We start from the raw sequence: 144,117 nt of genomic DNA, 5'->3' as shown, positions 1-144,117 counted from the left end.
TTGAAACGTTTTTTTAAAAAGTGCTTCCCTAGTCCGACTGTAGCATGAACATGATTAAGACGAGTCCGTGTTTAGGAATTATATGACGACTATTTCCAAAGAATATGAAATACATTTTTGTCAGAGTGGGTGTGTCGCCATAAAAATTGACAACATTGACAATAAAACTTATATTTTTAACCAATCAGTAAAAACACCAAATATATTTATTTGTGTTTGAGGAGAAATTCAACATATAGTCCATTTTAGTTATGACAATTGCTATATTTACACTCAATTTGCGATAGTAATATATTTATCCTTTTTTTTTTTAAATCGTCTGGATTTTTTATCTGAAGGTAATCATTTTAATCATTTTCATTATACAAAGGTATATACAAGTAACTCATTTAATGTAAAATACATTCATTTAAATAAAATTAGAAATAAGAATATACTAAATGAGTGATAATGAGACAACTCCCCTCCATGTCACATTGTGTAAAAAGTAAACTATTATGTCATTTGTGGCTATTATGTCTATTGAGAAAGGAAATGGTGAATATATCAAAGCGACAACCACCCGACCATAGAGCAAACAACAGCCGAAGGCAACCAATGGGTCTTCAATGTAGCGAGAATTCCCGCACCCGTAGGTGTCCTTCAGCTGGCCCCTAAAATATGCATAATAGTACAGTGATAATGGACGTCATCATACTAAACTCCGAATTATACACAAGAAACTAAAATTTAAAATCATACAACACCAACAAATGCTTTTAGTATATGTCTATTTGTTTCGTTCCCATATCGTTGTCATTATAATTGAATTTAATGCGACTATCATACACGTCAGATATCTGCATAAAGCTAGGAAAATGACAGTTGTTATCCATTCGTTCGTTTGCATGTGTAAAAGTTTTAATATTTGTCGTTTGCTTCCCTTTCGAATTTTCCTTGGAGTTTGGTATTTGTTTTTGTAGATAAAAGTACGGCCTTTGTCAACATGGAGATTTAACAACAAGCTATGACGGGACCGGAAATGACTGGAGTAAAACCCTTACAAAGGTGGGGCGTCAGTCTGATTGTGTGGAATGTATCAAATACGAAGCCACATCAGGTCAGAATGGAGACTTTACCTCCGATGTCTCTTGTATAAAGGAAATTATGCTTGTATACGTTTGGAACAACTCTATAAAAAACCACGAAAAGCCAGAAATAATTACTAGTAGTTAAAAACAAGAACTATCTTTAAAAAAAGATATCCGACGTATTTAAATTTGATTATATGTTTAAAACTATCATTTCGATAACCTTCAGAAGCACAATGACTTAACAATGCAGGACATCTTTAAGGTTTATGTACCCTTCTGTAGCCATTTTTGTACGAACTTTTCAAGCTTCAATTATATCAAAACTACAGATATAATTAATGATAGAGACAGACCATTTTGTACATATTCCAAGGGGAAACTTGATGCAAAGCATTGTTGTTTACTGTTCCATTGCATTTAACAGAAAAAGAGGATTTTGTGGCAAATAAATCAAGATTTTTATAGAAAATCGACAGCCTTTATCATTGTACTTTCATATTTGGCAATTTGATGACTGATAGATATAGGATTATTGCATGCAGTGCTAGCATTGATTTCCTTGAAACAAGTTTATAAATGTAGTTATTGGTTAAGACAAGTATACATATGGTTAAAATCAAGTACACCTTTTAGGGTGCGCTCGACTTTAGTGACTCAGCACGAGGTGTTTTGGAACTTACAGGTTATTTAGAACTTTTTGTAAAAAATAAACACTAGCACATCATAGAAAATTAAGTGAGTAATTTATGTTTCAAATTTTGTAACAAAAATCTCTCTATTAAAGGCTGTGGATTTTCTATAAAAATCTTGATTTATTTGCCACAAAGTCCTCTTTTTCTATCAAATGCAATGAAACAGTAAAAAATAATGCTTTGCATCAAGTTTCCCCTTGGAATATGTACTACATGGCCTATCTCTATTATTCATTATATCTTTAGTTTTGATAGAATTGAGGTTTGAAAAATTCGTACAAAAATGGCTACATAAGGGTTCATAAACCCTAGTAAAATCTCCATCTGAATGTAATTATAACTACAAGAAATTATTAACTAAGTCTAGTTATATCACAGGAATCGGAATATTTGTCAAACATTCCAGTGCAAATAACAAGAAACAAACATACATTTACTACTGTTTACATTAAACTTAATTCATGGTTAAAAAAGCTAGAAACTATCGGTAGCACTATAAGTAGTATCTTTCTGTTTACATTCACCAAAACCCCGCCGAAATCTCACATGCGTAGGTGCGTTCTAAAAGTCATGTACGTTCGTACAGCAAAGTTTACATTAAAAATTATATGATTGTCCCGAATAAACAGCTGTCATGGATGCAAAGAGCTATTGGAGAAACAGTTATTTTAATAAAAATATAAATCTTTGTAAGATCTAATTCAAATATTTATAGTTTTTTTCACTTGCTTTCCATCACGATATAATTTTCGAGACGTTTTTGCAAATACAACCAAATCACCCACCATGACAGCATTTTGTCCAATCACAGAAAAGATTTTCGAGCATGCGTATTCTGTTGCCATAGTTAAGCGTCCCTAAGTTCAAAGGGCACAAACCGAAACTATACCGACTACGTCGGAAAAATGTCACGTTCCAGAGAATTAAATCAACTTAAACACATCCATCCATGGATTATGTGCTATAATGCCATCTCATATTAAAGAAAAACATAACTTGCGCAACGCTAAAATAAAAGTATTGACAGACAGTAGGATTGTTAGGGTTAAACTTTATGAAACATATGTATACATGTATACATGTACACAACGAAAGCCTGCGTCATGTCTTAATAAACTATGCATATATATCAAGCTATTACGATTAACCTACAGACATAAATAGGACCAATCCCATTCTGGCAAACTGACATTAATATATTTAGTTTAATTATAAAAGATATTTTCAAGTATTATACAAATGAACAAAAACGCTATATATATAACAAATGTTAATGTTCAATAGCAAAATGTTATCCGTTAATTTTATCTTTTAAAAATATATATTTTAACAATCAAAACAGTAGAAACTGAATGGCGGCAATTGTAGAAAACAACCAGTATGCGTTTTAAAAAAACAATGGACAAATCATAACAAAAACAACTTTGTCATAAAAAAGGGAAGACAAACCAAAAATCATGCAAGCCTTAACTTTTACATTCCATTGATTTTTTCTTAAAAACATATATTCCCCATGTCCTTTTTTTCTGTTAATGTGCACTTGTGGAACATTATATAACAACAATGTTATAAGTAAAATGTATTCATCTATCAATTTAACTTTATTATTATTTTCTAGCTTTTAAGATAATCTAAAAAAAAAGGTATTTGAAGGGTCCAGTAAAATGTGTATCATGTAGACAAACTAAAGACAAAATGTATTCAATATTACGTTATCTGGTATTAGTGATAATCAGATAGAAAATACAACATTCTTAGTGTATTGTCTATTTGTATGCAACAACGTTTGTAACGTTAACGTTCATTGGTTAAAGTCACTGTCTTACATGGCATCAATTGACAATTGATGCTATGGGACGTTGGCGCAAGCGCAGACGGCATATGACAGATTTTAAATACATGTTTTAACGTTGTTTTCTGTCAGTTTCATTAGAATGGAGATAACAATATTGTATTTTAAGCTCCGACGGCATCAATTTGGGATTTGATGGTCGCAAATACCCGTTTACTGTCTCCGCTAACGCGTCGCCAGTAAACTTAATTTGCGACCATCAAATCCCCAATTGATGCCGTCAGATCTTAAAATACAATACATTTTTTCTCCTAATTTGATGTCGTTAGAGCTATTATACAACATGAGTTAAGCTTTTGTAGTTGCATGCAATGATGTCAACAATGCACACAGACGTCAAACATATAATTAATAAGCTGTTTTAGACTCTAATGCATTATGGGTAACATTTTCAAAAGCGTACCCCAAAACGTTGTGATTGGTTTAAAATGTTCTAAACAATGGAAATCCAGCCAATGACGTAACGATTTTTTCATTTTGGGGTAAGAACGATGATATTACCCATAGTCCTTTAAATTCTGAAAAGGCGAATTATCTATATAGTTTCAATTATCCCGACAGCATCAGAGTTATTCAAAAGAGTGTACACCAGACTCGACTTTTGTCCGTAAATCAAAGACTCATCACTGCCGCCAAGTTTCAAAATATCAAATAGAGTTACCATGGTTACTGTATGGATTTGATGAACATTGATTAACCGCAGTTAGTGGGTAAAATTTCGAATGACATTACATAGATAAAACTAGATAAACATTTATAAACAAGAGGATCGAACATCATTAAGAAACATTTCTTATATATTTTCTTAAAATATAACCGAGGTTTTAAATACCTTCAATTTAAATAAATACAATTCACAAATGTGCAATAACATTTTTAACAAATTTTATATAGAAAATTCACAAATGTGCAATAACATTTTTAACAAATTATATAGAAACAATTCACAAATGTGCAATAACATTTTCACAAGTAATGTACATACAATTCACAAATGTGCAATAAAATGTTTAACAAATTATATACATAAAATTCACAAATGTGCAATAACATTTTTAATATAGAAACACTATGCGCAAACGTTTTCCTTGTGTTATATAAATTAAACAAATAATTGTATTCAATCCGTTATTAAGTTTTTAGAAAATATCCTACATTTAAGAAGCAGCTGTAAAAGACCTATTTATTATTTTGCAATGATAGTACTTTAGTGTGACAAGCTAAATGGTGTACCTATATAATAATTAATATCTATAGTTCATTTAGGTATTTTTATCTTTCATTTTAAGAATCACCTGTGCATTAGATGTCATGTTTATATTTACACAAAAGACTTAAATTTTAAAAGATTTTAGCAATATTAAAACTATTTAAATGTCAGAAAAAGTTAGCACCATAGGCAGCATTTGTATTTATAAAAGCATTCCTATAATTGTTCTCAATTTTTTTTTACCAATGTTAGATCTTTAAATTTGTTATCCTCCCCTCAGTGCGATATAAACCATCGCTTTTATCACCTCGTGACAACACCACATGCGCCGTGTCCAGCGCTGTATACCACTCGACAACGTAGGTAAAATCAAATACAGTTTGTGGTGGTAATGTAATGCTTAAAATCGTCCGTATTATTTTGGTTTGAAGTACAGTGCATTATAAGTATTTGGCAATTTAATGTAAATTTGAGATATGCATGATTTTTTTTTTTTTAATTGGTTTCGGTTTTTAACTAGCTGTCAGTAACTGCAAGTACTCTCAAATCGTATTCTCTTGTTAATTCGACCTGTTGATACTGTTTATAATGCTTTTTTGTTATTTTTGATTTATATGGATCTTGTCTGTACACCAGCTTTGATTATTTGTAATATCTTCAATTTTTCACTTATTCTTACTACATTTGTATAAACTTAATTTTTCAATATCTATTGAACTTAATTCCAGGAATGACGACCATCGTTTGGCAACTCTGTTGTATAATTACAGGTCATACAAGTATTTAAACTTTGGAATTTTGGTCCTCAATGCTCTTTAACTTCCTACTTTATTTGGCTTTTTTTTTCAAACTTTTTTTGGATTCGAGCGTCACTGATGAGTCTTTTGTAGATAAAACGCGCGTCTGGCGTATATACATAATATTTTTATTCTTTTTTTTCAAATGTTTTTGTTTTCATATTAAACCATACCCGGGGTATATGCTCATTATATGAATATATGAATTGTTTTCTTTCACGTTTTCCGCAAAATCACTATATTTCATAACTGTTTTATGATTTCACATCAAAATTGACAGACCTCCACTGCTAATTTGAAAACTATCATTAACATTAAATGAAGTTCACGATTTGTTGAACTTTATTTTACCAATAACATAAATTATCTTGCATAACATAATTTTATATAAGTATGCTAAATTATGATTGGTTGGTATTCTTGGTATTTGTTATGTATTGACTTTGGTCAGATACTGTGGATTTGCATATAAGACGATATTTGATTTCGTGTTTTTTTTAAAATATTCATATGCATAAACCTATACATAAAGTTTGTAATTCGTTGAACATTTAAATTTGTGGTTTCCTGGTACCCATGACACGACAATTTGTATACAAAGAAAAAAAAATAATCCTCAATCAGTTGGTAACTTTACATCATCAGTGTCGAGGCATTATCTTATTCATATGCTTTTATTGGTCATGGTATTTGCATTTACTTAATTAAAAAAAAAATCAATCAACTTTATCAAATTTTAGTTGAACCAAATATCTAATATAATTGGGATACTGATAGTAATCTACTTGTACCCATGTTGTTGATAGCGGATCATGAAACACAAGACGTACACAACATCATAGCTGATGATATCAAAGGTACTAGTAAAACATCTAGTGAACTAAAACACCGTCCCGTTATAGACATAACTATACAAGAATTTATTCAGTCTTTTAGAAAATAGAAGCGTATCATGTAAGCGATATATCTGAATCGCCATGAGGACATTGATGAATAACAAGAAGGTCTATTTTGTTTTCCTTAATCAATTTTATTTATTTCTATGAACATAACGTCTTTCACAAGCTATTCACAGGATAGACAACTTTTTTTTTCTAGGAGAGAACTATATATTAAAAAAGACATGAGAAAGAGGGAAAGTGAGTCAGAGTGGTGATATCAAAGTATAAAACAAACAGAACTTAAAAAGATGACAATGGGAGAGCTGACATCAAAACGCATGCAAAAATATATTGTTTTTTTAAAAATAAATAACATTTATTAAAAAAAATTGTAGTTCTTTTATCGTTTTTATTTACACTTTTTTCATGTAATTTCGGTGCAATTCCATGAACAACGAAACTTCATGTATATGGATATAAGAAAAAGTGGTATGAGAACCAATGGGAGAACTCTACATCCAAGTCACAATTTGTAAAATAAAACCATTATAGGTCAAAGTACGGTCTTGGCTCACACCAAACAGTAAGCAATAAAGGACCCATTGTATTAAAAAATAGAAAGAGAAAATAATGCGTTATGCAGCTTGAATTCACGGCAAGGCTTGGGTATGCTATTACACATTCTGTAATTATTATACAGTGACAAATAAAGGCAACAGTAGTATACCGCTGTTTAAACACGTAAATAGATACAAAATACAAAACTGGGCTTACAACCTTTAACTGAGGGAGCTGCATTAGATATAAGAGGAGAACAACGACACAACATTGAAATGTAACACACACAGAACCGGACTAAGCATTAGACAAAATCCGATGAGAATAAAACATATAACATCAAAGCCAAATCCTTGATTTTGGGATAGAAAAGTACAAAACACACGTAGACGACGATAAATGTTTAAAGTAACAAACATAGGTATATTATCCCTCTTCTTATAAAATGATGTATAAAATCAACAGTAAATATGAGTTCAACATACGTATTTTCTTACTATAACACATGTACTTTTTTCACGAGTTGGTTAACTGTTATGGCATAACCGTTTCACAACTGATATCGGATATGTTCTTTACGTCGTAACCACAATCCTCTTCCCTTTAATGAATGTGACCGACCGAAGTAAGACTATATACCAGATTTGTATCACACAAGCAACATGACGAGCGCCACATGTGGAGCAGGATCTGCTTACCTTTCCTGATCACCTGATATCACCCCTAGTTTTTGGTGGGTTCGTGTTGTTTATTCTTTAGTTTTCTATGCTGTGTCATGTGTACTATTGTTTGTCTGTTTGTCTTTTTCATTTTTAGCCATGGCGTTGTCAGTTAATTTTGATTTATGAGTTTGACTGTCCCTCTGGTATCTTTCGTTCCCCGTATTATTTGTTTTATGCGCTTATTCCATGGAATACAATTATAATTTATCTGTTTAACTGTAGGGTGTTAATTCTTTTTAATTGCTCTCACTATTGATTGATTAGTTTGTCTTTTTTTTTTTTTTTTATGACTTCTTCTTGAAATCACCTATTACCTTCCGTACTTTTATGAAACGTTTTTATTAGGGCAATGTTTTATACATTTATTTGAAACAAACAATAATGTTACAGATTATTGCATTTCTTCTCTTTCCATTTCCGAGCATTCGTGGTACGTGTACTTTTGTATTGCACAAGGTTTTGTTTTTCTTTGAATGTTATTGACGTCTTTATCAAAAATTCATTTGAAGTTTGATGGGTGCTGATATTTTTATCTGATATACATGACTTTCGTATCAATTACCACTAGCTTCGAACTAGCTTATATCAACTGTTAGTACTGTTATATTTGTACATTGTGTTTATATGTCTAAATGTTTTTGTTTTTGCTGGTGTGTCTCGATGGTTTACGCCATTTTCGTCTGTACGTTAGAGTTGGTTTTATGCAATCCTCTAGCACCGCTGTCCAACCGCGAGTACACTCAGATCTGATCATACTTTTTTTTTACACATGTCAAATACATTGTTTAAAATATCGTGACTAAGTTTTTGCTTTTTTGCATATTTTTACTTAATTGTTATAAATTTGTCATTTCGCGGCCTTGTAAAGTTTACTTTGCAGTAATCATGATAGTATAATGAATGATGTAACATCTTGTTGTTTAATAACAATTAGCATTTATATTTTCATATATATCATGCAACTTTATTACGTTTCGGATTTTACACGTCAGTAGCTTTGTAATATATTGAATGAGACATTTGAATGGTAATCAATTATCATTTGATTATCAGCATGACACTTAGAGAAGGAACAAACTGTTCCACACACATATTGATATGTTTATATATATATATATATATATATATATAGGTAATGAGATGTCTCCTACTCTCCGTGATAGGATTTTTTTTCTATTCTGATGATATTTCCTTCTGTACTGATATTCTTCTTCTGATCAATGATTACTATAATTTTTAAACAAAACATTGAATTCAAACATATCAAAGATATTTGTCTATGCGACAATTGTCTGTTAACCATTCTAACACAATCCTTTTCTTCTATAAGTTATTTCCCCCTGCTCATTTAAAAACAGAGAACTATTTAATCCCACTTACCTATAATACTTTGTCGATAAACAGCAACTGTGAAAATTAAAATGCTTTTTCGAAAAGAAAATTACATAAAAAAACATTGATTATGATGTAGAGAAGCATCACGTGACATGAATGTTTAAAATGGGTTTTTGTTTTTCTCTTTAATCTACTAGATTTACTAGTATTACATGTATTATCTCTGTTTGGATTACTAACTCAAATAACGGTATTATGAACAACTGTCATATAGGTTGGGAATTAAGCGAGCCCTAACCATTTTCTTCAGGCAATATCTGTACATGTACCAAGTCAGAAATTGCTTTGATTGATAGCGTTTGATTTTGTAAATTTGTATGGACTCTCTGTGTTAGTTATTTGTCTTGGAGTTCGATATTTAGTTCATACTTTTTGATGATAGGCGTTTACGACATTTTCCACTATCCTTCTATGCGTTTTCAAAGGACCCAAAACTGAATGTTTAAACAAGCATAAGAACAAGAGCATGAAACATGAGTTATCTTAAATTTTTTTATGCAAATTTAGAATGAAGTTGGATAAATATAGATTTCTTGTTCATCCTAAGATGCCAAACAGAGTGGGTTGGTATTGTCGTGTACACGTGTTATCACACGTTTATTTCCGTTTAATATAACTATTGTCCTACTCCTGTGGGAGATATGACGTCATTTGTCAGTTTTGGATGTAGGTCATATACTGACATTCACGCTTAAACTTAAAGACAGTTCATACACGTTAATACAAATGTATTTTAAAGTATGCATACATCATACATATATAACACTGTATATTAATTCGGAAATACATCGGAAAACACATCCTATACCTAAATATCTAAATATTCGTCAACAAAATATAATAATAACATATGAATACAGAATGGACGTACATGTAGTTAATACGTTTTCAATTTGATTTTGTATTACACTTAATCCTAAATATCAATGAAAAGTAAAAAGTCTCAAAACTACTGATCGCCGAGGACTATTCAAAACGGAAAGTTCCTAATCAAATGGCAACAGATAAAAGAGATAAAACACATGAAACGAATGTTTAACAACTGCCATTTTGCTGACTATGTACATGCATTTTCGTATGTAGAAGATGGTGTAATTAATTTGGTTTTAAAGCTAGCTAAACCTCTGACTTGTATGACAAACCTTATAGATGAAACTGGCAAAAATTGGTGTATTGCAGTAAACAATAGTGATATTCTGACAATTTTAATTAAATTTTATTAGCAGAATTCCTGAAAAAAGAAGGTGTAATATATTGTGTTAGTAATATGTAAGCACATTGGGTGAAACAATTTCATAACAGTCTCAAAGCAAAAAATTCTTTACAATGTAGAACATAGCTGCAACCACGGTATTGGTACTTTTTCATTCATTCCAAGATTTTTATTCATTCCAATTAAAGTGTAACATTTTTGGCATTCTCTTTTATATTAATTGTTTATTCATTTAAATCTGAGAATGTTCTGTCATAAATTACGGTCAGATCTATATTTATTTTAAATCAATGATGTGCACTTACAATACGTATTAACGAGTTGAGAAAAAAATGAAAATAAAACATTTTTGAATAACCAGAACTCAGTTTCAAAACAATGGCGGAATATTCAAATTCAAGTTACTCAATACATACGTAAGTATGGTTTAACTTGTAGAAACAATGCGACAACGTGACATATCTTTCTAAATTTACGTTATACACATATCCCCATTAATTCCTTACAAAAAGAGGGACGGAAGATACCAAAGGGATAGTCAAACTCATAAATCTATATAGTCGAATAGTCTAATTCGGTAGGTCACATTCATGAAAGGGAAGGGGATTGTAGTTACGACGTAAGGAACATATCCGATATCATTTGTGAAATGGTTATTCCATAACGGTCAACCAACTCGTGATGGCGTCCGTAAAATTTACGAAGGGATGATTTCAACTTCACCATTTGGAACTCTTGGTTTAATAGCTTCCTTGTAAGCAGCAACCCTCTTTCAAGAAAATCATGATAGGAAATGCAAGCACGGGAATATCGTATCAATTGGGAGATATACACCCCGTATGCAGGTGCTGCTGGAATGTTGCTACTTAGAAATGGAAAGTTCACAATTGGAAAGCCGAAATCATCTCTTTTGTCGTAAAGTTTTGTTTTCAACCGACCCGCATTGTCAATTTCTAGATGTAAGTCAAGATTTGAAGCCGACTTAACTGTATCTGTAGTATCCTTTATCTCTAGGTCGATGGGATAGATTCGTTCCACATAGTCACCAAATGTTGAATTGTTTAGTGAAAGAACATCATCTATATAGCGGAAAGTAGAGTTAAATGATATTGCTAACTTCTTATCTTTCTTCCTAAGAAGTTCCTGCATGCAGTCAGCCTCATAATAATAAAGAAACAAGTCGGCAAGTAGAGGAGCACAATTTGTTCCCATTGGAATGCCGACAGTCTGTTGAAAAACACGTCCTCCGAACGTAACAAATATGTTGTCAATCAAGAAATCAAGCATCTTGATAATATCAGTTTCAGAGAATTTTTTGTACAACCTGTCTGCCAAACCTATTTACCTATATTTTTGTAATGCACAAGGTGATGACTGTTTATGTTTTATTTACGATTAATTAATCAGAAGTTGAACCATTACATATTTACATTAATGGTTTATAATCATGATTTGCTAAATTTGTATTGGCTTTGAACTAACTGTTAGTAACTTTCATATCTGTACTTTTTGCTATTTGATGTTTTGTTAGTTTTTATTTATTTTATTAATTTAATTTAATTTTTGTTTTTTTGCATTGTATAGATCGGATTAGTTATACCCGTTTTACCTTATTTCATTGTGTATACTTAAGTTGTGCTGTTATACACATTGAAATATAATAAATAGATATAGATCTAGACAACAGCAGTATACTGGAAAGGTACCAGGCTTATCATTTGATACGTCAGACGCGCGTTTTGTCCACACAGGACTACCAAGTGGCGCCCATATAAAAAAGTTTGAAAGTCAAAACAAATAGAAAGTTTAAAACATTAGGTTATGGGATGTTGGCGCTCCAGTTAACATGTTTTATTGCGTTACATTTAGTTCATTTGGCGTCAGGAGCATGTATATTATTGTTTTTGTTACTGAATTAAAATATTTCTGTTTCGTTTATGTTTTGTACAAGTTTAACAAGGTGATGCAATTGTTTGTTTTCGTTTGAATTGATTTACATTTATCATTTTTCGGCAACCCATAGATTGCTTATGGATATGGATTTTTTTTGTTCTCATTGTTGATCGCCGTATGTGGACCTATAGAAGCTAACCTTTTGTGCCATTTGGTCTCTGCTGGAGATTTGTTTCATTGAAAAATATACCACAGCTTCTTATTTTTAGAAAACATAGCATTTAAATTCTCTAAAATGACTTTATTGGGTTACAGTTTTCACATGTAAGAATGTTTGTGATACTTTGATTCAGACACGTTTAAATGGGAAATCTATGATCATATGATTAACAACATGACACTTAGAGGAGGTACCAACTGTTGTTTGAATCTATTTTTATGTTTATAAGTTACTGTTATATATATATATATATATTACTTGTATTTTTGTCAATCTGATGAGTTAAGTCTTTTCAAACTGATCTGTATAGTTCGCTCTTATGTTGTAATGTTATAAAAATATTTATATGTCAAATCGGTGAAAGAGTTATATGATCAAAGGGGAATAACCCTAAAACTTAATTGAATTTGAAACTTCGTATATAGACAGTTTTAGCGGTGTATAATCTGACGTGCATCATGCAACAAATGTTAACCTATTTAAACTTAAAAATACACAAAACAAAAATAGATCAATCCTCAAATTTTATCAAATATAACCTGAGAGAATGGCATGAAATAAAACAACACGGGATATTATGCCTTGATAGGAAAACATGTAATGGCGCCACCTGTAATATAAATGATGAGACGACTTGTCCTGTCCATAAAGATCTAAGACACCGATAAAATATAAATTATGATATATCTCCATAATAATCATGTTACATTAAGCTGTTAAATTTGCAAAATGATTAGTGTGTCCAACGTTTGTGACAGTTCTGGTGTCAATTTATTATAGAACATCCGGGTCTTTTAAAATGCTAATATGGTAAATCAATCTCAGCACATCGCATTTTTGAAACGCGTACTAAATATTGAATATTATATTTCATAACATTGTAGTGTGAATTGAGTTATTTCTCTTGCCTTATTGACAGATTGAATAAAAGCATGGTAATATATTAGCTTGGAAATTAAATATATGAGAATATATATAATTGGTACATAGCTTTATTATGTATAACGATAGTATGTAAAGACCGCTCTCCTCTGCACGATGGCAAGTTAGCTTGTAACAATAGAAAATAACCCTTTGAATAAATCAAATGCATATTTCATTGAGAACTGTGCGCTTAAACAATAGAAACAAGTATTTGTTTTCGCGACTGTACACGCCCTTATTATTTGATCCGTATCGTTATCTAAAATTGAGAATGGAAATGGGGAATATGTCATAGAGACAACAACCCGACCATAGAGCAGACAACAACAGAAGGTTACCAACAGGCCTTCAATGTAGCGAGAAATTCCCGCACCCGGAGGTGTTCTTCAGCTTGCCCTATAACAAATACATATACTAGTTCAGTGATGATGAACGCCATACTAAACTCCAAATTATACACAAGAAAATAAGATTAAAATAATACAAGACTAACAAAGGCCAGAGGCTCCTAACTTGGTACAGGCGCAACAATGCGGCGGATTTTAACATGTTTATGAGATCTCAACTCTCCCCCTATACATCTAGCCAAGGCAGAAAAGAAAACGCATAACAATACGCACATAAAAGTTCAGTTCAAGAGAAGTCCGAGTCTGATGTAAGAAGATGTAACCAAAGAAAATAAACCAAATGACAATTATACATAAATAACACCAGACTACTAGTAGTTAACTGACATGCCAGCTCCAGACTTCAATTAAACTGATTAAAAGATTATGTCTTCATCATATGAATATCAGGCACAATCCTTCCCGCGAGGGGTTTAGTATCATACCATCATAACACATATGAGAAGAACATAACCCGTGTTCTTAACCTGTTCATAACCTGTTCTCATCCTCATTTTGTTGACGATTTGAAAAGTATAATGATGCATAAGAATATACGCATCATACATTTGATTAGATATAACATTTATTCTAACATGACGTCCCTCAAACGCTTTGAGTACACACCCGTGGTAAAATATGAATATATTGCATTGGCTGTTCCGATCGTACTCCCACGTCATATGTTTTTTTATGAATGAAGTACCCGATGTCATAGAATGGTGACATAATAATTTAAACATTCTACGGGAAAATACACGCTTCTGATACCGAAAATCATCACAACAAGGAAACGCAAACAAACGATGCTAAAATGTGTTATAAGCTAATTTTTTAATACATATAAGACATATAAGTAAATTATCATTAAAATTCATCCAAATCTTTCTACATGATCTGAATACGTTATTGTAAATATGTTGAGCATGTCATTTATTCTGTTTGTTCCGTTCCTTTACGCCAATCTAAAATTGGTTAATTGATGGGAACGGCAAATATTTGCCTCCACCTAGAGCGCTTCGATCCAAACGAATTGCCGTATTTGTCCTATTAGAATGGAAATAATTCATGGGGGCTTGAATATATCTAGATTTTACCACGGGTTGGCCCTTTATGCCGATATTTTACCCTACGCTATCGCTCAGGGTAAAATATGTGTCATAAAGGGCCAACCCGTGATAAAATCACGATATATTCAAGCCCCCATGAATTATTTCTTAATCAACTGCTACCTCATCATAAATTTTGACTGGAAAATATCAATAACTTTCATATTTACTTAAATATCATAAAATGTCACGACACAATGCGAGGGTATTGTGTTTGTAATAACAAAGTATGATAATAACATGTTATTTTTCTGAAGTAATGGAACCAACATAAAGTCACGATATTATATAATGTCGACATACAATTAGAAAAAAAACATATCGTTGTCGTCAATATAATCAAGAAAGTAGATCAATCATTTGGATTTTGATGCAATTGTCAGTGATAGTTTTTTCTAGCTATAACACCTGGTTTGATCAACCATTTTTTACATAAGAAAATGCCTCTACCAAGTTAGGGACATTACAGTTGTTATCCATTCGTTTGATGTGTTTGAGATTGGTTTTGCCATTTCATAAGGGACCATCTGATTTGAATTTTCTTCGGAGTTCCGTATTTTGGAGATTTTACTTTTTGTTACAATTGAGTATCAGGTGGTTGTGCAAATTTCTTTCATTTAAAGACATTATAAAAGTCGGAATTATATATTTTTGCTTAAAAGTTATCAAAGTTTTGTAAACAGTAAATTTTAAAAAATGACCACATTTTTGATATTCATGTCAACACCGAAGTGTTGACTACTGGGCTGGTGATACCCTCAGGCACGAAACGTCCACCAGCAGTGGCATCGACCCAGTGGTGTTAAAAGTTATCAATGGTACCAGGATTATAATTTAACAAGTGGATGTGAACTATCTATATTACACTTTGGGATAATTTCTGGCTGATTGACTCTATTCATCTATTTTTGTCATATTTATAGCTGTATCGTATCATTTTGGTGACTACTGTTCATATTATTTCTTTCTATGGTACCTATTATCTTTTTAACTTTGTGTCTTCACTTAACAATTTCCAAACACCTAATAATTTTGACAATATATACGATGGTGAATACTGCTTCAAACAATTTCAACTAGATGAAACAATTGAATACAATTAAAAACAGTAATAAAAAATCGGTAAATCTGTCAACCTAGGTCGATGTTGAAATACAAGTATCATCATTGGTACTTCATCTGATTTTCTTTTTTTTTTTGGAAATAGCATGAATTGGATCATCTGATAACATCGAAATCCAAATCTTAATTAAGATTTATAAAATCGATTCGTTATATATATTTATTTCGCAAAAACTGATGTTATTGGCTGCAAATTAAATGCTTTTCGCATAATGTGAAACATCGATCGCTAGCGGAAACCCTGATTATACGACTGTAAAGGTTTATAATTTATTTTATTTTATTTGTTTGTTGATAACTTTTAGTTTAAATACCAAGTGAACACACATTAACATTCATGTTTATTCATGCTGTAATTTAAACTCTATTTGTTGAGGAAAAATCCAAATGTTTACTATTATTTATATTACTTAGATTAGCAACAAGTGATGAAAGTGTTTTAATTATCTTTAATTGATTAACAGATAATTCAAGTAACATCAACCGAAATGAAACATACAATTATGATGATGACGCTCATCATCTTATTATAGTATATCAATATTAACCGAATGTTATACTAGATATACACGCTGAGTAGGATTTGAATGTGCTTGGTCACAAGGTTACACTCCACAAGGTAGCCATGACACTCTACTCGCACACATCATTAATACTCCCAGTCGTACAGTTCCAGTCAGTTTGCACCCACATCTTCCTGCACCTGAAGGGAATATACATCGAGACAACTGGAACGGTACAACTTTGCAGTGTAACAATAACGAGATCTGGTATCTTGCAATGAAAGTTATTTACGCAATTATAAGTATTCTTCAATATTAGAACTGGAAAATATACCATAATAGAAAATGAACGCAGACAAATCCACTATAAACAATTTTTTAGTACCATACGCGTACACGTATTCTAAAGCTTAAAAACAATAATAATCAGGACTTCAATCAACTTTGCTGAGAAGTATAAATTTAACTATTTAGACAAAAATAAGGGACGGAATTCACTAATGGGACATTCAAAGCTCATTAAGACAAACTGACAACTCCTTGACAAAGATAAAACTTGAAATTGTTCGTCTTTGACTAAAATATTATCATTGTAAGTGGAAAACATGGATATATATTGTTTACTCATTAATTAAGTGGAATTAACTACTTTTGGATTCTTATGAATTCTATATACATGTATAACGTTTGGACAAGTTTTAATTTCGGTCTATTTCTGAAATTTATTCTTACATACTTTTGATTGTTTAGCCCTGTATGCTAACATTGCCTATGTAAATTTTAAAATTGTTTGTATGCAAATTCAACGACAAATTTATGTGACGTATACACCTTTTCTGACGTCAGACACTCAAATCAATCAATGTGTTCGTAGAAAGTAGATGTTTTTTATGTTCTGTTAAATTGTTCCTTTAAAAATTGTTATACGATGATGATTGATTTACCCATATTTTGAGAATTTTATTTATTGTGTCTGTTTATTTAACGCATCTATGTAAATATAACGGAATTTGATGAGACTGTCATTAAAGTGAGAGGGTTAGCGCTACAGAACCAGATTTAATCCACCATTTTCTACATTTGAAAATGCCTGTACCAAGTCAGGAATATGACAGTTCATGTCCATTCGTTTTTGATGCGTTTCGTTATTTGATTTATGGACTTTCCGAATGGATTTTCCTTTAAGTTCAGTATTTTTGTGATTTTACTTTTTATGTTTCTTACACGGTTTTCTACGAAAGAGTGTTGCTGATTACTAGGTAACTTTATAACCATGTGTGGTTTATCATGACGTTAAAATCATTTCTTCAACGCTTTACGAACTCATTTAATACTCTGTGGTGTTACATATTTATTAATGTGTCTTTTTCATAATTCTCAATTTTTTTAATCTCCAAATGCCTAGTTGAACGAATTACATCAGGACTTCTCCATGTACCAAGACCTAATTCTGATTTTTTTTTTAAATTAAATATTCTGGTCTTTTTACCTGGAATAATTTACCAAATATAATTAAAGAAATGGATAATGTAGATACATTTAAGACCAACTGTTAAAATTATTTTCTAACTGAACAGAATAAAGATGCACACAACTTATGTATTTTTTCTTCTTCTATTGAATGCATATGCATTTATTCAATATTTATGCTGCTCTATTTAACTTCATTAAGTATTTTATTTTGTATGTATTTTGTGTTTTCGTTTTCTATTTGTATTCATAGTTTTTGAAGGCCTCATGGAATTGTAAAATGTGTTACCTCCGTTAAATAAAGAATTTTCTTATTATAACTATATCCTAAATTTTTATCCTTTGAATAGCCTTTTATTAAAACAAGACCTGAATTCGCGTGCTGAAACACTTCAAAGGAACGTTCGACGAATGCACACATCATATAAATATTACATGTATTATTCATTATTTTGTTTGAGTGGTGGCACAGGGAATAAAAAAGTTAAAATACAATATATTATCTTTTTCGTCATTTGTGTTGTGTCTGATACGTAGGTTATTCATAATGTTTTTTTTAATTACCAATACGTCGCTTGTACATATACTTTTACGTATACAAAATATATGATCATTTTATTTATTGAAAAATTTGTATGTATGATTTAACTTTATGGTCACTTTTATAAATTTTCTGTTTACAAAACTTTGAATTTTCGAAAAACTAAGGATTTTCTTACCCCAGGAGTAGATTACCTTAGCCGTATTTGGCGCAACTTTTTTTGGAATTTTGGGTCCTCAATGCTCTTCCATTTTGTATTTATTTGGCTTTTTAACTATTTTAATCTGAGCGTGACTGATGAGTCTTATGTAGACGAAACGCGCGTCTGGCGTATAAAATTATAATCCTGGTACTTTTGATAACTATTGGTACACAAATTAGGTCAACAGGTTAACAATAATACTGCATGTGTTAAAAGAGGGACGAAAGACACCAAAGGGACAGTCAAACTGTGCATATTTACTATGAAATGACAAGCATTAGATCATAAGTTTTTAACACACATTTAACATAACGTAGCATTTCCTTATTGTTATTGAAATGCCGGCATCAATTCAACAAAGACAATAGTGATGTGTTTAAAACTTTGTGTTGTTCTCATTGCGTATGTCAAAATAAGCGAAGGATGAAAAAAAAATATTTACTATACTATTTATCAAACTCACCTAAACTAAAAAATGATTTCACACGTTTTTATTATATGGCATCTTAATCATAAGTTCATATTTTATTGTCCTCTTCTGTTTTTAATTTTGATTTAATTTTACATTTAATTAACAATAAAATCAACAAGACATAAACAATCCAAGGTTGAAAAAAGATTATGCCTTTATCTTGCCTTATATTTGATTAAAGTTGAAGCATCGATAAAAACAAATTTCTTATTATGCAATGCTCGCATCATACATTACTATTTATGCAACGAATGTTTTAACTTTACTATTGTGTTACAAAAAAGAGGAACGAAAGATACCAGAGGGACAGTCCAACTCATCGGTTGCTCATTAAATTACTGCTGATGCATTGTTGGTTTTTGGAAAAACAAAAAGGGTTGTTCAACTTACTTGTGAACAACAATTTTTATTTTTTATTTGATTTCAATATTTAATGTCGAAGTTGAATCTGTCTGTCACACGTTTGCAATTAAAGCGCAATCTATGAGCATTTATGATATAACAACAACAATGTATAATTATATTTCCTTTGCTCGTGTTATAATTCTTTTAGTTTTGTCTTCCCTCAAAATTCCAAGTTCTGTTCAGACTTTTCAATTTTATATAAATAGATATAGTAACATCTGAATTATTATGGATTACCTAGAGGTTATATTTTTCTTAATTTCTACATTCATATTATCGATCTTGTTTTGTTTGTGTCTTCAAGTGGCACTATCTACAAAAATTAGTGTATCGATTTCACTAAAATCCTATAATTTATAACATAATAAAACGTGTATTCAAATTACAAAAGGTCTGAAATAAACAGATTACAAAGAATGTACCTAATGATGTTTATCAAAATTTCATGAGTATTTTGGTTTTGACGCTATAACTGCAGATATGACCTCCGAATACCACCGACAGTTATATTACCTCGTATTATCATAAATAGTTATTTGATTTTGTTTGCAACCTCGTGCAATTTAATTTTAATGGTTCTGTTTGTTTCATGTTATAGGTTGAAAAGAAGATAATTCATGCTTTTTACTTGTATAAGAATGGTTTAATTTAAGATCGAATCAGACAACGAAATGGTTCCCCTTTATTTGACTTTCAATGTTCATTTTTGTCCTTTCGATGACTGAAAACATATTATACATGCGTAATTAAGCTCTAGCCAATGAAATACATTGGAGGTCAAATGAATACGAAGTAAACGATGGTAAATTATTCTCTTGCAAGTCAATAATTCATCAGCGATATTTCTTTTCTTACTTTGACAAAATTGAACCAACTTGGTTTCTTAAAGGAAATAATATTTTATCAATTAATTTTTATTAATAATTGAACCAAACGAAATCATATACAATGTTTGTTTGTCCCCATATATCGGAGGTAATGCCCCCTTAAATGAGTAACAGGAAATATAAATATTACTAATGTATTGCGTTATTAAAAAAATACTAGGAAAACACCTGGAATTTTGTACATAAAAATAGTGTTTAAAGCTATATAAGAAAACATCAAAACATACTGATAATCACCAAACAATTTTCACTTCAACATAGGCTATTTGTTTATATGTAGACTTATACTAATTATTTCAAGTGGAAATATATTTTGAATGAATTTGAAATAATGCATTTAAAATGTATTTGTAACAATGCATCTGTAGAAGTGTTGGAACAATGCATTCGATATAAATTTGAATTAAATAATTGTCCATCCAACTACATGTAATCCTTTACATAAAAAGTAATTATTAATATGCAATTTTACATTTGAATGCTGATCTTGGATATTATGAGACAAAAATAGTTATATATATCTTGTTTTCCAGTAAAAACTCGTTATGTTTGCAAATAATACAACATGTTTCACGTCGCTTCATTACTTATTACGACCGACTTTTACAAAATTCGTTCTGGGTTTTTGTTCTTGTTAAATTTATGCCATAAACAGATACTTACTAATGAGGTGACTTTGCATTTAGGTTTTCAAATTCCTGTAATACTTTAATCGCCACTGTTTCAAGACTTGTATAAAGTAAAATCACAAAAATACTGAACTTAGAGGAAAATCAATTAGGAAAGTCCATAATCACATGGCAAAATCAAATAACAAAACGCATCAAAAACGAATGGACAAGAACTGTCATATTCCTGACTTGGTACAGGCATTTTCAAATGTAGAAAATGGTGGATTAAACCTGGTTCTATAGCACTAACCCTCTCACTTTATTAACAGTCTCATCAAATTCCGTTATATTTACATGATGCGTTAAATAAACAGTCACAATCAATAAAACAGTCAAAATATGGGTACATCAGTCATCATCGCATAACAATTTTAAAAGGGGACAATTTAACCGATCACAAAAACATCTTCTATCAGCCAACACTGAAGTTGTGAAGTCCGATCCGGCTTGGCTCAGGTGCATTTGACTTTCATTAACTGATTATGATCGCCAATGTTACCGTCGATCATTGTTGGTTATCTCCAAAATGTCCAGTATCTGAATTTATACAAAATGGCCGCCACCTTATAGCAAAGAATGCTACAAGTGGCAGTGACTGAATTTGAGTGCAAACCAATTTGTTTTTAATTCAGTCATAAGGTTTCAGTTGATCTTTATTACACGTGCTGTATTTTCACCGACTTCAATCTGCAGTTAAATGTCCCTACAAGTTTAATTTGCACACGTTTGTAAAAGGCATCAACACAGAATTATATATATCATCATGATTCATGTACAATAATGAGATGTAAAATTGATCAAAGAAAACTGTCATTTCATTCTATTTTAAGAAAGGCGGATCATTTGTGCATTGATACATGTGATAAGGTTTTAAACTCAAGACATTTTATCAATTGTACCTTGACTTTTCAACTGATACAATGGTAGATCAGGAAATGTTATCCCTTAAGTTAGTGATATACTTGCTTAATATAGGAACTATAAGTGGGCAAATATTAAGACATGATCGATGTCCATCTGTAAGCTCTGTATGTCACCTAAATTGGAGCAAGGTATGTTTTGTTAAAAAAAAGTAGTGGTATTAATTCAAGATTTGACAATATTTTTATTTTCATTATTTTAATGCTAAGCAAATTCAATGTTGGTTTGGTCCTAAATAATAGTTTGGTAACACCAGGCCACTGAAAGCTTTATCATTGTGAAGCCAAGGTGGTCGTGTGGTCTAGCGCACCGAATACAGTGCAGGCGATTTGGTGTCACGATATCTCAATAGTATGGGTTCGAATCCCGGCGAGAGAATAACAAAAATTTCCAAATCTTACACGATTGGGTTGATGTTTAGTAGAGTTGTATATACATTATATACACAGAAATGTATCATCATCATTGCTAGTGATCCGATGGATAAATCTGTTGTAGAGTTGTCACTAACTCAGACGTACTGATCGGTAACAATAACATCTCCATGCCTTATATATCATGTACTGTATTATGACGCTAGAATAAAACTGACGAGGAAAAAACACCTGGCCCCTGAAAGCTTTATTATTGTGAAGCTAAGGCGGTCGTGTGGTATAGCGCACTTGAAACAGTCCAGGCAATTTGGTGTCACGATATCTCAGTAGCATGTGTTCGAATCCCAGCAAGGTAAGAACAACGAATTTGCGAGAGCAAATTAACAGATCTACCATCGTTGCCACTGACTTATAAATACAATTATTTTCTGTGACTGTATCTTGCATTAATTTGTAGGATCCTTTACCATAGATAATTGAGCTGATCTGTTACAATAACATCTCCTTGCTGTATATATCATGTACTGTAGTACGCCGCTAGCTTAAAACTGACGAGGAAAGGTAACATACGGCCAGCGAAAGCTCTATTATTTTAGAGCCCAGGTGGTCGTGTGGTCTAGCGGGACGGCTGCATTGCAGGCGATTTGGTGTCACGATATCACAGCAGCATGGTTTGAATCACGGCGAGGGAAGAATCAAAAATTTGCGGAAGCAATTTTACAGATGTAACATTGTTGGGTTGATGTTTAGACGAGTTGTATATATATATTGTAGATCCATCGGATCTACGTGCAAACCTATTATTGCGTTGGATAAAAACCGCAATTTTTATACGTGTACAAATGTCGTTGTAGAAGGGTCTTAATACTGCACAAACAACGTTTTCCAAAAGACCAAAAAAGTGACAAAAGTATATTTTATAATCCTGGTACCTTTGATAACTATTAACAAAACGCATTTGACTAACAGGTCGAACAACTGATGTTCTTTAACCCTGCTATTGGCGATTGCCAAATAAAATTGATCACGAGATGTAACAAAATCGATCTTAATATAAATTTAATGGTAAACAGAAAACAATGAACTTGCGACCAAGATGTTATGCCACAAACACAAGGTGTCAATATTTTTTTTGTACACCAGATCTAGATTTCGACAATATATGTCTCTTCAGTGATGTTAGGGATCGAAACGGTATTTGGAAAGCCATATAATTTTTCTCAATTTAAGATTGACTGAATATTAAGAGTTCATATATATATATATATATATATAGGTAAAATAGCCATAAATTATCATTGGTCATCTTGATATATATATTGATATTTGAGAAATTCCATTGAAGATGTATATTTTATTGGAATTTACTTGTAATAGTTTGTTAAAAAGTTTTCCACATTTAGTATATACATATAATATATATCAAGAACCAATACCAATTTAGATTCTTCAATCCAGTAACTTTTTAAACTGAAAAAACATAACGGGCAATGTGGAATCTGCTGCGATAGGCAAACGTTTATGCCCAACTATCACGACAGGTATCCAGTATCTCGGTACTAACCCCGGCAGGTGGCAGAATTAGATAAAAAAAATCCTGCTAGAACATTCTTTCAAATTTATATGTTTTCAAATTCCTCATCATTGTTGGTTTCCTTATGACGTATACATCGAGGATATTCAGTAGAAAATTGTATATCTACAGATTTGTTATCCTTCTCACTGTATCAGTGATTAGTTAAGTATTTTGGAACCATATAAGTGACTTCGTTAGGTTTGTGATTTCAACTTCCAACTTTGCCTATTCAAAAACAAAGACTTGAATCTTGTTATACTATAAAAAAGTTGTTTTTTCGAAATTGAAACTGAAACGTTTTACGTTAAAAAAAAATTTTTAATTTGACCGTGGTAACAGAATATCTGAACAGATTCAACTAATTATTTGTGCACAAACGTTCGAGGTATATAAAGGTTGTTCTCAACCTCTTGCGTAATATTAATTTGCCTCGTTTAATTTTCATAAAATTTTGACAGAATGTTTACTTGCTTGCCCTTGACAAAAATATATATATTTGGACCAACCACTATATCAGAAAAAAAAAATATTGGTTATATAGCAATTTGACAAACTCTACTTTTGATTATTGAGAAGCTTAATATTTCCTTAACAATGCAACGTGATTCAAACGTTGAACTGGTTTGTATACAGCTATCCCCCAGTAGTGGTATGTACCACATTAACTGAATTAAGACACATACAGTTGAAAATGGAAATGGGGAATGTGTCAAAGATACAACAACCCGACTATAGAGCAGACAACAGCAGAAGGTCACCAACCGTTCTTTAATGCATAGAGAAATCTCTGCACCCGGAGGCGACCTTCAGCTGGCCCCTAAACAAATATATCTATATACTAGTTCAGTGATAATGAACGCCATACTAAACTCTAAACTTGTCGGTTTGTCTTGTAATTGATCAAGTTGATAATGTTAGTAAAAAAGAGTTTCAGATAAAAACAGGTATATAGATACTTAATCATTTATTTATTTTAATTCTGTTATACTGTGTAAATTATTGTAATTTTGTAAAACAATCAACTTTTTTTCATAGCCTAAGAAGATAAAGGCTAGTGTTCTTATTTGTTCATTTCAGTACAAAGATTATATCAGTTCTAAAATTCTTGCACGATTTCCTTAAATCCTAACTTAAGATTACCTTGATTCGGCTTTTGTAGCTGAAAGGGGAGTTGAATAATTACGAATAAGCAAAAACTTAACATTTTTCTTCAATTTATTTTATTTTAAAAAAAATACTTCTTAGAGTTCTTTTTTTGTTAAAGCCAGATATTTGACTGGATTAACATTTATATTTGGGTTTGACTGTCCCTCTGGTATATTTCGCCCCTCTTTTGTCATAACGTATTGATTTTGGTTGAAATAAAAATAGTCATAAATACGCAAGATTTATAACTGCATTAATCACGGTGACATGTAATACACATGCATCTCATATGTTTTATACAAATGTTAAAAGTGTCATATTATCTCACTATATTTAACACGCTGTAGGATTATTGTTAGATAATAAGGTCGACTGACCTTGTGTTATTTTTACATTTCAAGCAAAACTTTTTGTGAACCTAGATATGTGCGTCTTTCGATTTGTGTTAGTTGTTCTTTACTTGATATCTGCTTATGGACAGATTAAAAGACTTGATAGATGTACAGCAGTACAAACTGTCTCTGATGTCAATTGGAATAAGGTAGGAAACATTGCAGTGCAAAAATATTTTTTTGGTGTTAAACGTCAATTAGAATTGGGTAATATATATATAGATACATGACACAACTCCGATAATGTGTGTTACGATATTTCTCCAATCGAGATATTTAAAACGTGAGGCTTGAATAATTTAGATTTAACTATTGTGAGTAGAGATATATCGTTAAAAATAACTTTAATGGTGGAATCTGTTTCTCTGTTGATCTTTATCTTTCCCTTTAAACTACAAACATAAAAATAGCTCGAAGTATTGTTTTGAAAAAAAACCTTTTTTTGTGTGTAACACGTCGATTGGAATCAAGTAAGAAGTATTGCTCTGAAAATATATACATGTTTTGGTGTAACAAAATTGGAATAAAGTAAAGTTCGCAACAAGATTAAGTGAGGTAAACGAAATTGACATTCAAACGATCGAATTGACTTTTGATGTCTAAACATCGCCGATTGAGCATATTTCTACGTTATTGAATGAGTACTTTAGTTTGTGATTAATTGTAATTAATATTCTAATGAGACTGAAAAAGATGCTTTTCTTTGTTAAGATGAATAATAATTTTCCATTGCAATGCTTTGCGCTAAATGCTTATCGTCATCTCTTTGCGAAAACTGATCTGTTTAACGGAATATAATCTCTATTGTGTAAACTTTCTCTTTTTATTCCGCAATAGACTTTTAAAAGTTGTTTATCTATTGTGAATTCTGGAAATTTTGTGAAAAAAGAGGAAATGGCATTTATTACGCTTCATACCTTTACATATATCCATGCAAGTTCTGATTAAAGCAAAAGTAATGTATGAAAGAATTAAATTTTTGAACAGTAAACTAATAATAATTTTTTTCAATCAAATTGAGTAAAATTAAAAAAAGCAATGACTGGTCTACATCCTAACAATGAATAGGGATAAACTGTGTAAAAAGAAAATGTTAAATATTTTAAGTTTATTATTTTGAAATAACGAATACAAATTTATCAACCAAAAGTTTGGATATTATTTCATTAACATGTCGATCTGTTTTAGTATAGTTTTTGGATCTTTTGTCGGCGTATTTTAGGCAACAGAAAACTTGGCTTCAAAATACTACATACCTATTGAATTTGTATAGACATTTCACCCGTTTAAAACATAAAATGTTTCACACATATGATGTGACTACAAAGTTAAATCATTTCTACATAACAGCGGCAATACCATGCTGATTGGTATGGTGGCATGCGTCTGGTGTAAATACAAATTTAATCCTTGTATCCTTGAGTATATTATTGTTATAAAAAACTTTGAAATGAACAGTGGTTAAGCATACGTCTAATTCCCTTTAAGGAATGACTGTAATATTTTTTTTCTGTCCATGAAGAAATAACATAATTTTTTTTTAGTGCACATAGCGGGTTATTTAACAGTGTGGACCACATTTTTTATTTCGAATAGACAGAAAAAATATTACATTTATAACTGATAATTTAATTCTAAATTCCATTTTAAACCTTAGAAAACCATGAATGAACGTTGATGACGTGACGGTCACATGACTAAATTATGTTCATGGGCTCATAACAAGATAACGTCAGCCAATCAGAAGACGCGTTACATCCAAATTTATATTATTACAATATGTTGTTACACATAGGAAGCAATGCTTTCCAAAAAAACTTTTTAATTGTGTAACACCAATAACTCAGACCAGATCAAAAAGAATGTGTTATACATTTGCAACAAAATAGTTTCTATAAATATATAGTTTTCTCATATGTTAAATATTTTAGTAATCAAACGAAAGTTAAATGACCGGTGATCACTCAGGTGTCACTGTTTTGATTCATTACTTTGAATGATAAAACTTGTGCAGGATATTATAAAATTTTTACATATCTCGTCATGTTTAGGTTAATAAGGACTTGAACTGGTAAGCATTAAGTAACGGGAATCACTACGTTCATATGTGCTGTTAAAGATTTGTTCACTACAACACGAGCAGTTAAAACAGTATGATGACATGAATTTCTTTCATATATGTTATCTTAAGTCTATATATACTTCATAGATTCCAGGGTCAAAACTATGTACATCAAAAGCGCGTTTCAACTGCCTTCGATACTTTAGTGATGCCACCAGCTGCAAAGGATCAACACATACAAACTTGAATCTGAACATATTAATCAATGCAACCACATTAGTGATTGTACTTCATAACAATTGAAAAACTAGAAAATCTATCAAACTTGTGTTTTAATATTAAGTTATTAAGCATCGTATGCGTATACAAGTTACCCTTTTAGTTCCCTATTATTACATTCAATATGTATTTAGTCAAACCTTTTAGAAAAACTATGATCAAAATTACTAATGCATTTGGAATAAAACCAACAAATTATAAAGGGATATATATATATACAAACTTTGTCAAAGGCGTTCAGAAAAAAAATTTAGTTCCATTTGCAATTATACCATTTTTTAAACTGCTTGTTGCAAGGAAGAGAATAACTATTTAAGACAAGTATTTGCTCTGTCAATAGACGTACATATAGTATTGTTTATGTCTTTTAATCTAGGATAACAGAACCTAATACTCACCAACTAGACACTTGATACTAATTAGGTGACATACTTTTAGATATTTAAGATGTTAAATAGGTATTTAATGTTGACATCAAAATGTATTTGTCTGACCTTATAAGTTATGTAACGCTTATTTTCTAAAGTACTCGATAAGTTGTTGTGTAAAGAATTTCGCTGATGGAGTGCATGTCATTGTTTTACAAACGACCGTTCAAAATCGAAAACAAAAACATAAAAAAATTAATCATCTTGTTCTTGTTTTTTTTTAATAGTTGCATTGTACACAAATGTACATCCCATTTTCTAATAAATATTTCTTTATTATTAACAAACGCGCGTCTGGCGCAAATATAGAATGTTGTTCCTGGTATATATTATTAGTTTATTAACAACCACTGGGTTGATGTCACTGCTGGTTGGATTTTTGATGCACCTACCTAGTAGTCAGCACTTCTGTGTTGACGTTACATTGTCAGTGATATGCAAATAATTCTAAATTAAATGTGTATAACACTTTGAATTTATTTTTGAAATAATAAGGCTTTTCTAATTTTAAAATAGATCTTAGCTGTATTTGGCAAAACATTTAGGATTTTTTATCATCAATGCTCTCAAACTTCGTACTGTACTTGACCTATTTCACTTTTTCATTTAAGCGTTACTCTTGAGTCTTTTGAAGACAAAATGCGCGGCTGGTGCAAATGCAAAGTTTCAATCCATGTATCTATGGTCAATTATTCACCACCAAAGTTTCCTTACTTTTTGTCAGATTTTCGTTTTTGTGCTGTTTTACTGTTGATGTACTGCTTCTGTGTCATGGATTGATACCCAATATTCTTATGTTCTTGTTTTATTTTTATTTTTTAAATGTTCTTCTGTTGTGTCAAGAATGGATTCCTCATACCCATTGGTTTTGTTATTATCACTATAATCACCTCTAAATCAGTACTTCAGTACAGCTTATATTTATAAGTTTATTTTTTCAAGCTTCACATTTTTTAAAGATTGTTGTAGCTTCTGGTCATCAAAACCTTCTCATTGATGCTTTATTATCGAACTTATTCACTCTAAGAATAACATAATATTATCTCTTTTATTACTTAATTTGGACAGGTTTTTCTATATTTGAATTAGTCCCTTCTTTAATTCTCCTACAGCTTTAATTTATCTTATTACTTTCTCTAAAACCCTTTGTAATAAAGCATTTATTTGCCCCAAAAAGTTACTGCAAATTTAAAAGTTATCACACATATTCTTTAATTTCTGAAATACTTGGCTAAGGTACAAGATATTTAAAAAAATAAATATTTGACATTGAACAAGTTTCCATGGCAACAAATCATGACTTAATTTTCCATTTTGTAATCATGATTTTTTTTTTTGTCATGACATTTTAAGTATAATTTAGATTGAAAAAGTATGTGCGCACCAAAGAAACAACTTTATATTTGATGTGATTATTTCAATCGTTATAATACATCATCTGTTATATTATTTTGTTGTTTCATGTCTGCGCACGATGTTTCCAAAACGAAAAGAAAAGATAGAAAACTGCATACATTCTGTATTTTTCATGTTTTTTATTGATATTTCTTGACCCTATGCATTTCTTAATATTATGTGCCAATTTGAAATGGTATCAAATGTTTTGTTCTCTTGGGCCAAAATCAGACCTTAAGGCTCCTTCTCCTTTGACAACATCAAAGCGCAAGCACGAAGGAAAACGTTTGCGAATGTTATACTGTTTGCATAAAATAACTCGGATTCCTGTTCATTTATTTAAAAAAAATAACGTTTAGGCATTTCAAAGATTTTGTGAAATACTAAGATATAACACATAACTTTGGTTTCATATTTTGTCGGAAGGTATACAAATGCTTTTCACTATTCCCCTTACCCTTTATAAATACTGCAATACGTTTTTATTCTATTCAAAATTCAAAATGTTATGCTCTATATAGATTTCATAATAAAACCATTTTAATCGTTTTTATTTGAATGCGCCATGATATCAAATGTATTTTTTACTTTATAAAATGTGAGTTATCAACTGCTTCAACATGCATCGCTGAACTGTCGAACTTAAAGACAAATTAAACTAAAAATACTCGTATCAGATAACATTAGTTAAAAACTAATTTCATTGCATTTTTTGTTAACACTCTGTATGAATATTGTTAGAAAAAAACCTTGACGCAATTGATCTAAGTTATTTAAATATTTTCAACGACGACATATTTGTGACCCAGTGATGTGTACCTTCCGATTTGTTTTTGTTTTACTCTACGTGATATCTGTTTATGGACAGATTACAAGACTTGGTAGATGCACACCAGTGCAGACTGTAGCTGATGTCAATTGGAATAAGGTAGGGTGTATAATTAGATTTCAACTCCCCCAGGCAAAGTTTAATATAGATGAATTTGGCTAATAATTTTAGGTATTTTTGTCTTATAGCTCTTCAACTATGTTGGTACTTCTGCATCTTCGGGTTTCAAATGTTTGGCTATGAGTGTTCATGATGAAGGTAAATTCAGAAAAGCGCTTCGGACGCATACAATTATTAAACGTGTTGTATTTTACTAGACTTGGTAGATGTGCATAAGTACAAACTGTCTTTGATGTCAATTGGAATTAGGTAAGGCTGATGGACAGATTAAGAGACTTAGTAGATGTACATCGACACAAACTGTCGCTGATGTCAATTGGAATAAGGTAGGATGTATTGACAGATTACAAGACTTGGTAAATGTACACCAGTGCAAACTGTGGCTGATGTCAATTGAATTAAGGAAGGATGTATGATTTCAACTCCTTCAGGCAAAGTTGAATTTAAATGAATTTGGCTAATTATTTTAGGAATTTTTGTCATATAGCTCTTCAAAGATTGAGGTACTTGTACATCTTTGGATTTCAAATGTTTGGATTGGAACGTTCCCGATGAAGTTAAAGCCAGAAAAGCACTTCGGACACATATATTTATTAAATGTGTTGTTTTCAAATAACTATTTTGTTGTCACACGTTGAAATAAGGTAGAAATATTGCGTTGAATATAACGTTTTGGATGTAACGCGGCAACTGTAATAAGGTAGAACATATTGCCTTGAAAATAACTTAGTTCGTGAAACACTTCAATAAGAATAAGGTAGCTTCAATAGGAATATGGTAGGACATATTGCTTTAAAAAAAACTTTGTTCGTGAATCACTTCAATAAGAATAAGGTAGGACATATTGCCTTCACAATAACTGTGTTCGTGAATCAGTTCAGGACATATTGCTTAAAAAACAACTTTGTTCGTGAAACACTTCAATAAGAATAAGGTAGGACGTATTGCCTTAAAAGGAACTTTGTTCGTGAAACAGTTCAATTTGAATAAGAAAGGACATATTTCCTTTAAACTAGCTTTGTTCGTGAAACATCATTTAGAGTTAAAAACCAGGTCTTTCCACATCAAAGAAATTTAGAAAATAAACTGGTTACTTTATACTGAAGCGAAACATAAGTGGTTTTGATACACTTTTCAGTCAAATAAGGAAGATCATTTGCTACTTCCGGTGAATTTAATGTATTTTCCTTTCTCATATGATAGGTTTTCTCACACTGATTCCGAACATATATAGTTCTTTTATACTTTTGCCTTTATCTCAGGAGATAATTGGCCACTTCCGGAAGTAATTTCTAGTCTTGAGTGATAAGTTAATGAATCTAATTTACAAAACATATGAACTCCGAGTACTTTTTTATGAAAAAGGTGCAAAAACTGCTACTTCAGGTTTTGTCAAGGTCACTTCCGGTTGTCTTTTTTCAAGGTCATATGTCACCCAACTTTTTGTTTAAGGTTATATGGCTTTATAATGAACCAAGTTGAAGACATACTCAATTAACCTTATAATTAGACATTGCAGGTGCACCTACTCCTCTAAGATGTTATTAGATTGTATCAGACAAAAAAACACTTGTGTGGTATAACACTTCAATTAGAATAAAGTAGGAAGATTTACGTAGAAAAGAACACTTTTTTTTAATTAAATAATACCATTAACGCACGCCAGGTAAAAAAAAATTATCAGATATTATACATTTAAAACAAAATAGTACCTATACATTTATGTACTGTATGTTTTCTATTATGATGTAAATTTTAGTGATCTAACGACAGGTAAAAGACCGTTGATAACCCAAGTGCAACTGTTTTGACAGATTTCTTTAAATAATACAAATAATGCAGAACAAGGAATACTACATATCAAGAATATATAAAAAAGAAGATGAGGTATAATTGTAAATATGGCAACTCTCCACAAGATACCAAAATGGCACACAATTAACAACTATATGTCACAGTACTGCCTTCACCAATAATCAAAGCACCTTTATCGCATATTCAGCTATAAAATGACACTGTGAAATAAATCAGACGAGAGACTAACTACCTTATTTATATAAAAAAAATAAACAAAAAACAAATATGTAACACAAAAACAAACGGCATACACTGAATTACAGGCTCCTGACTTGGAACAAGAACATACATACATAATGTGGCGGGGTTAAACACGTAAACCTTTGACAGTGGTTTAACAGTAAAACAAAAGAACGAACTATAAAAATCAGTTGAAAAAGGCTAAACCCATCAGACGGACAAAAATAAAAAGTGAACGTGGTATTTGTATTTCATTTAAAAAGAATACCCTCTATTTATCGGAATTTCTAAAAACAAATATCTGAACTAATGTCGTCCTGTACACAAAATAGCCTACAGCTTTAATATATTCAAATAATTTTCCCATGACACCCTTTGTTATAAAATTGACAATCGCCCATTTCAAGTACGAAGGGAAATATTTGCGATTTTAAAACTGTCTATAAAATTACTCCATTTCAATCTTAAAGGATATTTAATTGTTATTTCAAAGTTTTTGTGGAATTTTAAGGTATACTACATAACTTTTGTTCTGTTTCATTCTAAAAAGTACAGAAATATTTTATTATTTTATTTTAATTTTTTGCTTGGTTAAAGTTGATACGTACCTTGTTTCTTATCCTTTATAAATAATGCATCAGGTTTATAATGTATTTACAACTTAAAATGTTCTGCTCTATAAAGATTTAATAAGTAATCCATTTAAATTGTGTTTTTTTAAATGCACCACATCAAATGTCGTTTTGATAAACTACTTCTTAAACTATGATTTCTCGACTGCAAAAAACATGCATCGCTGATCTGTCAAACTTAAAAGACAAATTTTAAAAATAAAATACATGTATCAAATTAAATAATTTTTTTAAAAGGTATCATGGTCGAATTCATTAACAGCCCCGTTATTTTCTTTTTACGTCTTTGTATAGTTATGTTCCTCAAATCGAGGTCAATATTGGAGACATTAGTTATGTTTTTCCTGTAACTTTTAACGGACTTCTTCGGTGTTACATTTTAAAACAAAATTGTTCAGTTGTTGGTCATTCCTGAAAGATTGAAGGGGAGGGAATAGTAGCTTCACCATTTAGAGACACCATCTCAATTTTATCACAACGAGTCATCGATTCGAAATAAAAAGGATAACATATTTGTATTGGTAAAGTTAAACAGGTTGAAATAAGAATGACAAGTCAACCACGCATGTCCAGTTACATTACTGTGAAGTCATTACAGAAAACATGGATTGCATTTGAACACAACTTGTATGAAAAATACTAACTATTTGTTAGACCCGATAATTTCAAACAGAGAGACGAAATATACCAGATGGATAGTCAAATTCATACATCAAAAACAAAACCTGACAATATCATGGCTAAAACTAACGTGACAATCAGACACATAATAGTATAGACGAAATCTAAAGGCTATGCAACACAAATTCCACCAATAACTGGAGTCAAAAATCAGTTGAAAACTGTTGTAAATATCATTGAAATTTACGGGCGATTAGATACAAGTTTTAATAACTTTTTTTTACAAAATAAATCGAAAAATAAAATCGGCTCACAAAATATGTCATTTTACTTGCAGATACATTAGTAATGGTTTGTCCTCAATAACAACATATCCTTGGATATAAGATATTTTAAATACTCCCGAAAATATATAGTCTTTATTGTAACTCAAGTTTTCAATATTGATACAAATGAACAACGTCAAACTAGAACAATTAAAAACAAATGTGATGATTTAAATTTTCCATTTTTCAGCTTCCAATTGATGAGGGGTGACATACCCTCTGATTCAACGTTTGCATCATGCCAATTGGTGCAACTTTCATAACAATTGGTAGTTTAGGTAGCTTTAAACCCAGTTTTAATCGACCATTTATACATAACAAAATGCATGTACCAACTCAGGAATATGACAGTTGCTGTTGTTGATATGTTTCAGCTTTTGAATTTGTCAATTGATTACGGACTTTTCGTTTTGTATGTTCCTCGGAGTTCATTATTTTTGTTATTTTACTTTAGACACTAGTCACGTACAAAGTCAAACTATACCGAATTTATCAACAGGGATACACTCCTATTGTATATAAACAGGGATACACTCTTATTGTATATACACAGAAATAAACTCCTTTTGAATATACACAGGGATACACTCCTATTGTATATAAACAGCACTGGTATTAAAGAGATAATGGTAACTGCAATTACGATTATCCCAATATGGCGACGGTAGATACAGGTAAAATCTTTACACTCATTTTTCTTACATGTAGCATGCTTTTGTCAATAGTTACTCAGCTGCAAGGTTTATCTATACCATTACATCATATTTGAATCGTAACGGTGCACTGGAATTGTCTAAGCGCTGTGAAAATAGCCGTTGAAAAATTCGGGATGATAATCGTAACTCTATGGTATTTTTCTTCTTTGATAATCGAAATTTTCTTAATCGGATAATAGTAACTGAAACATAATAAATGTGTCTTTCAGCATTTCAATGGTATTTTGTGTGTTAAAACTGTGAATGCCCAGTTTAACGATGACATTAACGCATATACAAATAAATGAAGAAACTTACAGGTTATTATCTAGGATAAATTTACCTATATATCTCTATTTGATGAGACAAAGGATGGATAAGCTATATCCCATATTCCAAAAGTGCAATCCTTACAATTCATTGCTCAAAATGAAAGTCACGTATACCACATTTTCATATGTCATATGTTGTTTGCCTCTTATATCACGTTTATACTAAAATTCTGTGCGAAATGAACAAGTTTCCGTCAATAACTTTATTTATCGCTATTTTCTGCATTTTCCTTTTGATCTTTTTTTGTGATAATTTTCATATCATGCTTCTCGCTTGAGATGGAAAAATTATCACTAGAAACTAAGGAGGCCACGTGGCGTTGCTAGCGAAATTGACATGAAATTGAAAACGTCGTCATAGGTAAAATAGCGATAAATAGATTATCATTGTTCATCTCAACTCAATTGCTTTTCTCACTTTCGCTGTACCAGCTTAAGCGAGAAAATCAATCTTGTTGAGATGATCAACGATAATCTATAATTATCGCTATTTTGTGCATTTTTCCTTTGATCTTTTTTGTGAAAATTTTCATATCATGCTTATCGCTTGAGATGGAAAAATTATCGCTGAAACTAAGGAGGCCACTTTGCGTTGCTAACGAAATTAACATTGAAATTGACAACGTCGTCATAGGTAAAATAGCGATAAACAGATTCGCATTGGTCATCTCAACTCGATCGCTGTACCAGCTCAAGCGAGAAAATGAATCTCGTTGAGATAATCAACGATAATCTATAAAACTGCATTATCGGATTTAGTGTTCATATCTGACCCCATATCTCCCTTTTCCTTATAATTCAATAAATTCAGCCGTACATATTTTCCCTTGGATTTACTTTTTTCTATTATATACTGATATAATATATGATTTTAAAAATTAAGTTCAAATGTTTTGATCAAATTATACCCATGTATTTTAGGACATTTCTTTAAACAGTGCAATGGTAAAGGATCTAGAATAGTTACCAGTTTATTGTTACTATTGTTTATTGTCACTTTTTTTTTTTACTTTTGTTTATTGTTTCTTTTGTTTGTTGTTTCTTTTGTTTTTTGTTTTTATTAGCCTTACCTATAGTCTTACGAAGCATTTGACAGACGGGAAAAAAACCACAAATATGTTATATTGATAAATTACATCAAAGGGCATAACCTGTAGATCATCACAATCGGAACTGATTTAATTACAAAGATTTTTATAAATTTTGAAACAAATATTTTGTGCTTCATAAAAATGCATGAAAATTAGGTAAGGCTAATTTTTGTTTTCATTTAATAGAAAAGTACTAATTATATGGCAAGCATGCAAATACAAAAATGTTCCTTGTTTAGTACCTTCAATATTTTTCTCTACAATATCTACCATGCATATGTATGCATAGATATAGGAAGATGTGGTGTGAGTGCCAATGAGACAACTCTCCATCCAAATAATAATTTAAAAAGTAAACCATTATAGGTCAAAGTACGGCCTTCAACACGGAGCCTTGGCTCACAGCGAACAACAAGCTATAAAGGGCCCCAAAATTACTAGTGTAAAACCATTCAAACGGGAAAACCAACGGTCTAATCTGTATGCAGCATACTTTTCATATACCGAGTATTTATGAATTTTTAATAAGTTTGTTTTTTATTTTGCGGAATATGCGTTATTTAATTCTCAACTTTGCAGTCATTCTTTGAATAAGTATTTCTTGTAAGAAAATTTAAAGCCACATCAATTGTATTTCTTTATGTTCGGGCTTTTGGCCAAACTATAAAAGAACACACATCCATGTTTGTCAATGGACTCCACGTTACTAAATTCATAATACACAAAGAATCCCATGTAAGGCCAATCCTTCTCTAGTCTTATATAGCATTAAATGTTTTAAGGATGTCATATTATCATAATTCAAAATTAAATTTGTGTTTTTTATAGTTTATATCTGAGATACTGAAATTTCAGTGACAGTCATGAAGTAGCCAATATAAATAAGAAGATGTGAGAGACAACTTTCCACGAGAGACCGACAGGACTCATCATTAACAAATATAGGTCACCGTACGGTCTTCAACAATGAACAAAGCCCATACCGCATAGTCAGCTATTAAAGACTCCGAAATGACACTGTAAAACACTTTTCAAAGTTATCAATTGTTCATCTTAAGTTGTGATATCATCCATGAAAAATGATCGAAGTGACATGAAAACTGTAGCAACTAATTTTTATAATAATAATCTCGTTAAACGGTTTTTGACGAATACTAAATGTCTTTCTTACTTCGTTATGGCATACTAGGGTATGTTCTAGAATTAAATCAGCAGTGGCTTCCCGGGGGCAGAAATAACACATATAACCACCTGCAATAAATGAATTTAAACAATATTAACTATATTTACTATTTACTTCAGGATAAATTAATTTTTGTTTACCGTCTTAATCAGAAATCTGATATAAGGTGACAAATGCGTGTCGCCCGACAATTATTGTCATGTATTATAATTTCCATCGCTCATTCACATATTTTGTGGCTTACCTAGTGTTTGTAAATTTCTGTAAATTAACAAAGTTCGTGATTTCCAATTTCCAAATTTCTTGAAGCTTGTCCACCCTTCCAATTTTATGATATACTAGTATGTAGCTGTTTTCATAAGAACTATTAATTATATATGCATAAAACGAAATGTCATGAGATGTTGGTACATTTCGTAAATAATTCATCGCCATAATTTTATAATATGCTATCAGATTTACGTTTTTAGTGTCAATATCAATAAAACAGTTTCCAGTTACAATTATCTTTTTTATTTTTAGATACCATAATTACGATTATCTTTTTTTCCGAGTTACGATTATCATCCCGCATTTTTCAACGGCTATTTTCACAGCGCTTAGACAATTCCAGTGCACCGTTACGATTCAAATATGATGTAATGGTGTATATAAACCTTGCAGCCGAGTAACTATTGACAAAAACATGCTACATGTAAGAAAAGTGAGTGTAAAGATTTTACCTATATCTACCGTCGCCATATGCATATTGGGATAATCGTAAATGCAGTTACCATTATCTCTTTAATACCAGTGAAACAGGGATACACTCCTATTGTGTATAAACCGGGATACACGCCTACTGTGTTTAAACAGGGAAACGCTCCTATTGTATATAAACTGCTGCTTCACCTAGAACAAATCTATTTGAATCAACAAGTCAAATGATTTCATGTAAGCAAAAAAAAATCCAGATTGTTTAAACGTTCTGGTGACATATTATCAAGGACTAAGAGATGCCAGTTTAGTTTGATAATCTTTTTTTTCAAATATAAAAAAGACGGTGTGATTAGTTTGCCAAGGAGTTTGCTAAATGACACAATCAAATAGTTCAACTATAAATTGCATATTATCTAAATCAATGTAAACGAGAAAACCAACGATTTATTAATGTATAACACAATGAACGAATAACAAATATGAACTACGGCAAAAACGACAACCACTGAATTACTGGTTCCTGATTTGGGATAGGCTCATACATACATAATATGGTAGGGTAAAATGTGTTAATAGGATTCCAACCTCCACTAACCTGGATCAATGGTGTAACAGTGCAATAGAAGAATAAACTTTACAAATCAGTTGACAACACACACATCAAACTTGGTCGGGAGTTTGTACATTCTAACATCCAATAAAAGACGCTAAGTACAGATCTTAGAGTGTTCTTTTTTTCGATTGTGACTTTTAACTTAGTGTGAATTGGTATGTCGGGTAATTCAAAAATACCAAGATAATGTATTCCTATTAATGCACACTGACTCGTTCCTTATTAAGTGTATGTGACTCATTTGGGTTATATATTGTTACTGTTTTTTAAAAATAAGATGGAAGGCCGCTGGTATAGAATGAGTGAGTTCCCCGAAAGAGATCCGAGGTTACAGAATCAGACCTGTTTATCAGAAATAAAAGAAGTAAACAATGATGGTACTATAAGTGTTTATGCTTCCTGGCTCAACACATTGTGAGTATACTATCACGTGAAGATATATATTGACGAATCAATGAGTTTAATTTGATAAACACACAGAAAAGGGGACATTATGTATATGGTGACCTGTCTTGTAAATTAATTATGTTTATCATACATGTATATTGAAGACTGTACTTTGACCTTTAATGGTTTACGTTTACAAATTGTGACTTGGGTAGGGAGTTGCTTCATTTGCACTCATACCAAACCTTCTTATATCTACGTTCAAATAATTGTTGTCCTCTAGACTTTGAGGCACTTTTTTAAATTGAAAAACATGTCGTTTAAATTTTTGTTAATTGCATGTCTCCATATTAATATTATTAATAATGTAATTATTATGTATTTCATTTATTTTGTTTGGTTATTTATTATTTGTATCTATTATACAAGACGTTCTAAGTTGCAACACTTGTGTCTAATACTATTGTCAATGTGTTGTGCAATAAAATATGTTTGAACTAAGGCACTTTTAATTAAAGACACGATCGAACACATTTGTATATTTTGTAAAAGTAAAATAGTTTCTTGTTATCTTAAACATTTTTTTTGTTCAATTTCTAATCATATTTTATGAATTTATGACTCACAGTACTAGTCAATTCTTCCAAGATATGTTTGTTGGTAGAATTATACCAGATGCAGGAAATCCGGGAATGGCCACATTTGACGGAACACTTGACTGTAAGTTTTCAAATAATGTTAGTACTGTATTTCTGTTCGTGATACTAGTTTCAATTTCGGAATTATAATATGATGTCATCATTTCCCGGAAGAATAGTTAGAAATGATTATTAAATTAAGAATGTAAATGGGAAATATTTCAAAGAAACAACATCCCGACTCTAGTACATGAATTACTCTAAACATTATATTGAAAACGACACTTCTAGACCAACAATACTCTGAAACGGTCATTTTGGAATGAATAATTCGAAAAAGATGTAACAAAAAGTTGGAAAGATTTTTTGCATTCTTTCAGTAAATTTTCAGACTTTCCAACTGTACTAAATTCAGGACAGGGAAAACAATTGGCTAGCAGTAACTCACGATCTATTCAGTCTTTGTCCTGATATGTGTTGTTTACTTGCATACATTAGCTACTGAAAAGTACATTCCCGAAAACATTAAAATAAAACAGATTTACCAACAGGAATTTGCATCTTATGTTTCGGCTGTTCCGCAGTATCAATATTATATAATGGCTGTACAATATGACAACTTCCATTTGCTGTATGGTTGTGAAGACGGCAAAGGAAGGCAAGACAGTTTAGGTTCGTAATTAGCTATAATTACAAAATCACCATCAGTGGTCAGATGGCGTTGGAGATCTCACCAAGTATTTAGAGGATTCTTGTTGCTTAGATTTTAGTTTTTCTATATTGTATCGTGTGCACTATTGTTTTTCTGTTTGTTTTCTTCTTGTTTAGACATAACTTTGTTCGTGGTTTTTATTTATGAGGTAATCTGGTATATTTCGCCACTCTTTTGATGGAATTGATATCGTAGGATAATGTATCAAACATGTTCCGATAACAAAATACTTACATATAGTTGTGACTTTCTGAAAATTGTGCACATGTTTATAGTATACAACAGCATGATGGTGATACATAAATTGATCTTTTATGATGTATTAAAATCGGTTATGTTTGCTCATACAAATTGATAATTGGCTAATTACCCATCATTCTTCTATCGTCTATGCCAGGTCAACACAAATTAGTGTAGAATGGTGTAGCTATACAAAAGTGTTTTAGGCGCATGCTATTTCTAACTTTTTAGCATTTTTTTTTACTGTTAAAGCATCTAATAGTGTGAAATTGTTAAGTAATTGATATAAGAGATCATATATCATGACATCCTATAGTATTTGACACGGTTGGTAGTGGCGCTACAAATTGTAGTTACATTTTTCTAGCATGATCCTGAAAATAAAGATTTATTAACTTCATGTATCCAGATTGTATTTTATTGAAATTGAAAATACAACAATACTCCCGTAAGGCGAGGTATCAACAAGATAACCATAGACTTAAACATGGAAATAAAACATACACATTATCGTAAACACAATATCAAAAAAATTTATATTTAATTTTTTAGTATAACGAGAATAATATATAAAAACACGTGTAGCAAAATGAAAGTGTCCTTCAGTTGTAACCGGTCGTTTAACATACAATAATAGTATGTATTCAATGCATTACTACAAACACTTAATGGCATTTATCTTTTTATATTTGTAGAGACTGCATTTATTTTTTCACGTACACCAGAGCCATTGGAGAAATCTCAACTAGATAGCATATCCTGTCTTCTGAGAAATAACGGCGTAGATCCAGATAACTTTTTGTTCGTTGACCATAGCAGTTGCCCAAAACTACAATAGAGGCTCAAAAATGTGCTCTTAGTAGACAGCCAAAATAAATACATGTTTTTAATAAGAAATATATATATGTACAAACATGAGTGTTATGAGTTATTTTATGATACTATCTGGATATGCTATTCACTGTTTGGTTGTTAATGAAAACAACACAATTATATTGAGAAAAATATTAAATTGAAAGTTATGCATCAAATGTCAAAATTAAAAACTAAAACAAATCGAAAACAACTGTCATTTCATTACCTTTAACAGTTGTCTACGCTCATTGTTCAAGGCCGTACAGTGATGTGTAGTGGTTCACGTCTATGTCATTTGCAGTGATTTGTAGCTGTTCATGTCTATGTCATTTGCATAGATTTGTAGCTGTTCACGTATATGACATTTGCACTGATGAGCGGCTGTTCACGTCTATGTCATTTGCAGTGATTGGTAGCTGTTCACGTCTATGTCATTTGCAGTGATTGGTAGCTGTTCACGTCTATGTCATTTGCAGTGATTTGTAGCTGTTCACGTCTATGTCATTTTCAGTGATTTGTAGCTGTTCACGTTTATGTCATTTGCAGTGATTTGTAGCTGTTCACGTCTATGTCATTTTCAGTGATTTGTAGCTGTTCACGTCTATGTCATTTTCAGTGATTGGTAGCTGTTCACGTCTATGTCATTTGCAGTGATTTGTAGCTGTTCACGTCTATGTCATTTGCAGTAATTTGTAGCTGTTCACGTCTATGTCATTTGCAGTGATTTATAGCTGTTCACGTCTATGTCATTTGCAGTGATTTGTAGCTGTTCACGTCTCTGTCATTTGCAGTGATTTGTAGCTGTTCACGTCTATGTCATTTTCAGTGATTGGTAGCTGTTCACGTCTATGTCATTTGCAGTGATTTGTAGCTGTTCACGTCTATGTCATTTGCAGTAATTTGTAGCTGTTCACGTCTATGTCATTTGCAGTGATTTGTAGCTGTTCACGTCTATGTCATTTGCAGTGATTTGTAGCTGTTCACGTCTCTGTCATTTGCAGTGATTTGTAGCTGTTCAAGTCTATGTCATTTGCAGTGATTTGTAGCTGTTCACGTCTATGTCATTTGCAATGATTTGTAGCTGTCCATGTCTATGTCATTTTCAGTGATTAGTAGTTGTTCACGTCTATGTCATTTGCAGTGATTTGTAGCTGTTCATGTCTCTGTCATTTGCAGTGATTTGTAGCTGTTCAAGTCTATGTCATTTGCAGTGATTTGTAGCTGTTCACGTCTATGTCATTTGCAGTGATTTGTAGCTGTCCATGTCTATGTCATTTGCAGTGATTTGTAGTTGTTCAGGTCTATGTCATTTGCAGTGATTTGTTGCTGTTCACGTCTATGTCATTTGCAGTGATTTGTAGCTGTCCATGTCTATGTCATTTGCAGTGATTTGTAGCTGTTCAGGTCTATGTCATTTGCAGTGATTTGTTGCTGTTCACGTCTATGTCATTTGCAGTGATTTGTAGCTCTCCACGTCTATGTCATTTGAGGTGATTTGTAGTGGTTCACGTCTATGTCATTTTCAGTGATTTGTAGCTGTTCAGGTCTATGTCATTTGAGGTGATTTGTAGCTGTTCAAGTCTATGTCATTTGCAGTGATTTGTTGCTGTTCAAGTCGATGTCATTTGCAGTGATTTGTAGCTGTTCACGTCTATGTCATTTTCAGTGATTAGTAGTTGTTCACGTCTATGTCATTTGCAGTGATTTGTAGCTGTTCATGTCTCTGTCATTTGCAGTGATTTGTAGCTGTTCAAGTCTATGTCATTTGCAGTGACTTGTAGCTGTTCACGTCTATGTCATTTGCAGTGATTTGTAGCTGTCCATGTCTATGTCATTTGCAGTGATTTGTAGCTGTTCAGGTCTATGTCATTTGCAGTGATTTGTTGCTGTTCACGTCTATGTCATTTGCAGTGATTTGTAGCTCTCCACGTCTATGTCATTTGAGGTGATTTGTAGTTGTTCACGTCTATGTCATTTTCAGTGATTTGTAGCTGTTCATGTCTATGTCATTTGCAGTGATTTGTAGCTGTTCACGTCTATGTCAATTGCAGCGATTTGTAGCTGTTCACGTCTATGTCATTTGCAGTGATTTGTAGCTGTTCACGTCTATGTCATTTGCAGTGATTTGTAGCTGTTCGAGTCTATGTCATTTGCAGTGATTTGGAGCTGTTCACGTCTATGTCATTTTCAGTGATTTGTAGCTGTTCGAGTCTATGTCATTTGCAGTGATTTGTTGCTATTCACGTCGATGTCATTTGCAGTGATTTGTAGCTGTTCACGTCTATGTCATTTGGTCTATAGTGAAGAGATGTTTTTCTCTGAAATCATCGACGAAATTACACTGTTAAAATACCTTGATCAATATCATGAAATTTTTTGCATGACGTCACAAAGCATACATATATCAGTCATCAAATAATAAAATAGCAACCATGCTATATTATATTTGATATCTGTAGTTTTCTATCTGCATTCGAAAATATAGTCGAACATGTGGCTCTCACTGAACGAATAAAAATAGTTTAGTTATTCGAATTAATAATATAACTACATATTACCAAATTGTTCTAGCTACTCCACAGTAAGCGTGTTGAGATAGTAGAAGACAGAGAACTAGTTTAGGTGCGCATATGATTCTGACGTGGAAGCTGAGGCAAAACTATTTCAGAATGATGTAGTTTTCCATTTTTCCATTTTCGCATTCCAAAATATAGTCGAACATGTGGCTCTCACTGAACGAATAAAAATAGTTTAGTTATTTAAATTAATAATATAACTACTTATTATCACATTCGTTATAGCTACTCCACAGTATCTCACGTCTATTATGAAGATTAAATACGACATTTTTCATTTGTTGTACGCGTGTGAAGATTGACAGTCAGAGTACTAGTTTAAGCACGCATATGTCTCTGACGTGGGGGCTTAAGATTTTTCTTCAGAATATTTTATATGTTAAATTTCCTGAAGTATTTTCACAACAACAAAAATACTTATAAAAAATATATACAATTCAAACTATTAATTAATTTTGGGGATTGCAGTGGCAAATATAAAGTAGTTTATTGTGTACAATTTGGAGTTTAGTATGAGTTTATTATCACTGAACTAGTGTACATACATGTATTTGTTTAGGGCTTGCTAAAGGACGCATCCGGATGGGGGAGTTTATCGCTGCATTGAAGACCCATTGGTTGTCTGCTCTTTGGTCGAGTTGTTGTATCTTTGACACATTCCCAATGTCATTCCCAATTTTATATCCTTTTTGAACAGTACTATACAATTGTTTAGGCTGGTTAGCACAACATATCCTTTAGAAAAAACTTCACTCGATCTGCAAATTCACTCGACCGCCACGATACGACATATTTTCAAGATATGCTTGTTCAAATCGATGATATATTTAGAGAACAGAAGACCAATATGCCTGTACACATTTGTCCTTTTCCTAAAACAAAATGTTTTACTGCAATGATATACAGAATATACGAAGGCAAAAAATCGTAGGCCTAAGAAAAACAAACGACATCATGGTCAAAACAAATCGACAATCAGTCTACACAATATTCTATCCTTTTAAAAGAGAAATGAAAGATACCAGATGGACAGTCAAATTCATAAATCGAAAATAAACTGACAACGCCCGGCTAAAAATGAAAGAATACAAACTAAATTACAACATCTTACAATAAGATTTTGACACATACATCTTCATGTTTTACAATAGAGGCGAAAAATACCAAAGAGACGTTCAATTTTGTGGATTCTTGCCTTTATTTTTTTTTAAATGCGCTTTTTCTATACGCCTTTTATTGCCATTAGTTTGTAATATAGAGATTAATGTTGACTTTTGTACTTCTTCTTGTTGACATGTTAACCTATCATGTCTGTTTGTTTTGTTCACACACTGTTGTCAATATAATAGATTGTGATGCGATTCTCATACAAGTGAGAGGTATAGCTAGCTATAAAACTATATTTAAGCCACTTTTTTATATAAGAAAATACTTGTACTAAATTAGGAATACGACAGTTAATATCCGTTGATAACAGACCCTACTGTACTCAGTTTGTGTCATCGGTGTTCAGTATTTTTATGATTCGACTTTTAACAAGACACAAAAATGCCAAGGCCATAGCAAAAATAAGAAAGATACTAACGGACAACCAACAATATAAAAAATACAACATAAAGAATAACCCAGAGACAACGAATCCCATTAAAACAGGAGATATCTCAGGTGTTCATGAACGGCAATCAGGCCATATGTGGCATTTTGTAGACGCGAACATTGTTTTGTAACACATACAGACATTTGTCACCTAAACAAATTACTTTTTTAATTGATAATATGAGTGCACCATTTATCAAACAAATGGTATAACGGTGAGATTAAGATATGGGTTCTGTGAACAGCATCATACGTTATCGAATATGTCCATTCAACCAATGCAATGCGCATCTAACAGAAATAAATTGTTTAAATATCCTTTTTGTAAATGATTATAAATTGAAAATTGTCTTTTTTTTTAGAAACCACATTGATTTTTTACCACAAAGCAGAGTAAATAAAGAAGTGAACTTTGAAGGAAATATAGTGTTTGTTCAAATAACGTCTCGTCCTTTTTCTAAAAAAGTTCATCGGAAGGTGCCAAGACCTTGTTGATAAATATTCCGTATCAACTTCACAAATAATACATGATGGTTTTGATCTGTTGATTCTGCGTACTGATGTTGTTTATCATCTTAACAACGAGTTTTATTGCTCTTTCAATTGTCTTTGTTCTATTATTATTGTTACTTAAACTGTTGGATTGTTTGATGTGATATCCATTTAACGTGGCTCGGTACTTGACTATCCCGTCAATGTATTTGTATTGTTTTTTAATTTTTTGATGGTGTGTTTTGTGTATGCGATTTTTTGTGTATTTCTTTGGTTCTTAATATCCCGTCAGTATGATATTGTTCTTTTATATGTCATTATGATATATTTCTATTATGAATTGATATATACGTTGGACCACAAACGTCAAAATCATTCAATCGCCTTGTGGAATAAACTATTTGTGGATTCTTATAGATTCTATATATCTTTTACACTATTTTAAATCTGAAATAAATGCTTACATACCTTTGATTTTTCAACCTTGTATGCTAACATTGCCTATGTGGAATTTTCAAATTGTGTGTATATACATTGATAAACAAATATAAGTGACGTATAAATTTTCTGACGTATTATTTTGAAAATTTGTCCTGGTTGGCAGGAAAAACATATATGATTTTCACAATATACATTCTAATAAAGCAAACTGCTTTCAAGTATATTTGTAATTTAAGAAAGCCAAAATCGTATAATTGATCTGGTTCGCTGTAATGGAAAAAAACATGTTCGATCATGTATGCACTAGACATGTAGGTCTGGAAAGTACTAAGAAGTTTCAAGATCTAGGTCGTTGTTATAGTTATATGTTATATGATACGTTAAACAAACGTCTTTAATTAATTTATTCCATTCCTGAATTCAAAAATGTAGATGATGTAGCACTTATCGTGTTGCACATGATTTTATAAACCTCGTGAAAGTATTTAAATTATTAATATAAAGGAGATTATTTAGTAATATTCGATAAAACAAAATCCCTTCATAACGATATATATTATTACCATGATAATAGTTATTATAAATACAAACAGCCTTACCCTTACAGAAACGCGTGCAATAATTGCATTAACGGAGATTTTAGCATTATAGAAAAAACATGCATTTCATCGTCCATACCACATTTACCGTTTGCTAATTAATTTGCCATTAGCAGAAGCATATTTTGGAACTTAATTAAATACTCCTTAGTCAAACTATCAATATAATACTTTTCAAACATAATATACAAAACATAATATGTTGTTCCCCCACTTGTATTAAGACCAAACAGTTCCTAAAATACAAATATTTAACTATTTCTTGTGTCACATTACCGAGAAAAAAATTCAGAGATTTGTTCAGGACCATTTAACGTGGTGACGAATATCATTTGATACGACTGTCATACATGTGAAAGGTGCAGCGCTATAAATTCAGGTTTGAAATGACTGTAATACATGTGACATGTTTAGCGCTATATAACCAGGGTTGATACGACTATCATACATGTGATAGGCTTAGCGCTATAAAACCAGGTTTGATACGACTGCTTTACATGTTACAGGTACAGCGCTATATAACCAGGTTTGATACGACTGTCATACATTAGATAGGTTCAGCGCTTTAAAACCAGGTTTGATACGACTGTAATACATGTGACAGATTCAGTGTTATATACAAACCTGGTTCAACCCTCCATTTTCTGAAAGTTTGAGTTTAATACATACAAGGTTTCAAATGCCACTCTTTCCTAGGTTTGACTAGCTTCACAACCAGGTTTAACCCACCATTTGTAACATAAGAAAATGCCTGTACGAAGTCAGGAATATGACAGTTGTTATCCATTTGCTCGATGAATTTGTGCTTTTGCTTTCTTCTTTTCTTCACATTTCTCTTATTCTTTAGTTGATAGTCACTATTATATATTCTTAAGTTAGTCATTCTAAAACACAGTCTGTTTCAAAAACCGGAATAATTTGATCTCTCAATTTCTTATCTTTTAATTATAAGTAAACATTTAGAGTAGACGCTTATAAGTGTTTTAACATGAAGAAGATGCACAAAATTCAGATCTGAACTTGATCTGTGGATGTTTTTGTTTGTCAATTTTGTCTGATGTAATTTTTAATTTATCGACCAAATATATTTTCGTATGCTATTTCTGTTCATTCAATCTATCAAACCTAAAGTATTCAGGAACTCTAAATCAGAGAGTTTAACAAAGGTTGTTCTTGACTAGTTTGCGTACTGACGATTGGTTAACGGAAATGAAACAGTGGTAATAACATTGAATAATCGAAAGTGTCCCGCAAACGAGTTAAACATTTCCGTTTGACAATGTTACAAAAGACAAAATAGTTTTTTTATGATATTAATTCAAGGTGGTACCTAACACTACAGGGAGATAACTCTGAAAAGTTAGCTAAACGTTTTAATTACGCTGTGTTGTAAAAGGAATATTAAGCTTCTCAATGATCAAAATTGGTGTTTGTCAAACTGCTATATAGCCAGTGTAATTTTTCTGACAAAACGGTTGGTTCAAAATTTTCGAAATTTTTATATTTTTGTAAAAGGGTCAAAGTAAGTACTTTGACAAAATTTTATGAAAATAAAACGAGCCAATTTAATTTTAGTGCAAGTGTTGGGTACCTTAACAAGTTTGATACAAATCTAATGTATGTATAATGATACGTCCAAAGTAAAGTACACGTCCAGGTTTAGCAAAAAGGTCGATACGATAAAAAGGTGAACTGGCCTTGTCCGTAAAGCAATATTAGCTTTTGATTTCCATCATCAGTATTGCAAAGGATCATTTATTTGTATAAAGGATAATTTGATTATTTCAATCAACAATTAAAATTATGCTTAGATTTACGTTGATGTAAGTGCGTTTAACACTGTTACGCAGTAGCTATTCATCTTTTTATTTTTTTATCAAAAACAATAGAAGATATCATCGGCAACAAAAGCTTTACAATGTGTTAACCAACCTGATTAGTTTCTCTCTTTTTGTTTCAGTTTCTTAATATTAAAGCTCGTAGTTATTTATGCGATGTTGACTCAGAAAGAAACAAATGTTCATTGCTAATTCAAGGAAGTTTATTTTCTTTTAATTTAAAAAAACAAAACTTTGGGACCATTTATAGCTAACTAACTGGGTATTGGTTTGCTCATTAATGAAGGCCTTGCGGTGGCCTATTGTTTTTTTAGACTATATGCAGTCCCTGAAGGAGAGTTGTTTCATTGAACATCATACCACATCTGTTCATGATTCTGAAAAGATTAAAACAAACTGCTAAATGTTTGTTTTTAATTTTTATCTACACGCATTTACCTTAAACAATGTTATATACCTTTACTTGACTGATGACAAACATTGTGCTGTTATACATATCAGTAATAAACCTGTATATAAGTTCAAGTCTCTGAAAATATAATATGTGATGTATAGCATAACAAAACAAGGAAACCAAAATAAAAAAAATAAAAAAATAAAAAACATCGCAAATTGACTTAACATAATTGTTTGTCTTACTCCACGTCATTGTATTTCCTAACTGTGAAGTTTAAATAGTAATACACACTTATGATACTTATATTTCTATATATTTGTTAAAATTATGAACAAGTTAATTCTTTCAAAAGAAAAGAAATGTAAATTTCCAGCCGGAAGTTTTTCTTTTCTCGTTTTCATCTTCCTACAAATACAGCTAAAACATCATAGAAGTTGTGTGTTGGGTAGAGGTTACGACTGTGAATCAGTCTTCATTGACCAACAGGTAAGATTTCTCTAATTCCAGCAAAAAATTTCAGGGCCTCAAAACGTTTAACTCAAAACAGAAAGTCTGTGCTTTTATTGAAAAATCAATTGTTCAAACATAACAAATGAATGTATAACAATGGTCATATTCCCGATTTGGTTTAGGTATTTTCTTACGTAAATCATGGTGAATTGATATGTTTTCAGATTATAAGTACCTGTAAGTTACATCTTCATTTACACGTTTTAAAACGTCAAAGCCCACTGGCATTGCTTCAATAGGAATATATATATATAGAGATAAAAAAAATAAAAAGTCTACATCAAAATTAAGCATCGGTAATGGTAAGATTCGTGTTTGCCCTTTCAAGTGTTTATTATGTGATATAGATACAATGGATAAGCGTTGATTCCTGAAAAAGAAATCATGAGCCCGCAGGGCGAATGGTTTGTTTTTCATGAATCAACGCTTATCCATTGTATCTATAACTTAAACTATTGTGATAATGTCTTTTCAAAATTAAAGCCTATTCTTAATTAGGAGGTATTGTTAGTGAGTTTAAATAACCATGTTATCGTGACAAACGATGCATTACAATATATCATATATTACATTTAAATCATTATGGTTAAAACAATACAAATACATGTTGTACACATAACGTCTGCCCTTAAAGATTTTCATTTATCAGGCATCTGAACATTATATGTTTTGACAAAATAATTTATTTGATCTTATTTCTAATAAAATTGGGGAATGTGTCAAGCCTGGGACAACAACTTGACAAAAAACATATATATGGCATATATATAAAGCATGTGTCCGTAATTTCTAAGAAGTCTCATTACCTACATCACGATTTTCTAGCATTGGAATTTGTGAATAAACAAATGTAATCATACTAATATTGATTTATAAAACAAAAATAGACACCTATAATGTTAACATTTCCGTTTTAAACATGTAGAATAGCTGACAATCATCCAACAATAAACGACCAAACTCGCTTTTATTAAACAAAATATCCAAAATCACTTAATAAACAAGGAACAAACCAGGAAAAGTCGAGAACAGGGACAAAAACAAAAACAGGATTCGAACCTAAGCCGACAAGTTCTAACTCATTGAGCATTTCCATGAAACCTCGCGGCTACCAACTCATACTACATGTATATGATTGCCTATTATTGTATATATAAAGGTACAATCTACGTGTGTCCGTTGTACCGATGTATATCAAATATTCAATTTATATATATGAATTAGACAATTGAATCGTAACCAATTGGTAGCCGAGAGGTAGCGTCGATGTATTGATGTAAGTGACAATGAAGAGAATTCATGGACGGGTTCGACTCCGAGTGCAGGCATATATAAATTACAAAAATTAAAGGTAAGTTTTTAAAATAATTCCATTACTGAACAGAAATCAGTAAAATTGCCCAATTCAACCTTAATGTAATTAGGCACACAAAGGATTCAAAAAGAATGACAAAAGGTGAGTCCATTTCAGCGACGAATTAAGGAAGCGTTGATTCTAGAAATAGAATCCACGGTAAATGAATGGGCTGACGTCACCACAATGGTTTAACTGTGTAAAACGTTTAGCTTATCATCCGATGTGGTTTTCTCTCAAGGATAATACTAGAAACAACAATGATCAGCTCAAGAGGAATATCACTTTCTTGTGTTTTAAATGATGTGAAACTCTACCAAATTTCCTCCTTTAAATGAGTACTTCGTTCGATACTTACAGGAAAAAAGAAAAGTATCAACGTTAAATGCCACCATATTTTGTGTATACATTGTTATCTGTCTGGTCAGTTAATGTGTTTATTTAGGTGGTCGATTTTCCAGAGAAACAGGTTGTAAAATGCGAGTAATCACAAGAATGTACACTTATTGTTTTCCCTCTTATTTAACTTTGAATTTTCATGTTTATCAGAGACAACCAAACCATGTTGTATTATTATTTCAAATTTCTCTGTTATTGGTTTGAACATAAACAATATCTACTACAGAGTGTATCACTATTACACGTGTAGTTTTACTTTGTTATTGGTTTGAACATTAACAATATCTACTACAGAGTGTATCACTATAACACGTGTAGTTTTACTTTGTTATTGATTTGAACATAAACAGTATCTACTACAGGGTGTATCACTATAACACGTGTAGTTTTACTTTGTTATTGATTTGAACATAAACAATATCCACTACCGAGTGTATCACTATTACACGTGTAGTTTTGAATGAAGCTTATCTGGTAACATTGATAAAATATAAAGCATTTATTGGACTGTTTAATGTTTTTTTGTTATAAAAAAATTATACATACAAGTAAGAAAGGAGTTGGATTTTGAAAGATTTTGGAGACAGTTATGTTTCAATTAACGTAAATAAACTCATCATAGATACCAGGACTAAATTTTGTGTATACGCCAGACGCGAGTTTCGTCTACAAAGACTCATCATTGACGCACGAATTAAAAAAAAAGTTAAAACGGCCAACTAAAGTAGGAAGTTGAAGAACACGTAGGACCAAACTTCCTAAAAGTTTTGCCAAATACAGATACGATAATCTATGCCTGAGGTAGAAGTTACGTCCACTGCTATAAGTGTTTTACACTGATAATCGGGATTTAATCAAAACAATTAAAGATATCATTAGATCACGCTCTTTACCATTCCTCAACCAGGAAGTTTGTTTCCTTCTAATTCAGCTTCCTTAAACGACTGCTTTAAGTCATTCAAGTGATAATGAGGTAATAGATGAATGAAATTTTCCTTTGAATTTATACATTTTTTTTATTTTCTGAGCCTTTAAAAGCTTACTAGCGCGGTATGTACTTACTTATTTTTGAAGGCCATACGGTCATCTTAAATTATTTTTTGTTAACGTTTTATGTGATTGATTCTGTTAGATAGTTGCCACATTGACAATATTACCACATCTGTTTTGAATGTTTCTTTAACCTTTAAAAACTGTGTAATTCAATATCAATTTTATTTTCATGCGTTTCCCCTAGATTAATTAGTATTTTTCTTGTATGCATACCTATCTTAAAAAAACATCGAAAGCATCGCCAAAAAAACCAACATAATTTTAAGGCTTATTTCACTTATTTCCTTACTGTACAGTTTAACAACAAGCTAATTATCTTTTCATCTCTTTGTTAAATAATAGCCAAATAAAATTTCATAAAGACTGTACGTGCAATATTCTCCTCTGAATATAAGGTACGCTTTAATCATTGCAGTTAATATTGTCAGACAACCACATTTCATGTATAACTTTATTCCCTTTTCCGTTACAGCACATACTACTTGTATCATTGTAATGATAAAATATAAATATTTTTATCAAAACCAAATTTTACAATAAGAACATATATTTAACACTGATCATCTCCAAGTTTGTGTTTTTTTTAATTGTGTATTATGTGAGTCTCTGTAAAACGTACTCCCTCCAACATTTACACGACATTTTGGACTACAAGGAAACTATAAAAATGCCTTAATTTATTTTGTCAGGATATTAATCTGTCTGTTTTAATAAAAACAATAAAAGATATCATCTGAACAATTGCTTCAAAATCTTTTACCAGGAAGTTTTTTTTTCTTTTCGATTCAGCTTCCTTAAACAGCTGCTTTACGTTACTACAGTGATAAAGAGGTAGTCACCAACACATGTTTATCCAGCAATCAAAGGAAGTTTTTCAAATACATTATTTTTCATTTTTATTTTCGGGGCCTCTTATATATTATTAGCACGGGATATGTTTGCTATTTTTAAAGGACGTACGGTTACCTGTATTTGCTAATGATTTTGACATGTTGTCTAGGGAAGCAAATTATCTCATCAACTAACATACCACATGTTGTTATGTTTTGAAAAGTGTAACACATTTACTCAACATCATTGTTATCTACATTCATTTTCAGTTGATTGATTAATATGTCTGATGACAAGAAATTTTCTCTGTTGTACGTATTAGTAATAACCATTTTATATGTATAACTCTCGAACATATAATAGGTGATGATTAGAATGACAAAGAGAAAACACCAAAAACCAAAATAAAAATAATATCATCCAATGAGCACAAGCATAATTGAAAACATCGGGAAAAAAAACTAAACATAAATGTAAGTCTTATTACACTTCATTTTATTTCCTTACTGAAAAGTTGAACTTGTGTTAAACACTTATGATAATTATCTTCTCATCTTTTTGTTCAATCATGAGCCACTAAAAATTCCCCCAGAACAAGAATTGTAAATTTCTAGCGGGAAGTATTTCTTCTCTCATTTTCATTGTATTGAACTAGATAATGAAATCATAAAAGTGGTGTGGTCGGCAGAGGTTACGACTGTTAATGTATCTCCATTGCAGTAAATGTTTTTCCATTGCAGGAAAGGTAGGGTTTATCTCATCATTGTAAATGTATCTCCATGACAGTAAATGTTTCTTCATTGCAGGAAAGGTAAGGTTTATGTCATTGTACTTAATGTAACTCCATTGAAGGCACAATAAGGTTTATCTAATTGCAGTAAATGTATCATCATTGCATAAAAGGTAAGGTAAATGTCATTGTAGGAAAGGTAAGGTTATCTAATTGTTGTATCTCAGTTGAAGGAAAGGTAATGTTTATCTCAATGCAGTAGATGTATTTCCATTGAAGGAAAGGTCAGGTTTATCACATTGTATTAAATGTATCTCAATTGAAGGAAGGGTCAATGTTATCTCATTGCTGTACCACAGTTGAAGGAAAGTTACGAATTATATCATTGCAGTTAATGTTATCAGAAATTAAAAACATCTTTTTGTTGCAACTGTATTCACTATTTTATCACGTTAAAGCATACTGTCATTATATGAATACAAGTCTGACTTCACTTGTCAATCGCAAATAAAATGTAACAATTGATCCTTTTATTGATAAGAGCATACTATAAGTTAATTAAACAGGAATATTCAAATATGATAATTTTCTAAACATAATTTTGATATATTCTAAATGGACTCTATGGACCAACTCTGTCAAATATACCCACTCTACAAGACATGTTTTACTAACTTAAAGTACCAACGTTAATTAAGGCATATCTTGTGCATGTGTCTAGTCAGCACATGTTTATCTTCCGGTGTCGTGTTTCGAGAGGAGGAGGGTGTAGGTGGTGAATACTCTAAATTGTACTTTTAATCTCTTGGAATTATTATGAAGTATGTCATAGGCTATTAACTGTTTGATTAATAGGTAAACATGCAACATAGCCATTTAAAAAAATTAATAACACTAATTGTAAGTATAGTAACACAGCTGTATTTTGTGCAATGTCAATTTCATCATGGAACACTTTTTCCACAATTATGGATTCATTTAGGATAAACTTAAATTTGAAATTTGTGTTACAATTCTAATATCTATTAATTGGGGCAGGGTTTGGCAGTATATTTGCATAGTAATAATATTCTAATAGAGGAAGATGTATAATATATACATCGGCAATTAAAACATTTCCAATTTGTTCTTGTTGCCTAATACTTTCAATACCATGTGCTGGACTTGATACTCGAATATATTAGGCATCGACGTCATGTATCAGTGCAGTAACTTCATATGTTTATGTCCATCCGATGTAATTTATCAATGAAATGCACGCGACTTACTAGTAATTCTTACAACAAAACAACGAACCAAACGTTTTGTACGCGTAAAAGTAGTTGTAATTCTTATTTTATTTTACTTTCTAATTCTGTACGAAAAAAACATAGAGTTAAGACAGATGGCAAATAAAAAGCATAATGGTATTTTATTTTGTAATACTGACTTCATCAGCTCGAATATCAGCTCGCCTTAATGGGCGCGCTTTATATTCTTGCTGATAGAGTCAGTATTATAACAAAAATGCCATTATTTAACATTTAATTGACTGTTTTATATTATTTTCGGTAAATGTATGTACAACAGTAAAAATGAAGTAGGGTTTCGAAATATGATCCACAAAGATATGTTTCCGTTAAGTCCAGTGATATAAGTGTCTCAGACTGTTTATCAGGATTTTAATCTGTTTGTTATACTAAAAAAAATTAAAAGATATCATCTGAACAAGTGCTTCACAATTCTTTAACCAGGAAGTTTTTTTCTGATTCATTAAAGGCCCTATGGTAACTTATATGTGTTAATGTGTTATATAATGTGGTCTTCACATCCCTCAGTTTTAATTCTAATTGCAGATTTACATTGTAAGCATACTGAAAACATTTAAATTGTTTTTTAATTGTTCAAATTTTGTTAAACCGTAAGTCAGGCTTTAAACAGACTTTTAATCTCATAAATACCAAAAAAAAATATCGACATATTGTTATATTTGACCAAGTAAAATTTTCTGTGAAATAAAATCAAAATAATGTGAAACATTTGTGTATGATCATTATTTAATAAGGTTATGTTTCCATTTAAGTTATCGTCTGTTAATACACGTGTTTTACACTTGTTATTTGATAGCTATCCACTCCTATGATTTAATCAATGAAAACAAAAAAAAGTTAGATATCATCTTGACAGATAGCTTAACAGGAAGTGTTATTTCACTCTTCGCGTTGCTTCCTTAAATGACAGCTTTAAATATTTCAACTGATATAGAGTTAATTCGCAACGAATGGTTCTACATGACCCAAACTATAATTGTTACGATTGAAAAGTATTCATCAATCCTTTATTGCAAACACATATTTACTGATAATATGGCAAACCTTTTCATACTCAAGTTTCAAGTTTTTGATAATTCATAAGCATTACAGTGGAGGGAATATAAAAAGAAGATGTGGTATGATTTCCAATGATACAACTATCCATAAAAGACCAAAATGACACACACATTAACAACTATAGGTCTCCATAGGCCTTAAACAATGAGCAAATCCCATACCGCTTAGTCAGCTATAACAGGCCCCGATAAGACAATGTAAAACAATTCAAACGAGAAAACTAATGGCCGTATTCATGTAAAAAAATGAACGAAAAACAAATATGTAACACATAAAGCATGTTTGTTTTCTTTAATTGATTCAAAATGTTTCATTAGCAGTAAATAGTAGCTCTAGAAGGGAGATGAACAAGTTGTGTTTCCTATAAAGTAAGGGAACACTTTATTCAAATTTGAGTTGACAAAACAATTGTTCCTGTTTTATCAGACGCAAACACATTTTTTTTTAACAAATATTGATCGGTGCCTTACAGTTCTTCTGGTTTTCGTACTTTTAGAGTGCTTAGCGTGGCTCGATTATGTGGAAGTTCAACAGCTATGTGATAATAGTAGTACGCATAATGACAGTTTTTAGTAACTTAGCACTGCGGGATTATTGCATTGTCGCTTTGTATTGTTTGTGTTGTTTCTGGTTTTTGTGCTAGTTTTAAACTGTTTCTGCATATTGTTTTGCTGTCATTATTTCATTTATCCCCTACACCTGAGGTAGATTAACCCAATTTTAAAAACACAATATGTGCGGATGAATGAGATGTGTGATTACCGTTTTCAGGTAAAAAACAACTAATATTTGTTTAAGAATCAAACAAATATTTTGTGTTTTGAACAAACTAATCGGTTGACATGGGCCTTTGATAGCTTATTAAAGTATATACCATTGTTTATTCAATAGACGTTTCTGCCGTTAATATTTTTGATATAATGCCATGTCTGAATATCTAGGTTTTAAGAACTATAACGACTCAAAAGGCGAACAATGCCTATCCACTGAATACAATCAAAAAAGATTTTACTAAAAGTTAACATTGAACGTTTTTAAAAATGTCCTGTACCAAGTCAGGAATATGGCCATTGTTATATTATTGTTCGTTTCTGTGTGTGTTACATTTTAACGTTGCGTCGTTTGTTTTCTCTTATTTTAGTGTAAATTCACATTGCGATAAGACGTGTCACGGTACTTGTCTATCCCAAATTCATGTATTTGGTTTTGATGTTATATTTGTTATTCTCGTGGGATTTTGTATGATGCTTAGTCCGTTTCGGTGTGTGTTACATTTTAGTGTTGTGTCGTTGTTCTCCTCTTATATTTAATGCGTTTCCCTCGGTTTTAGTTTGTTACCCCGATTTTGTTTTTTGTCCATGGATTTATGAGTTTGAACAGCGGTAAACTACTGTTGCCTTTATACAGTGTTCGCGTTGAGGTTTAGCTCGATGAAAACAAGGCTAAAGTGATCAACGGGTCACGGCATGAACAGGGAACATTATTTCCAATACACAGCTCTTTTAGAATCGTTATGGTTTACAATTATAAGTTTGTGATGATTTATATTTTTAGATTTCTCATGGATACAAATCATAGAAACTGGGAAATTGACGACAAAGACCATATGTATGAAATAAGAAAAAATACATACTGGGAGAAATATGGAGTTAAACGTTTTCCTTACCGTGGAAAGCGCAAATACACGCCATTGGTTTACCAGTCTGATGATGGAGGAATCGTAATCTCAAATGATGTTTTCGGATTGACAATCACACAGTTTGAACGAATGTATAAAGATTGTTTGGGTAGAAGAAAAACAAACGAAAGCTGGATAATGAATCTTAGATATCCTGACAAAGCTTCAAATGAATATCTAGAATACTTAAATAACTGTACAGTCTGCAATAAAGGTAAATTTGTTTCTCATCTCTAACAAAAAATAGAAAATTGCATATTAATTGATCTTGGTACGTATTGTAAAACAAATATCGTTTATTCGTGTCATATTCCTGACTTGCTGCAGACATTTTCCTGTGTAGAAAATGGAAGATAAAACCTTTTTTTTTTATAAATATCTGAACCTCTCACTTGCTTGACAAAGAGACCAACAAAACAAAATACCCCCCCCCCCCCCCTTCCCCCCAAAGAAAAAATAAATAAAATAAAACCCGCAAGAATGAGGTACACGACATTATCGACTTTAAAAGAAAAGACATTAATGTATAGTCAAGCTAAAGATGTGCAATCTATACAAAGATGTAATATTCTTTATCAAATCAATAACTTTATTATATTGATACATTTAAGTTTTTACACATATACATATATCGAGTTAAGCGAATTCAGTACAATGCATTAGAAATCAAGTCTTAAGCTTGAAGTTTAATCTTTATTTGCTATGAAAGACTCTTTATAGTAAGCTTGTAAAACACTTTTAGAAACCTTACATTGTACTTCAGATAACTCCTAGTTTCTTACATTGTAGTTAAGATCACCCCTAGTTTCCTACACTGTAGTAAGGATTAACACTAGCTTGTAAAACGCTTTTGGAAACCTTACATTGTAGTTAAGATCACCCGTAATTTTACACTGAAGTTAAGATCACCCCGAGTTATACATTGCAATTAAGATCACTCCTAGTTTCATAATTAAGTTAAGATCAACCCTAGTTGATGTTTGGATCAAGTTTATCAATCTTTACTTCTACATTTTGGGGTTCGTATAAAGTCAGGAATATTACAATTGTTATCCATTCATTTGATGTGTTTGAGCTTTTGGAAACCTTACATTGTAGGTAAGATCACCACCTAGTTTTCGTTGCAGTTAAGATCCCCCATAGTTGTTGTCTGGATTAAGTTTATCAGTCTTAAGTTCTTTAGTTGGGCTTCGTATAAAGTCAGGAATATCGCAATTCTTATCCATTCGTTTGATGTGTTTGAGATTTTAATTTTGCCATTTGATTAGGAACTTTTCTTTTTGAATGGAGTTCAGCATTTTTGTGGAGTTACTTTTTTCGTGGGAAGTACGAATTGCACGTTTTGTTTATCAGTTTTATATTAGAGTACGTACGCTCACAATATATACTTCATTTTATCGAAAGAGTTTGAAAACCCCGTTCACATACTGGCTTGCATTGTGTTGTTAAAAAAAGGTTTAGAATATGAAACTGAATAATACTCGTGTATGTTTTTTTGTTAAAAGACTGTCGTCATGTTAAACTTGTCTTCATGTCTAATACTTGGCCGATGATACTACACGAGGCAAAATGTCCAACATCCTGTCCACAAGTTAACAACTTTTTTTTTTCTGTGACGTATTAAATTTATATTAAGATCCAGTTTGTTACATCTTGTGATCAATTTTATTTGGCTATCGTCAATGGCAGTCAGCAGGGTTAAAGAACATCAGTTGTTCGACCTGTTAGTCAAATGCGTTTTGTTTAAATATACTTTTTCACTCTTTTGGTCTTTTGGAAAATGTTGTTTGTGCTGTTTTAAGACCCTTCTACAACGAAATTTGTTTGACGTGCACACGTATAAAAATTGCGGTTTTTATCCAACGCAGTCATAGGTTTGAACGTAGTTTTCAATTTAGACTCGTTTATATTTTTTGTTTGGGCATGTATCATATTTTCCCTCCGGTTTATATGATCAACTCCCCCTATATATTGACTCTCAAAATTCAAGAGTTAATCTAAAAATGAGGGTACTTTCTCTAAAAAAAAAATGAGGGTACTTTTTATATGGCCTTCCAGATACCGTTTCGATCCCTAACATCACTGAAGAGACATTTATTGTCGAAATCCGGATATGGTGTACTAAAGAAATATTGACACCGAATGTTTGTGGCACAACATCCTGTCCACAAGTTAACAACTTTTTTTTTTCTGTAACGTATTAAATTTATATTAAGATCCAGTTTGTTACATCTTGTGATCAATTTTATTTGGCAATCGTCAATGGCCGTCAGCAGGGTTAAAGAACATCAGTTGTTCGACCTGTTAGTCAAATGCGTTTTGTTTAAATATACTTTTTCACTCTTTTGGTCTTTTGGAAAATGTTGTTTGTGCTGTTTTTAGACCCTTCTACAACGAAATTTGTTTTACATGCACACGTATAAAAATTGCGGTTTTTATCCAACGCAATCATATGTTTGAACGTTGTTTTCAATTTAGACTCGTTTATATTTTTTCGTTTGGGCTTGTATCATATTTTCCCTCCGGTTTATATGATCCGTTCATCCTATATTGACTTTTAAAATTCAAGAGTCTATCATAAAATGAGGGTACTTTTTCTAAAAATGAGGGTACTTTTTATATGGCCTTCCAAAAACCGTTTCGATCCCTAACATCACTGAAGAGACATTTATTGTCGAAATCCGGATCTGGTGTACTAAAAAAATATTGACACCGTATGTTTGTGGCATAACATCGTGGCCACAAGTTAATTTTTTTCTGTTTAGTATTACATTTATATTAAGATCCATTTTGTATCCATTTTGTTACATCTTGTGATCAATTTTATTTGGCAATCGCCAATGGCAGTCAGCAGGGTTAAAGAACATCAGTTGTTCGACCTGTTAGTCAAATGCGTTTTGTTTAAATATACTTTTCACTCTTTTGGTCTTTTGGAAAATGTTGTTTGTGCTGTTTTTAGACCCTTCTACAACGACATTTGTTTGACATGCACACGTATAAAAATTGCGGTTTTTATCCAACGCAGTCATAGGTTTGAACGTAGTTTTCAATTTAAACTCGTTTATATTTTTTGTTTGGGCATGTATCATGTTTTCCCTCCGGTTTATATGATCCGTTCATCCTATATATTGACTCTTAAAATTCAAGAGTTAATCTAAAAATGAGGGTACTTTCTCTAAAAAAATGAGGGTACTTTTTATATGGCCTTCCAAATACCGTTTCGATCCCTAACATCACTGAAGAGACATTTATTGTCGAAATCCGGATATGGTGTACTAAAGAAATATTGACACCGAATGTTTGTGGCACAACATCCTGTCCACAAGTTAACAACTTTTTTTTTTCTGTAACGTATTAAATTTATATTAAGATCCAGTTTGTTACATCTTGTGATCAATTTTATTTGGCAATCGTCAATGGCAGTCAGCAGGGTTAAAGAACATCAGTTGTTCGACCTGTTAGTCAAATGCGTTTTGTTTAAATATACTTTTTCACTCTTTTGGTCTTTTGGAAAATGTTGTTTGTGCTGTTTTTAGACCCTTCTACAACGAAATTTGTTTTACATGCACACGTATAAAAATTGCGGTTTTTATCCAACGCAATCATATGTTTGAACGTTGTTTTCAATTTAGACTCGTTTATATTTTTTGTTTGGGCTTGTATCATATTTTCCCTCCGGTTTATATGATCCGTTCATCCTATATTGACTTTTAAAATTCAAGAGTCTATCATAAAATGAGGGTACTTTTTTCTAAAAATGAGGGTACTTTTTATATGGCCTTCCAAAAACCGTTTCGATCCCTAACATCACTGAAGAGACATTTATTGTCGAAATCCGGATCTGGTGTACTAAAAAAATATTGACACCGTATGTTTGTGGCATAACATCGTGGCCACAAGTTAATTTTTTTCTGTTTAGTATTACATTTATATTAAGATCCATTTTGTATCCATTTTGTTACATTTTGTGATCAATTTTATTTGGCAATCGCCAATGGCAGTCAGCAGGGTTAAAGAACATCAGTTGTTCGACCTGTTAGTCAAATGCGTTTTGTTTAAATATACTTTTTCACTCTTTTGGTCTTTTGGAAAATGTTGTTTGTGCTGTTTTTAGACCCTTCTACAACGAAATTTGTTTTACATGCACACGTATAAAAATTGCGGTTTTTATCCAACACTATCATAGGTTTGAACGTAGTTTTCAATTTAGACTCGTTTATATTTTTTCATTTGGGCTTGTATCATATTTTCCCTCCGGTTAATATGATCCGTTCATCCTTTATTGACTCTTAAAATTCAAGAGTCTATCTAAAAATGAGGGTACTTTTTATATGGCCTTCCAAATACTGTTTCGATCCCTAACATCACTGAAGAGACATTTATTGTCGAAATCCGGATCTGGTGTACTAAAAAAATATTGACACCGTATGTTTGTGGCATAACATCGTGGCCACAAGTAATTTTTTTTCTGTTGAGTATTAAATTTATATTAAGATCCATTTTGTGACATCTTGTGATCAATTTTATTTGGAAATCGCCAATGGCAGTCAGCAGGGTTAAAAAAAACATCAGTTGTTCGACCTGTTAGTCAAATGCGCTTTGTTTAAATATACTTTTTTACTTTTTTGGTCTTTTGGAAAATGTTGTTTGTGCTGTTTTTATACCCTTCTACAACGAAATTTGTTTTACATGCACACGTATGAAAATTGCGGTTTTTATCCAACGCAATCATAGGTTTTAACGTATTTTTCAAGTTAGACTGGTATATATATATATATGTTGTTTGTGCTGTTTTTAGACTCTTCTACAACGAAATTTGTTTTACATGCACACGTATGAAAATGTCTAGCGGGACGGCTGCAGTGCAGGCGATTTGGTGTCATGATATCACAGTAGCATGGGTTCGAATCCCGGCGAGGGAAGAACCAAAAATTTACTAATGCAAATTTACACATCTTACGTTGTTGGGTTGATGTTTAGACGAGTTGAATAAACATTATGTTCACAGCCATGTATCACCATCATTGATGGCGATCCGATGGATACATCTGAAGTAGAGTTGTCACTGACTCAGACGTACTTATAAATATAATTATTTTCTGTGACTGTATCTTACATTAATTTGTAGGATCCTTTACTAAAGATAATTTAGCTGATCTGTAACAATAACATCTTCATGACTTATATATCATGTACTGCAGTACGCCGCCAGATTATAACTGACGAGGAAAGGTAACACACGGCCAGCGAAAGCTCTATAAGTGTAGAGCCCAGGTGGTCGTGTGGTCTAGCGGGACGGCTGCAGTGCAGGCGATTTGGTGTCACGATATCACAGTAGCATGGGTTCGAATCCCGGCGAGGAAAGAACCAAACATTTGCGAAAGCAAATTTACAGATCTAACATTATTGGGTTGATGTTTAGACGAGTTGTATAAACATTATGTACACAGCCATGTATCACCATCATTGATGGCGATCCGATGGATACATCTGTTGTAGAGTTGTCACTGACTCAGACGTACCTGTTGATACTGTTTATAATGCTTTTTTGTCATTTTTTATTTATATGGATCTTGTCTGTATACCAGCTTTGATTATTTGTAATATCTTCAATTTTTCACTTATTCTTACAACATTTGTATAAACTTCAAGATTATAATAAACCGGTTTTTTTCTAAAGTGAACATTGATTGGTTAAATATTTCTCAGTGTGTTTGAATTTGTTTGTTAGCCTTTTGGTCATGAATGTTTGTCTCTAATATTTAATTAACTGTGCATTTGTATTCAGATATCGCAGATCAAATTTATTCGTTCATTGTGTAATCATACGTTTTTTGATTGAGTTAAGTCTGCCAATTGATATTTTATCGTATGTTTTTCTATGTTGTGATGTTATGCTATTGTTTCAGAAAAAGGGAGAAGGTTTGGGCCCATTAAAACGTTTAATCCCGCTGCAAATGTTTGCACCTGTCCTAAGTCAGGAATCTGATGTACAGTAGTTGTCGTTTGTTTATGTAATATATACGTGTTTCTCGTTTCTCGTTTTGTTTATATAGATTAGACCGTTGGTTTTCCCGTTTGAATTGTTTTACACTAGTAATTTTGGGGCCCTTTATAGCTTGTTGTTCGGTGTGAGCCAAGGCTCCGTGTTGAAGGCCGTACTTTAACCAATAATGGTTTAATTATTAAATTGTTATTTGGATGGAGAGTTGTCTCATTGGCACTCACACCACATCTTCCTATATCTATTATAAATATAACTATTTTCGGTGACTGTATCTTACGTTAATATGTAGGATCCTTTACTAAAGATAATTTATTTAGCTGATCTGTAACATTAACATATGCATGCCTTATATATCATGTACTGCAGTACGCCGCCAGTTTAAAACTGACGAGGAAAGGTAACACACGGCCAGCGAAAGCTCTATTATTGTAGAGCCCAGGTGGTCGTGTGGTCTAGCGGGACGGCTGCAGTGCAGGCGATTTAATGTCACGATATCACAGTAGCATGGGTTCGAATCCCGGCGAGGGAAGAACCAAAATATGCAAAAGCAAATTTACAGATCTAACATTGTTGGGTTGATGTTTAGACGAGTTGTATATACATTATGTACACAGCCATGTATCACCATCATTGATGGCGATCCGATGGATACATCTGTTGTAGAGTTGTCACTGACTCAGACGTACTTATAAATATAATTATTTTCTGTGACTGTATCTTACATTAATATGTAGGATCCTTTACTAAAGATAATTTAGCTGATCTGTAACAATAACATATTCATGCCTTATATATCATGTACTGCAGTACGCCGCCAGATTATAACTGACGAGGAAAGGTAACACACGGCCAGCGAAAGCTCTATTATTGTAGAGCCCAGGTGGTCGTGTGGTCTAGCGGGACGGCTGCAGTGCAGGCGATTTGGTGTCACGATATCACAGTAGCATGGGTTCGAATCCCGGCGAGGGAAGAACCAACAATTTGCGAAAGCACATTTACAGATCTAACATTGTTGGGTTGATGTTTAGACGAATTGTATATACATTATGTACACAGCCATGTATCACCATCATTGATGGCGATCCGATGGATACATCTGTTGTAGAGTTGTCACTGACTCAATATAATTATTTTCTGTGACTGTATCTTACATTAATGTGTAGGATCCTTTACTAAAGATAATTTAGTTGATCTGTAACAATAACATCTTCATGCCTTATATATCTTGTACTGCAGTACGCCGCCAGATTAAAACTGACGAGGAAAGGTAACACACGGCCAGCAGAAGCTCTATTATTGTAGAGCCCAGGTGGTCGTGTGGTCTAGTGGGACGGCTGCAGTGCAGGCGATTTGGTGTCACGATATCACAGTAGCATGGGTTCGAATTCCGGCGAGGGACGAACCAAAAATTTGCGAAAGCAAATTTACAGATCTAACATTGTTGGGTTGATGATTAGACGAGTTGTATATATATTATGTACACAGCCATGTATCACCATCATTGATGGCGATCCGATGGATACATCTGATGTAGAGTTGTCACTGACTCAGACGTAATTATAAATATAATTATTTTCTTTGACTGTATCTTACATTAATTTGTAGGATCCTTTACTTAAGATAATTTAGTTGATCTGTAACAATCACATCTTCATGCCTTATATAGCATGTACTGCAGTACGCCGCCAGATTAAAACTGACGAGTAAAGGTAACACACGGCCAGCGTAAGCTCTATTATTGTAGAGCCCAGGTGGTCGTGTGGTCTAGCAGGACGGCTGCAGTGCAGGCGATTTGGTGTCACGATATCACAGTAGCATGGGTTCGAATCCCGGCGAGGGAAGAACATGTATCATGTACTGCAATACGCCGCCAGATTAAAACTGACGAGGAAAGGTAACACACGGCCAGGGAAAGCTCTATTAATGTAGAGCCCAGGTGGTCGTGTGGTCTAGCGGGACGGCTGCAGTGCAGGCGATTTTGTGTCACGATATAAAAGTAGGATGGGTTCGAATCCCGGCGAGGGAAGAACTAAAAATTTGCGAAAGCAAATTTACAGATCTAACATTGTTGGGTTGATGTTTAGACGAGTTGTATATACATTATGTACACATCCATGTATCACCATCATTGATGGCGATCCGCTGGATACATCTGTTGTAGAGTTGTCACTGACTCAGACGTACTTATAAATATAATTATTTTCTGTGACTGTATCTTACATTAATTTGTAGGATCCTTTACTAAAGATAATTTAGTTGATCTGTAACAATAACATCTCCATGCCTTAGATATCATGTACTGCAGTACGCCGCCAGATTAAAACTGACGAGGAAGGGTAACACACGGCCAGCGAAAGCTCTATTATTGTAGAGCCCAGGTGGTCGTGTGGTCTAGCGGGACGGCTGCAGTGCAGGCGATTTGGTGTCACGATATCACACTAGCATGGGTTCGAATCCCGGCGAGGGAAGAACCAACAATTTGCGAAAGCAAATTTACAGATCTAACATTGTTGGGTTGATGTTTAGACGAATTGTATATACATTATGTACACAGCCATGTATCACCATCATTGATGGCGATCCGATGGATACATCTGTTGTAGAGTTGTCACTGACTCAATATAATTATTTTCTGTGACTGTATCTTACATTAATTTGTAGGATCCTTTACTAAAGATAATTTAGTTGATCTGTAACAATAACATCTTCATGCCTTATATATCTTGTACTGCAGTACGCCGCCAGATTAAAACTGACGAGGAAAGGTAACACACGGCCATCAAAAGCTCTATTATTGTAGAGCCCAGGTGGTCGTGTGGTCTAGTGGGACGGCTGCAGTGCAGGCGATTTGGTGTCACGATATCACAGTAGCATGGGTTCGAATTCCGGCGAGGGACGAACCAAAAATTTGCGAAAGCAAATTTACAGATCTAACATTGTTGGGTTGATGATTAGACGAGTTGTATATATATTATGTACACAGCCATGTATCACCATCATTGATGGCGATCCGATGGATACATCTGATGTAGAGTTGTCACTGACTCAGACGTAATTATAAATATAATTATTTTCTTTGACTGTATCTTACATTAATTTGTAGGATCCTTTACTTAAGATAATTTAGTTGATCTGTAACAATCACATCTTCATGCCTTATATAGCATGTACTGCAGTACGCCGCCAGATTAAAACTGACGAGTAAAGGTAACACACGGCCAGCGTAAGCTCTATTATTGTAGAGCCCAGGTGGTCGTGTGGTCTAGCAGGACGGCTGCAGTGCAGGCGATTTGGTGTCACGATATCACAGTAGCATGGGTTCGAATCCCGGCGAGGGAAGAACATGTATCATGTACTGCAATACGCCGCCAGATTAAAACTGACGAGGAAAGGTAACACACGGCCAGGGAAAGCTCTATTAATGTAGAGCCCAGGTGGTCGTGTGGTCTAGCGGGACGGCTGCAGTGCAGGCGATTTTGTGTCACGATATCAAAGTAGGATGGGTTCGAATCCCGGCGAGGGAAGAACTAAAAATTTGCGAAAGCAAATTTACAGATCTAACATTGTTGGGTTGATGTTTAGACGAGTTGTATATACATTATGTACACATCCATGTATCACCATAATTGATGGCGATCCGCTGGATACATCTGTTGTAGAGTTGTCACTGACTAAGACGTACTTAATAATATAATTATTTTCTGTGACTGTATCTTACATTAATTTGTAGGATCCTTTACTAAAGATAATTTAGTTGATCTGTAACAATAACATCTCCATGCCTTAGATATCATGTACTGCAGTACGCCGCCAGATTAAAACTGACGAGGAAAGGTAACACACGGCCAGCGAAAACTCTATTATTGTAGAGCCCAGGTGGTCGTGTGGTCTAGCGGGACGGCTGCAGTGCAGGCGATTTGGTGTCACGATATCACACTAGCATGGGTTCGAATCCCGGCGAGGGAAGAACCAAAAATTTGCAAAAGCAAATTTAAAGATCTAACATTGTTGGGTTGATGTTTAGACGAGTTGTATATACATTATGTAGACAGCCATGTATCACCATCATTGATGGCGATCCGATGGATACATCTGTTGTAGAGTTGTCACTGACTCAGACGTACTTATAAATATAATTATTTTCTGTGACTGTATCTTACATTAATATGTAGGATCCTTTACTAAAGTTAATTTAGCTGATCTGTAACAATAACATCTTCATGCCTTATATATTATGTACTGCAGTACGCCGCCAGATTAAAACTGACAAGAAAAGGTAACACACGGCCAGCGAAAGCTCTATTATTGTAGAGCCCAGGTGGTCGTGTGGTCTAGCGGGACGGCTGCAGTGCAGGCGATTTGGTGTCACGATATCACAGTAGCATGGGTTCGAATCCCGGCGAGGGAAGAACCAACAATTTGCGAAAGCACATTTACAGATCTAACATTGTTGGGTTGATGTTTAGACGAGTTGTATATACATTATGTAGACAGCCATGTATCACCATCATTGATGGCGATCCGATGGATACATCTGTTGTAGAGTTGTCACTGACTCAATATAATTATTTTCTGTGACTGTATCTTACATTAATTTGTAGGATCCTTTACTAAAGATAATTTAGTTGATCTGTAACAATAACATCTTCATGCCTTATATATCATGTACTGCAGCACGCCGCCAGATTAAAACTGACGAGGAAAGGTAACACACGGCCAGCAAAAGCTCTATTATTGTAGAGCCCAGATGGTCGTGTGGTCTAGTGGGACGGCTGCAATGCAGGCAATTTGGTGTCACGATATCACAGTAGCATGGGTTCGAATTCCGGCGAGGGACGAACCAAAAATTTGCGAAAGCAAATTTACAGATCTAACATTGTTGGGTTGATGATTAGACGAGTTGCATATATATTATGTACACAGCCATGTATCACCATCATTGATGGCGATCCGATGGATACATCTGATGTAGAGTTGTCACTGACTCAGACGTATTTATAAATATAATTATTTTCTTTGACTGTATCTTACATTAATTTGTAGGATCCTTTACTTAAGATAATTTAGCTGATCTGTAACAATCACATCTTCATGCCTTATATATCATGTACTGCAGTACGCCGCCAGATTAAAACTGACGAGTAAAAGTAACACACGGCCAGCGAAAGCTCTATTATTGTAGAGCCCAGGTGGTCGTGTGGTCTAGCGGGACGGCTGCAGTGCAGGCGATTTGGTGTCACGATATCACGGTAGCATGGGTTCGAATCCCGGCGAGGGAAGAACCAAAAATTTGCGAAAGCAAATTTACAGATCTAACATTGTTTGGTTGATGTTTAGACGAGTTGTATAAACATTATGTACACAGCCATGTATCACCATCATTGATGGCGATCCGATGGATACATCTGTTGTAGAGTTGTCACTGACTCAGACGTACTTATAAATATAATTATTTTCTGTGACTGTATCTTACATTAATTTGTAGGATGCTTTACTAAAGATAATTTAGCTGATCTGTAACAATAACATCTTCATGCCTTATATATCATGTACAGCAGTACGCCGCCAGATTAAAACTGACGAGGAAAGGTAACACACGGCCAGGGAAAGCTCTATTAATGTAGAGCCCATGTGGTCGTGTGGTCTAGCAGGACGGCTCACTAGTAACCCTAATTTAGCTTGAACGGACAAAAACGTGTTAACGCTATTTAAATGAGATTAATTGTTATTTGATAAAGATTGACAAAAATTAAAAAACATTTTTAATTCATTTCAATTCATTTCAATTCATTTTAACGCCAGTCAAATAGATTTCTTTGCGGTGAATCAATTGAAATCAAGTTGCTGGTAATGTACGTCAAACTATTAGGCCACGCCCCCGTTAAACTATTTCAAACAGGCATCAATTCGTTTTAAACATCGTTGAGACCCGAGCTTTGTACAGGTAAATCACTCAAGCAAGACAAACTTTATTTATTTATCGGGTTTTTGTCATCAAATTTTATCGAATTCAGTTAAATGTGTGTATTCTTAGTAAAGTCGCATGCTTCACAATTTTTAACAAATGAATGAACAATACATGTGACATTTAAGAAATTTTAATAAAAACATTAAAATATTGATGCACGGTTTAAGAAATGTGAATCTGTTAAAAATAAAATAGTAAACTTGCAAACTTTCAATCCATTTGTTCTCATCGAGGTCCGCGTTCATGTTTCAATGCGATACGTAACATGAAAGTCCAATATGTTACAAATGTATAGACTCTACGATGTCCGAGTTCTGCCCGAAATAAATAATTGATTATATACTTATAAGACATAATGTTGGAATATTTGTCTTTTGTTCAAGTCGACACGTCTCCCTTTAGATGGCTTTCGGTTATTTCCGTAGTTCGGTTGCTGTCTCATTGGCGAATATTTTACATCTCCTTTTTTTCGTGCATCACTTATTTATCATGTGCACTGATGGCTGAAACAAATCTGATCATATACATTTGATAGCACTGTCTGTCACGTTTCTTTTGCCTCAAATAGAGCGGTTTGATTTGGATTTGAATGGGTTTTACTAAACGTCTAGTGGCAAATATTTCACCCATAATACAGCCATTATGTCAGTGGCACATCTGACGAAAATTCAAACCACAGATTACAAATTGCGTTTTTTTTCTGAAGTTTATTAACGAATGATATGCTGCTTTTTTTATACTCTAATATCAGTTACCCATTCGTGAACGTAATGGACGTATGATGAATGAAGTTCCATGTTTTATCTTTTATATAAAATTTAAAAGGTTAAACCGGGTTGAATTATTACATTTACAAAAAAACATCATTTTATTTTTTAAATAAATTCAACAACAATATAAGTATATTTTAAAAATTTAATTGACAGTTTATATTGACCATTATATACATATAAAGACCGATGTCGATAACTCCATTTATCTTTTTTATCTTTATTTTTTCGCACGAAATTAATACTGGAGTTAATCATATCATAGAAAAAATATCAAACAACGTTAGTTAAGACACGATTGATAAAATCTAATGGTTTATATTTCAGTTTCGAATCAGATTTTTTTAGGCACCAGTGTTACTACTCATTTTGATAAACAGTGACTGAGACGCTTACTTGCAATTCGGAATTGACGACATAACGTAGCGAAATGACCGTACTTATAGATTATACTTTTGATTTCCACTTTAATTGTATTGTCATTTTAGGGACCGTTATAGCTGCTGATCAATGAGGACCAAAGCTCCGTGTTGAGGCCGTACTTTTGACCTCTAATTAAATTATACCATGTGACTTGACGGAGAGTTGTTTCATTGGCACACATACCACATCTTCCTATTTATATTAAACGGGAGCAGTTTATTACATTTTTATTTAGATAAAAAAAATATAAAAATTCAGTGAATCAAATGAATTTGTAGCATATTGTTACATTCAAAAGTATTTAATTTTGATTGATAGTATACATTATTTGTATTGCATTCAATTTGGTCCACAAAAATGCCCAGTGTCAAATATTGCACATCGATGACCACTTAGATTAGTTACTTTAATTAAACTAATTTCCTTGGCTGGTAGTACACGCTTGTATTTTGTCCTTTAAAGTTAGTCTGTCGGTTTAATCATGGAAGTAATATTAAATATCAATGAATCACATCTTAAGGAGAATTCTTTGTCATTTGCAAATAGATATGAAAATTTGCTTACGACTAAATTCAGGCCGAAAGAAATATGTTTTGTTTTATTTCAGATTACGATTGAATTCAGGCCGAGAGAAATATGTTTTGTTTTATTTCATATTATTTAGTACATATACAAAAATATTCTTAGTATTTTACAATTTACAAATATAATTTGATAGTGTTTTTTTATGCACATGGTAGATGAAACTTGTATGATCTAACTTTTTCAGAGGCCTGTAAAATATTGAAAATAGTACGGTCCGGAAAACACAAGTCGCTATATAAAATGCTTGTAAAATTCCGTTACATGTGGTACGCTCATATTTAAATACCTTCCTATATTAAAGAAAGTGAAGAAAAAAAACAGTTTTTGAAATTCACCTAAAAAAGATTAAACGAATAGTTTTACTTATTTTTCAAATATTGAATACACAAATAAATCTCTAATTTATCCACGCTTGAAATTTGTTTTTACTGACAGGAGTCTGCTGGTATTCGATTGGACCACAGAATCAATGTAGGCGTAACAGCCTATCATATTTATCCAATCAGCTGTCTTGTATGCGATGACATACGGTCCACTTAGTTTAGTTTTCCTTGTAATGAATTATAAATTGATTGCAATAAAAATTATTCAATACACTATAAAGCAAACAATGTCTAGCCCAAAAATGACTTACACGACGCTATACTATACATATTATACTTAATAATTATTTACAAATTAAGACAGCGTAAAAAATAAAATAATAACATTAATAATAATTACTATTTAACGGTAGAGCTCTGATTTATAGGGGTATATTATGCTATTAGTATGATAGTCCTAGCAATTTAAAAAAATGATCATCAAAAGAACGGTTGTGCTATTGTGGGCCAGGGACTTGCCGGGACGTCTAAAACCCACCCAGGCCGCTTTGATGCACTAAGCTTTAAGACACTTATGGAACACTATAGCGAACTTTCTAGACAAATTTGAAATTGTCAGATAAAAATAGCCAACGCTTATATTGAAGAATAAACAAGTCACGAAAAGAAATATTACTATAAATTGTACATTATACGGACATTTTGACTAATTCACTAAAAAAAAACTAAGCTTTGATACAGCGGAAGCAAAAACATCGAGCGTAGCAAAGATAAAAAAAAAATTAATAATGCTAAAATTATGTATTTTCAAATTAAAGGACAAAGCGTACGCAATGTCACCCGGAATCCGAATCTGACTGACTAGCAAATTACTACAAAATTAAACCAAAAAAAAAAAGGAACAACGTATGTTAGAATCACGAAAAAAATGGATTTAGATTAGATTTGTGATCATTGGAATTTATTAAGACTTTTTTAAAATATCTATTTCTAGGAACTTTTTTTATATCGAAATTAATAAAGTTCATAAGTATGTGGTACAGCTCACACCGATAAATATATTACGGCATATTCATATAGAATTGCAAATAAACCTTTCAATAATGAATTCTTATAAGCCGATTTTAAAGCTCATAATATAAGAGCTATGGGATATAATTCCATTTGACGGCAACCAAACGACAAAAACACTATAGGTAAATCAAGACCGCATGTTTAGTCCTCAACAAGAAACATGTGTCTACACGAAATGCCAAGCTCTAAATCGTGATGAACTTGTAGATACAATATTCAAAAAACAACAATATTAAAGTCTAAATAATATAAATATTCATTATTCACGCATATTCTAGATTTTCTAAATGGTTTGAGACACGTATGCAAAGCCCATGTATTTTCCGTTCACATAATGTTTTGACGGTTTTCCTTTTTTTTTTTATAACGTCCTACAAACATTGCTCAGACTAAACAGCATGAAAGACTAAAACACTTTTATAAGTCAGCGTATAGGTTTATTCCTTGAATGCCAACATCCTTTGATCTACCGACAATTTACCTATAGATAATGTTGGCTTTCGAGGAATAGGTGCAAAAAGTTATCACAACACGAGAGCATGTTTATCAAAAATGGACATTTAGAGGTATAGGGGGGTGGGTTGAGATCTCACAAACATGTTTAACCCCGCCGCATTTTTGCGCCTGTCCCAAGTCAGGAGCCTCTGGCCTTTCTTAGTCTTGTATTATTTTAATTTTAGTTTCTTGTGTACAATTTGGAAATTAGTATGGCGTTCATTATCACTGAACTAGTTTATATTTGTTTAGGAGCCAGCTGAAGGACGTCTCCGGGTGCGGGAATTTCTCGCTACATTGAAGACCTGTTGGTGACCTTTTGCTGTTGTTTTTTTATTTGGTCGGGTTGTTGTCTCTTTGACACATTCCCCATTTCCATTGTCAATTTTATTTAATTCGAATTGAATTCGCTAATCGCGTACACACACTCTTCTTTTTTAATTCGAATTAAATGTCCGTGTGAACGAGGCATAATTAAACAGATAGTTAAAATCTAATTCATGTTTGTTACGTTGTTGAAATTTTTTCTGATGATACTACTTGAACGGATATGGATTCTCTTAAAATGAAACTTTGAAAAGTGTTGCATCACATGTGCATATTGTGAGAAATTCCAGTTTATACAAATGTGAAGCCTCTTTGGACTTTGAAGGTTTTTTTTCAATATTTCTATAGTTGTGTGTGCTGTAACATCCTACCATATTACTTGATTAAATTTCTTGAAACTTTGTATCACGTGTTAGAATACTATTGATGTATTATATTCAGTTTGTTCAGGATATTTTCTTAGTAATAATACTACACACTTTTTTGCAAGTGCTTCATGAAATGATACTGGTTAGGGGTGTATCGTGTTCGCAAATCATCGGTGTTCTTATAAAACAAAGTAATGTAGTTTGATTGGAATTGAGACACATTTCCACAAGAGACCAAATGACACAGAAATTCACAAGTATAGGTCACCGTACAGTCTTCAACTATGAGCAAAGCCCATACCACATAGTGGAACTAACTATACAAATCAGATGAAACCGGTTTAACTCATCAGATGTAAATAAATAGAAATACTACACAGAATAGACGTGGTCAGGTTCTTGTATATCCAAACAAACAAAAAACACTTGTAAAGTACATCCTCTGAGAAAACTTGCAGTTACTGACTGCTAGTTCAAAGCCACAAACAACTAAAAAAATCAATCCGCTATAGACTAAATTCTTGTTACCCTATTTTATGGTTAATTGTTTAATTAAAATATTCATATATTTCATGTATATATAATATTTATAATAATATGGAACAAAATAAATCTCTAATATCCTCTTTTAGTTTGAAATAATTATATTTCAATTAACTAAATATAAATGTTATATTTATATATATGTCTTATGTTAATAAAACTTGTTCATTCCCAAATTTATTTATTTTTTAATAAAAAGTAACAAAAATCATTTTCTTTCTATCTTTATATTCATAATTATTTAACCCTTAAATTTTGCTACTTTTCTTATTAAAATGTGATAACATGTTACAATTTCATCTTATAAAAACAGAAATATTTTTGTTGGCATTCAAGGAATAGGTAACATATAAAATGTTGGCATTCGAGGAAGACACCAGCGTACACACGGTGTTTTTTTTAACAAATCGATAATTTCGTTGCCCAGGGATATGAATTTGACATTAAAAGTCCCTCAAACCTTTACAATACCCGGCCGTGTCATTTCCGTTTTAACAGATCGAGAACACGACCTTTTAGGATATGCATGAATTACCATACGTATGTCCGAGCATCTGTTATTATAATGTATTAACGTGTGACGTAATTTATTTTGAACTCTTTTTTTTTGGGCGCTTTTTTTACCAATCCACTAAACAAGAAACAATGCATGATGGGCTACAACATGTTTACAATTAAACGAAAACAAGTGTTATATTTACTGAAATACAACACATTTCTTTGCGGTATTATCAATTTCGCTTAGATTTTTTTGTATCCATATTTATAGCTTGTGATATGAAGTATTCTTTCAATGCTCAGATTAACGAAGAATTATTTCTATGCAAAAAACAGAGTATTTAATTTAAATAACCCGATATAAAGTCATTCCTGTATGATTGCTGATGACACAGAGATTTCGGGTATTCGTCCGCAAGACAGCAACGTAACGACAGTTTTAACACAAAGCCAATTATCTTTAAGACAAACTTACTAGTGTAAAGCTAACCGTCGGTGCTAACTTTCATAAAGACAGTTAAAAACAAATTAGGGATCCTTGAATTTTGTGCTCGTAAACACAGGAAAGATTAAGAGGGGTTCAAATTTATATTGGGGTCACTAAGTTTTCATCGCTTTTCACAAAATTGATTTTATGATATTGTACCCTTTTTTATGATGTAAAAAATAATTTAAATCGATAATTTATTTCTCTATAGGAAAAAACAATGTATAATCATCAAGAGGGACAATTTCAAGCCGATTATACGTTATGTTTTCTTCTCATTATTGAAGGCATTGCGGTTGCCTATCATTACTTACATCCATGCACTTCATTTGAAACTTTTATTCACACAGAAATCACAGCTTATTAGTGTGGGTGTAAAGGACACGAATGAAGAAACCTATCTGGGAAGTAATATGAAATACAAAACTATTAAACCGTTGATTTTCCCGTTTGAATGGTTTTACACTAGTAATTTTGGGGCCCTTTATAGCTTGTTGTTCGTTGCGAGCCAAGGCTCCGTGTTGAAGGCCGTACATAAGCCTACAATGGTTTACTTTCATTAATTGTAATTTGGATGGAGAATTGTCTCATTGGCACTCACACCACATCTTCCTATATCTATATGCTATACACCTTAAGGGCGTTAGCCTGAATGTGTGCGTCTTTCTTACGCCAAAATAATGCAGAACGACAAATTGAATTATTAAGGCCGATTATTAAGGACAGGGATTGATTGAATGATTGATTGATTGTTGTTGCTTAACGTCCAGTGGCAAATAGTTCATGCATATTCAGGACGAGAACAAGTTCACAATAAATACACTAGGTATGTTGATACGATAGAGGCCATCTGGGATGATGGTCAGGGAAATTTGGACTGCCACTGGAAAACGAGGATACCTTGTATAGGGACAGAAATTTTGCCTCGCAACAGGCCACCTACGGACCCCTCAAAAGAGTTGTTGCAAGGATTCTTAACGTGCAAAGAACAAAGAGCGTTGAAGTCTCTTTACACGAGGCATCAGATTTCACGTCACCCTTCTGACCGGACGTGACTGCGAACTTGATACATCCCGCACAGCCAAACGGACGCCCCATTTCGGCAAGCGTTTTACTGCCGGTCTGGAGAAGACCAAGTGACCATATTACTATACCCTATTCACCCTAAAGGACAGGGGGTTTCAATACTAACGGATTCCCTGTTAAGAAAATGTAGGTGATCTTTCAGCAATTTGATAATATGCTATTGAAATGCAGGGTATCCAATTTATGTATCGACAACTTTATGTCAAAAAAGGCAAATAATTTTGACAGAAAACAAAGGCACTTTTCCTTGCATAATTTAATCTTAAATATTTGAAAATTGTTATAATAAATGGGTAATTTTTTTTTAACATTTTGATCACAGCCAAATTTTGTACGGTGTGTAGAAATACCACAAAGGACTTCTTAGTGCACTGAAGGACTATACAAATCATTGGTGCATTAAGAACAAATTTTTTGCACTAAGGACATTAAAACGATGTCATTAGACCACAAACATGGATATGAGAAGATATAAGTATATAACTCATAAATATAAATTTGGGTTTCAATTTATATCATAATTTTGAAATTGACTTTCTTATTTATCAGCGCATGCAATGTGACCGAAGGCTTATTGCAAATTCCCAAGCATCAATGTTCAGTCAACCTTATCCAATAAACAATTGTCATTTGATCGTTACTAATTGATAAATTTATGATAGTTGTAGAATGAACTTAATGATTTAGCGTAGTTTATCTTCAACTTGATGAAAGAGTAATTTTATTTTTATGTCCTTCTTAACAACACAGGAGTTTACATTTGTACATACTTTCATAAGAGATTGATAGACATTAAGATGAGAAAATGTGGCATTCGTGGGGATCTCATGTAAAAACCCGATAACATCATTATTATATTGTGTTGGAAGGGTACAGTTTGTACATTTTCGACATTCGGAAATATAACAAATTGCAACATGGAAAGTTTTCCAATAGTGAATTAAATGATACTATATAACGTTTCTTCTAGACATTTAAAACATTCTATATGTACAGTGGCGGATCCAGGGGGTGGTCCCACGGCGCAACGGACCACCCCCATGACGAACCTCAAATTATTTTAAAGTGTCTATTTTTTCAATAACAAGCTAATTAACAAATTAACACTTATGATTAATCCTTTTACCGCACTAATTGGTTATGGATTACCTGGAGGTGTCACAATGATAGAACACGGATCTATGCGTTTCACCTGTATACATGTAATTAAATTGTCAAAACAGCTCGTCAATATGAAGAAGTTGACTTCTTATTCTGAAAGGTAAATTAATACAAATATTTTTTGTATTTTTAAGTAAAATTTCCATATAGTTGCATTCTCCAACTAATGGAGTCTCGGTTTTAAATTTCATTTATGTACATTTTGAAAAAAAAACAATCATTAGGAATGAATTAAATTAAATTTGTTTATCTATCTCTTTGACCCCCCTTTTCCCCCAACATCAACAGCAATTCAAGCACTGAAGTTGGTACCGGCATTTGTACAAAGCGCAACATTTGATGAAATTAAACATTTTGTAGACTTTTACCATACTGATTTGCCGAGTCCATCTACATTGCCTTCCGTACTGCGTTTGTGGCAAAAGACTTGCGAGTCAATGCTTTCAAAACCAGAAACTGTAGCCGGTGCTCTGAAAGAATGTTGCAAAACCGACTTTCCAATTATTTCTGTTATCTTAAAAATCATAGCTACCATTGGGGTGAAGAGTTGCGAATGTGAGCGATCCAACAGTGAGTTATCACTTCTAAAACCCTACCTGAGAACAACTATGGGACAATCGCGTTTAAACGGACTTGCGTTGATGCATGTGCACTACAGTTTGGAACTAAACATAAAACAAATTATAGATAACTTTGCAAGGAAACCTCGCGAAGCATGATGTTGAATGACCTGATAAACGACTCTTAAGTTTGTTAAATTAGTAAATTTTGAACAATTTTACGTAAAACTATTTTTAACGATTCGGAACATTTTAGCTAAACCATTTTTACAGCTTGTCTTATTCAGATGCAGTTGTATGTTGTGCTATTTTAGATTGCAAGATATTGTATAGAGTCTGAAATAAAAATCAGTTTTACATTTCTTTAAATTCCGTTACCTAGGGATATGTGCATCGCATGGTGTTGTCCAAATTCATGATCTTCCATAATGTCGAAGGTATAGTTTGACCTTTTTCATACCATTCAATATTGATTTGGGACCACCCCCAAATTTTTTTCTGGATCCGCCACTGCTATATATGAACCAATCAAATAATAAACGACGTATGCATACAAACGTTTTTCGTCGAATGGAGGAGCTTTTAATATATCGATCAGAACTGTCACACAACAGCGATAAAAATGTCAATAATCATTGAAATACACATCGTTGAGTCCAGAAATTTTTAAAGTACTATTTCTGTTGTATGGTCTTACCTGTCTGAAAGTTTAAAAGCCATTGCACCAGTAGAGATTCACAAATTATAATTTTTTCAATATCGGATAAATTAATTGACTGTACAATCGCTTACGAGTTTACTGTACTATCACTTGGGCCTTTCCTGTACAATCGCTTGTCCAACTTTTCAAAGCTCATTTTCAATATAAAAAAAAATTAAAGAGATGTGATATGATTTGCAATTATACAACTATCCATCAAATTAATTGGATGTACACATGTAAGCTATATTGGGCGACCATACCTTATAATCGGCTATATATATATAAAAGGTCCAAACATAAACAAATTTTGAACAATTAAATTCGAAAACTAACGGCCTTATCTAGAAAAAACAACAATTTACAAAAACAAAAATAAAATAATATGCCAGACATGAACCAACGGCAACCACTGAACTACAGGCCACTGACTTGGGATTTTCACAAAAAGAAGATGACGTGATAAGCATGCATGTGTGTGTACGCTCAACCTCCTAAACTGAAGTGGATGTAAGCAATTATAGGCAACAATCCGGCCTTCAATAACGAGAAAACCCCTTCCATATAGTCGACCGATCACTATAAGGCCCCGACTGGAAAATGTGTTTTTTTTTTAAACTCTAACCAGAGTGCATGTATATCAGCTTACAGAACTTGAAAACCAAAAAAAATAGTTATAAATAAAAATACGGATACACATTTTTTTTAAGCTATCATAATCATTAACAAGCTTCTGTCCTATTTTATTAGAAATCCAGGATAGTTAAGAAAGTAATTAAAGTTTCAAACACTTTACCCACAGAGTAATTTTTTGTGGTTTGTAGATAGCTATTGCAACAAAAGTCGGAAGGCTCAACAAAAATGTAATAAACTATTATACTTTGCGAAATATGTTTATCTTCTATTATATCAGTATGTGTTGGTTAAAATAAAATCTCTGTATATTTTTTACTATTTCAAAATATCTTTATAAAACATTTCTACAGAACTTAGTGAACTAATAAAAGTCTTACGGAACAAGCAGACGAAATTAAAAGAAACAAAAATAAGAAGAAAATACACTCTTACATAGAAGTAAAAACTATAACAGTCAGAAAAGCAAAATAGATATGGCAGAAATAACTATACCATAAAAAAAACCAAGAACAACATGAAATAACATAATATATACATTCTTAATAAGTATACTAGTGTATTCAAAACGGGTCAAGGTTGAACGAACATGATTTTTTATATATTACTGTCAACTGAGTGTGGCGCGTGTCGATAAAATATAAAATTGCTGTCTAAATGTGATTATAAAATTTGAAATTGTTTTTTTTTTTAAACGTTGACTTGTATATGCAATGTCTTTTGTGCCAATTGTATCATTCCATCAGGTCCTTTAGTGCATTTTTTTTGTTCTATGTGCACTAAGGGGGACTTTTGCGGTATTTTAACGGACACCCCAAAAAAGAATTAGAGGACAAAACGTTATTATGTGGAATTTGTTTTCGGAAAATGTTTCATTTGTTTAATATTTGAGAACAAATATATTCTTTTTCAAGTCAATACATTTTAGGTAAACACTTAGAGTTACACATACACGACCCTACATTTTTGATAGAAAAAAAATGCATTTTCAAAATCGTATAATCTTTTTAACTATATTCAATTTGCGGTTTTGTGATATGTGCATGTAGTTTGAACAACGTCGTCAATAGTGTTTGAAAGAAGCTATAAAAACATGATTTAGAACCTTATACACCACACACGGAGGTACATGTATGATACCATTACGAGTGAACGTATGATATAACTGTGAAATAGCCATTGTAATTGCCACGTTATTTTATGGATCGTTCATTTTATTACCTTTAGATTATTAACAAGTGCCATCGAACTAAATCTTTATAGACCGTATATTTAGCGCATAAATACGCTAATTTTACAGTTTAGAGGTAGAAGACGAAGAAGAATTATTTATAATAGTGCAACAACAAACCTGAACAAACAAAGAAATACATATTTATATTAAATAAGTTTTTTATTCAAATGAAAGATAGGATAAGCGCATTTACACACAAATGTACTAAGAGACTAAGACATATACTCAATGCTACACTTAAATTTATGTCATACATATGTATTGTTTAAATCTATGAGGATCTTGACGGGGTCCTTCATTTCTGTTTTTATTATAGTTTTATCACTCTCACTTCACGGCCTAAGAGCAGTTTCAGAAGCTTAGTTTAGACGGAGACACGGTTCCCTGATGCGGCCTAAAGAGGATAACGAAATTAACTATATAAATGATCTTGCATATAAAATATTTGTATTTTGCGTTATTGATCGTTCCGGATGAAGTAAAATCCAGAAACGTGAATTGGACGTATGAAATTTATAAGATAAGATAAGATAAGATAATTTTATTTACCAATCAAGGTGCCGCTATACAATCAAATGAATGAATTACAAAATAAAGCACAGAAAATGATTAGAATGATTAAAGTACATTAAGACAACCAAAAAAAAAACAAAAAAAAAAAACACATTAATACACATTTAAGATGTTGTTGTCACTCTTTTATTAGTGTTACGTTTAAAATTTTCAATTCCTTTTTTTTTTAAATAATATCAACGAATGATTTTATGTTTCATAATTAAAAATAATATACTTTTTTTTTATTTTAGCATTTATAATACAATGTATCATCCACATAAAAGGGCGAAACTCCTAATATCATTCTGACACACTAAACGGATCTTGATCCGATCTGAAATTTTTAAACGTTACTTTTTATGATTGGTCTAGGTGTGTCCAAAACAGTCTTAACAGACTTGATTTAACGCTAGAGCATATTAAAAGGCATAAGAGAATGCCGACTAATAGCCAGTCAAGATCGTTTAACTAAACCTACCCGTTGGTATCCCAAACTAAAATTTATCTCATATATACAGGATACATGTTCATTTATTACAAGAATTTTTGTACGTCAAGGTGCATGATAGCACGATAATATACGAATCGTAACAACGCTTCAATATGCTCGTCCATTATATGCTCTTCTACAATTTACGCCTGTTTTGCTCCAGCGACCGGTATTACAATTTAACATAGTTTAAAAGCTCATTGATCTGTTACTTCATTTACTAGTATAATTTTGAGCAAGACTTAACTGTTTATTATTAAAATTCAACAAATGTCAACATTATCTTCATCAATTTTATTATTTAACAAAACATTGTTTTTCATTACAAGCAATTTCATATATTGATATACAGCTAGTGAATATTTGTTGTCTACCGAAAATATAAGATTTAAATTATATACCCAATTAATAATTTCTGTGAAGTTACTTTTATTTCCGTTACGTATCTTATTTACGAGTACAATATAGTAAAACAGAAAAACAGAAAAGATAAATATTCAGGAATACCTAAAGTTTCGTAAGCAATTGCAAAGTACCACACGTTACTTAGATTCCACGAGTTTTCATAGCAATTAGCAATTTTTAAAACGAATGTGTGAGATAAAGATCAACTGCATTTTGGCATATTCAAATTATGTTATACTACTATTTTATTTTCAACAGATTCACATTTCTTAAACCGTGCATCAATATTTTAATGTTTTTATCTAAATTTCTTTAATGTCACATGTATTGTTCATTCATTTGTTAAAATTGTGAAGCATGCGACTTAACTGAGAATACACGCATATAACTAAATTCGATTGAAGTTGATGAAAAAAAAACGATAAATAAATAAAGTTTGTCTTGCTTGAGTGATTTACCTGTACAAAGCTCGGGTCTCAACGATATTTAAAACGAATTGATGCCAGTTTGAAATAGTTTAACGGGGGCGTGGCCTAATAGTTTGACGTACATTACCAGCAACTTGATTTCAATTGATTCACCGCAAAGAAATCTATTTGACTGGCGTTAAAATGAATTGAAATGAATTGAAATGAATTAAAAATGTTTTTTAATTTTTGTCAATCTTTATCAAATAACAATTAATCTCATTTAAATAGCGTTAACACGTTTTTGTCCGTTCAAGCTAAATTAGGGTTACTAGTGGCTGCAGTGCAGGCGATTTAGTGTCACGATATCACAGTAGCATGGGTTCGAATCCCGGCAAAAGAACATGTATCATGTACTGCAATACGCCGCCAGATTAAAACTGACGAGGAAAGGTAACACACGGCCAGGGAAAGCTCTATTAATGTAGAGCCCAGGTGGTCGTGTGGTCTAGCAGGACGGCTGCAGTGCAGGCGATTTGGTGTCACGATATCACAGTAGCATGGGTTCGAATCCCGGCGAGGGAAGAACATGTATCATGTACTGCAATACGCCGCCAGATTAAAACTGACGAGGAAAGGTAACACACTGGCAGGGAAAGCTCTATTATTGTAGAGCCCAGGTGGTTGTGTGGTCTAGCGGGACGGCTGCAGTGCAGGCGATTTTGTGTCACGATATCAAAGTAGCATGGGTTCGAATCCCGGCGAGGGAAGAACCAAAAATTTGCGAAAGCAAATTTAAAGATCTAACATTGTTGGGTTGATGATTAGACGAGTTGTATATATATTATGTACACAGCATTGTATCACCATCATTGATGGCGATCCGATGGATACATCTGATGTAGAGTTGTCACTGACTCAGACGTATTTATAAATATAATTATTTTCTTTGACTGTATCTTACATTAATTTGTAGGATCCTTTACTTAAGATAATTTAGCTGATCTGTAACAATCACATCTTCATGCCTTATATATCATGTACTGCAGTACGCCGCCAGATTAAAACTGACGAGTAAAAGTAACACACGGCCAGCGAAAGCTCTATTATTGTAGAGCCCAGGTGGTCGTGTGGTCTAGCGGGACGGCTGCAGTGCAGGCGATTTGGTGTCACGATATCACAGTAGCATGGGTTCGAATCCCGGCGAGGGAAGAACCAAAAATTTGCGAAAGCAAATTTACAGATCTAACATTGTTTGGTTGATGTTTAGACGAGTTGTATAAACATTATGTACACAGCCATGTATCACCATCATTGATGGCGATCCGATAGATACATCTGTTGTAGAGTTGTCACTGACTCAGACGTACTTATAAATATAATTATTTTCTGTGACTGTATCTTACATTAATTTGTAGGATGCTTTACTAAAGATAATTTAGCTGATCTTTAACAATAACATCTTCATGCCTTATATATCATGTACAGCAGTACGCCGCCAGACTAAAACTGACGAGGAAAGGTAACACACGGCCAGGGAAAGCTCTATTAATGTAGAGCCCATGTGGTCGTGTGGTCTAGCAGGACGGCTGCAGTGCAGGCGATTTAGTGTCACGATATCACAGTAGCATGGGTTCGAATCCCGGCAAGGGAAGAACATGTATCATGTACTGCAATACGCCGCCAGATTAAAACTGACGAGGAAAGGTAACACACGGCCAGGGAAAGCTCTATTAATGTAGAGCCCAGGTGGTTGTGTGGTCTAGCAGGACGGCTGCAGTGCAGGCGATTTGGTGTCACGATATCACAGTAGCATGGGTTCGAATCCCGGCGAGGGAAGAACATGTATCATGTACTGCAATACGCCGCCAGATTAAAACTGACGAGGAAAGGTAACACACGGGCAGGGAAAGCTCTATTATTGTAGAGCCCAGGTGGTCGTGTGGTCTAGCGGGACGGCTGCAGTGCAGGCGATTTTGTGTCACGATATCAAAGTAGCATGGGTTCGAATCCCGGCGAGGGAAGAACCAAAAATTTGCAAAAGCAAATTTACAGATCTAACATTGCTGGGTTGAAGTTTAGACGAGTTGCATATACATTATGTACACAGCCATGTATCACCATCATTGATGGCGATCCGATGGATACATCTGTTGTAGAGTTGTCACTGACTCAGACGTACTTATAAATATAATTATTTTCTGTGACTGTATCTTACATTAATTTGTAGGATCCTTTACTAAAGATAATTTAGCTGATCTGTAACAATAACATCTTCATGCCTTATATATCATGTACTGCAGTACGCCGCCAGATTAAAACTGACGAGGAAGGGTAACACACGGCCAGCGAAAGCTCTATTATTGTAGAACCCAGGTGGTCGTGTGGTCTAGCGGGACGGCTGCAGTGCAGGCGATTTGGTGTCACGATATCACAGTAGCATGGGTTCGAATCCCGGCGAGGGAAGAACCAAAAATTTGCAAAAGCAAATTTACAGATCTAACTTTGTTGGGTTGATATTTAAACGAGTTGTATATATATATATAAACGAGTCTAAATTGAAAACTACGTTCAAACCTATGACTGCGTTGGATAAAAACCACATTTTTATACGTGTGCATGTCAAACAAATGTCGTTGTAGAAGGGTCTAAAAACAGCACAAACAACATTTTCCAAAAGACCAAAAGAGTGAAAAAGTATATTTAAACCAAAACGCATTTGACTATATATATATATATATATATAAATACGTCTGAGTCAGTGACAACTCTACAACAGATTTATCCATCGGATCGGCTTCAATGATGGTGATACATGGCTGTGTACATTATGTATATACAACTCGTCTAAACATCAACCCAACAATGTTAGTTCTGTAAATTTGCTTTCGTAAATTTTTTGTTCTTCCTTCGCCGGGATTCGAAACCATGCTACTCTGATATCGTGACAACTAATTGCCTGCACTGCAGCCGTCCCGCTAGACCACACGACCACCTGGGCTCTACAATAATAAAACTTTCAGTGGCCGTGTGTTACCTTTCCTTGTCAGTTTCAATCTAGAGGCATACTGCAGTACAGTATATATATATATATATAACGTCTGAATAGTAGTCAAAAATTAAAATTTTCCCCACGAGGGCGCTGGATCGTTACGAGTAACGATACATGTACACAATAAATAAATTATATGAACGCCTAAACAAGTTTATCCAACAACTCCAAATACAAAAAAAGGGTAACTAGAAATGTAATTATTTATAATTATTTCGGATAACAGATATCCTTCGTCAGTCAGATTCTGATGTTAAATGAATCATGTTTAAGTCTTCTTAGATTAAACTTTTACAAAATCTTGAGATTTATCCAATAAAAAAGTCAAACCGAACATCAGTTAAGACGCTTGCACCATTCTAAAAAAATGTTAAACATGACATAGGTTATATGGTTTATTACAACAGGGAGCGCACTAATATGCTTTAAATAAAAATAATAATGTGCGATTTGAACTAGCACAATTCTAAAACTTTTTTGGGAGCGACAATTATGATGGTACAACATGAATAAGCATGATAACGTCTGTAAAATTACCAAAAAGACAGCACTGAACGATCTAAATATTTGAAATTGACAGAGTAAAGTAGCTACAACAGAGTCTGAATATTTAAACATCTTGAACAAACGGCCGTTAAAATTTTATAATAATTTTTGACTAAGTATAACTAGAAGAACGTGGCATGGTACTTATACATCCCTCAAAACATTAAGCAATTTAAATTGGTATCTTCAACAAATTTATTTAATAAATGAAAAAGGTTAAGAAAAAGAAACATAGACTGTAATAATAAGTAATATAACCTGAATGTGAAGCACTATATGTGAATTTTATTGAGGGATGGGCATTGTTGGCATGATGAATGAACACATTTAGTTCTTGGTAAGTATTGTCCCACTTCATGTAAATATCGTCGATAAATCGGAAACAAGAGAGAAGTTGATGAAGAGATGAATTGAAAATTCTTTGTTCTAATTTCCCCATAAAATATTGGCATAAGACGGGGCCATCTGTGTTGCCATTGCTGTTCCATTAACTTGGAGGAAGTGTTCGCCATTAAATACGAAGTTATTGCATTTCAATACCAAAGTTAGAAGCTGGATAAATCTCAAGATTTAGTAAAAGTTTAATCTAAGAAGACTTAAAGATGATTCATTTAACATCAGAATCTGACTGACGAAGGATATCTGTTCTCCGAAATATTTATAAATAATTACATTAATAGTTACCCTTTTTTGTATTTGGAGTTATTGTGTACACTTTTTTAGGCGTTTATATATATAGAGAGAGTCTATAAGAATCTACCAACCATATATATATAGCTTTATCTATTTGTATAGAGCATTTGTTTTGCATTAAAAATGATTCTACTCAAAGTAATTGTTGTCCACCGAGGGGATTCGAATTCACACCTTTGATCTTTCCTGCAGCACCAATTGCTTAGCCTCATGTCTAGCGCTATATCTTCAATATTCGTAGTGTTACCTTGTCACTGAAAGAAAATCTAGAGATACACATAAGACATATGTTTTAAGCGTTTGAAAATGTTAAATATATTAACATATTCTTTTTATAGAGTATTTGTCTTGGACTGAAAATGATTCCACAGAAAACAACTTGATCAAACACCTAATAAAAACAGTAGGTACTGAAATAGACATACGTAAGAGACAACTACTGTTTATCTTAAACGATAAAGTACACAATGCAAATGACGAAATTGGAACACAAATATCCAGTGGGAGTTTAGCAGAAGGTCTAAGTTTACCAGGAAGTGATATAGATGTAATGTATGTCGATAATAATGTAAACGTAACACGGATTGAAAGGATTATCAAACATCCGGTAAAACGTACTGAATTTGTTATGGAGACAGATACTGATCATCCTGGATTTACTAGACTCAGATTGGTAGCGGAAGCTAAAATGGAACATTTTGTAAGGAATAAATGTATTGTCAATACACAAGCAGGTCCATATTTATCAACGACCAACTGTGTAAATGGTATGAAGCAGATTCAACAGCAGATTTTCTCAGCACACGGTCCCTGCTTATCAAATGCAAATCTTTCTATGGATATTGCATTATGTCTTAGGAGTAAATATTTACCATACCATGCCATGCCATGGATATTGCGTTATCGACGGCAATGGCCCCCTAATGTCACCATTGACAGGATAATAAATAACGGTTGTTTGTTAGTACCTATTGGACCCAGGACTATGCCAAATTGTGATTTATTATGGAGAATATCCTTCTCTGTGGCAGAAAAACAACTTGTACATTCGTTTAATTTCAGCCAACTCTTGTGTTACGGTCTTCTTAAATTAACATTACAACGTATCGTAAACACAAACGACGATGTAAAAGACTTGTTGTGTTCTTACTTTTTGAAGACGGCTTTATTCTGGGTCTCAGAGGAAGTGGATATTGACACATTTCAATTACCTAAATTGTTTATTTGTTTTTCTCTCTGTCTGAATAAGCTGATATTATGGGTAAACAACTGCTACTGTCCGAACTATTTCATACCTGAACAAAACATGTTCTTAGGAAAGATCGATATACATAACAATAACTCACTACTCAGTGTACTGAATAGTATAAAGTATAGTGGAATCAATGGATTGATGCAGAATTTATTTCATTCGTATAATTGTAATATAAGTTGTTATCCGTCATATAGTGAACACAGTGAACAATCAGAAATATTGTTAGATTTCCTGTTTTACAGAACTACTACTATATTTATGAATCCCGGTATTGAGCTAATGTCAAAATATCATAAAGTACTATCATTTATTGAGTCTTTACAAAATTCTGAAACCACTTTATTTAATATTGATGTGTGTAAGTTTCATTATGCTACCATTAATCAATACACAGCACAACTATTACCATCACCGAAAACAATAAATATCAATAACAAGAACAGCATATGCACAAGTTATCATAGACATTTACAGGATGGCATAAAGAGGGATGCTGTGACAGGTTGGTTGTTATACGCGTCTTTTTATTATGTAACAGAACAGTACAATGTAACACTCAGACTTACAGAGTATGTGCTATCAAAATATTCACCAGATATGGTGAAGTTAGGTATGAATTACAGCAGTGAAGCAGATATAAATGATTATAAACATAACGTACATTCTTTAATGACACTGAATGCAAGGATGAAAACAGTTGTTGAAGATAATATAATGTACTTACCGCACTCATCATTAATACCACAAGAGCTAGAGCTAGAAGTAAAAGACAGTGTGTTCATAATACCACCGGGTATACTGTCTCACTGTTTAAGATTTCTATGCTATCATCATATTGGTGATACTTTTAACAGACAACGGACATTGCATCATTTATTTTCATTACAATCTAGCACACCTAAGCATGCTAAAGTATTTTCTTATATATTAACACTTTTTGGAGTATGTTGTGAAATATCTGGTGATAATGACACAGCTTTTCATTGCTATGAAGACGCTTTGCAATGTGATTATATTATTTGTACCTCTGCAGAAATAAGGAAGTTAAGACTTTTAAACATCTAATCCAAAGTTATATCGCTGTAATGATTATGTCTGATTAAACCTGACTATGACCTTTTAAGCCAAACTTAATATAATTGTGTTATCGAGCTGCACTATGGAATGAATGTTAGTCTTTTAGATAGATCGTACTTATTACGAAATTTTAGGCGAAAACAAAATTAGGGTCAACGATGTTGATTTTTGAGATATGACGTCATCGAAACTTAAAAAATCGCGTTTTACCAAAAAAAGAAAAATAGCCCTCGCTAAAAAAGTAGCTAAACTATGCAAACGTATTTTATTTTTTTGTTTAACTGTGATAATAAAATCATTCAAATATTACTTGCACATTAAAGATATGTATTTGTCTCAATTTCCTTGTTTTTCAAGGCCTTTTGATATTTCTCGCCATTTTTAGTTGCTATTTGTTCTCAAAATCAAACAAATTTACTAATGTTTGTTTTTCCCTTTAAACTTCTGCATTCGTTGCAGCTTCAGGGGAAGATTTTAAAAGCATAAATAAAAAGGAAAGTCAGCGATGTTTTTGAACCGCTAAAAAGGAAATAATAATATTATCGTATTTTGGCGGGAAATATAGATATAGGAAGATGTGGTATGAGTACCAATGAGACAACTTTCCACCCTAATAACAATTTATAATAGTAAACCATTATTGGTCAATGTACGGGCTTCAACACAGAGCCTTGGCTCACACCGAACAAAAAGCTATAACGGGCCCCAAAATTACTAGTGTAAAACCATTCAAACAGGAAAAACAACAGTATAATCTTTATCTTTTCTGTTCACGTTATAGAATGACGTTGCAAGGCTTGCATTGAGTTGAAACATTTTATTTTCACTACAAACATTAGTATCATGTTTCACATTTTTTTTAAGGTTAATTCGATTATTCATTAATATTTTTTATCAATCTATTGAATCGTTAAACAAAGTTTATTATTAAGAAATTGTCAAGGATGAAATCATCTCTTTTTTTATTTGCATGTGTTAAATAAGAAATTTGTCTCATGCCATATATTATAGAAATCATTTTCGGCTTGTAGTTTATTCGCTGAAAAGTAGCACGTTCCTTTTTGTCTGCAAGCAGAATAACTTCACTGCCTTGTCCTTTCGGACCTAGAAGATAAAACCTGAAACGTCATGTAAAAAAAATGCCGCAAACTTAGCATGTTAAAAAACCCCACTATTTTTCGAAAGGATCTTACAATTGGTTAAACTATTAATTGCTGTAATTACACAACGCTGCATAACTTATTCGAACTGCGGCAACCAATGTTTACTGAGTTTGATCATCAACACACATGCATTTTTTCATAATTATTGTACATACATTGTAATATTGTTCAATAGATATTTGTTATCAAATGTGGATAAACTTAGAGGTAGATTAAGAGATTAAGTTGGAGTTACAGTTATATTTGAGTTAAAGTTCGAGTTTTACTCCGAGTTGAATAAGTTAGAGTTCTTGTTTCACTTAGAAACTTCCGATTTATAATATGAGTTAGAACAAAAATTCTGGTACGAAATAACATTTTGAGATTAGATAAAATTAAGGGTAAGATTGCCGTTTCTATTTCTGTTGGTGCACCTCTTTTCTTTTAATGTATATTTTTTAATAACATGTATGTTTCAGTTGGTATATATACTTGCTGTTGCCAATAAAGTTATGTGACAGGTAAACACGAACCTATATCTAAAATTGTTGGTGTTGGTTTATTTTTCGTTTTTTTCTTAGTTTTTGATAAACTTTCAGTGACAAATAGTTCATGAATATAAACGCAAACGTATTTGTCTATGAGTCAAATACCCTTTCGCAAGACGAACCTTAATGTTACAGTTTAGCAGTACACTGTAAAAAGATATAAGCAGATGTGGTATGAGTACAAATGCGACAACATTCGTTCAAGTCACAATGTATAAGAGTAAACAATTATAGGCCAAAGTAAGGTCTTTGAAGACCTATTGGTGACTTTCTGTTGTTGTCTGTTCTATGGTCAAGTTGTTGTCTCTATTACATATTCCTTATTTCCATTTTCAATTTTATTCAACACTGAATCTTGAGTAACAGCTAACAGCAAGCTATAATGGACTTAAAAAATGACAAAGGTAAAATCATTTAAACAGGAAAACAAACGGTATAATCTATATGAAAAACGAGGGCGATAAACAACCACACCAACAAATGACAACCAATTAACATCAGATTCCTGTACATAAATGTATGTGTGTGTGTATTAAATATTTTTTTGTAGGAATTTTGTAAAGCCAAATATATGCATTGTTGTTGAAGGCCGTACGGTCCCCTGTAGATCCACAATACTAGTTAAGACAATCGTTATCTAATTGACATGCAGTTTGAAGAGATACCAATGGCAAGTTAAATGCATTTGCAGAACTAGAACATATCGGCATTACTAAATCGACAGAGACTGAGCCGAATAAATAATAATATGCAATTAAATTGTTGATGATTTATTTATACATGGGGTATAGAAGACTAACATGACGTCCTTCAAATGCTTTGAGTACACACCCGTGATTAAATATGAATATATTGCCAGGGCTGTTCCTATCGTACTCCCACGTCATATGCTTTTTATTTATGAATGATGTACCCGACGCCATAGAACGATGACGTAAGAATATAATTAGTTTACGGAAACATACACGTTAGTATAACCGATAATCATCACAACACGGACACGTAAACAAACGATGATAAAATGTGGTATAAGCCAATTTTTGTATACACATAATACATATGAGTTTCATTTATCATTTAAATTCATCCAAAACTATCTAAATACGCTATTGTTAATAGTTTAAGCATGCCACTTACGCCAATTTAATAGTGCGTTTATTTATGCATGTTATGGGTACGGCAAATGTACGCTTCCACCTAAAGCGCTTCGATACAAAAGAATTGCCGTAGTTGTCTTATTAGAATCAAAATAATTCATGGGGGCTTGAATATATCATGATTTTACCACTGGTTGTCCCTTTATGCCGATATTGTACCCCTCGCTATCGCTCAGGGTACACTATTTGTCATAAAGGGCCAACCAGTGGTAAAATCCCTCATGCTTTTATTTAAATAATTAAAATTTCATTAACGTTCTATGTAATGTGAGAAAACAGACAGTATACATTCATTGTTCTTGTTTATATCTCTCTGTTGAAGAGAAAACTACAGATAAAAGAGCTATACGCGTGCATGCTGTTACACTTTGTCTATCGTCATTTGTTTTTCCAGAAAAAAAACCGCTGAATCCCACATAGAGCATCGCGACGATACGCTGCTTATAGTTGGGCCATATCTAAACCACTGTCGCCTATTTTTTTGCTGTACATTTTGTTATGATTTTTTTATCCAGAAGCCGTTGCAGTGTTGAATATCTTTGGTTTGTCTGTCTGACAGAAACAATATTTCTGATAAGGGATTCTGCACTAAAAGAAGTTTGTGACATCTCTGATTCTGATGGTTGTGCATGGTTAATAATATATTTTAATATTCTAACACCATGAAAAGCATTGTGTGCCCGGTATTGTTTTTGTAATAAACTGTCAGTCAACAATTCCTGCTTGTGGCACTTCAGATCGGGATACTTTTTCCTGAAAAAAAATGGTGTATCCATATAACCGATTACTTTCTTTTGAAATGATATGCTGAACTTATATTATACAGAGATCTAATTAGTCTTGGGGTATCAAAACGACGGCTTTTAAGTCCAACTAAAATTATCTGAATGGTGAATTTCTCTAGCAAGCATATAGTTTCGAAATGCTTTTTCTGGAATACATTGATCTATCCACTGACCATTATGTTATCTACATCGGTTCCCATTTCAGTCAATATGATTGAACTGTTTTGAGAATTAAAAAAAAAGAAGTTTCATGAGTACAATAAAAAAACTGAATCAAATCTTTCGGGGAGATGCTTCCATCATTACTATTTAGTTTTGTTTACCTACTAGATTAAAGATATGATATATGTGTTTCGTTTCATAGAGATACGATTTGGGAATGTTACCGGTAAAAACAGTTTGATCAAATTGATCTCCCAGGAAGTGTCAATGTAATGAAAGGGGTAGTACATCACTTAGTATAACTTACAACTTATAATGTCGCGGATTATGTTGAAATATGCGGCACAGGTGTTTTGGCAAAGTAAAATAGTGCATGTTCTTTTGGTATTCTATATGTATATTTGTATGACACTTCTTCATAAAGGAATTACAATTTAGCAGTAAAAAAGATTTGAAATAAGATAATATTGTCTTTAATTAAAGAAGTGCTACCTGTAATTAACTCAGATGTTCTTTATATATTGCATGTTTTGGACAATGCGATAACATTATAGATAATTCAACGCCACAAATAGATAAGTTTCTTTGACTGTTTAACAAAACAACGAATTGTATTACAATCGTTTGATAACTCATTTATATATGTCCTATCCCAACGTATAGAAAAAAAAATATATAAATTTGAATAATCATATATTCTTATCGATACATATGCGTCAAGGAATAACCAGTTGTAAGGATACATGTTAAAGTATATTAGAACCGATCCCCTCACGCAAAAAATAATGAAAAACATGTTAGTTTTTAGATTTATTAGGACTTCAATTAACAACAGACAGCGTACACGGCGCCCTAAACGACATTCATTCATACCCATCGACCGAAAAACAAACTAAACTTGAAGTTGTATGTCTGTTAATATAACCATTTCAAAATTTGAATGTCACGTTTTTATGCAATTTCTCGTTGGGCAACTAATTTTGTAGGAGTTCAACTCCACGTACAACAATATATGATACATTTAGCTCTTCGTTGAAGTATTCACCACAGCATAGCATTCTCCGATTTTCAATATTTTGATCGGTTGAATAAGAACATTGCGATTTAGAAATGTACATACCTTTTGTAGCGGTGACAATTACTCCACTCAATCGGGAGGTCCTCTCACGGATTTCATTGCAGAGCCAATTGTTCTGTGTGTGTAGATTACCAGCCGTGTGAAAGAACAAGTGCAAAATATTTGTTTTATTTTAATGATGATAAGTTTGCTTTTGGTCTGAAACAATCCAATGACATCTTATAGGAGTTATTGTCCCTGAAATTGTCAAATATAAAATTAATTGATGATTACTTCAACTTGGTTCATTATAACGCCATATGACCTTTAACAAAAGGTTTGGTGACGTATGACCTTGACAAAAGACAACCGGAAGTGACATTGAGAATACCGGAAAAAGGCATTTTTGCATTTTTTTTCATGTAAAAGTGCTTATCCTATATTTTGTAATTTAAATACATTAACCTATCACTCAAGACTAGATATTTTTGGAATCTGTGTGAAAGAAATTATCATTTGAGACCAAATACATTACCGGAAATAGCAAATTATACCCCTTATTTCACTCAAAAGTATATCGAAACCATTTATATATCGCTTCAGAACAAAGTAACTAGATTCTTTTCGAAATTTCTTTAATGTTTTGATTATATTTGGTTTTTAAGTTATATCATCATACGCATATTGCATGTCGCAACTAACAATTAACTAAACATAATTGGTCGATATCTTATACATTGTTTGGAAATAATGAACATAAGCCAAAATCAAAATTCAGATTATGACCTTGACCTTTGACCTAAACCTTACTTTTTTTTTGACCAATAAACTCAAATCAAAAGATCCTAGGTCTCTATCACTTAGGAATTACAAGATAGAAATGCATATCACTTATATCAAATGCATAAGGGGAAGTAACAGTCGTATGGAGTGTTCATATCTCTTACGTCATAATACAACAAGTCATGCAAAGGATATAATGAGCAATTTTATAAAACAAATTTGTAGTAATATTTTACGGTTGCGAAGGAGTAGTGGAAACAAGGAAAACAGTGTTTGGGGAGACACCTCCTACAAAGAAAAGTATTCGGTTACGCAGGATAAATTTCGAAGGAGCATAAACTGTTTGATATGATATACCAAATATCTAATCCCCATATTGCGAAACAAATATTTCTCGCAAGAACAATTCTAGGTGGAAGAAAAGTGGAAATACTTACTTATATGAGTTAGTTGACCGTTATGGAATAACCGTCATGGAATAACCGTTTAACAAATAATATCGGATATGTTCCTTACGTCGTAACTGCAATCCCCTTGCCTATTCTCTATTGACTTTATCTGGTTTGTTATCCCAGATAAAGGAAAATATTTTCTCACATGTTGAGCAGGATCTGCTAACCCTTCCGGAGCACATTAGACCACCCCTATTAAATTCTTCATATTTTATTGAAATCTGTACATTTGTTAGTTTAAAACATCAATTATCGGTACCTCTTAAATATTAGTAAATAAAACATATTTATACAGTTGTTAGTTTTTGGAAGTATTATACCTGCATTAATAATCAAGTAGAACAAATGCATAGGTTTTGAAAAAAAAAATACTCGTCTAAACATCAACCCAACAATGTTAGATCTGTAAATTTGCTTTCGCAAATTTTTGGTTCTTCCCTCGCCGGGATTCGAACCCATGCTACTATGATATCGTGACACTAAATCGCCTGCACTGCAACCGTCCCGCTAGACCCCACTACCACCTGGGCTCTCAATAAAAAGAGCTTTCGCTGGCCGTGTGTTACCTTTCGACGTCAGTTTCAATCTAGCGGCGTACTACAGTACATGATATGTAGGCATGAGGATGTTATTGTTACAGATCAGCTAAATTATCTATAGTAAAGGATCCTACAAATTAATGTAATATACAGTCACAGAAAATAATTATATTTATAAGTACGTCTGAGTCAGTGACAACTCTACAACAGATGTATCCATCGGATCGCCATCAGTGATGGTGATACATGGCTGTGTACATAATGTATATACAACTCGTCTACACCTCAACCCAACAATGTTAGATGTGTAAATTTGCTTTCGCAAATTTTTGGTTCTTCCCTTGCCGGGATTCGAACCCATGCTACTGTGATATCGTGAAACCAACTCGCCTGCACTGCAGCCGTCCCGCTAGACCACACGACCACCTGGGCTCTCAATAAAAAGAGCTTTCGCTGGCCGTGTGTTACCTTTCCACGTCAGTTTTAATCTAGCGGCGTACTACAGTACATGATATATAAGGCATGAAGATGTTATTGTTACAGATCAGCTAAATTATCTATAGTAAAGGATCCTACAAATTAATGTAATATACAGTCACAGAAAATAATTATATTTATAAGTACGTCTGAGTCAGTGACAACTCTACAACAGATGTATCCGTCGGATCGCCATCAATGATGGTGATACATGGCTGTGTACATAATGTATATACAACTCGTCTAAACATCAACCCAACAATGTTAGATCTGTAAATTTGCTTTCGCACATTTTTGGTTCTTCCCTCGCCATTATGTACACAGCCATGTATCACCATCATTGATGGCGATCCGATGGATACATCTGTTGTAGAGTTGTCACTGACTCAGACGTACTTATATATATATATATATATATATAGAGAGAGATTGCCTTACAATGTAATTTTAACACACTATTTAATATGTAAATATAAGAATGTTTAAAATATTTACAAAATGATGAAAATAAACGCAATATTTCGCTAGACCAACTAGCTTTATCAAGCGTGCATCTATCCAGGTGAAATCGGCTGTAGATGATAAGAAACTTTTGCAGCTCAATGTATATGTTGAAGTTCGCTGCCTTGAAAATAAGAAAATTTTGCAGCTCAATGTCTATGTTGAATTTGGATTGAGCTGCCTTAAAAATAAAAAAAATTTGCAGCTCCATGTATATGTTGCTCTTGGATTTAGTTGCCTTAAAAATACATAATTGGAAGTTGAAATTAGCAACGTCCATTGGCCGATATTACGGGATAAAAAGGACGATGCTTTGTTTTTAAATTATTCTTTATCTTTCCTGTATCTTTTCTCGTCTTTTTCGTTAAGACCATCAGGTTCTAAAGTGTGGAGTTGGTGGATCCAAAAGTTTTCTCTTCTCCTTCTCGCCGTAGTGTCCCACTCGGTGTTGACTTCTATAATTTGGAAAGTGACATTTTCAAAAGGATGTTTCGTAGAACGAAGATTTTACCTGGATAGATGCACGCTTGATAAAGCTAGTTGGTCTAGCGAAATATTGCGTTTATTGTCATCATTTTGTAAATATTTTAAACATTCTTATATTTACATATTAAATAGTGTATTAAAATTACATTGTTAGGCAATCTATAATTTTATTTGTGTAATTGAATTAATCTCTGTACTGATTAATTCACACTCCCATAGATTTGTATGTCATGTGCTGCTATTTAGAGGCACTTATATATATATAAAATTTGCGAAAGCAAATTTACAGATCTAACATTGTTGGGTTGATGTTTAGACGAGTTGTATATACATTATGTACACAGCCATGTATCACCATCATTGATGGCGATCCGATGGATACATCTGTTGTAGGGTTGTCACTGACTCAGACGTACTTATGCATATAATTATTTTCTGTGACTGTATCTTACATTAATTTGTAGGATCCTTTACTATAGATAATTTAGCTGATCTGTAACAATAACATCTTCATGCCTTATATATCATGTACTGTAGTACGCCGCTAGATTAAAACTGACGTGGAAAGGTAACATATGGCCACCGAAAGCTCTTTTTTTGAGAGCCCAGGTGGTCGTGTGGTCTAGCGGGACGGCTGCAGTGCAGGCGATTTGGTGTCACGATATCACAGTAGCATGGGTTCGAATCCCGGCGAGGGAAGAACCAAAAATTTGCGAAAGCAAATTTACAGATCTAACATTGTTGGGTTGATGTTTAGACGAGTTGTATATATATATATATATATATATAGTTTTTTATATTAAATTTCATATTTTTCTTACTTGCACATGAACATAATGAGTTTTACACACTTGTATGCATAATATTTATATACACTAAACAGAAGATATATACTATATTTGATAGACACAGCTGTTTGAAACATTGCTGAAAATGATTTTAAAACATAGGCTGTTTGGATATGAAATATATATACATTATATGTGGAGTCTATTTGTTTTCTGTTTTTTGTTTTTATGAAAGTAAGGAGTCCAGGGATTCCAGCAGTTTTCTGCCCTACTGAGTAATTTATTTTTATTGAATATATTTTTTTCTATTAATAAGTTTTCTTTTAAATAATTTTTTAGTGCTATTATATTTGTTTGTTCCATAGAAAGTTTGCTTCTATAAATGTAGAATTTTGTTAACAGAAGTTTTAAGTTTCTTATATCATTTTTATCTTCATGATGCTTGTGTCGTTTGGTTCTGTCTCGTCGGTACATACTGCAATATTGATGACTTCTTGATGCGTGTGTCGTTTGGTTCTGTCTCGTCGGTACATACTGCAATATTGATGACTTCTTGATGCTTGTGTCGTTTGGTTCTGTCTCGTCGGTACATACTGCAATCTTGATGACTTCATGATGCTTGTGTCGTTTGGTTCTGTCTTGTCGGTACATACTGCAATATTGATGACTTCTTGATGCTTGTGTCGTTTGGTTCTGTCTCGTCGGTACATACTGCAATATTGATGACTTCTTGATGCTTGTGTCGTTTGGTTCTGTCTCGTCGGTACATACTGCAATCTTGATGACTTCATGATGCGTGTCTCGTTTGGTTCTGTCTCGTCGGTACATACTGAAATCTTGATGACTTCATGATGGGTGTCTCGTTTGGTTCTGTCTCGTCGGTACATACTGTAATATTGATGACTTCTTGATGCTTGTGTCGTTTGGTTCTGTCTCGTCGGTACATACTGCAATATTGATGACTTCTTGATGCGTGTGTCGTTTGGTTCTGTCTCGTCGGTACATACTGCAATATTAATGACTTCTTGATGCTTGTGTCGTTTGGTTCTGTCTCGTCGGTACATACTGCAATATTGATGACTTTATGATGCGTGTCTCGTTTGGTTCTGTCTCGTCGGTACATACTGCAATATTGATGACTTCTTGATGCTTGTGTCGTTTGGTTCTGTCTCGTCGGTACATACTGCAATCTTGATGACTTCATGATGCTTGTGTCGTTTGGTTCTGTCTCGTCGGTACATACTGCAATATTGATGACTTCTTGATGCTTGTGTCGTTTGGTTCTGTCTCGTCGGTACATACTGCAATCTTGATGACTTCTTAATGCTTGTGTCGTTTGGTTCTGTCTCGTCGGTACATACTGCAATCTTGATGACTTCTTGATGCTTGTGTCGTTTGGTTCTGTCTCGTCGGTACATACTGAATCTTGATGACTTATTGATGCTTGTGTCGGTTGGTTCTGTCTCGTCGGTACATACTGCAATCTTGATGACTTCATGATGCTTGTGTCGTTTGGTTCTGTCTCGTCGGTACATACTGCAATATTGATGACTTCTTGATGCGTGTGTCGTTTGGTTCTGTCTCGTCGGTTCATACTGCAATCTTGATGACTTCTTGATGCTTGTGTCGTTTGGGTCTGTCTTGTCGGTACATACTGCAATATTGATGACTTCATGATGGGTGTCTCGTTTGGTTCTGTCTCGTCGGTACATCCTGTAATATTGATGACTTCTTGATGCTTGTGTCGTTTGGTTCTGTCTCGTCGGTACATACAGCAATCTTGATGACTTCATGATGCTTGTGTCGTTTGGTTCTGTCTTGTCGGTACATACTGCAATACTGATGACTTCTTGATGCGTGTGTCGTTTGGTTCTGTCTCGTCGGTACATACTGCAATATTGATGACTTCTTGATGCTTGTGTCGTTTGGTTCTGTCTCGTCGGTACATACTGCAATATTGATGACTTCATGATGGGTGTCTCGTTTGGTTCTGTCTCGTCGGTACATACTGTAATATTGATGACTTCTTGATGCGTGTCTCGTTTGGTTCTGTCTCGTCGGTACATACTGCAATATTGATGACTTCTTGATGCTTGTGTCGTTTTGTTCTGTCTCGTCGGTACATACTGCAATCTTGATGACTTCATGATGCCTGTGTCGATTGGGTCTGTCTCGTCGGTACATACTGAAATCTTGATGACTTCATGATGGGTGTCTCGTTTGGTTCTGTCTCGTCGGTACATACTGCAATCTTGATGACTTCATGATGCCTGTGTCGATTGGGTCTGTCTCGTCGGTACATACTGAAATCTTGATGACTTCATGATGGGTGTCTCGTTTGGTTCTGTCTCGTCGGTACATACTGTAATATTGATGACTTCTTGATGCTTGTGTCGTTTTGTTCTGTCTCGTCGGTACATACAGCAATCTTGATGACTTCATGATGCTTGTGTCGTTTGGTTCTGTCTCGTCGGTACATACTGCAATCTTGATGACTTATTGATGCTTGTGTCGTTTGGTTCTGTCTCGTCGGTACATACTGCAATCTTGATGACTTCATGATGCTTGTGTCGTTTGGTTCTGTCTCGTCGGTACATACTGCAATATTGATGACTTCTTGATGCTTGTGTCGTTTGGTTCTGTCTCGTCGGTACATACTGCAATCTTGACGACTTATTGATGCTTGTGTCGTTTGGTTCTGTCTCGTCGGTACATACTGCAATCTTGATGACTTCTTGATGCTTGTGTCGTTCGGTTCTGTCTCGTCGGTACATACTGCAATATTGATGACTTCTTGATGCTTGTGTCGTTTGGTTCTGTCTCGTCGGTACATACTGCAATATTGATGACTTCATGATGCTTGTGTCGTTTGGTTCTGTCTCGTCGGTACATACTGCAATATTGATGACTTCATGATGCGTGTCTCGTTTGGTTCTGTCTCGTCGGTACATGCTGCAATATTGATGACTTCTTGATGCGTGTGTCGTTTGGTTCTGTCTCGTCGGTTCATACTGCAATCTTGATGACTTATTGATGGGTGTCTCGTTTGGTTCTGTCTCGTCGGTACATACTGCAATATTGATGACTTCATGATGCGTGTCTCGTTTGGTTCTGTCTCGTCGGTACATGCTGCAATATTGATGACTTCTTGATGCGTGTGTCGTTTGGTTCTGTCTCGTCGGTTCATACTGCAATCTTGATGACTTCTTGATGGGTGTCTCGTTTGGTTCTGTCTCGTCGGTACATACTGCAATATTGATGACTTCTTGATGCTTGTGTCGTTTGGTTCTGTCTCGTCGGTACATACTGCAATCTTGATGACTTCTTGATGCTTGTGTCGTTTGGTTCTGTCTCGTCGGTACATTCTGCAATCTTGATGACTTCTTGATGCTTGTGTCGTTTGGGTCTGTCTTGTCGGTACATACTGCAATCTTGATGACTTCATGATGGGTGTCTCGTTTGGTTCTGTCTCGTCGGAACATACTGTAATATTGATGACTTCTTGATGCGTGTGTCGTTTGGGTCTGTCTCGTCGGTACATACTGCAATCTTGATGACTTCATGATGGGTGTCTCGTTTGGTTCTGTCTCGTCGGTACATACTGTAATATTGATGACTTCTTGATGCTTGTGTCGTTTGGTTCTGTCTCGTCGGTACATACAGCAATCTTGATGACTTCATGATGCTTGTGTCGTTTGGTTCTGTCTTGTCGGTACATACTGCAATAGTGATGACTTTTTGATGCGTGTGTCGTTTGGTTCTGTCTCTTCGGTACATACTGCAATATTGATGACTTCTTGATGCTTGTGTCGTTTGGTTCTGTCTCGTCGGTACATACTGCAATATTGATGACTTCTTGATGCGTGTCTCGTTTGGTTCTGTCTCGTCGATACATACTGCAATATTGATGACTTCTTGATGCTTGTGTCGTTTGGTTCTGTCTCGTCGGTACATACTGCAATCTTGATGACTTCATGATGCTTATGTCGTTTTGTTCTGTCTCGTCGGTTCATACTGCAATATTGATGACTTCTTGATGCTTGTGTCGTTTGGTTCTGTCTCGTCGGTACATACTGCAATCTTGATGACTTCTTGATGCTTGTGTCGTTTGGTTCTGTCTCGTCGGTACATACTGCAATCTTGATGACTTATTGATGCTTGTGTCGTTTGGTTCTGTCTCGTCGGTACATACTGCAATCTTGATGACTTCTTGATGGGTGTCTCGTTTGGTTCTGTCTCGTCGGTACATACTGCAATCTTGATGACTTATTGATGCTTGTGTCGTTTGGTTCTGTCTCGTCGGTACATACTGCAATATTGATGACTTCATGATGCTTGTGTCGTTTGGTTCTGTCTCGTCGGTACATACTGGAATATTGATGACTTTTTGATGCTTGTGTCGTTTGGTTCTGTCTCGTCGGTACATACTGCAATCTTGACGACTTATTGATGCTTGTGTCGTTTGGTTCTGTCTCGTCGGTACATACTGCAATCTTGATGACTTCTTGATGCTTGTGTCGTTTGGTTCTGTCTCGTCGGTACATACTGCAATCTTGATGACTTCATGATGCTTGTGTCGTTTGGTTCTGTCTCGTCGGTACATACTGCAATATTGATGACTTCTTGATGCTTGTGTCGTTTGGTTCTGTCTCGTCGGTACATACTGCAATCTTGATGACTTCTTGATGCTTGTGTCGTTTGGTTCTGTCTCGTCGGTACATACTGCAATATTGATGACTTCTTGATGCTTGTGTTGTTTGGTTCTGTCTCGTCGGTACATACTGCAATATCGATGACGTCTTGATGCTTGTGTCGTTTGGTTCTGTCTCGTCGGTACATACTGCAATCTGGATGACTTCTTGATGCTTGTGTCGTTTGGTTCTGTCTCGTCGGTACATACTGCAATCTTGATGACTTCTTGATGCTTATGTCGTTTGGTTCTGTCTCGTCGGTTCATACTGCAATATTGATGACTTCTTGATGCTTGTGTTGTTTGGTTCTGTCTCGTCGGTTCATACTGCAATCTTGATGACTTCTTGATGCTTGTGTTGTTTGGTTCTGTCTCGTCGGTTCATACTGCAATATTGATGACTTCTTGATGTTTGTGTTGTTTGGTTCTGTCTCGTCGGTTCATACTGCAATATCGATGACGTCTTGATGCTTGTGTCTTTTGGTTCTGTCTCGTCGGTACATACTGCAATCTGGATGACTTCTTGATTCTTGTGTCGTTTGGTTCTGTCTCGTCGGTACATACTGCAATCTTGATGACTTCTTGATGCTTGTGTCGTTTGGTTCTGTCTCGTCGGTACATTCTGCAATCTTGATGACTTCTTGATGCTTGTGTCGTTTGGGTCTGTCTTGTCGGTACATACTGCAATCTTGATGACTTCATGATGGGTGTCTCGTTTGGTTCTGTCTCGTCGGAACATACTGTAATATTGATGACTTCTTGATGCTTGTGTCGTTTGGGTCTGTCTCGTCGGTACATACTGCAATCTTGATGACTTCATGATGGGTGTCTCGTTTGGTTCTGTCTCGTCGGTACATACTGTAATATTGATGACTTCTTGATGCTTGTGTCGTTTGGTTCTGTCTCGTCGGTACATACAGCAATCTTGATGACTTCATGATTGTTGTGTCGTTTGGTTCTGTCTTGTCGGTACATACTGCAATAGTGATGACTTCTTGATGCGTGTGTCGTTTGGTTCTGTCTCTTCGGTACATACTGCAATATTGATGACTTCTTGATGCTTGTGTCGTTTGGTTCTGTCTCGTCGGTACATACTGCAATATTGATGACTTCATGATGCGTTTCTCGTTTGGTTCTGTCTCGTCGGTACATACTGCAATATTGATGACTTCTTGATGCTTGTGTCGTTTGGTTCTGTCTCGTCGGTACATACTGCAATCTTGATGACTTCATGATGCTTATGTCGTTTTGTTCTGTCTCGTCGGTTCATACTGCAATATTGATGACTTCTTGATGCTTGTGTCGTTTGGTTCTGTCTCGTCGGTTCATACTGCAATATCGATGACGTCTTGATGCTTGTGTCGTTTGGTTCTGTCTCGTCGGTTCATACTGCAATATTGATGACTTCTTGATGCTTGTGTCGTTTGGTTCTGTCTCGTCGGTTCATACTGCAATATTGATGACTTCTTGATGCTTGTGTCGTTTGGTTCTGTCTCGTCGGTTCATACTGCAATATCGATGACGTCTTGATGCTTGTGTCGTTTGGTTCTGTCTCGTCGGTACATACTGCAATCTTGATGACTTCTTGATGCTTGTGTCGTTTGGTTCTGTCTCGTCGGTACATACTGCAATCTTGATGACTTCTTTATGCTTGTGTCGTTTGGTTCTGTCTCGTCGGTACATACTGCAATCTTGATGACTTCTTGATGCTTGTGTCGTTTGGTTCTGTCTCGTCGGTACATACTGCAATCTTGATGACTTATTGATGCTTGTGTCGTTTGGTTCTGTCTCGTCGGTACATACTGCAATATTGATGACTTCATGATGCTTGTGTCGTTTGGTTCTGTCTCGTCGGTACATACTGGAATATTGATGACTTTTTGATGCTTGTGTCGTTTGGTTCTGTCTCGTCGGTACATACTGCAATCTTGACGACTTATTGATGCTTGTGTCGTTTGGTTCTGTCTCGTCGGTACATACTGCAATCTTGATGACTTCTTGATGCTTGTGTCGTTTGGTTCTGTCTCGTCGGTACATACTGCAATCTTGATGACTTATTGATGCTTGTGTCGTTTGGTTCTGTCTCGTCGGTACATACTGCAATATTGATGACTTCATGATGCTTGTGTCGTTTGGTTCTGTCTCGTCGGTACATACTGGAATATTGATGACTTTTTGATGCTTGTGTCGTTTGGTTCTGTCTCGTCGGTACATACTGCAATCTTGACGACTTATTGATGCTTGTGTCGTTTGGTTCTGTCTCGTCGGTACATACTGCAATCTTGATGACTTCTTGATGCTTGTGTCGTTTGGTTCTGTCTCGTCGGTACATACTGCAATCTTGATGACTTCATGATGCTTGTGTCGTTTGGTTCTGTCTCGTCGGTACATACTGCAATATTGATGACTTCTTGATGCTTGTGTCGTTTGGTTCTGTCTCGTCGGTACATACTGCAATCTTGATGACTTCTTGATGCTTGTGTCGTTTGGTTCTGTCTCGTCGGTACATACTGCAATATTGATGACTTCTTGATGCTTGTGTTGTTTGGTTCTGTCTCGTCGGTACATACTGCAATATCGATGACGTCTTGATGCTTGTGTCGTTTGGTTCTGTCTCGTCGGTACATACTGCAATCTGGATGACTTCTTGATGCTTGTGTCGTTTGGTTCTGTCTCGTCGGTACATACTGCAATCTTGATGACTTCTTGATGCTTGTGTCGTTTGGTTCTGTCTCGTCGGTTCATACTGCAATATTGATGACTTCTTGATGCTTGTGTTGTTTGGTTCTGTCTCGTCGGTTCATACTGCAATATTGATGACGTATTGATGCTTGTGTCTTTTGGTTCTGTCTCGTCGGTACATACTGCAATCTGGATGACTTCTTGATTCTTGTGTCGTTTGGTTCTGTCTCGTCGGTACATACTGCAATATTGATGACTTCTTGATGCTTGTGTCGTTTGGTTCTGTCTCGTCGGTACATACTGCAATATTGATGACTTCATGATGCTTGTGTCGTTTGGTTCTGTCTCGTCGGTACATACTGCAATATTGATGACTTCATGATGCGTGTCTCGTTTGGTTCTGTCTCGTCGGTACATGCTGCAATATTGATGACTTCTTGATGCGTGTGTCGTTTGGTTCTGTCTCGTCGGTTCATACTGCAATCTTGATGACTTCTTGATGGGTGTCTCGTTTGGTTCTGTCTCGTCGGTACATACTGCAATATTGATGACTTCTTGATGCTTGTGTCGTTTGGTTCTGTCTCGTCGGTACATACTGCAATCTTGATGACTTCTTGATGCTTGTGTCGTTTGGTTCTGTCTCGTCGGTACATTCTGCAATCTTGATGACTTCTTGATGCTTGTGTCGTTTGGGTCTGTCTTGTCGGTACATACTGCAATCTTGATGACTTCATGATGGGTGTCTCGTTTGGTTCTGTCTCGTCGGAACATACTGTAATAATGATGACTTCTTGATGCTTGTGTCGTTTGGGTCTGTCTCGTCGGTACATACTGCAATCTTGATGACTTCATGATGGGTGTCTCGTTTGGTTCTGTCTCGTCGGTACATACTGTAATATTGATGACTTCTTGATGCTTGTGTCGTTTGGTTCTGTCTCGTCGGTACATACAGCAATCTTGATGACTTCATGATGCTTGTGTCGTTTGGTTCTGTCTTGTCGGTACATACTGCAATAGTGATGACTTCTTGATGCGTGTGTCGTTTGGTTCTGTCTCTTCGGTACATACTGCAATATTGATGACTTCTTGATGCTTGTGTCGTTTGGTTCTGTCTCGTCGGTACATACTGCAATATTGATGACTTCATGATGCGTGTCTCGTTTGGTTCTGTCTCGTCGGTACATACTGCAATATTGATGACTTCTTGATGCTTGTGTCGTTTGGTTCTGTCTCGTCGGTACATACTGCAATCTTGATGACTTCATGATGCTTATGTCGTTTTGTTCTGTCTCGTCGGTACATACTGCAATATTGATGACTTCATGATGCTTGTGTCGTTTGGTTCTGTCTCGTCGGTACATACTGGAATATTGATGACTTTTTGATGCTTGTGTCGTTTGGTTCTGTCTCGTCGGTACATACTGCAATCTTGATGACTTCTTTATGCTTGTGTCGTTTGGTTCTGTCTCGTCGGTACATACTGCAATCTTGATGACTTCTTGATGCTTGTGTCGTTTGGTTCTGTCTCGTCGGTACATACTGCAATCTTGATGACTTATTGATGCTTGTGTCGTTTGGTTCTGTCTCGTCGGTACATACTGCAATATTGATGACTTCATGATGCTTGTGTCGTTTGGTTCTGTCTCGTCGGTACATACTGGAATATTGATGACTTTTTGATGCTTGTGTCGTTTGGTTCTGTCTCGTCGGTACATACTGAAATCTTGACGACTTATTGATGCTTGTGTCGTTTGGTTCTGTCTCGTCGGTACATACTGCAATCTTGATGACTTCTTGATGCTTGTGTCGTTTGGTTCTGTCTCGTCGGTTCATACTGCAATATTGATGACTTCTTGATGCTTGTGTTGTTTGGTTCTGTCTCGTCGGTTCATACTGCAATATTGATGACGTCTTGATGCTTGTGTCTTTTGGTTCTGTCTCGTCGGTACATACTGCAATCTGGATGACTTCTTGATTCTTGTGTCGTTTGGTTCTGTCTCGTCGGTACATACTGCAATATTGATGACTTCTTGATGCTTGTGTCGTTTGGTTCTGTCTCGTCGGTACATACTGCAATATTGATGACTTCATGATGCTTGTGTCGTTTGGTTCTGTCTCGTCGGTACATACTGCAATATTGATGACTTCATGATGCGTGTCTCGTTTGGTTCTGTCTCGTCGGTACATGCTGCAATATTGATGACTTCTTGATGCGTGTGTCGTTTGGTTCTGTCTCGTCGGTTCATACTGCAATCTTGATGACTTCTTGATGGGTGTCTCGTTTGGTTCTGTCTCGTCGGTACATACTGCAATATTGATGACTTCTTGATGCTTGTGTCGTTTGGTTCTGTCTCGTCGGTACATACTGCAATCTTGATGACTTCTTGATGCTTGTGTCGTTTGGTTCTGTCTCGTCGGTACATTCTGCAATCTTGATGACTTCTTGATGCTTGTGTCGTTTGGGTCTGTCTTGTCGGTACATACTGCAATCTTGATGACTTCATGATGGGTGTCTCGTTTGGTTCTGTCTCGTCGGAACATACTGTAATATTGATGACTTCTTGATGCTTGTGTCGTTTGGGTCTGTCTCGTCGGTACATACTGCAATCTTGATGACTTCATGATGGGTGTCTCGTTTGGTTCTGTCTCGTCGGTACATACTGTAATATTGATGACTTCTTGATGCTTGTGTCGTTTGGTTCTGTCTCGTCGGTACATACAGCAATCTTGATGACTTCATGATGCTTGTGTCGTTTGGTTCTGTCTTGTCGGTACATACTGCAATAGTGATGACTTCTTGATGCGTGTGTCGTTTGGTTCTGTCTCTTCGGTACATACTGCAATATTGATGACTTCTTGATGCTTGTGTCGTTTGGTTCTGTCTCGTCGGTACATACTGCAATATTGATGACTTCATGATGCGTGTCTCGTTTGGTTCTGTCTCGTCGGTACATACTGCAATATTGATGACTTCTTGATGCTTGTGTCGTTTGGTTCTGTCTCGTCGGTACATACTGCAATCTTGATGACTTCATGATGCTTATGTCGTTTTGTTCTGTCTCGTCGGTACATACTGCAATATTGATGACTTCATGATGCTTGTGTCGTTTGGTTCTGTCTCGTCGGTACATACTGGAATATTGATGACTTTTTGATGCTTGTGTCGTTTGGTTCTGTCTCGTCGGTACATACTGCAATCTTGATGACTTCTTTATGCTTGTGTCGTTTGGTTCTGTCTCATCGGTACATACTGCAATCTTGATGACTTCTTGATGCTTGTGTCGTTTGGTTCTGTCTCGTCGGTACATACTGCAATCTTGATGACTTATTGATGCTTGTGTCGTTTGGTTCTGTCTCGTCGGTACATACTGCAATATTGATGACTTCATGATGCTTGTGTCGTTTGGTTCTGTCTCGTCGGTACATACTGGAATATTGATGACTTTTTGATGCTTGTGTCGTTTGGTTCTGTCTCGTCGGTACATACTGCAATCTTGACGACTTATTGATGCTTGTGTCGTTTGGTTCTGTCTCGTCGGTACATACTGCAATCTTGATGACTTCTTGATGCTTGTGTCGTTTGGTTCTGTCTCGTCGGTACATACTGCAATCTTGATGACTTCATGATGCTTGTGTCGTTTGGTTCTGTCTCGTCGGTACATACTGCAATCTTGATGACTTCTTGATGCTTGTGTCGTTTGGTTCTGTCTCGTCGGTACATACTGCAATATTGATGACTTCTTGATGCTTGTGTTGTTTGGTTCTGTCTCGTCGGTACATACTGCAATATCGATGACGTCTTGATGCTTGTGTCGTTTGGTTCTGTCTCGTCGGTACATACTGCAATCTTGATGACTTCTTGATGCTTGTGTCGTTTGGTTCTGTCTCGTCGGTACATACTGCAATATTGATGACTTCTTGATGCTTGTGTCGTTTGGTTCTGTCTCGTCGGTACATACTGCAATCTTGATGACTTCTTGATGCTTGTGTCGTTTGGTTCTGTCTCGTCGGTACATACTGCAATATTGATGACTTATTGATGCTTGTGTCGTTTGGTTCGGTCTCGTCGGTACATACTGCAATCTTGATGACTTCTTGATGCTTGTGTCGTTTGGTTCTGTCTCGTCGGTACATACTGCAATATTGATGACTTCTTGATGCGTGTGTCGTTTGGTTCTGTCTCGTCGGTACATACTGCAATCTTGAATACTTCTTGATGCTTGTGTCGTTTGGTTCTGTCTCGTCGGTACATACTGCAATCTTGATGACTTCTTGATGCTTGTGTCGTTTGGTTCTGTCTCGTCGGTACATACGACAATATTGATGACTTCTTGATGCGTGTGTCGTTTGGTTCTGTCTCGTCGGTACATACTGCAATCTTGAATACTTCTTGATGCTTGTGTCGTTTGGTTCTGTCTCGTCGGTACATACTGCAATCTTGATGACTTCTTGATGCTTGTGTCGTTTGGTTCTGTCTCGTCGGTACATACTGCAATATTGATGACTTCATGATGCTTGTGTCGTTTGGTTCTGTCTCGTCGGTACATACTGCAATATTGATGACTTCATGATGCGTGTCTCGTTTGGTTCTGTCTCGTCGGTACATGCTGCAATATTGATGACTTCTTGATGCGTGTGTCGTTTGGTTCTGTCTCGTCGGTTCATACTGCAATCTTGATGACTTCTTGATGGGTGTCTCGTTTGGTTCTGTCTCGTCGGTACATACTGCAATATTGATGACTTCTTGATGCTTGTGTCGTTTGGTTCTGTCTCGTCGGTACATACTGCAATCTTGATGACTTCTTGATGCTTGTGTCGTTTGGTTCTGTCTCGTCGGTACATTCTGCAATCTTGATGACTTCTTGATGCTTGTGTCGTTTGGGTCTGTCTTGTCGGTACATACTGCAATCTTGATGACTTCATGATGGGTGTCTCGTTTGGTTCTGTCTCGTCGGAACATACTGTAATATTGATGACTTCTTGATGCTTGTGTCGTTTGGGTCTGTCTCGTCGGTACATACTGCAATCTTGATGACTTTATGATGGGTGTCTCGTTTGGTTCTGTCTCGTCGGTACATACTGTAATATTGATGACTTCTTGATGCTTGTGTCGTTTGGTTCTGTCTCGTCGGTACATACAGCAATCTTGATGACTTCATGATGCTTGTGTCGTTTGGTTCTGTCTTGTCGGTACATACTGCAATAGTGATGACTTCTTGATGCGTGTGTCGTTTGGTTCTGTCTCTTCGGTACATACTGCAATATTGATGACTTCTTGATGCTTGTGTCGTTTGGTTCTGTCTCGTCGGTACATACTGCAATATTGATGACTTCATGATGCGTGTCTCGTTTGGTTCTGTCTCGTCGGTACATACTGCAATATTGATGACTTCTTGATGCTTGTGTCGTTTGGTTCTGTCTCGTCGGTACATACTGGAATATTGATGACTTTTTGATGCTTGTGTCGTTTGGTTCTGTCTCGTCGGTACATACTGCAATCTTGATGACTTCTTTATGCTTGTGTCGTTTGGTTCTGTCTCGTCGGTACATACTGCAATCTTGATGACTTCTTGATGCTTGTGTCGTTTGGTTCTGTCTCGTCGGTACATACTGCAATCTTGATGACTTATTGATGCTTGTGTCGTTTGGTTCTGTCTCGTCGGTACATACTGCAATATTGATGACTTCATGATGCTTGTGTCGTTTGGTTCTGTCTCGTCGGTACATACTGGAATATTGATGACTTTTTGATGCTTGTGTCGTTTGGTTCTGTCTCGTCGGTACATACTGCAATCTTGACGACTTATTGATGCTTGTGTCGTTTGGTTCTGTCTCGTCGGTACATACTGCAATCTTGATGACTTCTTGATGCTTGTGTCGTTTGGTTCTGTCTCGTCGGTACATACTGCAATCTTGATGACTTCATGATGCTTGTGTCGTTTGGTTCTGTCTCGTCGGTACATACTGCAATCTTGATGACTTCTTGATGCTTGTGTCTTTTGGTTCTGTCTCGTCGGTACATACTGCAATCTTGATGACTTCTTGATGCTTGTGTCGTTTGGTTCTGTCTCGTCGGTACATACTGCAATATTGATGACTTCTTGATGCTTGTGTCGTTTGGTTCTGTCTCGTCGGTACATACTGCAATATTGATGACTTCTTGATGCTTGTGTCGTTTGGTTCTGTCTCGTCGGTACATACTGCAATCTTGATGACTTCTTGATGCTTGTGTCGTTTGGTTCTGTCTCGTCGGTACATACTGCAATATTGATGACTTATTGATGCTTGTGTCGTTTGGTTCGGTCTCGTCGGTACATACTGCAATCTTGATGACTTCTTGATGCTTGTGTCGTTTGGTTCTGTCTCGTCGGTACATACTGCAATATTGATGACTTCTTGATGCGTGTGTCGTTTGGTTCTGTCTCGTCGGTACATACTGCAATCTTGAATACTTCTTGATGCTTGTGTCGTTTGGTTCTGTCTCGTCGGTACATACTGCAATCTTGATGACTTCTTGATGCTTGTGTCGTTTGGTTCTGTCTCGTCGGTACATACGACAATATTGATGACTTCTTGATGCGTGTGTCGTTTGGTTCTGTCTCGTCGGTACATACTGCAATCTTGAATACTTCTTGATGCTTGTGTCGTTTGGTTCTGTCTCGTCGGTACATACTGCAATCTTGATGACTTCTTGATGCTTGTGTCGTTTGGTTCTGTCTCGTCGGTACATACTGCAATCTTGATGACTTCTTGATGCTTGTGTCGTTTGGTTCTGTCTCGTCGGTACATACTGCACTATTGAGGACTTCTTGATGCTTATGTCGTTTGGTTCTGTCTAGTCGGTACATACTGCAATCTTGATGACTGCTTGATGCTTGTGTTGTTTGGTTCTGTCTCGTCGGTATTTTGTCAGGCGTAATCTTGTGTTAGTTCATTCAATTAACTAATATCAGATTAACTCATCTGTTATATTTACTGTAAAGACCTCCCTTGTAGATATCGATTTCATTTAAACAAATATATACCAGTTCAGTGATAATAAACGACATAATAAACTCCAAATTGTACATAAGAAACTAAAATTAAAAGTAATCCAAGACTAACAAAGGCCAGAGGCTCCTGACTTCGGACAGGCGCAAAAATGCGGCGGGGTTAAACATGTTGATGAGATCTCAACCCTTCCCCTATACTTTTAGCAAATGTAAAAAAATAAACGCATAACAATACGCACATTAAAATTCAGTTCAAGAGAAGTCCGAGTCTGATGTCAGAAGATGTAACCAAAGAAAATAAACAAAATGACAATAATACATAAATAACAGCAGACTACTAGCAGTTAACTGACATGCCAGCTCCAGACTTCAATTAATCATGGATATCAAAATGAAAGATATTTTGATATTGATGATTTTTTCAAAAAGTCATATATTATAAAGAATTTCTTTTTCTTTTTTTGAAAAGTTGTAAAATTTGTAATCACAAAATTTAAGAAACTTTCTTAAAATTAACATATATAGTATTGAGGACTTGAATACAGATGAAATATGTCGGACTGAGTGATATACATTCATTGTGTAGAGTTACAACAGCTCTAAAATGTTTTGATGCTTCAGTTGATGTTGCATTCCGAAATAAATTAACCTATTTGCGTAATGTCTCTTTGGACAATTATACATGAACTGTATTTAAACTATTCCCTTTCATTAAGTTAAGATTAGTTTAACGTTATCACATTTGGCATCCGTCGATCGTCAAACAGACGGCAATAAACTAGTTATATCTATGGTATACATTCTAAATCTGAATTCCTGAGAAAAAAATCAACTGTAAGAACAACAAACCAACGTCAAAAAAATGTTCGTTACACCCAAGTTCTATTGTTATACTGCATAGTTTCTATTTCTGACGCAAGCGTAAATTGAAAAGATCTATTGTTACGAATAACAATGGATTCAGAACACAGGGTGTGAAGAGCAGGGTTTTTGGAAAAATAAACACTAAATACAAATGCATTCGTATCATATTAAATTTAGCTTACATCAACAAACAATTAAAATCAATATTACCATTATGCTTTAGTATTCATTGGAAAGGGTGTTTTTTTTATAAGAATAATCTCTGTATACGAAACTCCTTACGTTTATTAGTTTTATCTGTAGATTTGACTGGGACCGTGAAATTATTTACAAATATCTAGATTGCACAACAAATCTCGAATTAATGCATTTGTCTGTTCTTAAAACAGCTATTTTGAATGTTGCTAATTAACATAACCTTTTTGTGCATTGAAAAAAGCGAAATGGTCTTACGTGCGATGTGTTTATTATGAGTATTCGCAAAAGAAGAGCGTTAACAATACAAACATTACAATTGAGTCTCGAAAACTCCGTACAATATTGGGTTTCTCTTTTATAATGAATTGGTGAGAAGGAAAAGGGCTTTGTTCATTGCTAAAGGCCGTACGGTGACCTAAAGGTGTTGATTTTTGTGTCATTTGATCTCTTTGGAGATGGACGAAAGTACCAGAGGGGGAGTCAAACTCATAGATAGAAAATAAACTGACAACTCCATGGCTAAAAAACAAGACAAAGAGACAATTATATTACAGAAGACACAACGTAGAAAACTAAAGACTAATCAACACAAACCCCACCGAATTTGTCTCATTGACAATCGTACCACATCTTTTATATATGCAACAAATACAAGTGTAAAAACGATAATATAAGGACCGGCTGACTCAGAAGGTCAGCAAACAAAGATAATTCCAAAAATGTTTAATGTAACGAAAACGAAAAATAATATCCAACCAAAAAAGATATCAAACACAATAAAAGCCTTCTGTGGTATTTCCCTTGGTATTACTTAGAATTGTTGAGACCAAACTCATACATAATCTTTTTAGCTTTAATATAAAGTTGAACTTCTTAATTTACTCTTCTTATCTATTAAACATGTTAATCTGTATCATTGTTAGAAAGATTGCAAAATCATTATAAGAAATAACAATCTCTATTTAATTTCGAATTACGAATCAGTGGTATCAGATTTATCGAATTGAAGTAGTATCTGATTTGGTAGCAAAGAAAATGTTTAGTAATAGCACAGTTTTTCTTACAAAATATGTGTGTGTATCATAAAAACTTGTTTGTCGCCCACATTCAGTTTATTGTTTTCTTAAATTTATATCCTTCCTTTAATATGTAGTTTTTTTCAGCATACAGTCATTCCGTAGTTCATTGTGGTATTTGTCGATTGTTCTTCCACTTTTAAAGCACTTTGAATATTGTGACAAACAAATACATAAGATATTTTTCAAAGCTTGATATTTGGGAAAATTGACATTAAATGCATAATGCAGGTAAGACAAGTATTTAGCAACATATTGGATTGTAAAAGATGTGGTATGAATGCCAATGGGACAATTCCCTACAAGAGATCATGTGAAGTAGAAATAACCAACAATGAGAGAATTCTTGCGGCATAGTACGATGCAAAATGTCTCAATATGTAAAGCGTTAATCATTTCAAACGAGAAAAATAATGTTCGATTTATCAAGAAATAAATTATAGCTACAATACTTAACACAAAAGGCATACTCAAAACAGTACAAATATATAAAAGCTACACACGTAAAAATAACATTGAATTTAAGGTTCCCATTACAAATTTGTATATTGTCATTTTGTACACGTCCTCACAGTTAAACATATTCGAGTTACTTTCATATTTGTTTTTTGTTTTCCTATTGTATTTAAAATATGCATTTCCAAAGAAAACATTTGACTCGTGATAGTTTTATATTTAAACTCGTGCATCCATGTTTTACTTCAACAATATCGACTTTAACTATTCGAAAATTAAACGGGATGTTTTATTCCTTCCCAAAATGTCAATCAAACATGCAAGTAGGTCATACATACAATCTGAAATCTATATGGACAATCATGTAGTATGTGTTGATAAAAATGAATATAGAACACTTTAGGACAGCAAAAGGTTTGTCCCTACCTAGTGTTTTGTAGCCATCAAATTCCGAAAGCAGGAACATTTTAATAACAAATTAGATCTTTTCATAGTGATGTTTATATATATTTCAGATTTGTACATGTTGTATGCTCCTAGTTCTTATGATATCAGAAACATTAAATGCAGGTTATTTTAAGTGGATAACCAAAGCTGTTTCGACGCAAAACCTAATGTGTCCACTTTCATATCATGTATTTACTAATTTGAAATTGTGATTTAATCGAACAAATGGGGTCTTGCCACGAAGAATAAAAAGTTACTCAATCCTGAAGTCAAAACATTTTTTTTTCTACTTTCTGTTTGCTATTTTTACTAGGCGACACCACTTCCAGTAAACGTGGTTTCCTTCCACTTTCCTCGATTGATATCCCCAAAAGATGCAAGAAATTGTTTTAAAGTCTATATATATGGTTCAATGCAACATACACCTATAATCGAACAGAAAAAATTGAGTTCAGAAAAAAAATCAGAAAAAAATACACAGTTTTGTTTCCCTCCATGTTTTGGCATGCACCGGAAACTGAAGTTGTCATACAAGACTGATACCAAAAGGCATACTCAAAACAGTACAAATATATGTAGGACTCAATTATATGGTGGGTTCCAAATCTATGGCAGATTCCTAATATATGGCAAATATGACGTCATGCTATCCCAAATCAATGGCAGATATTTTACAATCCTAATCTATGGCAAGTTTTGTAATTTCCTATTCTTTTGGTGGATTTTTATTGTTTTCAAATCAATGGCAAATGTTGTGCAAATGGAAAATAATGCAGTACATGTACGACCAATGACTTGCTTTTAAATGTACGACAACGGGAGCATGCCTTTAAACATTTATGAAATAAACATTCAATAATTGTCAACAAAATAGTGATGGCAACACAAAAACTCGTAAATGATGAATTCATATACCCTGATACAGACTTCAAGATTGAAATGGTATGCCCGTGTAAAAATAGACATTTTCTAATCTGTGTATTCATTAAACCAATTTGAAACAAGAAAGTATTTTTTTTTCTTTATAAAAAAAAATAATGAATAAAAATGAACTGTTTAATTTTCAAATAATATTTAATCGATGAGACATCTTTTTTTATGACGAATTAAATCAAACTGGTATCCGTTAATTTCAGCTTTCACTTAATAAGCTTTGCCAGCCGAAGACAGTACAAATATTTACTACAATATCTTAAAAGTCCCTTAAAAATTCTAAAATATTCTGTACTAAAAAAAGCGGTGTCCTTGTTTAGCGCGGACTTCGACCGGTACAGCATATTTTGTTCCTCTTCTGGATAATAAGTCACATCTTTATGTAAATCATCCTTAAATTGTTGTTGAGGGACATACCCATCATCTAGAATGGTGTTCAAATCTATTGGCTCCGCCATCATTTGCGGCAGCGACAATGTAAAATGGCGTTATTCAATTGTGACTATATATTTTAGATCTGCCATAGATTTGGAGAAAACAAAAATCTGCCATAGATTTGATTTGTTTGACGTTAGTAACGTCAGATTTGCCATAGATTAGGCATCTGCCAAAGATTTGGAACCCGACATATATTTGAGTCCTACACACGCAAAAGCTACACACGCAAAAATAACATTGAATGTAAGGTTCCTATTAAAAATGTGTGTATTGTCATTGTTTACACGTCCTCACAGTTTGACATATTCAAATTAATTTCATATTTGTTTGTTTTCCTATTGCATTTCCAAAGAAAACATCTGACTCCATTTTTTACATCGTCCATCTCGACTTTACCTATTTGAAAATTAAACGGGATGTTTTATTCCTTCCCAAAATGTCAATCAATCATGCAAGTAGGTCATACAAAAAGTCTTAAATCTATATGGAAAATCATATACATGTAATATGTGTTGATAAAAATGAATATAGAACACTTCAGGACAGCAAAAGGTTTGTCCCTACCTAGTATTTCGGTTTTATTTTGATACTACGATTTTGTTTTTTGTCCATGGATTTATGAGTTTTGAACAGCGGTATACTACTGTTGACTTTATTTGTAGCCATCAAATACCGAAGACAGGAATAACAAATCAGACCATTTCGTACTGATGTTTATATCTATTTCAGATTTGTATGCTCCTAGTTCTTGTGATATCAGAGACATCAAATGCAGGTTATTTTAAGTGGATAAAAAAGGCTGTTTCGACGCAAAACCTAATGTGTCCACTTTCTTGCAAGGCGATAACTGGACTTTACGGTCATTTGGAGGTTCCACTGTTATTAAATGTTGTGCATCCCAATCACTTCCCATTTGGTCGATCGGGAAATTTACAAGTTCAATTTGTGAACTAAATCTCAAAAACAGTGTTGGAACTAATCATTGCTCTAAGAATACAATATTTTATAAGATTATATATACAAATTCAGATATGACATCTATTCCGAAGTGTCTACTGCATTCAAATCAGACTGTTGTGATAGATTTTAAACGCAATAAAATTGAAAATATAACTGGATCAGATTTTGAATGCTTTCCATTCCTGGATACATTGGATTTGTCATATAATAAAATCTCAAATTTGGAAAATACAACTTTCTTCAAACTGAAGAATCTGAGGAAATTAGATTTATCATATAATGACATACAGTATATAGAGCCAAGAACATTTAGTTACCGACCCGGGTCGCTCCTATTTATCAATCTTCGTGAAAACAAACTTATAAGTGTTGACGTTACAAATGTATTAGTTGGTTACTGGTTTTCTAAACTTTATCTCGACTTCAATCAAATATCGAAATTAACAAACAAATTACACTGGAAAATGGAACATGCCACTGGTGGCGGAGATATATTTATGAGTCATAATAAAATCTCGCACTTACCAAATATGTCAGATATTGGATTTACCCGTCGTTCAATTGTAAAAATTATATCTTTCAAGTACAGCTTTCGTTTGGGACATAACCCTTGGTTTTGTGATTGCAGGTTTTCTTGGTTTGTTCCTATATTAAGATTGGCCAGAAATAATTTTGACGTAGGAGGTCGGACGGTATGCAAATATCCTATCAGTTTGAGAGGAAAATTGGCAGTTAATGTACCAGAGGACCTTTTTATATGCAATATATCAGTAAAACAAAAATGTCCACTTAGCTGTAACTGTTTTGAACAACCTTCAAGAAAACGTGTTGTTGTGAATTGTAGTCGTAGTAAAAAGTACGAAATTCCAAGTGCATTCCCTCAACAGTCTAATTTAGATATTGATTTGAGTCACAACTTAATAACGATTCTCGAATACAGAGCATATCTAAATCGCACGGTCGCGATCGATTTATCATTTAATAAAATCAAAATTATAGATCCTCTCGTCTATGGAATTGAAACACTGAAACTTATCAACGTTGAAAATAATCAAATAACAGACCTTCATCGAAATATACAGTTAATGAAAAATGGAAGGAAAGTTTTCATAGGCAACATTACAGTTGAGAATTCCTGTAGAAAGAAATGGATTGCAAATTGGTTGGAATATCAGAACAGGTTATTGGTTAGACCTGATCGGATCGTATGTCGACAGAGAAACGAAGAGTTAATATCATTTTATATGACCGATAACTGTAGTTTTCGAAAGAAGTATTTAGCATACGAGAAATATCTAATTGTGGGTTCATTTCTAATCATACTTATAGCTACATTAACGCGAATAATTTTTAAATACGAAATATACTTACTTTTAAGGAAATTCAGACATAGATTTAAGTTAAATGTTATCAACCCTGTCGAGCAGTCGTCTTTATTTGATATTTATATGTCATTCAGTGAAGACAAAGAAGACATCAGACAATGGATGATAGGTGTCTTAACGACACATCTTGAAACAATTGGTTTTAAAGTTTGTTTACCGCCAAGAGATTTTGATTTGGGTGGAGTCCATGTTGATCAAATAATGACTCACACCGCTAGCTCAAAAAATTATGTAGTTGTGTTGAGTGATGATTATTTAAAAACACAATACCAAGTTATTGAATGGGGTCATATCTGGAACAATTACAAACGTAACATTAACAGTAACATTTTAGTCATTAATTATGACATGTTACACAGTAAAAACATCAAAGATCAAATATTAAAAGCTTTTCTGAGACTTCATTTTTCCATTGACTTTAGTAACTTTGATAAACAATGATTGACGAAAATAGAAAACGAACTTAGAGTCAAAGTTCCGTGTTGAAGGCCGTACCTTGACCTATAATGGTTTTCTTTTATAAATTGTTAATTGGATGGAGAGTTGTCTTATTGACACTCATACCACATCTTTATATATCTATTTGGTGTAAGAGATGAAATGTTGTTATATCTTTAACATTTGCAATTAATGTAGCATTTTTATTGCCTGAATTATGTTATGAATAGAAAGTGGTTTTATGTTAACGCTAATGAGACAGTTGTTTTTGTTGAGTTTTTTTTTCATTTTCAATTGTTTATTTTGTTTTTTACGTTTAGGTTTTTTGTTTTTTATAATAGATTTGATTTACTTTCATCACTAAAGGCCGAACAGTAACCTAAAACTGTTTTTGATCAACTTTATTTGTTACATAGTAAATAGTTATCTCATTGACAATTTCATCAGATTTTTAAAGACAGATTAGGAACTTTCTTATATGATCTACCGAATGAGACTTTCAACTGAGTTTGTACTAACATTAGCAACACGACGTATCCCACTTGTGGACACAGGTTCTGTTTCCCCTTCAAAAGTACATAAGATCAATCATAGTGTTTAGAAAGTTTCATGTTGCTTAGTCTTTGTTTTTTATGTAATGTTTTTTTGTACTGTTCTTTGTCTGTTTGCTGTTTTCTTCTTTAGCCTTGGAGTTGGCAGTTTGTTTTTTACGTTGTAGTTTTATGGTCACTCTGATATAAAAGAGGGACGAAAGATACCAGAAGGACAGAAAACTCATCAATCGAAAATAAACTGACAACGCCATGGCTAAAAATGTAAAAGACAAACCGACAAAAAATAGTACACATGACACAACATAAAAAATACAGAACAGGCAACACGAACCCCACCAAAACAATGTATGATCTTAGGTGATCTGGAATGGTGAGCAGATCCTCCTCCACATGTGGCATCCTTCGCCTGTTGTTAAGCCTGCTGAGACTATTCTGAGATCTCCAAATATTGTTTAGTTAAGCTGATTTGAAATGATTGTTAAATAACCACAAAACACGCTCATGTTAACAAATGTCACCGTAAGACCTTTAACAATAAAATCTTAACGTATAGTAAGATATAAAAGTTATCAATTTGACATAAGTAACATCACAGAAATACTGATCTCCGAGGATAATTCAAAACGGAATGCTGCTGTTCAAATGGTAAAATCAAAAGCTCAAACACATCGAACGAATGTAAAACAACTCTCATATTTCTGACTTGGTACAGGCGGTATTTATGTAGAAAATGGGGTTCGAACCTGGTGTTATAGCTAGCTTAACCTCTCACTTGTATGAAAGTCGTATCAAATTCCATTATATCACGATGCGTGAAAACAAAGATGATTTGTGTAAAAATGTTGAAAACAGAGGTACACTATTGTGTTATAATCTTATTCTCTATAAGACCAAACTTTTTAACAAAAGTGTTTGCTTTACAGTCGAATTTGATACGACTGCCATACAAGTGAGAGATTTAGATAGCTATCAAACCAGGTTCGACCCACCAGTGTCTACATAATAAAATGCCTGTAGCAAGTCAGGAATATGACAGTTGTTGTCCACTCGTTTTATGGGTTGTCTATTCTATTGATTTTGCCATTTGAAGAGGGACTTTTAGTTTTGAATTTTCCTCGGAGTTCAGCACTTTTGTGATTTTACTATTTACTAAAAACTGTTGAATATATACATTGTTAAACATTTTGTGTAAATACAAATAATGTGTAACGCGATACTTGAGCGAACACGTGATTGTACTCGGAAATCAGAACTTATCACAAAATGAAATGAAATGAAATGTTACAAGATTCAGCCCAATATTAATTATTGTAATGTCCTGAACCAAATAAGGAAATGGAAATTGTTATCTTATAGTTCGTTTATGTGTGTTGTGCATTGTCGTTTGGTTTTTGTTTGCAAATTAGCGTTTCTAATGTTTCGTTGTATTCCTCTTATATTTGATGTGCTTCCCTAATTTTTAGTTTGTAACCTGGATTTATTTTCTCTTGGACGGTTTATGACTTTTGGTCAGCTGTATACTAATGTTGACTTTATTTATAAGAATTACATTGTGTTACACTTTTATCTCACGAAACAAACAGTTTGTTGTCTCACTGAAAATCATACCACATCTTCTGTTTTAGTACGAATCAAACTCCATCTGTCACTCACTCAGATTTTAGCTGTAATAAGCTTAACATGACAGATTGTTTTACAAGCCTTTTTTCTAATGCAGTGTACAGTTGTTTTTTCAATTTTATTTTACATATTTTTCATTATAAGAAATGTTATTTTGTTCACGTCTTTGAATTGTAGACTGTTGACTAGTTGTTCAACATGGTAATTACCAATATACATTATGGTTTGGTTGCTGAAAGAAAATAATACGAAATAAAAATGTGAATGTTCTTTTTAAAGGGTATTGTTATTTGTATCAATCAAAGGTTTTTATCAATTAATATTATGCATAGCTATAGGCCTTTAATAACAAAAAAAAATAATAAAAATGATAATATTAGTTCACTCTTGTGTGTGTCATTTGATTTGAAACGGACCACTGGTATACACAAATGACATTGATTTCGGCTTGGTATTCATAGTAAGAGCTTTTCCAAAATTAATGGTATGGATAGGGAAGGAAGGCACTTTTATTCAAATTTGATGGGTGGTTGTTATTTAAGAAAGATTGCTTGAACATTTAAATGAACTATCCTATTTAAAATGTATGCATGGGGGTCAAAAATAAAGTGCCTTCCTTCTACCCCCTATTACACTTAATTTTGGAACAGACCTTAGTGTATTGACTTGATGTGTTATGGAAATAATGACATTAACATCATAACAAAACATATTTATTCATATTTTAAAATGCGCAACGTTTGTGTAGTAATTAATGTTTTGTCAAAGTATTTATATACATTGGTGAGGACAAATGTGAAAATGTGTAGGCCTCATGTTTGTTGTGGGGTTCTTTGCTTTAGAGGCGTTGGCTTCAAATCGTTTTTTTTAACAGATTACATGACTTAATCTGTATCATTTATTTTATACTAAATCGAAAATATAAAGTATAACGGTTTATATGTACACATGATACAGTAACACAATGAAGCAGTCACCAAAGGATTAAATCAAAGACTGAGTGTTTTTCATGACAGACACTATTTCAGATTCATCATCAAATTATTTTCAATTTCAAGTTTCTTTTCGTACAAAAATGCACGAATTTGTAAGACAGTATCATATCATGATGTTGTTGTTGTTGTTGTATGGCTACTTACCACTACAAATAGAATAGTCACAAATTGGACAGAAATCCATGTCATATGACTGGCAATCTGCTGGACATGTGGCACCATCATACGGGGGACAGCCTAATGAAATAAAAAAAAAACGTATATTCGTTAGAGGTATAAATGACAGTTTCCTATTGTAACATGAATGCTGTTAATTTCATTTAATGTTATGAACTCTAGCTGTTCTATATTAAATGAGTGAGAGAAAAAAGACCTAAAGTCTCGTGAGGTGTTGTCAGTCATACCACATCTTTGTTTTCTTGTTAAAGAACTTTTCAGCATTTGATTAGTAAATATGTATTTATAATTTTGATTTGCATTTCAAGTAGTGTTCTTGTCTTTCATTTTAAAGTTCATCCTTTGAAATGTAATACAAATTTCACAGTCATAAAGTCTGCAGACCTTAATTATGAAAATGATGGTGAGATCAAAAATATAAAAAAAACGCGAAGCCGAATGTTGCACAGGGTATTTAATTATACCAGCCGTTCAGTCGATAAGTGTGACGATTATAAAAATTGTGAAGTTATCTTCGATAAAATCTCTTTATGTTTGGAATTTTTCAAAGTATGGAAGAACCTCCGTAGCAAAAGATTAAAAGGTATGGTGTTTGTTTTTTTGCTTTAGCCGGCATGCATTTCTGCTGATATGGTATACATCTCTTCCTTTCCAATCAGTCCGATCTATCTTCGTAAAATCAAATCAAGATAGGCAGTGTGAAAGCAACTTCATTTATATGTTTCACCTTATTATTATAACCTTTAATATGAATACTAAAGAGATGTTACATTATCTAAGTATCAGCAAATACGTCTAAGAGATGAAATTGTAACTGATTAATTTTTATTTTAATAATTTATCTTTTATTTTCATAAACAATAGAATGCGTCATTATCTTACATTTTCTAAATTTTGTGCTGTTTTCACACTTCTTAAGCGGTGTGAGATGATATTTCTCCTCACAAGTGAAAAATTGTGGCGCTAAATTTTCTTGGTTTCTTCTGTTATAGCCTATTGTGGCGTCACGAAAAAAGGCGACCATGATTAATGATGTCGCATAAAAATTACACAACTGTCTTCAAATCTTTGATAAGGAAGGGTAAAAATCATAAGAGAAACAGATTCTACCACTATATTTCGTGTATTACAGTATTTCTCCACTCTCAACAGATAAACTTTTAAATATTCAAAAAGCTCGGCAAAGTTCGCACTTTAAATATTAAAACTTAACTGTCTCAGGTGGAGAACTATCGTAACACACCTGTTGCAGTTGTGGAATCTATATTTTAATTTATCCATGTGTTTGATGCATGATATTGTTACTATCAGTTAATTTTGACAAAAAGTGTCTTTCGGTATCTTATTTAAATATTTCCAAACAAATATTTCAGATCCTCATTTGAATACTGACCTGGCGTTGTTGTTTTGAGGATAATGATTGCCATCGGTGTTGTAACTTTATTTTTGACTACTGTGTCAGTATTTGTAACAACTGTAGGTGGCGTTGGTCCGGCGGTATTTCCAAGCATTGTTGGTGGTGTCGGTCCAGCAGTACTTCCTGGCATTGTAGGTGGCGTAGGTCCAGCACGTGTTGTTTGAGCATGCGTAGTTGGAGGTATCGTTGGAGGAGTTGGTCCTGGACGATGTGTTTTCACCATTTTATGTGTTGTAGATGGCGCCTTGGTCGTTGGTGGGATGGTTGGAGGTGTTGGTCTAGGTCGGTGAGTTCTATTAATTTTATGTGCTGTAGATGGCGCTTTGGTCGTTGGTGGGATGGTTGGAGGTGTTGGACCGGGACGGTGTGTTCTATGAATTTTATGAACGGCTGTTGTTGGTTTTGGTGTTGTGCTTGTAGGCTTGTTGGTCGTTGGTTTCGGTCTCTGAGTTGTTATTATTTTCTGTACAGGATTGGTCCTGTGGATATGATGATGATGGGGTGTAGGTGTTGGTTTGTGGGTCGTTGTCGGTTTTTGTGTAGTCGTAAGTTTTTGGGTCGTTGTCGGTTTTGTTGTAGTTGTAGGCTTTTGGGTCGTTGTCGGTTTTGGTGTAGTTGTGGGCTTTTGTGTTGTAGTCGGTTTCTTTGTAGTTGTGGGTCTTTGGGTTGTAGTCGGTTTCGGTGTAGTCATACGTTTAGTAGTATGCATTTTAACAGCTGATGTTGACGCATGAGCACTGCTTGATAATTGTTTGTTTGAATTGTTACTATTATTAGCTGTATTTGAACTTTGGTTGGTATTTTGATTAGATGTACTATTCTTTGAAGCTGCATTTTGATTTGCTATATTTGAATTAGAATTTACGTTCTGTGCGGTTTGTTTGTTGTTATTTGACATTTGATTTGCTGTATTGCTGGTATTTGTATTCGTTGCCGCAGAGTTTTTGTTTAAAGAGTTTGCTGAATTCGCAGTATTTGTGTTAGAAGAAGAATTGCTTGTATTTGTACTGTTCTTGCCAGAACTGCTGTTTCTTTGGTCGCCTGAATTGGAATTTTTATTTTTGGCTCCACTATTGTTCGTGCTTGATTGCAAAGCATTGTTGCTACTACCGGAATTATTAGCTGACGAATTGAGTTTACCAGAGTTATTATCATTAGACTGTGTAGTACTGTTGCTTCTATTTGAGTTATTACTAGAAGAGGTCTGTTTTCCATTGTTATTCAGACTGTTGTTGGTAGTACTACTGTGTGTTTCAGTGTGTGTACTAGTATGTGAACTGGTATTGTTTCCTCCCTTTCCACCATGACCATTCGTGCCATTAGTAGTTGTACTGCTGCTAGTAGAACTACTACTGCTGCTGCTGCTGCTTGAACTACTGCTTGAACTACTTGAACTAGATGAATGTTTACCTCCATGACCCCCTGCGCCACCGGTATGTGTTTCTGTGTGTGTATTACTTGTATGAGACTCCGTATGTATGGTACCCCCATTAGACCCATTAGTATTTCCTTTAGTGCCATTATGACCACTGGTTCCATTGTTATTAGTAGTATTACTTGTTTGACTACCATTTTGGTCGGTATTAGTTACAGTGTGTGTACTGTTGTTTCCATTACTCCCATTGCCGCCGGTGTGTTTCCCACCGTTAGTATGGGTTTCAGTATGTGAACTGCTGGTATGTGTCTCAGTATGACTCGTTGTTCCATTGTTTCCATTACCATTCTTATATCCGGAAGTTCCGCCATTATTCGAGGATGAACTGGGAAACTAAGATTCTCAGAATCTGGTTGATTGAGAATATGAATTCCCTTGCCAACAAGCCTGCCAGAACAAGTGTATTTTTGTTGTTTCCTGTTGTCGTCGACAGTATTTCATACACGGTCGTCGTCGCCAATGTTGTTATTTCTGTCGTTGTCGGCACAACTGTTTCAGCCGTCGTTGGTTATTTTGTTGTATGTGCAATTCTCGTCGTTTCTATACACATAACAAAACTAATAAATATAATATCAGAGACATATAATGCTCTCTCTTGTGATATTATTATAACCATTTATAAACTGAATTCTCAATTATTTATTCGGTTATCTATCTTTGCATACGTAAATATATTTGTCATGCTTGTGATCTTACTTTTCATTGATAAGCTCCTGTTTTAACGAATGTTTATCTTTATGTTCATTGTTTCTTTTCACTTTCTATTCTCTAATTTAAGTATCTTTTTTTTTGGTGTTTTGTCAATTAAAACTAATATTCTAAATATCTAGAATATCGTTTATTTATTCATCGTGCATTATTCTGTTATTGTTTTTTTCCCAGTTTATCAGTCATTAATTCATTTATTTTATTTTTTTTTATTTGTCAACTAGGTTTGATAGTTTTATTTTTTTGTTAACTTATTTCTTTGATAAAGTTAGATAACTCTTAAAAAATTTCATCGAATTGCTTCGATCAAAACTAGCCAAACAATTCTGAGGATGAAACAAACAATTTAGAAAATTAATGTTGTCGATATTTATTTTTGTTACAAAGGAGAAGCAAGTATGTGATATAGCGAATTATAGCTTGGATACAGTTAGTTCCTTGTAACAGCAATACAAGAAGTAAAGTAGTTAAGTTAAATGAGAACATTTTTGAATCATGATTTCCAGCCCATAATGATTTTAAAATTAACATACATTTTGTATCTGAGATACAACTAGCAGAAACTTATTTTTTGTAATAGTCAGAATCATCGAGGGTCCTTAAACTCATGTCATCTTGGCATAAAACTATGGATGGTTAAATGAGGCGAAAGGCTGCGTTTCGGTTCATACCTGAGATGAGGAATACACAGGTTTTGTCAGTAGATGAACTTCTGTAGTCACGAGTGTTAAAATAAAGTCCTAAACATGAATAAGTTGATATCCATTTCATGAACTGCACATTTAAGTTATAGTTTAAAGCATTATCAGTGGCGGATCCAGAAATTTTCACAAGAGAGGGCCCGATATCGTCACGCCTCAGTGATTCCCTATATAAACAACCCATGTTTTTCTCAAAGGGGGGACCCCTGCCCCCCTTCCCCCCTAAATCCGCCTCTGATTACCATAAATTCTTGTATCGGACAATTGCTGGCAATTGAAGATTTAAGTCATCTCAATATACAGATTGTTTTTACAATTCTTTTCACCTTTTTTCAACAAAAACCGTCATAATTCCGACCCAACAATTTGATGCATGCGCCAATTACTAATCTAGTTGCTTTTGTTGTTAGTTTTCGAATGGACGCACAATACATGTACATCCCTCAAATAAAAGACGTTTTCTCGTATTGTTATCACTCACAGTTTTACATAATTTACAATTAAGAATGAAAGTAAAATACACATTTGATGTTATATATACACGTTTCAATGGCTATAAATGTTTTAGTTCTCAGGTGAGTTTTAATTCCCCCAGGGTATCACCAGCCCAGTAATCAGCACTTCTGTATATTTGAATTACTATGGCTTTTCTACCTTAGCAGTATATTACTTTAGCTGTATTTGGCAAAACTTTAAGGAATGTTGGTCCTCAATGCCCTTCAACTTCGTACTGTATTTGCTCTATTTAACTTTTTTGGATTCTTGCGTCACTGATGAGTCTTTTGTGGACGATACTCGCGTCTGGTGTAAATTCAATCCTGGTATACATGATGAGTTTGTTTACAACGTCTGAGTCACTGACAACTCTACAACAGATTTATCCATCGAATCACTAGCAATGATGGTGATACAAGGCTGTGTACATTGTGTTTATATATATATATATATGTCGTGTACATTTTAATATTTTGTACAGGTTATCATACAAGTAATTACTCATACAAAGTTTTTTTACAAGTAATAACCTGTACAAAATAACAACATGTACACGATATATATATATATAAATAATTAATAAACTTATATTAATAAACATACATATAAACAGTTAGTTTTTGTTTTACTTATTAAAATGACCTAAACTGTATGTTGTTGCGGTCTCTGAAAATCATTCGTTTTCTTTTAATCCCCGATATGAATTATCTTAAGCGATCGATTACGTAAACTGAATAAACGGATAAACAAATTATCCTGGTAAATTTATTGTAAAGTACTCATCCAGATCATCTCTACTAATGTTCGTTTTAAAACAAGGAGATGAGAAGCCACTTATCATAAGTGTAAGGTACTTGTATCAATTGTATTAAAAGGAAATCGAAACACAATTTGAATGTTCACACCAAATGACGTGTATTTTACAAGTGTTTACAATAATTGTCATGCGATTATCACAACTATTTAAATTTAATTTGGTATCATCTCAATACCGATTGTATTTCCTTATACATAAGATTAGTTCAGACGTTTAAACTACACGTAGGAGTAATGTAAATGTTCATTGCATAGAAATGAAATGAAAATGGCTATGTTTATATCCATACCATTTAGCATTGATTTTTTAAAGAGGTTGTAAATACGTTATCAATATATTTTTCATTCAAAATTCCTTTAAGAAAATTTCTTTATCCGAAGTGAAATAAAATATGATATTTCAATTAAAAATAAGGGTTCGAGTTTTTTAAGAAATGTTTTATGTTTTTGAAAAATATTTTTGTACTTATGTTTCAGCTTTAGGTAAACAAAAATTCGTTTTTGCTCCCCAACAAACAAACACAAATGAATGGTAGGTACCTCAGGAAAACCTCACGGATGTGTAAATATATGTATACCCTAGTCTTCCGTCAACCGTCGGTCAAATCCTTGTCAAATGCATTTCTTCATTTGCATGTGCGGAATGTATACAAACACGATGGTTTTCTGATTAAAACTTGTTATGTTTAGATACATTGGCATGTTGTCGTCGTAAAGATCAATGGATAACATTGCAACTCAACCTAGCGGAAATGGAAGGTTTTACATGGACCGACCAGTCTTTCATTGCTGATATATTGCAGATTACAGAATATAAATCAAAAAAGGAAACACAACTTCCTGGTAAACAAAGTATTGATTGTTATAAATCGACGAGACGTACAACTTCCAATTTCCAAAGTAAAGAACACATTGAAAGAGTTGGTATTGCTTTGTTTCATAAAAAAAAAAGAATGACCAACGCAGATACAAGTATCTTATATAAAGGAGAAACATCTTACTTTGTAAAGGAGTACCTGCATACGGTGTATATATCTCCCAATTGATACGATATTCCCATGCATGTATTTCCTATCATGATTGTCTTGATAGAGGGTTGCTGCTCTCAAGGAAGCTATTTTACCAAGAGTTCCAAATTGTGAAGTTGAAATCAACCCTTCGTTAAATTTACGGACGCCATCATGAGTTGCTTGACCGTGATGGAATAACCGTTTCACAAATGATATCGGATATGTTCCTTACTTCGTAACTACAATCCGCTTCCCTTTCATGAATGTGACATACCGAATAAGACTATTTTCCGGATTTGTTAAACATAAACAACACGATGGATGCCATATGTGGAGCAGGATCTGTGGTGTAAATAGTTATCAAAGGTACCAGGATTATAATACAATACGCCAGACGCGCGTTTCGTCTACATCAGACTCATCACTGACGCTCGTATCAAAACAGTCATAAAACCGGGAAGTGAATGTATACAAGATAAGAATGATGACTCAGATATGATGTGTTTCAACAAGTAAAACGTTTAAGAGCATTGAGGATCCAAATTTTCTAAAAGTTGTATCAAATACGGATAAGGTAATCAGTCTCAGTCACAAATTGAGATTGTTCTACGCAATAAACAACACAAACGGACACTCCATCTGTGCGCCTGTCGTTGACGTTATATTATTATGAACATCATAAGCGGTACAGTTGTTATTTTATACTCAAAATATGTCCTGGCAAATTATTGAATCGCTGTGGAGGAGAAAGGGTTAAAAAGGTATATACCGTTTTTAAGAATATAACGTTTGTTTGGATTAGTTTTTGGGGTTCAAAAATTATTCCATCTATATATTTCTTACACAAGTTGTCTGATTTTCAATAATTGAGGTGAAAAAGATTTAAAAAATAACAGAATTTCAAGCTTCAGATATACTTTTCTGGATTTACCTTAATCGGGATCGTTTCACGAATTTAATATTAACTCAGATGAAAATAAAATCCAAGAACTGAAAGACTGAGATACATATACTATGAACAATAAATTCCATAAATGACAAAAATAACTAACGAATTGACCTTAAACGAACCATAAACCGTATGTACATTTTAGAGAATTTTCTGATTAAAGCTTATTATGTTGGGTAATTTTAGAAGTAAGACACTGTTATGTGTATATAAGTTGGCATTTTGTCATCGTAAAGATCAATGGATAACATTGCAACCATAACATTTCTAAAAATTTTAAGGAAGCTAAAACAAAAAGGGAAACACAACTTCCTGGTAAACGAAATATATAATATGTATCCAGATTATATCTGCTATTGATTTTTATAAAACAAAGAGACGTGAAACTTATAATCAAGAGTGCAAATCACTTGCAGGGAAATTGAAACACATCATGACTGAGTCATCATTCTAATTTTTTATAAATTCACTTCCCGATGGTCAAATGTAACGCGTTTTATGTTGGTGCCTGACAAGTTATTTACACATTTAAATTGTCTATATGAGACATATCCATTTTCATAATAAAAGAAACGTAACAATTCAACTTCAATTACACATTCTTAAGTACCCTGCTCATTATGTTTGCCCTCTAGATGATTTTTTATTTTTTTTGTCGTTTTATACACATGTTATAGTTATGAATATAAGGAAAAAGACGGAATCATATTTCTTCTTAATAGATATGTTTTTCTTTATACATAATGAGAATACGAAATTTATAAAATCAGACCTTATAAGCCTTTGAAATGTGTATAGACCCCTAGTTAACCAATTCTGATAAAAAATTGACATTTTGATCTAAACAGCACATGAAGGACTTCTCCGTCAATTTTAGGAATTTAACCCTGCAGATAATTTAGAACCGTTCAGACAATTCGCTTGCAGTTAATTAAGATCTGTTTAGTCTTTTTGCGGACTGTTAAGTCTTTTTTCGGAGGACAGTTTTGTCTATATTCAGACTGTTCAGTAGCTGTTATTTTCTTTTGAAAAATGTTCTGTTCCAAGTCAAGTACAAACACTGTTCAGTAGCTGTTATTTTCTTTTGAAAAGTGTCCTGTACCAAGTCAAGTAAAAACACTGTTCAGTAGCTGTTATTTTCTTTTGAAAAATGTTCTGTACCAAGTCAAGAACAAGCACTGATCATTAGCTGTTATTTTCTTTTGAAAAGTGTCCTGTACCAAGTCAAGTAAAAACACTGTTCAGTAGCTGTTATTTTCTTTTGAAAAATGTTCTGTACCAAGTCAAGAACAAGCACTGTTCAGTAGCTGTTATTTTCTTTTGAAAAATGTCACTGTACCAAGTCAAGTACAAACACTGTTCAATAGCTGTTATTTTCTTTTGAAAAATATCCTGTACCAAGTCAAGTACAAACACTGTTCAGTAGCTGTTATTTTCTTTTGAAAAATATCCTGTACCAAGTCAAGTAAAACACTCTTCAGTAGCTGTTATTTTCTTTTGAAAAATGTCCTGTACCAAGTCAAGTACAAAGACTGTTCAGTAGCTTTTATTTTCTTTTTGAAAATGTCATGTACCAAGTTAGGAATACATGGAATATGGCCATTGTTATATTATAGTTTGTTTCTGTATGTGTTACATTTTAACGTTGTGTTTCTGTCGTGTCGTTTGTTTCCTTTTATATGTGAGTGTGAATTAAAATTACTATAAGACGTGTCAAGGTTTTTTTCTATCCCAAATTCATGGATTTAGTTTTGATGTTATATATGTTATTCTCAACGGATATTGTCTATTGTTTAGTTAGTGTCTGTGTGTGTTACATTTTATTGTTGTGTCGTTGTTCTTCTCTTATATTTAATGCGTTTCCCTCAGTTTTATTTTGTAACCCGGATTTTTTTTTCTATCGATTTATAGTTGCCTTTATTTATTTGTTTCTTCAAATCGATGAAGTCTATCGTAATTCTGTGTTAGCATTGTTCACAATAAAAAAAAGTGGCGAAAGACACCAAAGGGACAAACCAACTCATTAGTGGAAAATAAATTTACAACGCCATGGCTAAAAAGAAAAGCACAAACTACAACATATAAAACCGAAGACTGAGAAACAATATCCCTAACAAAAAGCTGATCTCAGGTGCTCTGAAATGGTTTACAGATCCTGCTCCATATATTGCACCCGTCGTGTTGCTCATATTAATGCAAACCCGGTGATCATTTAATTTGCCCCAACAACGAAGTTCTAACTTTCCTTTGAATATTGACTGAATGATTGAGGGGAATATTGATACTTTAATATAATATAGAACAATCATAAAGCTAGAAGCACATTGTTTATTTTTATGTTGGTTTAGGATATCAAGTATAAAGTATGTCTCCATTTTTATAATTTTGAAAATAACACTGTATACTTGGAAAAGGAAATTGGCTCGTCTACCATATTATGTCCGCACCAACTGATCATATAAGGAAAATTTGGTTATTTTGGCTGAAGTCCAATTTTGGTTTATTTGGTGCCTTCAATTACAGTGCAACAATTAAACACATGCAAATAAAGCAAAGACTAAAAATTAAACGCCAAAATGATGTATTGGTACGACAGATGTACTGGTACGACAGATGTACTGGTACGACAGATGTACTGGTACGACAGATGTACTGGTACGACAAATGTACTGGTACGACAGCACCGTATTATTATTGTAGGAGTAAATATTGAATGTTATAATATCTTCCATATATTTCCTTTAATTCTATGCATAGTCTGAAAACAATTACCCGGTATAATTTGACAACAATTAACACTTTAAAGGTTTCACTTCAATGTTAATTTATCAATTGATTAAGAAAACACAACAATGATTGTTTTATTCACACATGTCATAATAGGCTAGGTTATTGCTGATTAGACGTAATTATAATATCCAAACTCCTCGAATCTTTTATCTTCAATTAATTAGCATATACTACCAGAGGCATAAGGATTAAACATCTAAATTTGATTGTCAAAAGATTTAAACATGTAACGCAATAGAGATGATTAAAATTTATTTCATATGATATTTTAAAAACAAATAATCGATTTAAATAGTTTTTCGTCAGCTGTGAACAAGGATATCCGGAATTAGATACAATTGCAGTTGCATCAGATTCCATCATTAAGTTAGCTTTGTCGTTTTTTTAGTTTGATAATTTCAATGACATAATCAAAGGTACCAGGATTATAATTTAGTAAGCCAGACGCGCGTTTCGTCTACATAAGACTCATCAGTGACGCTCATATCAAAATATTTATAAAGCCAAACAAGTAAAAAGTTGAAGAGCATTGAGGATCCAAAAGTCCAAAAAGTTGTGCCAAATACGGCTAAGGTAATATATGCCTGGGATAAGAAAATCCTTAGTTTTTCGGTAAATTCAAAGTTTTGTAAACAGGAAATTTATAAAATGACCACATGAATGATATTCATGTCAACACCGAAGTGTTGACTACTGGGTTGGTGATACCCTCGGGGACGAAACGTCCACCAGCAGTGGCATCGACCCAGTGGTGTAAATAGTTATCAAAGGTACCAGGATTAACGAGTTAATAAGGGCAAATAGGAATGAACTTGCTCACTACTGTTGATCCGATCCATAATTAAATGTATCTTTTGGACGAAGCACCAAAATTACACACGCCAAAATAAAGCACGTGTCTTTCGAGGGAAAACCGCCAATATATTCAGACGCCCACATTTTCCAATTTACGGTATCATTTATACTATTACACGAGAAGACCTCATTCTGTGTGTCGCTTCTCTTCCTTTTCCAATAAATTAATCAGTTTGAGTTATTTTTTTATGAAAAACGACGAAAAAGGCGTCCGGATATTGTTCCCGTCATCGGACCTTCTTTTAAGTTATACCCAATACTCCAAGACTTCAGATTTTAAAATTTAAAAGAGGGGGTAAATGTTTATTTTCGTGAAACGTGTTTTGTCACTTTTTATTTCACGTGCAGCCGTGAACAAAATTTCGTTATTCACCGTGTTTCGTGAAATCGATATAAAGGTCAACGTGAAATAAATTTTTAATTGTTCGTTCACCGTGAAAATGAAAATTTTATTTCGCGTTCTTCGGTGCATATCCCCCCTTTACTCCCTTCTTAAAACATCATTTTTCATAATTACTTGGGAACAATTATTTTCGCGTAATTCTGCATGTATACTATGATTATATTCCTATACTCTAAAGACTCTGTACAAAATACAACAGTGATCCCATCACCTTGGAGAAGAAACTTGGAATTGACAGTTAATAGCAAATACTTTTTATTTATGTATGTATGTTTATTGTATACAGAAACGCGAACAAAATGGAATTTAACAGAAAGCAAAAAAATAATGGACTTCTGAAAAAAAGGGAGAGGGCTTATAATAATTGTACTGTCTCCAAGTGCCTATGACTCCTTTGATACCTTTTCTGAAATTCTCCAGACATAAAATCTTTTACAAAAAATCATCCTTCAACAGTTTACACACTTTCAACCAAGCTCTTAATGCCGCACGAATTCGCGGGTGTGTTCTAGTAAAATATAATATGAAGTTTATTTACTGACATATTATATGTAAAATTAGTGCAATTCCTTCTGCATGTTGCCAGTTTTACCAACACAATCAGGTTCATTAATAAAATGGTCACAATCCTGATATAGTTAAGTTTGAAATGATATAACAACACTTAGATTTTTCTTAATTGCCATTCAGTTTTAATTTTCTTTTTTCTGCTGTTGAAGATTTTTTACCATCACAATGTAAAGCTTGATCATAACACTGATATGCTGTTAATGTGTCACCTGATATATCATAACATACTCCAAGTATTGTTAATGAATCAGATAATGAATCAAATGGGATCAAACACTTGTCTTTCACTGTTAAAAATAATTCACGTAAAGCCTGTTGTCTGTTGAAAATATCACCAAGATGATGATAGCATAGAAATCTAAGGCAATAAGACATAACAACAGGCGGAATACTTATCTCTGAATGTTTAACCTCCAGTTGTAGTTCTTCTGGTATCAATGACGAGTACCGAAGGTATCTGACCTTACTTATAACAGCTAGTTTCATCTTTTCATTCAATGTCATTAAGGAATGAACATTTTGTTTGTAAAGATATCTATGTAGACAACGGGGTTCACTGCATCTAAACACCATATCAGGTGAACATCTTGATAGAACATGATCCGTTAATCTGAGTGTAACATTGTACTGTCCTGTTACATAATAAACAACGCGTATAACAACCAACCCGACACAGCATCTGATTTGGTGTCGTCCTGTAAATGGCTATGATAACATTTGCGTATGTTGTTATTCTTACCTACTGTGTTTGGCGTTTGAAGAAGTTGTGCTACACATTGGCTGATTTCAAAATAATAATATTTACATACATCAATGAGAAATGACGACGATTCGGACTTAATTAAATAATTAGTCAATGCTAGTCCTTGATAATGGCTTGCAATATCTTTAAATATTGAAAAGTTTAGCATTTCCTTAAGCCGGTAATGTAGAAAGTCTAACATAATATGTTCACTGTATAACTGGTCATTTACGTCGAGTAGGGGAAAACATTATTTGTCAATCCATCAATCCCTATACACTTTATACTCTCAAGTACACCTATTATTATCTTATTGTTACTCTGATTGATCTTTCCTAAGAACATATTGTGTTCAGGTATAAAATAGTTCGGACAATAACATGTGTTTACCCATGAAATTAGTTTATCAAGACAGAGAGAAATACAATAATATAATTTAGACAATTTAAATGTGTCAATATTTACTTCCTCCGAAACCCAGAATAAAGCCGTCTTTAGAAAGTAAGAACACAATAAATCTTGCACGTCATCATTTGTATTAATAACACGCTTTAACGTTAATCGTGAGTGACTGATTAAAAAAAAAAACTGCCGATAAATAATTTATGTTTACAAACAATTTTATATATATCAGAGTTGACATCCTCTATTTTTCAAGGTTATCCGGTCTGGTTAATATGTTTTTCGTATATAAATTGCGCATGTGTTTTTGTCGTGTTTGTCTCTTGTATGATAAAGATATGTACGGCCTTGTGATATCGATAATACTTTTATGAAACAATTTTCAATACAAACCATAAGTTATATCGTTTAATTTACCATTAATAAATATTTTTAGCGATTTACTGGTTGTGCTTGGAACAAATTTCGTGTGATTGTTGACGGAAAATGTTATGATGAGAAGACTTTAAATAGACATAAGAAGTTTAGTACGAGAGCTAATGAGGCAACTTTCCATCAAAGTAACGGTTTATAAAAATGTAATTGTATAGATAAAAGTATGGTCTTTAACAAGGAGCATTGGATCACGTCGAACAGTAAACTATTAAGGGCCACACACAATTCTAGTGCAAAACCATTCAAATGTGAAAACCAACAGTCTTATCTGTTTTATAAAAAAAACGAGCAACATTTATGAACTACATTAACAAACGACAACTACTGAACATCGGATTCAAGACTTAGGGCAGGTGCAAACAATTGCAGGGGGTTTAAACATGTTAATGGTACCAAACATTTGTCCTTATCTAACACAATTGTGTGACATAACAACATAAACACACACACACACGTGTCAATTGAAATTACTTAACTCAATCAAAAAACCTGTACGAATAGAGTCTATATATATGTATATATCAATTTAAATTAAGATCCATTTTGTTACATCTTGTGATCAGTTGTATTTGTCATTTGGCAATCGCCAATGGCAGTCAGCAGGGTTAAAGAACATCAGTTGTTCGACCTGTTGGTCTAATAAGTTTTGTTTAAATATATTCTTTTTTCACTTTTTTTGGTCTTTTGGAAAATGTTGTTTTTGCTGTATTAAGACCCTTCTTCAACGATTTTTGTTTTACATGCACACGTATACAAATTTCGGTTTTTATCCAACGCAATCATATGTTTGAACGTAGTTTTCAATTAAGACTTGTTCATATTTTTTCGCTTGGGCTTGTACCATATTTTCCCTCCGGTTCATATGATCCGTTCATCCTATATTGACTCTTAAAATTCAATAGTCTATCTAAAATTGAGGGTAAATTACATGGCCTTCCAAATACCGTTTCGATCCCTAACATCACTGAAGAGACATTTATCGTCGAAATCCGGATCTGGTGTTCAAACAAAGATATTGACAACTTATGTGTGTGGCAGAACATCTTGGCCACCAGTTTTTATTTTTCTGTTTAGTATTAAATTTAAATTAAGATCTATTTTGTTACATCTTGTGATCAATTATATTTGGCAATCGTCAATGGCAGTCGGCAGGGTTTAAGAACATCAGTTGTTCGACCTGTTAGTCAAATCCGTTATGTTTAAATATACTTTTTCACTTTTGTTGGTCTTTTGGAAAATGTTGTTTATACTGTATTTAGACCCTTCTACAACGAAATTTGTTTTACATGCACACGTATAAAAATTGCGGTTTTTATTCAACGCAATCATTTCAAGGTTTGGACGTAGTTTTCAATTTGGACTCGTTTATATATATATATACGAGTTCAAACCTATGACCTAATGACATTTTAATACTAATAAATATCCATTTCCTTCCTTTATTCAATTGATTGTATCCGCGTTTCCGAGAACATGACAGTTGTTATCTATTCGTTTGATGTGTGTGAGTATTTGATTTTTCTATTTGATTAAAGACTTTCCGTTTTGAATTCTCCTCGGAGTTCAGTATTTTTGTGATATTACTATGTCTGTAGTTCACTTGCATCAAGTTACTCGTAGGTACTTTTCAATAATACCTAGATACTATATATTAAAAACTCCATGTATTTTTTGTGATGTTGGTACGGATTATTTTTCAACAAGGTCTTGGTATCTTCCGGTGAAAATTTTAAGAAAAAGAACGAGACTTTCTTAGACATAACCCTGGTTCATCAACTGTCTGCTCAGTCACTGGAATCGTTATACAACGGGGTATATTGCTCTTCAACTTTTGACTTTTTGACTATTTTGACCTGAGCATCACTGATGAGTCTTGTATAGACGAAACGCGCGTCTGGCGTATTAAATAATAAGCCTGGTACCTTTGACAACTATTTACACCACTGGGTCGATGTCACTGCTAACGGACGTTTCGTACCCGAGGGTATCACAAATCCAGTAATCAGCACTGGTGTTGACATAAATATCAATATATGTTTTTTTATATAATATTAATGTTTCAAAGGAATTTTTTTTCGAAAATACTAAAGACATACTCATCCCTGGCATATATTACCTTAGCCGTGTTTGGTACAACTATTCGGAATTTAAGGTCCTCAATGCTCTTCAACGTTTTACTTGTTTGGCATTATAACTATTTTTATATGAGGCTCACCAAAGACTCTTGTGTAGACTTAAACTATTGTGGTGACGTCAACCTATTCATTTACCGTGGATTCTTTTTCTAGAATTAACGCTTCCTAAATCCGTCGCTGAAATGGACTCACCAAATTATATTCTATTGTGTTCTTTGTGTGTCTAATTTCTTTAAGTTTGAATTGCCCAATTTACTGATATCTGTTCACTAATGGAAATATTTTAAAAACTTACCTTTAATTTTTGTAATTTCTGTATGCCTGCACTGGGAATCGAACCCGTCCATGAATTCGCTTAAGTGTCATTAACATCAACATATTGACGAATCCTCTCGGCTACCAATTGGTTACGATTTATTTGTCTAACTTATATATATAAATGAATATTTGATATACATCGGTACAACGGACACACATGGATTGTACCTTTATATATACAATAGTAGGCAATCGTAGTGTATGAGTTGGTAGCCTCGAGGTTTCATGGTTATTCTTAATGAGTTAGAACTTGGCATTTTAGGTTCGAATCCTTGTATTTTTTTGTTGCCTCTATTCTCTAGTTTTCCGGTTTTATTTTTTTGGGTTTTTTTTAAGCTATTGTGGATATTTTGTTAAATAAAAGCGAGTTTCTTCGTTTATAATCGGATCATTGTTAGCTATTCAACACGTTTGAAATGAAAATGTTTACATTCTAGGTGTTCATTTTTGTTTTATAAACCACTATAGTATGACTTCATCTGTTTATTCGCAAATTCCTATGCTAAAAAATCGTGATATACCTAGAATAAGACTTCTTGTTAGAAATTTCGGACACATGTTTTAAATATATGCTATATATATGTTTTTTGTCAAGTTGTTGTCCCCGGCTTTGTCATATTCCCCATTTTCATTCTCAATCTTATTAGAAATAAATTAGAATATGTCTCATTTTGTCAAAAATGTTCAGATGCCTGATAAATGACAATGTTTAAGGGCAGACGTGGTGTGTTCAACATGTATTTGTATTGTTTCAACCATTTAATTGTAATATATAATTTATTGTAATGCATCGTTTGTCACGATAACATGGGTATTTAAACTCACTTACAATACCTTCTAATTAAGAATAGGCTTTAATTTTGAATAGATATTATCACAATAGTTTAAGTTATGGATACAATGGATACGCGTATCATAGTTATATGTGGAGATGGAATAAGCCGTGTCTGTTGTTTCGTTAATCACATAGTTATATGTGGAGGTAACAGAAGCCGTGCCTGTTGTTTCGTTAATCATCTAGTTATATGTGGAGGTGGAAGAAGCCGTGTCTGTTGTTTCGTTAATTACATAGTTATATATGGAGGTGGAAGAAGCCGTGTCTGTTGTTTCGTTAATCACATAGTTATATGTGACATGTTTACCGAAGCGTCTACTCTTTTTTGATCAAAATATTGAGATAGATTTTGCAAACACTAAATTGAAATTATTACAGGATCAGATTTTTTAAATGCTTTCTTTTTCTGGATACATGGGATTTTCCGAATAATAAAATTTCACAATTGGAAAATAAAGATGGTATGAGTGTTAACAAGACAACTCTCCATCCAAGTCACAATGTATACAAAACGAGAAAAAAGAAACACCTACGACCCACATAAAAAAAACCACAACTGAACAACAGGATTGAGACTAAGAGACGTATATCAAAATGCATAATAATGCATATAAACATGCATTTATCATATGTTTAGTAGTAAATACAGTAGTTTTGCATATGTGATAAATAGCCTGCTGTTTAATCCATATCGCGCAACTTTGGTGCGCACCCTTTATCGCATACCCTTTATCACACCCCTACCATTTATCACATACCCTTTATCACACCGCTGCCCTTTATCACACCCCTACTTTTTTTTCTTTGTACATAGTCAGTTTTATTATTTTTTTTGCTCACGGAAAAATTTCCTCAAAATAGGTCATTTTTTTAATGACGTCATTGTTTGGTATGTGACGTCACGAACGTCAAGTTCTCTTAATTGTATGTGACGTCACGAACGTCAAGTTTTAATATTCTAGGCACACTAAATTCAACTATAAAAAGTACAAAACACACAAATAAGTACAATAATAAACAAAATATTTTTTAAAACAACAGCACGCAAATTGTAAGATGCTTAGTATTAGTAATTGAGCAGTTCTTTTAATGCCTTTGAAACAAGACAAAAGTAGAACTGAAGGTAACCCAGTGCTATGGATCAGAAAACAGTTCATATAATATAATACACTTCTGTTGAAATATATGATAAAGCGTATAATACATGGCAAAATCCGTATCACATGCCGTATCTCCCTCGACCAATATCATCCCTCGAGCCTAAAGGCCCTTGGGCTGATATTGATGTCTCGGGATGATACGACATATGATACGGATTTTGCCATGTATTATTCTCTATATATATCATGTGTTAAAATTTTAAATTTCTAAACCAACTAACCTTACGGTCGTACATATGTGGAGCAGGGTCTGCCTACCCTTCCGGAGCACCTCACATGAACCCTAGTTTTTGGTGGGGTTCGTGTTGCATATTCTTTAGTTTTCTATGATGTGTCATGTGTATTATTGTTTGTCTGTTTGTATTTTTCATTTTTAACCATGGCGTTGTCAATATATTTCATTTCGTTTGAAATTGGGGTTTTCCCTTTAGGTATTTGTAGTTATTATATATAGATGGGAATTAGTGTAACTAGTTTTAGAACTAGTTCTGCAGGAGTATGTACTATTTATAAAGTCTGATGTTACGTGTACAAAGCACGAGAAAAGTTTTGGCGGTTTCTACGGGTGGGGTACTATATAAAGTTTGGCATTTAAATGTATTAGTATCGAAGGTGCTCGCAGTTAGGTCGTATACTACGAAGTTAGTCACATTAATGGCTGCTATGTTTATTACATGTATTTATATTATGTTGTTTGTATCGAAGAAACTTGTATTATAGAGTGAAATAAAATTTGTATCGCAAGAGAAGATAATAATCGATGTTACTGCGAGCAACTAACTCTATTTATGTGTTTGTTTTGTTTAAAGCCTAATTGAATTTAGAGTAGAAATACTTTAAATTCGGACGAGCAGGGCGAGGGAGAATTTAAGTTTATTTTCAATTTATGAGTTTGACTGTCCCTTTTGAAGCTTTCGTCCCTCTCTTATATATTGACCATTGCTAGTTTGTAAGGATGTTGTGTTCATCAAACTAAATATGTAGACACCCCTAAGCACAAATGTGTACTAGTTCAGTGATAATGAACGTCATACTAAGATCCAAAATATAAAGATGAACTATAATGAGAATCCTTAAAGAATAACAAAGACCAGAGGAGAATGCCTTGGAACACACAGCAATACACACAGTGAAACTCAGCTAAGAAAGTATGAGTCCGATATTAGATGAGGTAACACATGATAATGATACATACATTATTTGAATAACATATGCTTATTTTTCTTTGTAAACAACACTGCGACAAAACTCTAAATATATCTATACTTTGCATAATCAGTGATCTACATGATAAAGGATGCTCCAATATACCTTCTACATACTACATGTAGTAATTCCACATTTATAGGAGCCATTTTGCAATCGCTATGTCGATTGTTTTGTTTTAAAAATTGCTACTGAAAAAATACCCATAGAATATTCATTGTTATTCTAATGCATATAAAAAATAAGAAGTCGGCGAAATCTAAAAATAATCAAAATCAAATCATATTCTACGAAAATCAATTGATGTTAATTTGTTTGGGCTCATTTCAAAACATGACGTCATTCACATGAAAACTTGAAAGTTTTTCCGTTACGTGAACTATTTTAATTTTTATAATATTGGAAATGGATTGTGGAGGTTGGTTTTGTTTTGTTTTATTTCTTTTGACATATCAAGTAACAGCTAAAGGTCTTTCTTTTATACATTTATACATGTAAGACAAGAAATGGTATGAATGCCAATTATGCAACTTTCCACAAAAACCAAATGACATACACAATTAAAATAAATGAAGATACTTTCTAAC

The 144,117-nt window shown here is 33.7% G+C and overlaps 4 protein-coding genes across 4 annotated transcripts; 3 read left to right on the top strand and 1 right to left on the bottom strand.

Moving 5' to 3' along the window:
• The first annotated feature begins 30,567 nt into the window (after positions 1-30,567).
• LOC134691675 (apolipoprotein D-like) lies at positions 30,568-41,872 on the top strand. The gene is made up of 5 exons (XM_063552235.1): positions 30,568-30,699; positions 39,227-39,363; positions 39,965-40,056; positions 40,548-40,646; positions 41,622-41,872. The coding sequence occupies exons 1-5, from the start codon at positions 30,583-30,585 to the stop codon at positions 41,762-41,764; spliced, it is 588 nt and encodes a 195-aa protein (XP_063408305.1). The 5' UTR covers positions 30,568-30,582; the 3' UTR covers positions 41,765-41,872.
• Positions 41,873-50,145: 8,273 nt separating this feature from the next.
• On the top strand, positions 50,146-92,046 carry LOC134690662 (uncharacterized). The gene is made up of 3 exons (XM_063550653.1): positions 50,146-50,206; positions 58,521-58,858; positions 88,373-92,046. The coding sequence occupies exons 2-3, from the start codon at positions 58,528-58,530 to the stop codon at positions 90,352-90,354; spliced, it is 2,313 nt and encodes a 770-aa protein (XP_063406723.1). The 5' UTR covers positions 50,146-50,206; positions 58,521-58,527; the 3' UTR covers positions 90,355-92,046.
• Positions 92,047-115,837: 23,791 nt separating this feature from the next.
• Positions 115,838-120,805, top strand: LOC134691596 (protein toll-like). Its single transcript, XM_063552163.1, has 2 exons — positions 115,838-115,976; positions 118,749-120,805. The coding sequence occupies exon 2, from the start codon at positions 119,051-119,053 to the stop codon at positions 120,803-120,805; it is 1,755 nt and encodes a 584-aa protein (XP_063408233.1). The 5' UTR covers positions 115,838-115,976; positions 118,749-119,050.
• A 2,389-nt stretch (positions 120,806-123,194) lies between these two features.
• Positions 123,195-128,758, bottom strand: LOC134691595 (uncharacterized protein DDB_G0271670-like). The gene is made up of 4 exons (XM_063552162.1): positions 128,736-128,758; positions 125,542-127,325; positions 124,116-124,208; positions 123,195-123,208 (listed from the first exon to the last, which is right to left on the bottom strand). Exons 1-4 carry the CDS (start codon positions 128,756-128,758, stop codon positions 123,195-123,197), a joined length of 1,914 nt encoding a protein of 637 aa, XP_063408232.1.
• Between the last annotated feature and the right edge of the window lie 15,359 nt (positions 128,759-144,117).

This window comes from Mytilus trossulus, chromosome 11, assembly GCF_036588685.1.
Source record: "Mytilus trossulus isolate FHL-02 chromosome 11, PNRI_Mtr1.1.1.hap1, whole genome shotgun sequence".
Lineage (NCBI taxonomy): Eukaryota > Metazoa > Mollusca > Bivalvia > Mytilida > Mytilidae > Mytilus > Mytilus trossulus.
This window is presented reverse-complemented; position numbering and strand designations above follow the sequence as displayed.

Coding starts and splice junctions, on each gene's coding strand:
- LOC134691675 (XM_063552235.1), top strand. CDS start 30,583: ATGTGTACCTTCCGATTTGTTTTTGTTTTACTCTACGTGATATCTGTT. Junction 39,364..39,964: donor GCTTCCTGGCTCAACACATT/GTGAGTATACTA, acceptor TATGACTCACAG/TACTAGTCAATTCTTCCAAG. Junction 40,057..40,547: donor ATTTGACGGAACACTTGACT/GTAAGTTTTCAA, acceptor CTTATGTTTCGG/CTGTTCCGCAGTATCAATAT.
- LOC134690662 (XM_063550653.1), top strand. CDS start 58,528: ATGGATACAAATCATAGAAACTGGGAAATTGACGACAAAGACCATATG. Junction 58,859..88,372: donor CTGTACAGTCTGCAATAAAG/GTAAATTTGTTT, acceptor TTCTTTTTATAG/AGTATTTGTCTTGGACTGAA.
- LOC134691596 (XM_063552163.1), top strand. CDS start 119,051: ATGACATCTATTCCGAAGTGTCTACTGCATTCAAATCAGACTGTTGTG.
- LOC134691595 (XM_063552162.1), bottom strand. CDS start 128,758: ATGACGGTTTTTGTTGAAAAAAG. Junction 127,326..128,735: donor ACGGTTTTTGTTGAAAAAAG/GTGAAAAGAATT, acceptor TTAGTTTCCCAG/TTCATCCTCGAATAATGGCG. Junction 124,209..125,541: donor CCTCAAAACAACAACGCCAG/GTCAGTATTCAA, acceptor TTATTTCATTAG/GCTGTCCCCCGTATGATGGT.